At 47.6% G+C, this 142,099-nt stretch overlaps 3 protein-coding genes across 15 annotated transcripts; 1 reads left to right on the plus strand and 2 right to left on the minus strand.

Annotated features, from left to right (window-relative positions):
- Positions 1 to 2,623: 2,623 nt before the first annotated feature.
- LOC138748019 (nascent polypeptide-associated complex subunit alpha, muscle-specific form-like) lies at positions 2,624 to 15,430 on the minus strand. Its single transcript, XM_069907719.1, has 3 exons — positions 15,202 to 15,430; positions 14,662 to 15,160; positions 2,624 to 3,761 (listed from the first exon to the last, which is right to left on the minus strand). Exons 1-3 carry the CDS (start codon positions 15,428 to 15,430, stop codon positions 3,602 to 3,604), a joined length of 888 nt encoding a protein of 295 aa, XP_069763820.1. The 3' UTR covers positions 2,624 to 3,601.
- On the plus strand, positions 15,064 to 111,107 carry rassf8b (Ras association domain family member 8b). Of its 13 annotated transcripts, none has more exons than XM_069907673.1 (7): positions 15,264 to 15,456; positions 37,491 to 37,569; positions 94,344 to 94,508; positions 98,553 to 99,436; positions 107,455 to 107,596; positions 109,203 to 109,277; positions 109,378 to 109,463. In XM_069907673.1, exons 3-6 carry the CDS (start codon positions 94,406 to 94,408, stop codon positions 109,268 to 109,270), a joined length of 1,197 nt encoding a protein of 398 aa, XP_069763774.1. In that variant the 5' UTR covers positions 15,264 to 15,456; positions 37,491 to 37,569; positions 94,344 to 94,405; the 3' UTR covers positions 109,271 to 109,277; positions 109,378 to 109,463. The 13 variants fall into 13 exon arrangements, with proteins under 13 accessions (XP_069763766.1, XP_069763774.1, XP_069763776.1 ...); XM_069907675.1 differs by having other exon boundaries at positions 109,381 to 109,399; XM_069907674.1 differs by lacking the exon at positions 109,378 to 109,463 and adding an exon at positions 109,355 to 109,371.
- Positions 111,108 to 129,433: 18,326 nt separating this feature from the next.
- On the minus strand, positions 129,434 to 138,953 carry LOC138748827 (class E basic helix-loop-helix protein 41-like). The gene is made up of 5 exons (XM_069909627.1): positions 138,728 to 138,953; positions 135,860 to 137,938; positions 135,623 to 135,761; positions 135,115 to 135,226; positions 129,434 to 131,282 (listed from the first exon to the last, which is right to left on the minus strand). The coding sequence occupies exons 2-5, from the start codon at positions 136,504 to 136,506 to the stop codon at positions 130,498 to 130,500; spliced, it is 1,683 nt and encodes a 560-aa protein (XP_069765728.1). The 5' UTR covers positions 136,507 to 137,938; positions 138,728 to 138,953; the 3' UTR covers positions 129,434 to 130,497.
- Positions 138,954 to 142,099: the final 3,146 nt, after the last annotated feature.

The following is a 142,099-nucleotide window of genomic DNA, read 5'->3' on the forward strand; positions in this document are numbered from 1 at the left end:
GGTTTCTTGATGTTGGTCCTCTTCTTCTGGGCTGGTTATCTGTTGTGTCTCTAGTTTCTGTTTTTCTTTCTCACCCCTCCCGTTCCCATTGCTTTCTTTATCTTCCAGCTGGGAGCCCTGCTGTCGGGCCTCTCTCAGCTGTTCGTGCTGTGGAGTTTCAATCCACAGCTGGTCCCCCCTCCAATCGGTGTTCTCCTTGTCAGGCGCAGTTGCGCACTCTTGTTTGGCTCCGTGAGCCATTTTTGCAGTCCTGCGGTCATGACCCTGCGGGGTCTCCACTAATCTCAGAGAGCGGGCTCCTCTTTCCACGGCGGGTCCCTGCTTTTTCGTGCAGGTAAGGCCTTCACCTTTCTCTTCCGGCGTCTTTCTTTCTTCTTTTCTTCCCGTTGTTTTTGGATTTTCTTTCTCCACACCTTTATTTTTAATTTGTTGTGATTTGTGTGTCTCGGGCTTTGCTTTTTCTTCACTTATATCTTCTTTTCTGGAGAGGGCTGGTATTCTCCTACCAGCCACTACTCCATCACATGACTCCTAATCCTATCATGTGGGACCTTCCCAAAGTCCATATAGACAATGTCTGCTACCCTGCCCTCATCAGTTTTCTTGGTCACCCCCATCAAGTTAGTGAGACAAGATTTCCCACACACAAAGCCATACTGACTAACCAGTCCTTGACTTTCTGTGCTGATATGACTACCAGCCTACTGCAGGGTGCGATCTCTGTACCTGAAGGAAGACCACTTAAGTGGCTGACTCCACCTGGCCAGCTGTCAATCAGCCATCCTGAATAGGCCCCCTAGATGGCTGACTCCACCTGGCCGCCTGTCAATCAGCCGACCTGAATATAGACCTGAGCTGACCCTTCCTGAGCCATTCACACGGAGAGGCACCAAGGCCTGAAATGGTGTTCAGATTTTTAGTTGTACAGTCTTTTGAGTTTTGAGCTTGCTTGCTGCTACCTCAGTGCACCACACTTTCCAAATACCTTTCGATCCTGTCTCTCAGAATCCCTTCTAATAACTTACCCATGGCTGACGTTAAACTCCGGCCCCCGAATTGCCCTTGACGCCTTTTTCAAATAAAGGCACAGCCTTCGCCGCCCTCCATTTTCCTCATCCATGTTCAGTTTCTCTGCCAGAGAATTTCCTCCCCAGCTTCCCACAATGTCCAAGGATACACTTGATCAGGTCCAAGGGATTCATCTACCTTTTCCTCTGTGACATGAACTCCCTTCAAGACATTGATATTTACTTCTCGATTTCCGTAGCCTCCGTGTCTTTCTTCACAGGAAATGCAAATGAGAAATACTCACCGATTTAGGCATCAAAGAGGGGATCACTCAGTACTCATGTGCTTTAAATTGCAAGCTGACTGAGCACAAAACTCATTACGGCCTATAATTTCATTTTGTTGTAAGTGGTCTCTCACTAATGAATCCAGGTAAGTCTGGTGCCTGCTTAAAATGAAGGCAGCAGGAAGCCAACATTTAAATAAACATAGCCTGAACAGTGCTTATTACACAGAATGTATTGCGTGGGCTTCAGTAAATTGCATCTGCCCTCAAGATGTGGCTGGGTGTTAAATTGTCACTCCTTTTCATCAGCGTGAGTTGGGTGCTGTCATTAATATCATGTCGACAAAGGGAATGAATAATGAGAAAAGACAAAGGATAAAATTTACCATCATGAAAGAAAACAGAAGTGACGTGACAATAGTGATGGCGGAGCAGTCCATGATTATTCTGGTAAGGAGAGGTCCTGGTTTTCAGGCTCTGGATGTTCTGCCTGAAGGAGGCAGTGAGAAGAGGTTGTGACCAGGGCGTTGGGGGTCCTCTATGATATTGGAGCGAATCCACACGAAGAGTTAGATGAGTCATTAATTATGTTGCACTTGTCCCATGCTTAAATGTGGAGGGAGACAAATCAGTAATGACCTCCCAGTCAACACCTGAAAGGAACTTCACTTGTATAGCAAGCTGCCTTAAAGAATGAAGGCATCACTCAGGGTAGTTTGGGGTCACCTCGAAAAGGACCTTCAAATTATTCCAACCTTTGTCCCTGCATCATTCTGGTGACGACTCTCACAGAGAAAAAAAAATCTCAGAATACCCAAGGTACCATTTGAGGATCCCCACACGTTACGGTAAATTCGAGAGGGGAACTACCTTTTGGCTGAAGGAACTCATTAATTTTGGTCTGAGGGCAGACACAAAATAATGATGAACAGTCAAGGAAAGGGTTGAGGCTGGAAGCCTTGAGAGCGTCACCAAGCTTTGAACTTTACATGGCCTGGGCTTGTGTTCTACCAAATTTCTGATGGACTTTGCAATGGTCTTGTCAAGAAGGAAGGTGAATGGGTGATGTGGGTGGGGGGGGGGGGGGGAAGGGGGTTCATTTGGAAGGAACATGGGCCCCAATGTGGGGGAAGTGGACTAAAGCAGTTCACCATGGACAAGCTGGGCTTGTTTCTATGCTCTATGAATTGGTAAAAGGTCGAGCTGACAGGGAAAAGCAAAAAGAAAATATGACCTGTTGCCTAGGTGACTCCCAATGACCGTCTGAACTACAGAAAAATCTTTCTAACATTGCCCATTATAGTCACAGAAGACGCCCAGAAAAGATCATTCAAGCAATCACTTAATAAATTGTTTTTGAGCTGCATCTCTCTGGTTACAATTTTATCCACTAATGGAGAAAATGTTGAACAGACAAGAAGCTGGAGGGATTAAACAGATAAGTCGAGATTAGTGGAGAAAATAGTCGGAAGGTCTTTTGTGTTGGGACTTGATAAAGGGGCCCAGCCTATGGTGATACAACCACCAGCCTACAGCAGGGGGCGATCTTTATACCTGCAGGAAGACTATCTTTTGGCATCTTGGCCTTCATAAATCAAAGTATTTAGTACAGGAGTTGGGATATTGTGGTCATGTTTTAGAAGACATTGGTGAGGTCAAATTTGGAGATATATGTGAAAGTTTAGTCATCAAAATACAGGAAAGATTGAAGAGAAGATTTAGTAGGATATGGCCGGACTTCAGGATCTGAATTACAGGGAAAGGTTAAACAGGTTAGGACTTTATTCCCTGAAGCATATTAAATGAGAGAGATTTGATCAAGGTTTTTTAAATGATGAGGGGAATAGACAGAGTAAATGTAGGTAGGATATTTCCACTGAGGGTAGGTGAGATAGAGACCAGAGGACATGGGTCAAGAGTGAATGGGAAAAGGTTTTGGGGAAAAATTTTCACACAGAAAGTGGTTGGAGTGTGGAATGAGGTGAAGTGGAGAATGGGGCTCCATGTTCACATTTAAGAAGAATTTGGAAAGGGCTAACTCCACCTGGCTGGCTGTCAATCAGCTGACCTGAATATAGACCTTTTTTTTAGCCGGCCCCTCCTGAGCCAGTCACACAGGAGCCACTGAAACATGAACTGGTGTTCAGACTTTTACTGGAATAAAACCTGTTGTCTTTTGAGTTTTGTGCTTGCTTGCAGCTACCTCAGGGCACCACACACAGTCTGAAACGTTGACCAACTCCACGGATGTTGCCTGACTCGCTGAGCATCTCTCTGTTTGCTCAAGATTCCAGCCTTCACAGTTCTTTATGTGCTTCTCGATGTGAAAATAACATTATCCTGCAGCCAAGGTGAAGTTTCTGCCATCATTCGTGCACTGATCCAGTTGTCCTCCTTCCAATCCTGCAGAGCAATGATGGTCACAAAGCTTGTGTCTTTTTCTGTCTTTTCTTCTCCCCTGTCAACCCTGAGAGAATAAATACCATGAAGAAGAAATAAACCATTATCTATTTATATAAGCGGGGAAGTCTGTAGATGCTGGGACTGTGGTGCAATGCATAAACGTGCTGGAGAAACACAGCATCTAGAGCAGGGGTGTCAAACTCAAATTCACGGAGGGCCAAAATTAAAAACTTGGACTAAGTCGAGGGCCGAACTAAATATTTATTGAAATTTTTCAACAACATCTGCATGTTTTCTCTTCTTTCAACATATGTAATGTTAAACTTTAGGATATAACTTTAGGAGGATAATGTTATAGGTCAGGAGTAGGTAGCTCAGGTTCACCCTTTGCTTGACCTGAGGGAAACCTATTTGGTCCCTGTGGAGATGTAGTCAGCATTCACAGGCTGTGTCCATTTTGGCCTGCATCAGGACTCAGCATTTCCTGCTCACTCCTCAGGCTCTAGGCCTCTATTCACCCTCGACCCACCATCCCTCTACCTGACCAGTCCTTTACCCAACCTCTACTCACCCCTCACTCCACTTGCTCTGCCTCTACCCACCCCATCCTATACACGCCCCTCTACTGCCTCTCCCCTCAACCTGTTCCTCCCTCTACCCATCTCTCACCCTCTAATCACCCCTCCCCTACTCGCCCTGCCCCTCCCATTTTACCTCTTCCCTATCCACCCCTCCTTCTACTCATCCCTCCCTCTAACTGCCCCTTGCACCACCATAACTTCCCCTGCCCATTACTCTTCACCTACACCCTCTGCCCACCCCTGCTTACCCACCCACTCAGGCCCAGCGCGCTGCCGATCAGCCTTTGCGGACAGCCACCATCTCTCTCTTCTCGTGCAGGGCCGAACCAGCCGTCCCTGGGGTCTGCGCGGGTGCAAGCGCTGAAGTCCGTGGCGACCGGGAGAAGTGCACTCGCGCTGTGGAAAGGCTGTCCGGTGCCAGTCGCGCGGGGCTCGCGCAGCCTGGGGCTGTGCGCAGCCTGCCATGCCCGTTGCGCCGACAGGAAATCACAGGCGCTCGCCAATCCGCCGCACCGCTCGACAGGTGGGAGAAGTGACTGGTTGTGTGGGGAACCTTCCAACTGGATTGCCGGCTGATGACATCGACAGACTTCTCGTGTTACAATGGGGAAGGATGTGCAATGAAGGGGGAGGATGGTGGGGGTGACATTACCAAAAAAACAGCATCGGCTCTCGCAGCAGGGCGGGCCACCTCTAATACATTTTTTAAATGATCTTGCAGGCCAAATATAATTTGAACCCGCGGGCCAGAGTTTGACATGTGTGATCTAGAGGAAATAAAGGGTAACTGACGTTTTGGGCCTGAGCCTTTCATCAAAGGTATGAGGGAAAAACAGACGGATGCCTGAATAAAAAGGTGGAGGCAGGTAGAGGAGGGAGGAAGGAGTGGAGCTGGAGTGCAGCTGGTGGGGGGGGGGGGGGGGGAAGAACAGGCCAACATGTAAAGAGGTCATAGATGCATATAGGTAGTAGGGTGGAAGAGATAAAAGTGAAGCGGTGATAGGGGAGGGGAAGCTCTCTGAATGAAGAAAGAAGAGAAGGTTTTAAAAAAATATTTAGATATACAGCATGATAACAGGACCTTTCAGCCCACGAACCCAATTGACCTACAATCCCGGTACACTTTTTTTGAATGGTGGGAGGAAACCAGAGACCCTGGGGGAAACCCATGCAGACTCAGGGAGGACGTCCTTAGTGATAGCACAGGATTTGAACCCAGGTCCTGATCGCTGACGCTGCAAAGGTGTTGCTCCAACTGCTACACCAACCCTGCCAGTTGGATAGCTGGAGGAAAGGAGAGAGATACGGTTTTTTTACATAGAATTTACAGTTTTTTTTTCCCGTTCAAAATTTCTTTTCCTTCCTGAGTGGTCGTTCATACACGAGCAACTAAAACTCGAAATCTCCGTTTCCTTCTGCATGTTTACACTGAATACTGGAAGGTGCGGTAAGTAAAGAGGCGGGACTTGCAAATACTTGCTATTTTTAAGCCCATTGTTGTGGACCACCTGCAGTTCAGTTCAGATGGCAGGCGGTCTGCAATAATGTCCAGGGTGCCGCAGGTAAAATTTCAGAACGGCAATGAGATGCTCATTTCTGTTCCAATCTTTCTACATAGAATTTGGGAATAATTTCCCAGAATGAAGCGGCCATGTAAAAAACATAAGAGTGATGGGGAAAGAGGTATACTCAAGGGAGGGGTTCAACAGAAAGTGGAGAGGTTGTTGTAATTACTGTCAGGTTGGAGACTGTCCAGATGAAGGTGTTGTTCCTCCAATTTGTGGGTAGCCTCGGTTTGTCAGTGCATGAGGCCATGGACTGACATGTTGGTGTGGGAATGGGATGTGGAATTAAAATAGTTGTCAACTGGGAGGTCTCTGTTATTCCAGAGGTCAGAGCGCACCATTTATCTTCTTGTCAACTTTTGGTGCTTTGCTTTGCTTCAGTAAACTATCCAGCAATCAGTTGTGTGGCTTACTTGGCCTTCTCATTGGATAATACATGCAAAGAAAATCAAGGATAATTTACAGCCATTCTAAACTTGGTCTGAACTGCCAAATGAAATCAGGAGATCTGGGCTACAAAGTGATGACCCACTAAAAACCTGAACCAACACTAATCCGTGACCACATTACAACTGGAAGAAAAAAATCTATAAATTATATGGAAGATGAAGTGTGTAGTTCATCTATTTCTATTCCAAGTCGCAGAACCAGTTGATATTTTCCTGGCTATAGGTTTACTCTAAATAGGTAATACTACATTTAGAACATAACATACAAGATATTTGCAAGGAAGACAGAGTCGCCGCTTTGTCCAGTGCCCCTCACAGAAATGAGGCCTCAGTGAGGAATGAACTCATGATCCCTGGTTTGCAAGACCAGTGCTCTAATTACTGAGCTACCAGACCTCAGACTTAATAGACTTAAACAAGGAAATCCACAGATGATGGGAACAGGTGCAGAACACAAAAGTGTTGGGGAAACTCAGCAAGTAAAAGGTAACCAACAGTTTCACAGAAATTATTAGTTTGTGCGAGGTAGATGTTATTACATGGTGAAGGGGGAAGGTTGGGAGTGGTGGCATGAGGATGCTGTCCATGGTAAAGGGAAGGGTTGGGATTGGAGGCATAGTGATGTTATCCCCATGGTGAAGGTGGAGGGTTGGGAGAGGTGGCATGGTAATGGTGTCTATGGTAAAGGGAAGGGTTGGGATTGGTGGCATAGTGATGTTATCCCCATGGTGAAGGGGGAGGGTTGGGAGAGGTGGCATGGTAATGGTGTCCCCATGGTGAAGGGAGAGGGTTGGGAGAAGTGGGATGGGGATGGTGTCTCCCAGGGCTGGTGCCAAGGGGGGGGGGCATTTGCGGGAATTGCCCCACAATGAGTTATTGTGCCCCTCTGCCTGTAGCACTAGCATCAGCATGTGTGTTCTGTTGGAGGGAGGGGGGAAGTGTGATGGCGACACTCTGTTCATAGCAAGTAAAGGCATCCGCAACCCCCCCCCCCCACTGACAGAGTTTTTCGAATGTCAGTTTGTGTCCCCCCACCCCCGGAGTTACCCGAATGTCCCTCTATTAGACTGAGTGGCGAGGACTTGCTGACCACCCAGGTCATCTGGTGGAACGCCTCATCGCCAGTACTCACAAACAAGCAGCACGTCAAATCTGTCAGAAGACCATCAACTCGGTGAAAAATGCACGGAACTCATTGGCATTTCAGCACATGGAGGTGTTGCTGCGGGAACGCAGTAGGGGTACGTGCTGAGGAACATACTGAGACTTGGGTGCAGCCAATGCAAGGGCGCTGTGGGGAAGGACCATAGACTCGCGTCCTTCCCTTACTGAGCATTCAGGGGATGAGTTCAAGGGGAAGCCCCTCAAGCAGCAGAGGGAAGTAACGACAAGGTGCAACAATGGGTGAATGTAACAATGTGGTGATGGAAATGTGTGGATACAAAACTACGTGTGCAAAGAGACTACGAACAGTTTTCTGTTTGATCTAATATATTGTGAGTAAAGTCTATTGCCATCCCTGTATTTAGCACAACATTGTACGTTTGTATATTCCTGCTTTTGTATTTGTGTATGCATGATGTACCAAAGGAACATAGAGCATGGCAACACAGTACAGGCCCATGATGTTGTGCCAACTTATGTAAACCTACTCTACAGCAATCTAATTTTCTCTCCCTCATGCCCATAACCCTCCATTTTTCTAACATCTATCTAAGAATCTTTTGCATCAGCCTCTGCCATCACCAGGCACCCAGCACTCTGTATTTCTTTAATGCCTATGTATGCCTATTGACTGACACCTAGCCATCCCCCTCCCCCCTCATTGCTACTGTTCTCTCCCTCCTTTCTCCACCTATCATCTTCCTCACTCCCCCCCAAAAGATTCTTTTGTTCGGACGCCTGTCAACATTTTCCCATACCTCGATGAAGGGCTCAAGCCCAGAACGTCGGCCATGTATCTTTAACTTTCCTCCACTGTTCGACCTGCTGAGTTTCTCCACTTTAACTACTACATGATGTATATTGTGTGTTCCTGACCTGTATTATGTGTTTGCAAATATTTATATCTCTCTGACTTGTTTGTGCTTGTGAATGAATTTTTTTTTGTATTTATAAATGCATGATGCCCGAGTATACATTCAGGACTTTATGCATGTATCTTTGAATTTTAATTCCATCTGCAATTATGAAGATATATTGTATTCCAGTTTCTACGTCAATGTGCAAGGTAGTTATCCATTTATGGAAAAATTAGGCATCAGTTTTGAATGTATGCCATCCTATCTGAAATGACAGAGTTGAAAGGAATGCAGGCATATGGTGTACACATGCGATACGTTTCAAGGAAACATGTCTGAAACATTGGTAATATATCTTTGTCTCTTCTGGAAAGCAACGAGACTGGCCGAGTTCCTCCAGCATTTCTATGTGTTCTAACTACAATCACAGCGCCTTCCACTCTGTATATGTGAGATGTCTGCGCGTTCCCAAATTACAGGTTCCTGTCTCTGATGCCTGTCTGTATTTCTGACTGTTTGATATCTTTGTGTTCCTGTCTGATTGCATTTGTGACTGAGTTTTATCTCAATTGGCTCCTGACTGCGAATCTTCCCTGGACGCTACAACCAGTGTTGTCTCTACGTTGCTGTCTGTTTGATCTGCCTGGTCACACCTGGAACAGTGACTTCACAGAGCCTTTGCAGAACGCCAAGTTATCTCAAAGCTTTTTAAAGAGCAGGAGCAGCAGAAATCCCGGAGTTAGGCTTTGTGGGGTGTTCATGAGAGCGTACTGTAATCTGACATTCCCAGAGGGTCTACACACTGCCTTGAGGAATACACAGCTCTCAGGGCACACTCATTTCCCCAGGGGGAGGTGTAGCTCCCCAGGAGTGGGGCGGAGAGATTGCATGCACTGACCCTGGGAAAAGCAGCTCCCAGGGTGAACACATTTTCCTGGGGAAGTTGAATCTCTAGGGGCTGTTCACATTGTTATGGAAGTGGAGGGGTGGAGGGGGGTGCACACATTGTCCTGGGGAAAGATGTAGTATCTTGGAGATATGTTAATCATTCCAGATGGAGACACAGGGGGTGCACACACTGTTCTGTGGGGGAGGTACAGTTCCCCAAAGATTCACACACTGTCCTGGATGGAAACACAGTTCCCAGGGAAAGATGCAGTTCCTGGAGATACACACACTGTCCTGGGGGCAGTTGTTACTCCCTGAGAGGGCAAACACTGTGCCGGTGGATGATGCGGTTCCCTGGGAATGCAACCTCTGTCCTGGGGAAGATGAAAGATAAAGAGGGCCTACCATTCTTTTCTGACGCTGCATTTTGGTAAATCGGATCACCTGGCTGAGACAGAGCCTAGAAAAGAGAGGCTCCAGAGATTTTGACAGCCAGAAGGTGGTGGTGGGTGGGTTACAGGACTGCCTCAAGTCAATGGATTGGGTGGTGTTCATGAACTCAGCTGAGGATCTGAATAATTGCACCAGGGTCATTTTGCTTTATCAAAATGGCTGTGGATGAGTATGTCCTCGCAAATTGCTCATGTTTTACCCAATCGGAAGCCTAGAATGAACAGTGAAATCCAGAACCTGCTGAGAGTCAGATCATTTAAGGCTGGAGATCCAGAAGGATGACCGATGAAAAGACATCTTCTGGCCCAGTGGAGATTTCAGACATGAATGAAAACAACAAAGGACACCCAACGGCTGTGGCATGGCAGGGTCTAAATCACATGGGTTGCTACAAAACCAAATCCGGTGGAGGAAGAGGCAGCAAAGCTTCACTCCCCGATGAACTCAATACCTTCTGCGCCTCTAGTGTCAGAATCTGGGGATAATGTGTGGCTGCCTTCAGGTGAGTGAAAGCATCCAGTCCGGATGGGGTACCCCGGCTGAGTACTGAAAATCTGTGCTGACCAACTGGCTGTTGTATCCATAGATATCTTCAGCATCTCACTCCGGTAGGGCATGGTACCCAGGTGTTTCAAACAGGCCTCAATTGTACCTTTGCCCAAGAAGTGTGTGGTAAACCTGTCTAAATGACTACCCACCAGTGGCACTCATATCCAGAGTCATGAAGTATTTCAAAAGGTTGAAGGATATCAGCTCAGATCTGAGCGGTGACATGGATCTGTCCCAATTTGCCTACTGCAGCAACAGGTCTACAGCAGATGCCCTCTCAATGGCTCTAAACAAAGCCCTGGAACATCTGGACAGCAATGACACAAACATCAGGATGCTCTTTATCAGCATTCAACACCATCATCCCCTAAACTCCAAGACCTGGGACTCAACATCCCATTGTGTAATTGGATTATGGATTTCCTCACCTCCAGACCACAATCAGTGAGGATTGGTAAGAACATCTCCTCCACAACCTCCATCAGTACATCGCGGGGCTGTTTTCTTAGCCCCCTCCTCTACTCACTTTACACCTATAACTGGGTGGCTCAGTACAACAACACCATCTACAAATTCGCTGATGATATCACAGTAGTGGGTTGTATAAAAGGGGGAGATTGAAAACTTGACTGAATGGTGCACTAACAACAACCTCACACTCAATGTCATCAAAACCAAGGAGATGATTGTGGATTTTAGGAGGGTAAAACCAGAGGTGTTCAATCCATTGATCATTGGGGTATCAGAGATGGAGAGGGTGAGCAAATTTGAATTTTTGGGAGTCATTATCTTGGGGGATCCTTCTGGACCCAACACATTAATGGCACAATGAAGAAAGCACATCGGTGCCTCTACTTCCTCAGGAGTTTCCAGAGGTTTGGTATGACACTAAAGATCAGATTAGGGGCCCAGGAGGGAGTTAATCCGGTACTGATTAACTCCCACCTGGGCCCCTAATCTGATCTTTAGTCAGGATCCCCCTGACCTTGCCCCTCTGCCTCACCCTTCGTTGAATAGAATTAAGTGACATTGTTACTTTAAGTAACATATTAGGAGTCTCCAAAGTGATCGATATTAACCTCTTGGGGTCGATGGAACTATCCAATGGGTCGAAAATTGCCAAGGGGGCGAAAGGAGGTCGATTAAGGCCAGGAGGCTGATTGAACTTTTGGGGTCAAAAGAATTGTAGAGCCCGACATCCCCACTCCCACCAGGTCCCCGTTCCTGCAGGGAACCCAAAGTCCCCAACATCCCTGCTCCTGCCCGGGAGCCTAACAACCCCACTCCTGCCGAGAGGCCAAGGTCCCAGTTCCTGTAGGGAACCCGAGGTCCCTGTTCCCGCCAGGAAGGCGAGTTCCCCGCTTCTGTTGGGCCCCTTCCCTTCCAGACCCTGAGGCTTAAGCCAGCTCAGCCTAATGGTTAATCCGCCACTGCCTAGAATCCTGCTGTCAGAGAGTAGGAGCAATCATCAAGAATCCACACCATCCAGCACACACTCTGTTCTCGCTGCAGCCATCAGGATAGAGGTATCGGTGCCACAAGACTCGCCCCATCAGGTTCAGGAACAGCTGCTGCCCCTCCACCTTCAGACTCTTCAATGACAAACTTAGTCAGAAATTCTTACTTTGATGGAATATTTATTTTCAGTATTGTACAGTCAGTTTGTTTGCATTTGTTTATTTGTTTACATTTGTCTCTTTTGTTTGGGTATCTTTTCTTGAATAAGATTTTTTTGCAAAATGGTTATTTGGCCTTGCCCGCAGGAGAAAGAATCTCAGGGTTGTGTATGATGTCATGTATGTACTCTGACAATAAATCTGAACTTTGAACATTGTTGGAGCTCTCCAAAAATGCACACACTATCCCAAGAGAAGATACTGTTCCTGTTGATACACACTCTGTCCAGGACAAGGTGCAGTTCCCGGGATACACACACTGTCCTGGGACAAGGTGCAGTTCCTAGGGATACAAACACTGTCCCGGGACAAGGTGCAGTTCCCGGGATACGCACACTGTCCAGGGGAAAAGATACAGTTCCCGGAGTACAAACATTGTCCCGGGACAAGGTGCAGTTCCCGGAGTTTCACACACTTTCCTGGGAGGATATGCAGTTCCCCAGGGTTACAACACTGTCCCGCGTGGAGATACAGTTCCCTGTGCGGGGGGGGGCGGGTATATGGAATTCCTCGGTGGTGTGAATACACAGTTGCAGGGTGATATGCAGTTCCACAGTGGTGTGCACACACTTTCCTGGGGAGGGGGGTGGGTAGATGCAGTTCCCCAGGGTACGCAAACCATCCCGAGCGGAGATACACTTCCTCGGGGTTACACACACCATCCCGGGGGGGGTGATATGAAGTTCCCTGGTGGTGTGCACACACTGTCCTAGAGGTGATATACAGTTCCCTGGGGTTACACACACTGTCCAGGGGTGAAATGCAGTTCCCCGGTGGTGTGCACACACTGACTGAGAGGTGATATGCAGTTCCCTGGGGTTACACACACTGTCCCGGGGTGACATACAGTTCCCCGGTGGTGTGCACACACTGACCGAGAGGTGATATGCAGTTCCCTGGGGTTACACACAATGTCCTAGAGGTGATATACAGTTCCCTGGGGTTACACACACTGTCCCGGGGTGAAATGCAGTTCCCCGGTGGTGTGCACACACTGACCGAGAGGTGATATGCAGTTCCCTGGGGTTACACACACTGTCCCGGGGTGACATACAGTTCCCCGGTGGTGTGCACACACTGACCGAGAGGTGATATGCAGTTCCCTGGGGTTACACACACTGTCCTAGAGGTGATATGCAGTTCCCCGGGGTTACACACACCGTCTTGAGAAGAAATGCCGTTCCACAGGGTTACACACTATCCTGGAGGTGAGATGAAATTCTCTGGTGGTGTGCACACTCTGTCCTGGGGTGGGGGGGGGGGGTGGGGGGTGGGGGGGGAGAGATGCCGTTACCCTGGAGGGTACACACACTGTTCCGGAGGTGATATGCAGTTCCCCGGGTTTACACACTGTCCTGGAGGTGAGATGCAGTTCTCTGGAGGTGTGCACAAACTGTCCTGGGGTGGGGAGATGCAGTTCCCCGGGGTTACACACTATCCTGGAGGTGAGATGCAGTTCTCCGGCGGTGTGCACACACTGTCCTGGGGTGGGAGATGCAGTTCCCCAGGGTTACACACTATCCTGGAGGTGAGATGCAGTTCTCCGGCGGTGTGCACACACTGTCCTGGGGTGGGGAGATGCAGTTCCCCGGGGTTACACACTATCCTGGAGGTGAGATGCAGTTCTCCGGCGGTGTGCACACACTGTCCCGGGGTGGGGAGATGCAGTTCCCCGGGGTTACGCACTATCCTGGAGGTGAGATGCAGTTCTCCGGCGGTGTGCACACAATGTCCCGGGGTGGGGGCGATGCATTTCCCCGGGGTTACACACTGTCCTGGAGGTGAGCTGCAGTTCTCCGGCGGTGTGCACACACTGTCCCGGGGGAGGGAGGTGCAGTTCCCCGGGGTTACACACTATCCTGGAGGTGAGATGCAGTTCTCCGGCGGTGTGCACACACTGTCCCGGGGAAGGGAGGTGCAGTTCCCCGGGGTTACACACTATCCTGGAGATGTGATGCAGTTCCCCGGGGTTACACACTATCCTGGAGGTGAGATGCAGTTCCCCGGGGTTACACACTATCCTGGAGGTGAGATGCAGTTCTCCGGCAGTGTACACACACTGTCCCGGGGTGGGGGAGATGCAGTTCCCCGGGGTTACACACTGTCCTGGAGGTGAGATGCAGTTCTCCGGCGGTGTGCACACACTGTCCCGGGGTGGGGGCGATGCAGTTCCCCAGGGTAACACACTGTCCTGGAGGTGAGATGCAGTTCTCCGGCGGTGTGCACACACTGTCCAGGGGTGGGGAGATGCAGTTCCCCGGGGTTACACACTATCCTGGAGGTGAGATGAAGTTCCCCGGGGTTGTGCACACACTGTCCCGGGGTGGGGGAGATGCAGTTCCCCGGGGTTACACACTATCCTGGAGGTGAGATGCAGTTCTCCGGCGGTGTGCACACACTGTCCTGGGGTGGCGAGATGCAGTTCCCCGGGGTTACACACTGTCCTGGAGGTGAGATGCAGTTCTCCGGCGGTGTGCACACACTGTCCTGGGGTGGGGAGATGCAGTTCCCCGGGGTTACACACTGTCCTGGAGGTGAGATGCAGTTCTCCGGCGGTGTGCACACACTGTCCTGGGGTGGGGAGATGCAGTTCCCCGGGGTTACACACTATCCTGGAGGTGAGATGAAGTTCCCCGGGGTTGTGCACACACTGTCCCGGAGTGGGGGAGATGCAGTTCCCCAGGGTTACACACTGACCTGGAGGTGAGATGCAGGTCTCCGGCGGTGTACACACACTGTCCCGGGATGGGGGCGATGCAGTTCCCTGGGGTTACACACTGACCTGGAGGTGAGCTGCAGTTCTCCGACGGTGTGCACACACTGTCCCGAGGTGGGGAGATGCAGTTCCCCGGGGTTACACACTGTCCTGGAGGTGAGCTGCAGTTCTCCGGCGGTGTGCACACACTGTCCCGAGGTGGGGAGATGCAGTTCCCCGGGGTTACACACTGTCCTGGAGGTGAGCTGCAGTTCTCCGGCGGTGTGCACGCACTGTCCCGAGGTGGGGAGATGCAGTTCCCCGGGGTTACACACTATCCTGGAGGTGAGATGAAGTTCCCCGGGGTTGTGCACACACTGTCCCGGAGTGGGGGAGATGCAGTTCCCCAGGGTTACACACTGACCTGGAGGTGAGCTGCAGTTCTCCGACGGTGTGCACACACTGTCCCGAGGTGGGGAGATGCAGTTCCCCGGGGTTACACACTGTCCTGGAGGTGAGATGCAGTTCTCCGGCGGTGTGCACACACTGTCCCGGGGGAGGGAGGTGCACTTCCCCGGGGATTCCACTTATGCGGAGCGTTGCAGAGTGCGAGTCGCCGGCCCCGGCCGTCCCGAGCTGGGCAGTGCGGGTGCTCTTTAAGGGATCCCGGCATGCTCGCGGGGAGGGCTGGGCTGGGCTGGGCTGGGCTGCGAGCCTGCAGTGGTGTTGCAGAGGGCAGAGGAGTTGGGTGCTCGGCCGGCCAAGGGGCAGCAGCCGCCGCGGGGGCTGAGCGAGGAAGAAGGTGGGTTGAGGCCCGTGCACCCCTCTGACGAGCGGCAGGAGCTGCCCGGGGCATCGGGACGTTCCCGCGGGCTGGAGCCGGTAAGTTGAATGCAAGTTTACTGAGCGCTTGCTTGGCTCATCTTGCGCCGCCCGCTGTCCGCTCCAGGCCAACAGGTGGGAGGACAACGGGGCCTACGGGAGAGCGGCCCCCACCACCCGGGTCCTGATTGACAGCCCCGGGGTCTTGATGAGCGAGCCCTGCTTTATTGATTGACAGCTGTCTTGATGGACAGCTGTGGCAGGGTCCCTTCGGCATGGCTCCTTTGAAGACGAGGGCTGTGTGCAGCCCACCGTCACGGTGGCGTTTGGGATATGTCCCGTCCTGGCTTGAGCAGGGAGTGCTGGTGCAAGTTGCATTCTCATAGTGCATTTCTCTACTATGGCCAACGTGGTGCTGGTATCGCAGTTGACATGGTAGTGGCTTTGTACAGAGCAAGACAATGAGGGGACTCTGAATGTGCGAGGGGTGGGGGGGGGGGTGGGTTAGCTGAGTCACAAATGGGCTCTTCTGCCCATCAGTCCATGATGCCCATTACACTAGTCCCATCTAGTCCCATTTACCTGGATTGTCGGGTCCATCTTGTATGACCCACCTCACCTTTACAGCGCCAGTGATTGGGACTGGGGTTTGAATCTGAGCTGTCTGTAAGGAGTTTGTATGTTGTCTCTGTGTCCCTGTGGGTTTTCTTTTCCGGGGGGGGGTCCAGTTTCCTTCCACCTTTCAAAACTTAGCGGGGGGGTGGTGTAGATCAGTGAGGTGTAAACTGGGTGGCATGGACTCGTGTGTTAAATGGCCTGTTACTGTGCTGTATGTTTAAATTTAATAAAAAATGAAATTGAACACAAATTGTCCCTGAGATAACTGCGGTGGAGAGATGGTAACCCACCTCTTTGCAGAATGTGCAATGTTACAGAGGAGACTGTGTGTGTAGAACAGCCCAGCTGCTGGAAGCTGATCAACTCAGTGAAAGACTCCCTTTGGCCTGCCTGAAATTCGTAGGTCATTCAGCACACAGTGATGTTGGTGAGGGGATGTTGGTGATTGGCACATTCCAGGCTGCAGGAGTACGCGCTGAGGGATGCACTGAGTCTTGATGCAGACAATGCAAGGGTGCATTGGGGAATGATCACAGTCTTGAGCCCTTCCACCACCTGGTATTGAGGGGCCGAGACCAAGGTGGGTGTGGGGAGGGGAAATGACAAGGTACCACAGTGGTGGCAATGTGTAAATAGAGAATGGATGTAACAATATACAGTGATGGAAAGGTATGAATATCACACTAAGGATGTGAAAATATTTTGAATGGTTCTCTTTTGTAACTAATTTTTAAATTTACACCTACAACCATTTTGGCTCAGGAGTCCGTGCCGCCCAATTTACACCCCATTCATCTTCACCCCAGGTTACGTTTTGAATGGTGGGGGAATGTTCTGAAAGCAGGCATCGACTCAATGTCTGAATGGCCTTGTATGTCTTAAGTATTTATGAAGAAATGAAAGGCAAACTATCTAACCAACCTCTCCAGGCTTCTCCACAGGGAGTGGTGGAATTTTCTATCGAACCTCTTCATTCACAGTTCCTCGAGCAGAAAACTGCAAACCTGCTGGGACCATTGTTGTTTGTCATTTCTATTGATGATGATGTGGGAAATTGATCGCAAGTTTGCAGATGATGCCAAGATTGGAGGCAGCGAAGAAGGTTTTCAAAGCTTGCATCTGGACCAGCTGGAAAATGGCAGATGGAATTGAATGCAGACAAGTGTGAAGTACTGCATTTTAGTAGGACGCACGAAGCATGGACATGCACGGCAAATGGTCGGGCACTGAGGAGTGCGATGGAGCAGAGGGATCTGGGAATACAGATACATACTTCGCTGGAAGTGGAGTCACAGGTCGTAAAGAAAGGTCACAGGTCATAAAGAAAGCTTTTGGCATCTTGGGCTTCATAAATCAAAGTATTGAATATAGGAGCTGGGAAGTTGTGGTAAAGTTGTATAAGGCATTGGTGAGACCAAATTTGGAGTATTGTGTGCAGTTTTGGTCACCTAACTACTGGAAAGATGGAAAGAGGGCAGAGAAGATTTACTAGGACGTTGCCCGGACGTCAGGAACCGAGTTACAGGGAAAGGTTCAAAAGATTAGGGCTTTGTTCCCTGGAGCGTAGAAGAATGAGGGGAGATTTAATACTTAAAATTATGAGGGGGACAGACAGAGTAAATATACGTAGGCTTTTTTCACTGAGGCTCATGGGCCGAAAGGGCCTACGTATCTTTAAAAAAATTTAAAAACTTAAAATGACTGAGATGAAGAGGAATTATTTTTCAGTGCAATGAATCTTTAAAATTCTGTTGGCAGAGAAAGTGAAATTATTGAATGTATTTAAAGCTGGGGTAAATTTTTGAACTGTGGAGAGTTATGAAGTTGAAGGTGAGATCTCCAATAATCTCGCTGAGCGGCAGGTCTTCGACCTGAAATGTTAACTCTGTTTTTCTTTCCACCAATGTTGAGGCTTTCTGCTATTTTCTGGTTTGGTTTCATGTTTTCAGCATCTGCCATTTTTTTTGTTGTTTATTTCATGCAGAGTTGGAGAATTCTTGACTTTCTTGTGTCGCTCAGTGAGCAATTGCTTGTCTTGCTCTCACTCAACGGTATGAAACAGTACCAAGTAAGAGGCAGTAAAAAAAAAAAGCATTGAATTTGGGAATTAAGTTGCTGTTCTTTAGATTAATTACATATCTTGCAGCAGGGGATCAGTAATCTGTCTTGACAAATTTAAATTGGGGACAACTAATCTCAAAGTTGCCTCAACATCTCCGACCACAGGAAGCTGGGGACCATGATTTTGGTTCTTGCAATCTCAGTAGGCCTCAAAGTTTCATATTGATGAGAAATTATTGCCATTATGTGTAGTCACTGTCCAACTGTGCAAAACCGTATACATGGCAAGATTCTGCAATGAATGTGAAAATGAAAGAAGACTGTTTTGTGTGATATAGATCGAGGGTTAATGCAATTGAAGGGCTTATTGTCATGTGCACCGAGTTACAAACTTGTTTTGCTTGCTATCCAGCCAAGTCATTCTCTATGCAGTGCAGTAAGTAGTACGAGAATGAAGATGTGGTGCGTCAAAGTTCACGGTCTAGAGTGACGCAAGTCAAATGTGGGGGAAAATGGTGTAGTGTTCGTTTATGGACCCGGGACAATTTTTGGACCAGGGACAGGACTGAACCTACGGTGGGAGAGAGAGGATCGTGCGCTGCATGGGAAGCACTGAAGTAGCGCTGGAGAAAAGCTGACAGCTGCGTGGGAGGCCGATAGCTGTCAGAAGCTTGAGAGCCATGCGCTGGAAGCCGGTGGGCTCGCTGAGAGTGCGCCCACTACTGTCAACCTCCCTCCACTAATTGGGAAAGCTGAAGGCGCACGGTGGGGCAGTTGTTGCCTGAAGTGCTGAGTTTTGAACAGGTTAGTCCAGTGGTTCTCCATCTTTTTCTCTCCACTCACATCCCATGTTAAGTAATCCCTATGAGTGGGAAGGGAAGGTTGAGAATCACTGTGTGGTGGCCCACAATTGCGGAGATTGGGCCGGCACATTGCGTGGCAGCAGACGTGGACAGTGATCACTAAAGCGTCTTCCAGGACAACGAACTGGTGGGGGTAGAAGCTGGGGCAGCATCAGACCAACAGCCCTAAAATGACATTGGTCAAGCTGCCCAGCTAACTCAGCAGAAACAGGCTGGGGAAGAAGGGCATTCATATGCATGGATGTTCCCGCCCGCTATTGTTATTCGTATGGATGACTCAGTCAATCACAAAAATGGCGGGAACTTGAACAGTATAAAAACAGCCTTTCCCAGCCCTAATAAAGGAGTGAGCTTAACCTGCCACACTGTGTGTGATTCTTTGTAGCAGTCGGCTACAACTGAAACATTTTGCTTGAGAAAAAATTGTCATTGGCCCATTTCCTTTGGAGTTCTGAAACCGTGCACATAACGAGTCAATGAGGTACGATTAAAACAGTGGTTTTCAACCTTTTTCTTTCCACCCACATCCTACCTTAAGCAATCCCTTACTGATCACAGAGCACCTATGGCATAGGGAATACTTAAAGTGGGATGTGAGTGAAAAGAAAAAGGTTGAGAACCACTGGGTTAGTGGTTGGTTGGAGGGCAGACAGACACTCGGACTGTGTATGTGTGCTCACCTGGCAGCTTCAACAAACAAGGCTGGATTTCTTCGTTCACGGATGCTATCTGTCAGTGTGCCCACCCAAACGTTTCAGCGGGAGAAAAGAGACTGAGCTACTTTGTCTGCAGATGCTGGTACTGTTGTTTGGACAGTAGTTTGATACTCAAGAGTGTATGCGTGTCCGACCTGGGCTTCCCCAGTCCCCTTCCAAGAAGAGGACTTTGTGTGACACGAATCACTTAATGACCCAAGACAGGGTGTTTAGAGGGGATGACGTGTGACAGAAGGTCACTTGTTAACCCTAAAGTGGGCTTCGGAGGCATGAACCTCATGCAGTGACTCGGAGGTCACTGGGTGAAAATTCCCGTGTGAATAAATCAAAGGTGGTCATTGCCACATAGCAAACTTGGGAATGTTGCAAGTCTACAGTGATCGTACATCTATAGTGATCACAGCCATCTGTCTCCATGTCCAACTAGAAGACCAGTGAGCAACTAAACTAAGAATCTCAAGCCTGGAGACCAGACTCTGTGAGCTGTTCCTTTTTGACTGATGTACTTGATGTGACTGACTTCAGGTTTTGTTTTGGGAGTTTTTGGGCATTTTGATCTTGGACTGTAATGGTCTGGGATTCCACCCCCCCCCCCCTCCCCCCACCCCCAACTACACCTTATAAATATCTGTTGTTAGTGTTTTCTTTTCTTTGGCTTGGCTTCGCGGACGAAGATTTATGGAGGGGTAAATGTCCACGTCAGCTGCAGGCTCGTTTGTGGCTGACAAGTCTGATGCGGGACAGGCAGACACGGTTGCAGCGGAAAATTGGTTGGTTGGGGTTGGGTGTTGGGTTTTTCCTCCTTTGCCTTTTGTCAGTGAGGTGGGCTCTGCGGTCTTCTTCAAAGGAGATTGCTGCCCGCCAAACTGTGAGGCGCCAAGATGCACGGTTTGAGGCGATATCAGCCCACTGGCGGTGGTCAATGTAGCAGGCACCAAGAGATTTCTTTAGGCAGTCCTTGTACCTTTTCTTTGGTGCACCTCTGTCACGGTGGCCAGTGGAGAGCTCGCCATATAACACGATCTTGGGAAGGCGATGGTCCTCCATTCTGGAGACGTGACCCACCCAGCGCAGCTGGATAAGTCTTAGTTCAGGAGTTAAGTTTATTGAGTTGATTCTCTTATTGACAACTGTTAATAAATTTTGAGTTCAACTTAACCCATCTGTTTATGTGTCTCTCAATTGCTATTGATGAGGCGTGCATGTTAAAGAGAAAAGTATCGTTAAACATTGAAAGATGTCGTTGTGTGTGTGTGTGTGTGTGTGTGTGTGTCCCTCCTCCCCCATCTCTGTGGGTCTCTCTCTCTCTCTCTCTCTCTCTCTCATTCATAGGCACACCAGGGTGATTAAGCGGGGTTTCTGTTTTGTGCGGTTTTCCCTTTTTGTGCAGTTCCAGTCCTTGGCCCACCTTCATGTTGTGGTCACTTCTGGCACATGTTTTTCATCTGCTCAAGCCTTTCCCTCCTCCAAGTTCCCGCAACCTCACGCCCATTGGCACGGACTTCAAAGAGAGTAAATCAAAAGAACCCGTGGTGGAGAACAAAAGCTCCATTTTCTCTTGCACCGAGCCCTTCCAGATGTTTTTGTTACATGCTGGCAAAAAATCAGCAAGCTAATGAGCAGCACTTTACCAGCTCCCCGGCAGACCACCTGGGATGGTTTACAGGTTACTTCTCCAACTGATTTCAAAGTGGCCAGGAATAATGAATGCAACATGCTTAAAAGCACAAGTCAGATTGACAGCGTGTGGAATTTGTGGCAAATTGACAAGCGAGGATTAGAGAGAGTTTGGTTTTAATGAAACAGGCACGTTGGCAGTTATTGCCTCTCTCAGGCTGGGCTGCCTACTTGAAGCAATTGTAGAACAGCTGGGTTACGCAGATTACATCAAAAGCTTTTAACATGAAACCGAATGGGTAGGCCAGACTGGGCCACAGCGGTCTATTACCAGGTCTAGTGATTGGTTTCATCACAGCCTGGTTTCAGAATTCGAGTGCCCAGGAACTTGGAAGGCCCCAGAAGGTAGTAAACGTAACCAGGTCTATTGCAGCCTACGATCTCCCACACACTGAATGCATCTGCGCGAGGCGCTGCCTCAAGGAAGGCCATTATCACCCTGCTCACGACCTCTTCTCACTGCTGCCTTCAGGTCGAAGGCCCAGCAGCCTGGAAGACCAGCACCCTCTCGGTTCAAGAACTGTATCTTTCCAACAGCTGCATATTCCTTGATGAAGGGCTCAAGGCCGAAACTGTGGCTATGTGTCTCTCTTTGCTTTACAAGTACATTGTTTAACCTGCTGAGCGTCTCCAGCATTGTGTTTTTTTCTTACTTTTTCTTTCTGACACCTATCAGGCTCTTGAGCCTCCCCTTGGTACACGAATCAGGGGCTGCTCCTTCACTATGTTTTGCAGAAGGGTAACTGTGTAGCGACAGCTACACTACTCCTGCAATAACACACACACAACCAGATGGGTTGAGCTCAGTGAGCAGACTAGTTTATTGCAGGCTGCTGGGCTACACTTATACTCCCAGCCTGGACCTGGCTGAGAACCGCACTGGAGGGCGCTGATGTCACCTGGGCATCACGTGGTCCCCCAGCGTGGGTTTCTGAGCCCCGTGCTGGAAGGAAGGGAAACCCCTGACATCGCTATTTTGGCTGGCCCACCGTGTGGCTTACAAGCGGGGCCGGTTCGTCTGCCTTGTGGTGAGCCGCCACACAGCCCCTCCCAGAACTAGTGTCAATGTCCTTGTCAAAGGACAATGTCCTTGTCAAAGGCCTCACTTGAGCTGGGCAATGTCTACGGGCTCGGTGGGATCGAGGTGCGCTGGCTTCAGCCTGTCCATCGTAAACAGCTCCCGCCTGCCACCAATGTCCAGCATGAACGTCTAGCTGGAACGTAATACAACCCTGTACGGCCCCTCGTACAGTCGCTGCAGAGGTGCCGCAGTCGGGCCCCGCCGAATGAAAACATACTCCGCGGAAAGCAGTTCGCTGGGAACGTGAGATGGGTGGGTGCCATGCCTGGGCAGCGGTGGGGGTTCAAACGAGTCCAAGCAAGCCCTGAGGTGAGGAAGTAGCTCGTGCGGCGACCGCTGGGGATTGTGAGATGCGTTGACGAACTCACCAGGTAGTGCCAGCAGCGCACCATAGACCAGCTCAGCTGATGATGCCTGCAGATTTTCCTTGGGAGTAGAGTGGATGCCCAGGAGTACCCAAGGCAGTTCGGCCGCCCAGTCAGGACTGGTGAGGCGGGCCATGAGCGCCGAATTAAGGTGGCGGTGCAGACGTTTGACCAGTCCATTGGCCTGCGGGTGGTAGGCCGTGGTGCTGCAATGACGCACCGCCAGGTGCATGCCCAGTAACTCACGGTCGAAGGCACTATACGCGTTCCGGTGGGCGGAGCAGGCGGCTGAAGAATGCTAGCGGCTTTCGATGTCCATTCACCTGCTGCACCAGGACGCCACCGACGGCTGTGGCAGAGGCATCGACAGAGAGTGCCATATGCAGGTCAGTGTGCGGGTGGGCGAGCATGGTGGCCTTCATGAGGGCATCCTTGGTGGCCTTGAATGCGGTGCAGGCTTCTGGGTTCCAAGGAAGCGTCTTGTGTTTGGCCGCGATGAGGGCGAATAGCGGCTGCATGATGTGCGCAGCTCCCGGGGTGAAGCAGTTATAAAAGTTGACCATACCCGTGAACTCCTGCAGCCCCTTAAGGCTGAATGGGCGTGGGAAATCACTGATAGCGGCGACCTTCGCAGCGGCGGGTGTGACTCTTTCGGCCGTGTTAGTATGGCCCAGGAACTGCATGGACTCTTTCCCGAACTGGCACTTGTCAGGGTTGATGGTAAGGCCGAAGTCGGCACGTAGTGGGCTTTGTGTTGCACCCGGTCCTTGCTGGCAACGAGGATATCATCCAAATAAATAAAAACAAAATCCAAGTCCCTGCTCACAGAGTCCATGAGGTGCTGGAAGGTCTGAGTGGCGTTCTTGAGCCTGAACGGCATGTGCAGGAATTTGAACAAGTCAAAGGGGGTGATGATGGCCGTCTTGGGTATGTCCTCAGGGTGCACCGGGTGATATCCGCGCACCGTGTCAACCTTGGAGAAAACCCTCGCACCGTGCAGGTTGGCCGTAAAGTCTTGGATGTGAGGAATGGAATAATGGTCAGGAACGGTTGTCTCATTGAGCCGTCAATAGTCTCCGTGGGTACGCCAGCCGCCAGAGGCTTTCGGGACCAGGTGGAGCAGCGAGGCCCATGGGCTGACGGACCGCCGAATAATCCCCAGCTCCACAGGTGCGAAAACTTCTTCTTCGCTACCTGGAGCTTGTCAGGCGGGAGCGGGTGTGCTTTGGTGTGAGCCGGTGGGGATGTGTTGGAACACACCGTGGTGCGGCGAGGCAGCGTAGAACTGTGGCTTGAGGAGTGTCAGGAACTCGTCGAGGATTCGCTGGAACTATCCTCTGGGTGTGCTGATCATGGCCATTTGCGGTCGCTCCAAGCGGGAGGCATCGAGGTGAACGGCCTGGAAAGTACGGGCATCCACCAGTTATCTACCTCGAATTTCCACCAGAAGTCCGTGTGCGAGGATGAAGTCTGCACCCAGAATGGCAGTTGGGAGGGACGAGACGGTGAACTTCCACGCGAAATTCTATTGGCCGATCTGGAAGTGGACTGACTTGTCTCCATATGTCTTGATTGCCATTGCATTGGCTGCACGGAGGGGAGTCCACGTGGTCTGTTCCTGGACTCGACGGCTGTGGCCAGGATGACGCTGATCTGGGCTCCAGTGTCAACGAGGAACCGCCGGCCACTGACTGAGTCCCACAGGTAGAGGAGGCTGTGCCGTTGGCTAGCCGCCACAGCCATTAACAGCGCCAGCTGGTTGTTTCCCTGGAATGATCAGGGCTGACAACACTTCCGAGCCTTGGCTCCCCAGCGCTGGTGGTAGGAGCAGAGGCCTGGAATGGATGCTGTGGCCTTGGTTATGCTCTTGGGGGCCCCTGCAGGGGCTGGGTACTCTGTGCCTCGTGACCTGCTGGACCACTGAGTCCTCTGGGAATGGTGCGAGCCATAGCTCTTGGGCCTTCAGGGTGACCTTCCTCGGGTCGGTGAAGCTCTCCTGGAGGAGCAGTGGCCTGATGTACCCGGGCATATGGTCAAGGAAGATGCGCTCGAAGAGTGGGCAGTTGGCGTGCTCACCCATGAGCGCGAGCATCTCGTCCATCAGCTCCATTGGAGACCTGTTCCCCAGGGCGTCGAGGTGCAGCATCTGGGCGGCACGCTGGTGTGTGCCGAGGGACACGCTGGATAGTCCGAGGGTCCCGGTAAGTACTCGCTTGATGGTCTTGTATTTGTCCTCGGCGGGTGGGTGCTGAACAAGGTGCAGCACGCGTCTTGCGGTGGCCTGGTCCAGGGCAGCGACAACATGGTAGAATTTGGTCGTGTCGGACGAAATGTGGCGGAGGTGAAAGTGAGCCTCCGCGTGGCTGAACCAGGTCTCCAGCTCCTGAACCCAGAATTCAGGCAGTTTCATGGCTATAGCGCTGTCCCAGGCTCGCTCATGATGGGTTCAGAGACGTTTGAACCAATCGGGGTCACCGATGGTAGCAGCACCTACACTACTCCTGCAATAACACACACACAACCAGACGGGTTGAGCTCAGTGAGCAGACTAGTTTATTGCAGGCTGCTGGGCTGCACTTATACTCCTAGCCCAGACCTGGCTGTGAACCGTGCTGGATGACGCTGACGTCACCTGGGCGACAAGTGGTTCCCCAGCACGGGTTTCTGAGCCCTGTGCTGGAAGGAAGGGAAACCCCCCCGATGGCGCCAATTTGGCCGGCTGCTCCGCCGCGTGGCTTACAAGCGGGGCCGGTTTGCCTGCCCTGTGTTGAGCTGCCACAACTGAATATTATCGATCTTGTAATTTAAGTTTTTTTTTTTATGCGTTCAACAATATCCATACAGGCCAATTCGGCTCTACGAACTCGTGCCGCCCAATTTATACCTCATTAACCTACATCCTAGTATGTTTTGAACAGTGGGAGGAAACCGGAGCCCCCGAAGAAAACCCATGCAGACACGGGGAGAACGCACAAACCCCTTACAGAGAGTGCGGGATTCGAACTCTGGTCCGGTCCCGAGAGCTGGCGCTGTAAAGGCGTTGTTGCGTTAACCACTTCCCCAACCATGCCGCCCTTTTAATTAGTATAATATTTAGAATACTAATCAGTATTCAATTAAGTATACTTTTTTTTTTAAACAAAGTACCTGGCCAGCTGCAGCAAGTACTGGTAAGAATTTTGTTGCACACGTAAATTGTACGATGCATAATCTCTTCTTTACTTGTCAGGTTGAGGAATCAGTCATCTACAAAGTGGGAAGAATGTTACCACAGGCAGTAGTGGGATGCCTGTACGTATAGTCCTTGTGTTGTGAGGATGAATTCAACAGCAGCGTGGATGTTTGTATGCATGGGACTAAGCCCCTGCAGCAGAGCCTTGTCTCCAGTTGTCTCGGACCTCCTCGCCATTGATCCTGACCTCGCTCTGTGTGAGCTGATACAGTGGCCACCATCCCCCCCCTCTCCCTCCCCCCACCAATGTTAACTCCTCCACTTTGTGGAGGGCAGCCTTCCCCCTCAAGGGCAAGCTCCCAATCCCAAGTGCCAGCATGGTCTCTGAGGGCAGGGATCTGAAGCGATCGGCAGTGTGGGCAAAGACCCATTGATGTCGCCAGGCCTGTGGGCGACTCCAAGCCACATCTGACTACCCCTCAGTGAGCCAGGAACTCCTCTGGGTACATTTTAAAAAGTTATCCTTCAAATGAAGGTCCCCTACTTACTGTTACACTACTCCAAGACCACTAAAAGGCAGACTCAGCGTTTTTGTGCACAACCACTTATTGTACTGTGAATATTAATTATTATTCTTTTTCTCTGAATGATATTTTTCCTTGTGTTTATGTACTTGGGAAGCTGCAGGGAGCAAGACTTTCATTGATCTCTACATTGTATGACAATAAACTCCATTCATTCAAGGTCACAATCCACGATTTACAATAATGTTCACGATGACTTCTAATCCCAAATTACATCAAGTTCTCAGCAGTCAGGTTTGATGGTGTAAGGCTGTGTCTGACAGCAAGCTGCTACACTGCGGCTCTGATACTTGTCCAGCAGGGATTGGAACTGGGGTTCCTTGCCATAAGTATTAGTACTTCTGCATTGCCACATTGTTTGAGTCGCAATCGCAAAAGAGATTTGATAACATTGAAATACATTATATATTAGGATGATATCGTGGATGAGCATAAGAAATGCTATTTGTTGGTAAGAGAGGCTGTGAATTAGTTATTCATTGCAGTCGCTCAGTATAACCAGAATCAGAATTTATTGTCATGAGATTCGCTGTTTGCTGCAGCAATCATAGGACAAAGATTCATATCATAACTGTCTTACACTAATATTTTTTTAAAAAGTGCACGAAAAGTAAGGCATTATCTTTGGTTCGTTGATCATTCAGGAATCTGATGGCAGCGGGGAAGAAACTGTCCTCGTGCCGCTGAGTGCTGGTCTTTGGTCTCCTGTACCTTATCCCCGATGGTAGCAGAGTGAAAAGGGCATGGCCTGGGTGGTGGGGGTCTTTGAGGATAGAGGCTGCTTTTTTTAAGACACCGCCTCATGTAGACGTCCTCGATGGAGTGAAGTCTGGGGCCTGTGATGTCGCAGGCCGAGTTAACAACCCTCTGGAGTTTATTCTTGTCCTGAGAGTTGGCGCCTCCATACCAGACATTGATGCAACCATTCAGAATGCTCTCCACGGAACACCTGTAGCAGTTTTTGAGATTTTTCGGTGTCAGACCGAATCTCCTCAGGTATAGCCGCTGGCAAGCGTTCTTTGTGATTGCATCAACATGGAGGCTCCAGGACAGATCCTTGGAGATGTGATACCCAGGAGTTGGTCTCAGTCAGCACAAGGTATCCCTCTATGACTGAGGATTGTTTGCATCCCATGGGAGTCCAAAACCAGAGGCTGTGCCCCATGGTAGAGAGTCTAAATTTAGAACGGTACAGGTTCAAGGTGAGAGAGGAAAGATTTAAAAGTGACCTGAGGGGCAATTTTTTCCACACAAAGTTGCAGTGGATTATATGGAACGAGCTGCCAGAGGAAGTGGGAGAGGTGGAAATGATTATTTTGCTTAAAGGACTTATCTATCTACCATTTTTAAAATGACCTTAAAAAAAATAAAATAATAATTTCAGTCCATCATGGGGAATCAATTGCATGTTGGAATCATACAGGTGAGAATTTGCCAGTGGATTGGCTGGGAGGTCAATCGGAAATTGCCTCTTTATGCAGATTATCCACTGTGATCCCTCAACTGGATCCATGAGAAGCTGTAACATCAGAAAGGAAAAAGAAATAAGAGGAAGACAATTGAGAGGACTGTTGGAGTGTTTAGTGTGAGCTGACAGGGGTTGATCCATGCTGACTGGGGGTCGAATTTAACGCACTTCTCAGCATTAGCCCACCTCCACCAATCTCCTGGGATGGCCATGGCAGCAAACACCTCAGGAGAATGAGGTTAACGATGTGGTTGGGGTGGTACCCCTCATGTTGTACCTAACGTACTCTGACTCCTCGCTCCAGCTGATCAATGTGTATGCCTTGCCCGTGTGGAGTGAGAGGCTGGCCATCTTACAGCAGCTCCCACCATTGCTGGCGACATCCAGGCTGGTTATTCTGGCCGGTGACTTCTGTTGCATCCTAGATGTGGTCAGACGATCTGGTAGACTACAGCAAATTGGACAGCTCCTCCTGCCTCCTGGTTCCCGCAGCAGTCGCCCCAGCTCATCTTTCAGAATGCCTTATCGCCAGGGATCACAAACATGTCTTGGCTGGCAGGGAGAGGAGCCCTCCCGGTCAGATCCTTCCTGTACAACTGTGTAAGTTCAGGAAAATGTTTTGGTTCACAATCCAATCTCACTTCTCATTCTGCCAAGTTCACTGGTTGCAGGCAATTCTTATACTGTGCACAGAATTTAAAATTTATCAAGTTCACCAGGCTTTGGTGCTTGAAAGGTAAATGGTTACCACTCACGAAGGTTTTTGTCAGTTTTCAGAGAGAGATTTGTTGTTCCAGGACATCCACAACTGATGTACTTCCATCAGACACTCCAGTGTCTTGCTGATGAAACCTGCCCCTTCAGGGTTCTTCAGATGATAACCTCTTTCTTTCAGGCTACCACAGAGTTCTTTTTGTTTCTCTTATTCCAAGTGAAACATTAGACAGCCAGTCCTCTCTTGTATGGACTACAAGGGCTTTGAACAGGCCAAACTAAGAACTCACAACCATTCTTCAAAATGGGGTTTTTCCACAAGCTTGCCAGCTTGTTCTGTTCAAGTCTCAGCTGCTGAACTGTAGAACTGATCTCTCTCTCTCAGAGAAAACCACATGACCCTCTTAGAACAGCAAACTGCACTCAGACAGACTGCGGCTCTGGACCCAATCTTCCGAGTTTGTTCATCTGTTGCTTTCCAAAATAATCCATTACTCCACAGCATGTCCAATTAACACCTACTTGTGAAGTCCTTATAGGCACTCTTCAAAGTTTTTGCAAAGGCACCTGGATCCTGGACTGTCTGGCTTGAGCAGAGCTCTGGCATTTTAAATGAGATCTGTGTTGTGAAGTGTTTGTTTGTGACCTTCACAAAAAAGACCTGCCACAATTTATCTCATTTAAAACATATCTAAATACAATATAGAATATAACATAATCTGTCACACTATCCTTCTATCAAAACTCTCCTCATTGTTTTATATTCCAGGGAATAAAGTCCTAAGCTTTCCTTGAAGAAGGACTCAGGCCCGAAACATCAGTAATATATCTTTACCTCCTCTGGATGCTGCGAGATCGGCTGAATTCCTCCAGCATTTCTGTGTGTGTTTTACAACAATCACAGCGTCTGCAAACTTTCGTGCTTCAAAAAGTTCTAAGCTGTTCAACCTTTCCCTGTAACTCTGTTCCTAAAGTCTTGGCAACATCCTAGTAAATCTTCTCTGCATTCCTTTAATTTCATTTAAATCCTTCCTTTTATTAGGTGACCAAAATTGCGCACAGTTCTCTAAATTTGGCCTCATAAATGTCTTCTACAACTTTACCATCACATCCCAACTCCTATACTCAATACTTTGATTTATGAAGGATGATGTGCCAAAAGCTCTCTTGATGACTCCGTCTTCTTGTGACATCACTTTCAAGGAATTCTCTATTCCCAGATCCCTCTGTTCTACTGAGCTCCTTAGTGCCCTACCATTTACTATTTATGCCCTATCTTGGTTTATCCTTCCAAGAAGCAACACTTCTCATTTGTCTGCATTAAGTTGCATCTGCCATTTTGTATCCCACTTTTTCAGCTGGTCCAGATCCCTCTGCAAGCCGTGAAAGCCTTCTTCGCTGTCCACTACATCTCTAAGCTTTGTGTCATGTGCAAACTTGCTGATCTAATTTCCCACATTATCATCCAGATCATTAAATGACAAACAATGATGGTCCTGGCACTGAGTCTTGAAGCATACCATTGGACACAGGCCTCCAGTAAGAAAGACAACTTTCCACTACCGCTCTCTGGCTTCTCCCATAAAGGCAATGTCAAATCCATCTTACTACCTCACCATGAATACCGAGCGACTGAATCTTCCTGACTAACATCCCATGTAGGATCTTGTAAAAAGTGTGCATCTTCTCCATGTGGATTGTACCTGCAGCTTTTCCTTCATCAACTTTCCTGGTAACCTCCTCGAAAATATAAGATTTGTTAAACATGACATATCATGCACAAAGCTATGTTGACTATCCATAATCAACCCCTGACTATCCAAATACTTGTATATCCAATTTCTTCAAACACCTTTCAATAACTTAGCTACAACTAATGTCAGGCTCACTGGCTTGTAATTTTCTGGGTTATTTTTGGAGCCTTTTTTAGACAATGGAATGAATGATATGATACTTCGCCTTTAGCTAAGGACATTTTTAAAATGTCTGTGTGTGTATATTCTGTCAGAGCACCTGCAATTTCTGCAGTAGCCTCCCTCAAGGTCTGAAGAAATATCTTGTCAGACCCTGGGGTTTTATCCATTTTTATTTGCTTTAAGACAGCAAGCACGTCCTCCTCTTTGATCTGTATAGGTTCCAGGTGCTCAACTGCTTGTTTGCCTCACTTCCCTTGACTCTATGCCAGTTTCCTGGGTAAATACAGATGCAAAAAAAAAGATCTCCCCCAATCTCTTCTGGCTCCCTACATAGCCGACTACTCTGATCTTCAAGAGGATCAATTTTGTCCCTTACTATCCTTTTGATCTTAATAAACCTGTAGAAGCCCGTAGGATTTTCCCTCGTCTTATCTGCCAAAGCAATCTCGCGTCTTCTTTTAGCCCTCCTAATTTCTTTAAGTTTTTCCCTGCATTTTTATACTCTTCCTCCTCATCCATTCCTTATTCCTTATGTCTGCTGTACATCTCTTCTTCATCACTGAATCCCCAATATCATTCAAAAAACCAAGGTTCCCTACACCTGCTAGCTTTGCCCTTAATCCTGACAGGAACATACAAATGCTGTTCTTGCAAAATTTCACCGAGCACATCCTTGCCACAAAACCACCTAGTCCATCCAAGCCTTTTGGATCTTTTCTCATTTCCTCAAAATTGGCTTTTCTCCAATTTAGTATCTCAGCCCGAGGCCCAGACCTATCCTTCTCCATTATTATCTCAAAACTAATGGCATTTTGATCACTGGACTCAAAATGTTCCCCTGCACATCTGCCATCTGTTGTGTGCCGTTCCCTAACAGGAGATCCACTATTGCATTCTCTCCAGTTAGTACCTTGATATATTGATTTTGTAAATCTTTCCTGACCACATTTGTCAAACTCCAAGCCATCCAGCCCTTTTACAGAAAGGGAGTCCCAGTCAATGTGTGGAAAGTCCAAATCACCGACTGTCACAACCTTGTTTCCTGCAGCTGTCTATCTCCTTGCAGATAAGCTCCTCCAATTCTCGCTGACCATTGGGTGGTCAACAGTACAACCCCATTAATGTGCTCATTTCTTTCTCATTCCTCAGCCCCCACCTATATAGCCTCAGCGTACGAACCTTCTCGTCAGTCCTGACTGAGCACAGCTGTGATATATTCCCTGACAAACAATGCCATTCCTCTTCCCCGTGCCCCACCCCCCCCCAATTCCTCCCGCTCTATTACATCTGATAGAACAGAACTCCGCAACGTTGAGCTGCCAGTCCTGGTCCTCCTGCAACCAAGGTTCACTAATGGCAACAATATCCTAATGCCATGTGCTGTACCTCGGCTCTACTCTTGTCTGCTTTTCCTAGATACCCCTTGCATTGAAACATATGAACCTGAGAATGTTGTTTCCACTGGAAAACCCTTTGATTTCTGTGTCCTTACACAGGTCCTCAGATTCCCGATGAAGGGCTCGGGCCCCAAATCAACCTTCCAATCCTGTACGTTTTGGAAGATGGGAGGAAACCAGAGTACCCGGAGAAAATCCTGAGTAGCTACTGGGGAGAATGTACAGAGATCACTGGGTTTGAGCCTGGGTCGCTGGAATGAGTTGGGAGACGTGGCTGTACTTCGTTTCTTCCTCTTGTCACTTAAAGTTGATCAGCCAGGGAGGAAAGATCCTGGGGGACTAACCAGAGTCGGCGTCAGAACAAGTCCAATCTTAGGGGGGGTGGGGAGGAGGGAAGGAGAGACAAACTGGGGTTCAGAGCCTCAGCGGGGGTGGTGGGGGAGCGGGTGCCATGAACTTCTCTGCGCCAGCTTCACACTCTCTCCTCCCCCTCCCCCCCCCAACGTAACAAAGAAAACTTGATGTGCGTGGAGACAAAACCCCAGTGATGCAAGTGCTGTGGTTGGGTGGGGGTCATGCCCCGCAAATGCCCCCACCCATGACACTGAGCCTTGGACTATCAGTACAGTTCCATTACTTCCCAACAACACAATCCTTGTGACTGCAAGGACCATTTTCAAGTACTGAGATTAAAAGATGTCTCTGTAAATTTGTGATTCACAAAATGGGAACGAAACTGAAAGGAACTTGGTGTTGCGCTTGGAGAGGGAAGAAAATGTTTGATCAGGGAGCTGTGTAAAGAATTGTCCTTCCTCCAGTCCCAGCACCTTCCCTCCCCACCCAGCCAACCTCCACCTTCTTTCTGCAGCAGATTCCATTTTATGCCTTGATGTTGAAAGCTTTCCCACTTGAACGGCGTATTTTGCGAACCATTCAGCCCAAAGCGGGGCAGAAGGTGAAGCCTCCAGTTCTCCATGACCTTTGCGGATATTTGGCGGCGTGTTTTACCCAGAGAGCGGGGTGTTAACTGAGATGGTCACTTCATTCCCTCCTTCGGGTTCCTGTCTATCCGCAGTTGGCACGTCTCCTAACTTTGGGGCTGCTGGCCAGGATCGGATACCGAACGCCATCCGTCTCTGCTGACTGATAAACCTCTGGCTGCCATCTAGTGACACAGCTGGATTGCAATTTTAAACCAGTGGTGGGTGGGTGGGGAAGGGGGGGGGGGTCAAGAATTTAATATGTAGACATTTTATTTCTGTAACAGTGCTTGGTGCTCAGTGCACGCTTCAGCGGTGGGGGTTGGGGGGTGGGGGGGAGGTGGTGAAGCTGTTGCAACATGACACCAGTGTATAATCTAAAGCAGTGAGGCCATTATCACAGGGTGTTGTTTTGTTGCATAAGATATCGTGTCAGGACAGGACATGTTGAACATGCTTGGAGACAAATGCGTCCAGAAAAGTCCGGAACAAAGCACTTTGTCCTCCAAACGTGTACATTGTTTCCAGGGTTTCCAAAGTATTTCTTAATTCAGATCTTGAATGGTCGTCCTTAAGATTTAAGGGCAGTTGGCTGAATGGAAATTTTAAAATTATTTAAATTTTAAATGTAGACGTACAGCACGGTAACAGACCCTTTTGGCCCCCTGAGCCCGTGCTGCCCGATTGACTTACAACATCGATACAATGAGAGGAAACCCACGCAGTCACAGGGGTGGGGGGTGGGAGGGGGGGGAAATATCATACATACTCTTTACAGGCAGAATTGGATTTGAAGCCCGGTTGCTGGCGCTGTAAGAGCGTTGCACTAACCGCTACACCTTGAAAGATTAAAAGGTGGTGAGGGCTGCAGGGGCAGAGGGAATGGGTCTCTGCCAGAGGTCATGAAGACAGATCAGTGATTTGGCGGAGATGTGCAGATGTTTTGGCTTGAACAGCTCTGGGACTGTTTATTGCTTCTATGGTGCTTTGTGAATGAGCTCCATCGTACCTAGTGCATACTGCTACGTAAACAACGTACCCCATGGGAAAACAGTCCTGGTGAAACTCAGCAGGTCAAACAGTGTACATAATTGACATTTCAGCCCTGAGCCCTTCATCAAGTTGTTGGCAGGTGCCCGAATAAAAAGGGTAAGGGGGGGAGGAGCATGGTTGCAAAGACAGGAGGTCATAGGTGGAGAAGGGAGGAAGGGCACAGTAGCGAGCAGAGGGAGGGCGGATGACTTGGTGAATAGAGGGGGAAGGGGGTGGAGAGCTGAGGGAAAGAAGACAGAGGGAAGGGAGGAGGAGAGGAGGGCAGATTAGCAGAAATTGCCATTTGGCTGGAGAGAGCCCGGACAGAAAACTAGGTGTTGTTTCTCCAATTTACGGGTGGTCTTGGTGGGATAGGCCAAGGACAGACAATAGTGTGTGGCACGGAACTGAAATAGTTGGCCACTGGGAGGTCTCGGGTGTGGGCGGACTGAAGGCGCTCAGTGAAGCAATCTCCCAGTCTGCACCCAGTCTCTCCAATGTAGAGAAGACCGCAAAGGGAGCAGTAAACCGAATCTGCGGATACGCAAGTGAAGCGTTGCTTCACCTGAAAGGCCTGTTTGGGGCCCCGGATTGTGGTGAGTGAGGAGGTGTGGTGCAAGAATGGCATCTCCTGTGGCCGCAGGGGAAGGTGCCGGCGATTGGGGGGGGGGGGGTGTGGAGATTGGTGGGGAGGGATGAGTGCACGAGGAAGTCATGGAGGGAGTGGTTCCTATGGAAGGCAGGGAGGGGAGGAGAGGATGGGTCTGATAGTTGGATCCTTTTGTAAGTGCTGGACACTCCAGAGGATAATGTGGAGTCTGGTAGGTAAGGACAAACAGGGGTCATCCTGTTGCGTCCAGGGGCAGAGGGGACCAAACAGATGAGCGGGAAATGAGGGAGGTGAGGGCTGAGTGGAGGGAAAGCTACGTTTGTGGAAGGAAGACATTTCTGTATATATGACAATATATTTCATGCCTGTCAACTTGCCTTTCATTCTTAAGCATACACTAAGGGGTTACCAATTGGTATATTGATTTATATGTGTATAATTAAAATTAAATTAATTATTTGTTAATTAATGGAAATAATGACCCTGTATCCTGGGAACGCAGGAGAAATCCGAGCACCTAGGGGAATACCTGCAGTCACGGAGAGTGTGCAAGCGTTATGTGGCACCAGAGGTCAGGATTGTACTCGATGCCCTGCAGGCCTGCACCATTGAAGCGTTTGCCGCCCATCTCTGGGCATCTGCTGTGCCTCGTTTCCAGACCAACGGCGCCCAGGGCAACGTCCCGTTCTGGGGGCCTTGGGAGCAGGAACCAGTGGCGTACCCAGGTCCCCCTTGGGCCCATGTGACTGTGCTGAAGCCCAAGTTGATGTGCAACTCTGCTGCTTGCACGTGGTGCAGATCCCTCCATCCCCTGCATATACGTGTTGCCATCTGGAAGCCTCTTAAGCACTACTGTCGTATCTTTATCTCTGGCAGCCAGTGTAAAACAAAAAAGAAACTTGCCATGGATTGGAGAACATTGTCTTGAGAAACAAGGTTGATAGAGCTAGGGCTTTTCTCTTTGGATTGACGGAGGATGAGAGGTGACTTAACACAAGTTATGAGGGGCTTCGATACCAGCACATTTTCACGGGGCAAAACTAGCAAATACCAGAGGACATCTGTGTCAGGGGAATAAAGGAAAGTTTAGGAGAGACATATAACCATATACAGCACAAAACAGGCCAGTTTGGCCCTACTAGTCAATGCCAGAACAAATCCCCACCCTCCTAGTCCCACTGACCAGCACCTGGTCCATAACCTTCCAATCCTCTCCCCTCCATGTAATTATCCAGTCTTTCCTTAAATGTAAATAACGTCCTTGCTTCAACCACCTCTGCCGGAAGCTTATTCCACATCCCAACCACCCTTTACGCGAAGAAATTTCCCCTCATGTTCCCCTTATAATTTTCCCCCTGCATTCTCAAACTATGGCCTCTGGTTTGAATATCCCCCACTCTTAATTGAAAAAGCCTATCCACGTTGACTCTCTCTGTCCCTTTTAAAAACTTGAACACCTCCATCAAATCCCCCCTCAATCTTCTACGCTCCAGAGAAAAAAGCCCCAGGCTGCTCAACCTTTCTTTGTAACTCAAACCCTGACATCCTGTCAACATTCTCGTGAACCTTCTCTGCACTCTCTCTATTTTGTTTATGTCCTTCCTATAATTCGGTGACCAAAACTGCACACAGTACTCCAAATTTGGCCTCACCAATGCTTTGTACAATTTCATCATAACATCCCAACTCTCGAATTCAATACTCCGATTTATGAAGGCCTACATTCCAAATGCCTTCTTCACCACACCATCAACCTGAGTATCAACTTTGAGGGAACTATTTACCATAACTCCTAAATCCCTTTGTTGCTCTGCACTCCTCAATTGTCTACCATTCAATGTATATGACCTATTTAGATTTGCTTTTCCAAAATGCAACACTTCACACTTATCTGTATTAAATTCCATCAGCCATTTCTCAGCCCACTCCTCTAGCTTTCCTATATCTCTTTTTAAGCTACGGTAATCATTGTTTTTTTTTACATTGAGAATGGTGGGTGGCTGGGGGTGGTGGTGGAGGCTGGTACAATGGGGACATTTGAAACATCTTTAAGACCAGCACATGGTTGCAAGAAAAATAGAGGGTCATGAGTGTGCGGTGGGGAAAAATTAGATTGTGTTGACATAGGTCAGCACAACATTGTGGGCCAAAGGGCCTGTACCGAAATGTTCCATCTCACTTAAACTTTCCTCCTTTCAATCTAATTGCATGTTCTGTAGTGTGCCATCCTGTTTTTTTTTAAAAAAAAGGATTCTGGGCCTATAATGAGCTTGCTCTGGTCTGTTGCTCATCCACTATTTTTGTTTTTTAAATAAGCCCAGAAGATCAAGCCACATTGCTCTGGGATCTTGCTGTGCGCACACAGGTCCTGGAGCCCCTTGCTTCAAATGAAAGCCGGCCGACAAGCCGCTTGCTGCAAGGTTGCCCTGTCAGTCAGGCCCTTAGGGATGAGGAGTGGTTGGGAAAGGCAGTCATGTGAAAGCCATTCACATTCTCCTCGGACCCTTGCATCCATTGGGAAGAGGTTTTCCTCGGTCCCCAGCTCTCCTGCAGAAATGGCTTTCCTCGGATGGCGGCGTGAATCAGTAAAACCGTCAATCTGCTTTGGAGTTTAAAAAAAAGGATCGGACAGAATTGATGGGAAAACTACAGACATTGCGAATGTGAATGAAAAATATCAGGAATGCTGAGGAGTACTCCTTTGGAAATAAACTAATGACCTCCACTTCCTGTCCCCACCCTCCCAGATTCTTGATCATCGTTGCTCTATTTTTAGTTTGGCATGTGAAGCCTACTCTGATAAGAATGAACTTGTCACATTTTTTCATTATTGACTGCAGGACTCTCTGGATCCCGTGAATCTCTCGGTTGGAGGAGCGATCTCTTTTACTATGCAGCCAAACAGCAGGATTGGACAATGTAAGTGAAACAGTAGTTGCTGGGAATTCTTGGCAAGAGGACCAGCTGGAATTCTTGTGCCTTGGATTCCTTCTCATGTGTTGTTGAATGTTGTCTTAATTGGTGAGGAGCGATCATCGTGGTTTCAAGCCAGTGCCTCCCTCTCTTCCTCCTGAAGGAAGTTGTGAATTCGCGATGGGCTCCTGCAAGTTCATGGTGAGCCAGCCCCTCTGTTGGGGGAAAGAAGCGAATGTGGCTCATCTCGTAAGCTCACTGCGTCACTCAGTGGCATGCATTGATGCTGGGTTGGCTGTCGTTTGCCATCTGTCTCAGCGGCCTGGATGACGATGTGGAAAATTTGCAGCAAGTTTGCAGGGGACACAAAGCTTGGAGGTGTTGTGGAGAGTGAGGAAGGCTTTTAAAGCTTGCAGAGGGATCTGGGCCAGCTGGAAAAAAAATGGGCTGCAAACTGGCAGATGAATTTTAATGTGGACTAGTGTGTGCTGTTGCATTTTGGGAGAACTAGCCAAGGTAAGACGCGACAGTTTTGTGCAGGTAAGCGGTAGGGCACTGAAGGAAAGAGGGATCTGGGAGTACAGATAAATAGTTCCCTGGGTAGACAGGGCTGTAAAGAGAGCTTTGTTGGCCTTCATATATAAAAGTATTGAGTAGAGGAGTTGGGGTGTTGTACAAGGCATTGGTGTGGCCACATTTGGAATATTGTGTGTGCTTTTGGCCATGTAACTACAGGACTGAAAGAGTGCTGAGAAGATTTACAGGGATGTCGCCAGGGCTCGAGGGGCTGAGTTGCAGGGAAAGGTTTAAACAGGTTAGGACTTTTGTTCGCTGTGGCTTTGCAGAATGAGGGGAAATTTGAAAAAAGGCCTGTAGAATTATGAGGGGTATAGATGGAGGAAATGCATGCAGGCTTTATCCGCTGACAAGAACTTGAGGGCAAGGGTTAAAGGTGGAAGGCAAGATGAGTAGGGGAAACCTTAAGAGGAACTTCGTGGTGAGAGTGTGGAATGAGCTGCCAACTGAAGTGGTGAAGTGCAGACTCAATTTTGACATTTGAGAAAAATTTGGATGGGTATGTGCATGGGAGGGGTATGAAGGGCTGTGGCCCAGGTGCAGGTCAATGGGTATGTGCATGGGAGGGGTATGGAGGGCTGTGGCCCAGGTGCAGGTCAATGGGTATGTGCATGGGAGGGGTTTGGAGGGCTGTGGCCCAGGTGCAGGTCAATGGGTATGTGCATAGGAGGGGTATGGAGGGCTGTGGCCCAGGTGCAGGTCAATGGGTATGTGCATGGGAGGGGTATGGAGGGCTGTGGCCCAGGTGCAGGTCAATGGGTATGTGCATGGGAGGGGTATGGAGGGCTGTGGCCCAGGTGCAGGTCAATGGGAGTAGGCAGAATAATATTTCAGCATGGATTAGGTGGGCAAACGAGCCTCTTGTGCTGCTGTGTTCTATATTTCTAAGTGCTGTATTTGAAATGTGGTGATTGTTAAAATGAGAGAAACAGTGATGTTGAAGTGAGGGGAAGATAATAGTGAGGAGGCCACCCTTCAGAGCAGTCTCGTGAGATTGCATCGGTGCTTGGAGCTATGTCTTGGTGATTGGGTCTTGAACTGACCACCTTCTGACTCCGAATCAGGCCTAAGAAGGGCTGATACAACAAGCAGAAGCCCCCCCCCCTGTCCCGCTGGATTAAGGCTGGAGGTCTCAGTTGAATTACGTACTTGGAGAGTAATGAGTTCAGACTTCATTCTGGATTTCGTGTAGTGTGACCTGACCTACATATTGCATCTCTGTGTAATGCATTAATTGTCATACATGCCAGTCCAATGCACAGATGCATCGAAACCTTTGCTTTCTGCTGCCTCGCAGTTGTGTAAGTAACTAAGTAACTATAACTACAAGAGTATACAGTAAATTACCGCAGTGTGCCACGAAACAGAAGGACAGATAAGTAAATATTCTGAGAGAATACTGACTCTAAACTCCTTCCTATTCGTACAAACAATGGCCCCACTGATGGAAGAGCAAATCGAAATGAGAGTTGGTTGCAGGCTGCCTGCTGGAGATGATTGGCGGCTGTAAAAATTGATCCACTTGTTGGATTCTGGAGAGGTTGATGTGGGAAGCGGGAGAGATTCAAGGTTCCTTTTACTGTCACTTAATAATACATAAAATAAAATATAGATTTTAAATTAAAATTTTAAAAATTTGGACATACAGGCCATTTCAGCTCACGAGTCCGTGACACCCGATTTACACCCCAGCAACCTACAATCCCCATATGTTTATTGGAATGGTTGGAGGGAACAGGAGTCCCCGGGGAAAGCCCATGCAGACCCGGGGAGAGCGTACAAACTCCTTACAGACAGCGTGGGATTCGAACCCTGGTCCGGTTCCGATCACTGGCACTGTAAAGGCGTTGCCCCAAACCACTACGCCAACCATGCTGCCCTTGCATGCTGTAAGATGAACAAACGGTCCCCGTCCGCATTGCTTGGTGCCCCTAACAATTCAGAGAAAAAAAGGAAGCAAAAGTGAGTCCCTTAAGAGTGTCTGTAGATTCGCCTCCAGCATTCCTGAGCCTTTGCAGCCCCACAGACTCCTGTTCAAACCATGGACAACCTGAGCTCCAGATCCAAACCTCCGAAACAGTCTGGAAGCCTTCAGCACCCGAGGTCTTTCAGGAGCCCTTCTTGTCTTCAGCGCCCTCTCGAAACTTGGTTCCAATACCTGCTTCCCACGGGCTCCAGCAGCCCGTAGCAGGTGTAGGTTCTTTGACCACAAGTTGCCTGCAGCCTGTGTGGGACCTTCAGCTGCTGAACCCCTCCTTCAGTGGTCACCTTCTTTACGCTTCTCCTCAAGAGGGAGTTTTTCCTGTATCTGCCCTGCAGTCTGCTCCCCTTATGGTACGCTGCCCAGCACAGATGCCGTTAACTTGGGCACAGTCCCTGTGGTTACAGAATTTTAAAATTAAACACTTTAGCAGGTCATTTAAAGCATGTACGGAGCTATCATCTACACAACTGGGCAGTTGGACCTTGCAGAGCAGTGCCGTGTCTCTGCTCATCCCTCTCCTGGGTCCATACCCATGGCAGTGCTACTTTTCCATCTGCTCTGGCGGTGCTGCCATATTTTTGTTTGAGTTGGGTATGTGAACGTTGAAAAGACTCAGTGGGTTGAAAGGTCTGTTTCTGTGCTATGTGAGAGTGGTGAAGCCCTGCTTCAGCCATGATGTGGCAGATGAGGTCACAGGTCACTTTTGTCATTGAGCCCAACGAAAGGGGAAGGGCTTATTCTGTGATTGTTGTCTGCTTATCTGAACCCAGAAGCATAAAAAATTCCTCGTGATAAGCGGAACACAGGTTCCTAAAAGTTCCCTGGTGTAAAAGTAACTTTATTAGCCAACTTTAGAGATGTGTAGTTTGAATTTTATAGCATGAAAATAGGCCCTACAGCCCATCTTGACCATGCTGACCAAGCTAGTCCCATTTGACTGTGCTTGGCCCACATCCCTCAACTTTTCCTATCCATGTCCCTGTCCAATTGTCTTTTGAATATCTACAATTGCCTCTGCTCCACCACTTTGTTCCATGCGCCCACCTCTCCCTGTGTGAAGAAGGTGCCCCTGCCCCTTATAAACCTCACCTTAAATCCATGCCCTCGCCTTTGGACTCCTTTACTCTGAGGGGGGGGAAAAAGACTCTGTTTGATTTTATAAACCTCCATAAAGGCCACAACCCACTATCTACCCTCTGAAGCACCAGGAAGGAAAGTCCCAACCTCTCTGTATAATTTCGGCCTACCAGACCTGGGAAATATTTTCGTGAATCTTCAGTGCACCTTTTCCAGCTCGATGATGTTCTTCCTCTTGCTTTGGTCATCCTCCGGTTAATGCTTGTGAATGAAGGTAGACTTGCTATTCCTATCGATTAGCAAGGTCAGAGGTTGACCACTCTTAGCAGGATGTACGACGTGTCCAAATTTGTTCACTGCCCAAGTGGTTTGACTGTTGCTTTGGAACAGGGGAGATGATGTTTGTAATGGGGAGTGTAATCAGTAAAGAATGTTATTTTTTTGATGACTCAGCGTGTGTTTGAAGGAAATGCAGTGAGGCCAAGTGTGCTTTCCATCAGTTGCATTGACATAAAAATGAATATCTCTTCACAGTTTCTATATCCTGAAGATCTAGTTTATCGATGTCCAAAGCATGCAATGTGATGGTTATTGAATTCTCTTACACTGACTCAGTGTTACTGTCCCAATGTCCTCTGATGCCGGGGAGGATTTCTTCAGTCACCAGAAGATGGGAAGAAAAGGTTTGTGGCTGTCAAATGAGGTAGCCCAAGATGAATTTAGAGAGGAAAGTCCGCAGATGCTGGGATTGTAGTGCAATGCACAAGAGTACTGGAGCAACTCAGCAGGTCACGCAGCGTCGAAAGGAAGCAAAAGATTAAAACCGTTGTTTTAGGCCTTGGGTCCTTCATCGAGGAATGAGCAAAAAGCAGACAGGCATCTAAAATTAAAAGCTTGGGGAGGGGGTGGGGGGGGGAGGAGACGAGGGAGAAAGGGGCAGGGGAAGAAGCAGAACAACAGATGGATACAGATGGGAGGGTAAATTTTAAATGTAGACATACAGCACAGTAACAGGCCATTTTGACCCACGCCCCCTGCTGCCCACTTTACACCCCATTAACCTACACCCCCGGTACATTTTGAATGGTGGGAGAAAACCGGAGCCCCCGGGGGGGAAACCCACGCAGACACGGGGAGAACGTACAAACTCCTTGGAGACAACGCGGGATTTGAACCCTGGTCCAGTCCCAATCGCTGGCGCTGTAAAGGCGTTGTGCTAACTGCTACGCCAACCTTTAACTGAGAGGGGAAAGGAAGGGGATGGAGAGCTGGAAGAAAGGAGACAGACTCTAGGGAGGGGTTTAACGGTAACTGAGAAGTTGATGTTAATGTCATCAGGTTGGAAAGTGCCCAGATGGAATGTTAGGTGGTGGTGTAGCTTTGGATTGACACTGCACCCTGAACGATGACTGTGGTACGAGTTCGGTGCAGAGCAAAGTGCTCTCCACTCCACTGTTGCTGTAGTCGCAGGTTAATAATAATGACCTTTCCACCCCCCCCCCCCCGCCCACTTTAACCCAGAGGTTAGTTTCCCAGAGTGGTGAAGCTGGTCGAATTGGCTGCCTCCACTGATCCGAACCTCGAGTGCAACGCGCAGATGTGCTGGAGAAACTCAGCAGGTCATGCATCATCCGATGGACGTAAAGGGTAACCAGCGTTTCGGGTCAAGGTGTGAGCAAAAAGAGAAGGCAGGAGCCTGAATAAGTTGGTGAGGAGAGGTGGGGAAGCGGGAAGAGGGAGGAACATAGATATTAAAAGCAGGAGGACCCATCTTGCCTGCCCTGCTTTTCAGTATGATCATGGCTGATGATCCAAAATCAGTAGGGCATTTATGTGAGACACTGCCTCAAAGGCAGCCAACGCCAAAAAAGGAACGCCATCACCCTGTTCTAAACTCGTTTTCAGTGCGACCTTCGGGCTTGAAGACTAGGTTCGAGAACACTTTCTTTCCAACAGCCATCAGGGCCCCCTTTGTAACACTAATCAGGGGCTTCTCTGACACCCCTGAAGGAGGTCTGCACTAGTGTGAGTTACGTTTTTGCATTAGGATTACTGTTGTGAGTGAGGAAACAGGTGGTAGGTCTCAAAGGCAAAGACTCTGAACAGTTTTGATGTAGGGAAGGATTTTATTTACAGAAGGCAAGTGTGGGAAAATGACAACTGATGCAGAGCGCACTCACACACACTCTGAGCTGGTACATACAATGATCAAGGCAGAATCACTGTGTCTGATGCCTGGAGTGAAGCAGGGTGGTCCCAAGCTGGCGAAGAGAGAGAACAAAGAACACATGGCACCTTTATAGTGCTGAAGGGTCCAGCCCAGGTCGTTGGCAGCTAATGGCCTAAGGCCAAGTAGAGGCAGGCAGGAGAGTGCAGTCCAGATAATTTACATGGAACCCACAGCAAGGTGTGTACTAATGGGTGGGGCGGAACCAAACCTTGATTGGCAGCTGGTGTGTCCTCCGACTAGGTCGGGGGGGGGGGGGGGCAGTGCTGTCACATGACAGCCACAACCCTTCCCAATACAATTACTGTTAATATTTTTGATGTATTTAACATCTCTTAATTTAATCCAGTTAGTTTCCTTTAATCGTTCTTCTTTACTTGTTCAGCTGCAGCAAGTAAGAATTCTGTACATATGCACATTGTACTATGTGTTTGACAATAAACTCAACACCATGAGGTGAATGAAGGTGTATGGGGGCTTGCTGCCTTCTGCAGCTTTCTGTGTTCCTTGGCTCTCAAATTGCCAAACTAGGCTGTGATACAATCATCTAGTGTACATTCCACAGAGTGACCCTCAGAACATGAGGTTTGGACGAGTTGAAAACCTCCATTGCCAGACAGTTGCCGAGCCCCTCACTGGGCCGATGACCAGTTGCTGGTGTAGCGTGCGAGCTCCCGCAAAGTGTGCGAAGAAGACACACACGAGGAGTCAAAGACTGATTTATTGCACCGGCAGCACCAATCTCTGGTTAGGCGGTGTTCCCGCCATGCGGGTGGTCACCTGGGATGAAGGTCGTTGGCCCCCGCGGGGTCTGCACGGTCGCTGCGTTTGTCGGCCGTGTACCGGGTCGCATCCCGGTTAGTGGGCTGCTAAGCTGGGCACATTTTTTCCACCGTTAAACCATTCCATGTGGAAAACCTCATTCCCCAAATGGCTGCAAATGTACTTCAAGGGTGGCATGGGTAGCATAGCGATTAGTCCAATGCTGTTACAGCGCCAGTGATCATGACCGGGGTTCAAATCCCCCAGTGTCTGTAAGAAGTCTGTATGCTCTACCTGTGACTGCATGGGTTTTCCCTGGGGACTCTGGTTTCCTCCCATTGTTCAAAATGTACTGGGGGTTGTAGATCAATTGAGAGTGGTGGTTGAGTGGAATGATCTTCCGGAAGAGGTAGTTGCGGCAGGGTCAATTTTGTCCTTTAAGAGGAGGTTAGATGAATACATGGTTGAGAGGAGGTTGGAGGGTTATGGGCAAGAGAGTGGGTAGGTGGAACTAGTGGAGTTTCATGTAAATCGGTGCGGACTAGAAGGGCCGATATGGCCTGTTTCCGTACTGTAAAATGTAATATGGTAAATGTTCTTCTTTGGCTTGGCTTCGCGGATGAAGATTTATGGAGGGGGTAAAAAGTCCACGTCAGCTGCAGGCTCGTTTGTGGCTGACAAGTCCGATGCGGGACAGGCAGACACGATTGCAGCGGTTGCAAGGGAAAATTGGTTGGTTGGGGTTGGGTGTTGGGTTTTTCCTCCTTTGCCTTTTGTCAGTGAGGTGGGCTCTGCGGTCTTCTTCAAAGGAGGTTGCTGCCCGCCAAACTGTGAGGCGCCAAGATGCACGGTTTGAGGCGTTATCAGTCCACTGGCGGTGGTCAATGTGGCAGGCACCAAGAGATTTCTTTAGGCAGTCCTTGTACCTTTTCTTTGGTGCACCTCTGTCACGGTGGCCAGTGGAGAGCTCGCCATATAACACGATCTTGGGAAGGCGATGGTCCTCCATTCTGGAGACGTGACCCATCCAGCGCAGCTGGATCTTCAGCAGCGTGGACTCGATGCTGTCGACCTCTGCCATCTTGAGTACTTCGACGTTAGGGGTGTAAGCGCTCCAATGGATGTTGAGGATGGAGCGGAGACAACGCTGGTGGAAGCGTTCTAGGAGCCGTAGGTGGTGCCGGTAGAGGACCCATGATTCGGAGCCGAACAGGAGTGTGGGTATGACAACGGCTCTGTATACGCTTATCTTTGTGAGGTTTTTCAGTTGGTTGTTTTTCCAGACTCTTTTGTGTAGTCTTCCAAAGGCGCTATTTGCCTTGGCGAGTCTGTTGTCTATCTCATTGTCGATCCTTGCATCTGATGAAATGGTGCAGCCGAGATAGGTAAACTGGTTGACCGTTTTGAGTTTTGTGTGCCCGATGGAGATGTGGGGGGGCTGGTAGTCATGGTGGGGAGCTGGCTGATGGAGGACCTCAGTTTTCTTCAGGCTGACTTCCAGGCCAAACATTTTGGCAGTTTCCGCAAAGCAGGACGTCAAGCGCTGAAGAGCTGGCTCTGAATGGGCAACTAAAGCGGCATCGTCTGCAAAGAGTAGTTCACGGACAAGTTTCTCTTGTGTCTTGGTGTGAGCTTGCAGGCGCCTCAGATTGAAGAGACTGCCATCCGTGCGGTACCGGATGTAAACAGCGTCTTCATTGTTGGGGTCTTTCATGGCTTGGTTCAGCATCATGCTGAAGAAGATTGAAAAGAGGGTTGGTGCCAGAACACAGCCTTGCTTCACGCCATTGTTAATGGAGAAGGGTTCAGAGAGCTCATTGCTGTATCTGACCCGACCTTGTTGGTTTTCGTACAGTTGGATAATCATGTTGAGGAACTTTGGGGGACATCCGATGCGCTCTAGTATTTGCCAAAGCCCTTTCCTGCTCACGGTGTCGAAGGCTTTGGTGAGGTCAACAAAGGTGATGTAGAGTCCTTTGTTTTGTTCTCTGCACTTTTCTTGGAGCTGTCTGAGGGCAAAGACCATGTCAGTGGTTCCTCTGTTTGCGCGAAAGCCGCACTGTGATTCTGGGAGAATATTCTCGGTGACACTAGGTATTATTCTATTTAGTAGAATCCTAGCGAAGATTTTGCCTGCAATGGAGAGCAACGTGATTCCCCTGTAGTTTGAGCAGTCTGATTTCTCGCCTTTGTTTTTGTACAGGGTGATGATGGTGGCATCACGAAGATCCTGAGGCAGTTTACCTTGGTCCCAACAAAGCTTGAAAAACTCATGCAGTTTGGCATGCAGAGTTTTGCCGCCAGCCTTCCAGACTTCTGGGGGGATTCCATCCATACCTGCTGCTTTGCCACTTTTCAGTTGTTCGAATGCCTTATATGTCTCATCCAGGGTGGGAACCTCATCCAGCTCTAGCCTTAGGGGCTGTTGAGGGAGCTGGAGCAGGGCGGAATCTTGGACTGAGCGGTTGGCACTGAAAAGAGATTGGAAGTGTTCTGACCATCGGTTGAGGATGGATATCTTGTCGCTGAGGAGGACTTTGCCGTCTGAGCTGCGCAGCGGGCTTTGGACTTGGGGTGAGGGGCCGTACGCAGCCTTTAGAGCCTTGTAGAAACTTCTGAAGTCGCCAATGTCCGCGCTGAGCTGGGTTCGTTTGGCGAGGCTAGTCCACCACTCATTTTGGATCTCCCGGAGTTTGCGCTGAAGATGGCTGCATGCGCGACGGAAGGCTTGTTTCTTGTCTGGACAGGACGGCTTTGTAAGGTGAGCCTGGTGGGCAGCTCGCTTCTTTGCCAGCAGCTCCTGGATTTCCTGGCTGTTTTCGTCAAATGGGTGTAATTGGGCGGTGCAGATTCATGAGCCAAAAGAGCCTGTTACCATGCTGTATGTCTAAATTTAAAAGAAATACAATAATTCTAACTTGTTATCTCTACCCTTACCCCCCCCCCCCCCCCCCCCCCCCCCGTGTGCTTTTGTTTCACAATTGGTGAGGCCAGGTTTGGAGTATTGTGTTCATTTCTGGTCTCCAAATTATAGGAAGGATATAGATAAGGTGGAGAGGGTGCAGAGAAGATTTACCAGGATGTTGCCTGGCTTAAAATACCTAGAGTACAGAGAAAGATTGAAGAGGTTAGGACATTATTCCTTGGAACGTAGACGGTTGAGAGGGGATTTGATAAAGGTCAGGAATGAATAGCCTAGATGCAAGTAGACTCTTCTCCCTGAGAGCAGGGGAGGTTCAAACAAGAGGACACAAGTTGATTTCGAGAGCTGAAAGGGCCTGTACCGTGCTGTATGTTTAAGGGGGCAAAATTTTAGGAGAAACATTAGAGGGTGCTTCTTCACTCAGAGAGTGGTGGCTGAATGGAATAATCTTCCGGAGGAAATAGCTGAGGCAGAATCAATTCTTTCCTTTGAAACCCTGGCGGTAACCTCAGTGATTAAGAGGAGGCTGGATATATACATGGATAAGAGGGGGTTGGAGAGTTATGGGCGGAGAATAGGTGGGGGGAGCTTGCGGAGTTGTTTAAGTGAACCGGCGTGGACTTGAAGGGCCGAGATGGCCTGTTTCCATGCCATAAACTGTTATATGGTTATAAGATTAATTTAAATTTTAAAAAAATTAAAATGTACTTCACGTTATTCTTTGCAAACTGAATTGGCAGCTCATACATTCAAGGAAGGGAACTTTACTTTCCTCTTTTCTTTGGCTTGGCTTCGCGGACGAAGATTATGGAGGGGGTAAAAAGTCCACGTCAGCTGCAGGCTCGTTTGTGGCTGACAAGTCCGATGCGGGACAGGCAGACACGATTGCAGCGGTTGCAGGGGAAAATTGGTTGGTTGGGGTTGGGTGTTGGGTTTTTCCTCCTTTGCCTTTTGTCAGTGAGGTGGGCTCTGCGGTCTTCTTCAAAGGAGGTTGCTGCCCGCCAAACTGTGAGGCGCCAAGATGCACGGTTTGAGGCGTTATCAGCCCACTGGCGGTGGTCAATGTGGCAGGCACCAAGAGATTTCTTTAGGCAGTCCTTGTACCTTTTCTTTGGTGCACCTCTATCACGGTGGCCAGTGGAGAGCTCGCCATATAACACGATCTTGGGAAGGCGATGGTCCTCCATTCTGGAGACGTGACCCATCCAGCGCAGCTGGATCTTCAGCAGCGTGGACTCGATGCTGTCGACCTCTGCCATCTCGAGTACTTCGACGTTAGGGATGTAAGCGCTCCAATGGATGTTGAGGATGGAGCGGAGACAACGCTGGTGGAAGCGTTCTAGGAGCCGTAGGTGGTGCCGGTAGAGGACCCATGATTCGGAGCCGAACAGGAGTGTGGGTATGACAACGGCTCTGTATACGCTTATCTTTGTGAGGTTTTTCAGTTGGTTGTTTTTCCAGACTCTTTTGTGTAGTCTTCCAAAGGCGCTATTTGCCTTGGCAAGTCTGTTGTCTATCTCATTGTCGATCCTTGCATCTGATGAAATGGTGCAGCCGAGATAGGTAAACTGGTTGACCGTTTTGAGTTTTGTGTGCCCGATGGAGATGTGGGGGGGCTGGTAATCATGGTGGGGAGCTGGCTGATGGAGGACCTCAGTTTTCTTCAGGCTGACTTCCAGGCCAAACATTTTGGCAGTTCCCGCAAAGAACCAGCCCCAAGATTCAAAGTCAGATTCGGGACCTGGGGCAGAGGGCTATGCATTGCTTAGAGAACTTGGAGAGCTGAAGAGCTGGCTCTGAATGGGCAACTAAAGCGGCATCGTCTGCAAAGAGTAGTTCACGGACAAGTTTCTCTTGTGTCTTGGTGTGAGCTTGCAGGCGCCTCAGATTGAAGAGACTGCCATCCGTGCGGTACCGGATGTAAACAGCGTCTTCATTGTTGGGGTCTTTCATGGCTTGGTTCAGCATCATGCTGAAGAAGATTGAAAAGAGGGTTGGTGCCAGAACACAGCCTTGCTTCACGCCATTGTTAATGGAGAAGGGTTCAGAGAGCTCATTGCTGTATCTGACCCGACCTTGTTGGTTTTCGTGCAGTTGGATAATCATGTTGAGGAACTTTGGGGGACATCCGATGCGCTCTAGTATTTGCCAAAGCCCTTTCCTGCTCACGGTGTCGAAGGCTTTGGTGAGGTCAACAAAGGTGATGTAGAGTCCTTTGTTTTGTTCTCTGCATTTTTCTTGGAGCTGTCTGAGGGCAAAGACCATGTCAGTAGTTCCTCTGTTTGCGCGAAAGCCGCACTGTGATTCTGGGAGAATATTCTCGGCGACACTAGGTATTATTCTATTTAGTAGAATCCTAGCGAAGATTTTGCCTGCAATGGAGAGCAACGTGATTCCCCTGTAGTTTGAGCAGTCTGATTTCTCGCCTTTGTTTTTGTACAGGGTGATGATGGTGGCATCACGAAGATCCTGAGGCAGTTTACCTTGGTCCCAACAAAGCTTGAAAAACTCATGCAGTTTGGCATGCAGAGTTTTGCCGCCAGCCTTCCAGACTTCTGGGGGGATTCCATCCATATCTGCTGCTTTGCCACTTTTCAGTTGTTCGATTGCCTTATATGTCTCATCCAGGGTGGGAACCTCATCCAGCTCTAGCCTTAGGGGCTGTTGAGGGAGCTGGAGCAGGGCGGAATCTTGGACTGAGCAGTTGGCACTGAAAAGAGATTGGAAGTGTTCTGACCATCGGTTGAGGATGGAGATCTTGTCGCTGAGGAGGACTTTGCCGTCTGAGCTGCGCAGCGGGCTTTGGACTTGGGGTGAGGGGCCGTACACAGCATTTAGAGCCTCGTAGAAACCCCTGAAGTCGCCAATGTCCTCCTCAGCGACAAGATCTCCATCCTCAACCGATGGTCAGAACACTTTACTTTCCTAAACTGTACTCAACCCAACAAATTTACAGTAAAGTATGTGACTTGATATCAACTGAACCCAAGTTCTCTAAGCAATGCATAGCCCTCTGCCCCAGGTCCCGAATCTGACTTTGAATCTTGGGGCTGGTTCTTTAAATTATGTGATCTTTTCCAAAGGTATACAGCTTTGCATCTCACCAGACCATCTATCTCATGCCAAATCTGTGTCCAATTTCCATGAATCCTCTATGCATTTCCTGGAAACTGCCAGCGCAATCTTTAAAAATTCACTTTGAAATCAATTTAATTTTAAGACTGGACTAATCCTTGATCTATCCCCAAAAAGAAAGAGCATAGGGTTTCTCGGGAGTTTAACACCTATTACCTATTTATGAAGAAAATCTATTAGTTCAAAAAAAAATTCAATTTAGGGCAGGTCCATGAAGAGTGTGAAAAGGTGCCTGTGTCCTGTTTACATTGAAAACACTTATCCAAAATATCTGACTTCAATCCATGAAGCTTTTGTGGTGTAATATATATAATTAGCCACAAACGAGCCTGCAGCTGACGTGGACTTTTTACCCCCTCCATAAATCTTCGTCCGCGAAGCCAAGCCAAAGAAGATATAACTGATGTATGAAATTGTACTTCATTCTATATCTAACATTTATTGTATTTTTCATACTATCATAACATATTTTTCCAATTTCTATCATTTATATCTATACCTGTCCATTTCCTACTTTTGTTTAGATTTATAAAAATCTAGTTTGGACTTTTGTGGCCGTGCAAGAGGCCAACATCTGAGGTCAAAGCGGAAGTGGGTCGGCATACCATTGAAAGCCCAGGGCGGGCCTCCCTTGCAGAATGGATGGAGGCGCCTTACAGAAGTGGGGGGAGGATTACCCGTGGTTTCTCCATGGTGGAGGTGACCACACTCTGAATTAGAAGCAGAGCATTTGGGTCCCTGGAATGGGAGGAAGGGGCATTGCATCTCCTTTGGTTGCCTGGGAAGGGGAATGAGAGCTGGTGGCTGGAAGAGTGAATCAGAGAGGGATTAGTCTCTTTGGACGCCTAAAAGGAAAGGGGTGGGAAAGATGCCCGTTCATGGCATTGGAATTTACAGAGGGAGATCTATTAAACACGCAGGCTGGTTTGGTTGGACTCTTATCATAAACGATCAAGCTTTTGGGAGACCAGGGCATGAATAAGGAATGGATAGTTTGGGGCTTCTCTTTGTGGATCATAGGAGGCCAAGAGTTGTCCTTGCAGAGATATTTATGTCCCTTTTATATAAGGTGAATGGTCACAATCTTATCCCCAGGGTAGGCTACCCTAAAACTAGAGGGAGTTAAAGAAGAAAGTCTGCAGATGCTGGGGTCACACACATATCCCTCTAGTTTTCTTATATCCTGTGCCTTTCTAAGAATGTTTTGCTTGTTGCTATTGTACCAGCCTCCACCACACCCCCCCCCCCCCCCCAAACCGGGAGAAGTCATTGTTAATGTTCTCTGGTTGGAGGGTCCTCCAATTTGTGGGTAGCCTCGGTTTGGCAGTGTATCCTCCCTCACCTCATTCAATTACCCCCGCCGTAAGGGAAACAAACCTGTATATCCAGCCTATTGATACTCCAATGCAGGTAGCATTCCAGTGAATCTCTTCTGAATCTTCGCAGCCTTCCCAGTGTGTTGACTGGTTACGGCTACACCAGCAGTTTATGCTGTTGTACCATGGCATCTGTTGGCATGAGTGTCCTTGTTTGAGGCTTCCATGTTTTGATGTTATAAATTTTTAAGGAATTCCAAGACCTTACATGCTTGACCAACTTTCAAGTTTATTATCATTTGACTGTATATCTACCACCAGACGAAGCAGTGTTATCCAGCCCATGATCCACTCACACATACTCATAATATTCACGCATGTAAAGATATCATTTCTAATAAACATTAATAAATATTTGGGAAAGATTTGCTCGATTGCAGGATACTGTTCGTCAATCTCGCAGCCCGTGGGAAGAACCTATTTCCCCGCCCAGCCATCCTGATTTTGATGCTCTTGTACCTCTTTCCCAGTAATCAGCGATACTGTGTGCTGGATGGACATGAGCCCTGTTTGCGCCATGCTGCCAGTGAGTGTTGCCAATAGAGGTCGATGAATCCCCAGTGACCTTCTCAGCCATTTTGACGATCCTCTGTATTGACTTCTGGATCGTTGCTATGCAGTTACCGCCCCATGCAGCGAAGGCTGAGGAGAGTTCACCTCCCACCCTCCACCCTCACTACATTCTACCGAGGATGTATCGGGAGCATCCTGTGCAACTGCATCACCGCCTGGTTTGGAAGCTGTACCACCTCGGACTGCAAGACCCTGCAGAGGATAGTGAAGTCAACGGAAAATATCACTGGGGGCTCTCTTCCTCAAACTTCTCCTTTCTGCCATCTGGTAGGAGGTACTGCGGCACTTGGGCAAGTAGGTCCAGATTGGGCAAGAGCTTTTTCCCCTCAAGCCATCAGACTCCTGAACTCCCAGAACACTTGGGGATTGGGTATGTCTTAATATTTTAAAGGTGTTTGAACTTCTATTCTAACCTAGATTTATGTGGTCCTGGAGAAATGCTATCTCGTCTTTACCGTGCGAGCATGGTATGAAGAAAGGTGACCTGACTTGTAGCCAGACAGGACACATTCATTTGTACTCCTGTTAAAGGTTAAGATGGGGGCTGGGAGATCTGCTCTTCTCGACCTCCTGAGGAATCGCACCTTTTAGTAGCTGGCAGGATTTCTGCCTCTCAGCTCCATCTACCCGTGTTCGATCCTGACCTGGGACGTTGTCTGTGTGGAATTGGCATTTTTTTGCCCTGTTCCCATGTGCTCTGGTTTCCTCCCACGTCCCAACAATACATGGGTAGGTGGTTTAATTGGCTGCTGTTAATTGCTCTTGGAGTTTAGGGGAGTGATAGAATCTGAAGGTGATGGGGGGAGAATTTACATCATAAAGAGAGTTTACTGAAAATTGGCCTTCATAAGTCAAAGTATTGAGTACAGGAGTTGGGATGTTATGGTGGAGTTGTGTGAGACATTGGTGAGGCCAAATATGGAGTATTGTGTGCAGTTTTAGTCACCTATCAAGACTAAAGATATCAATAAAATGCAAAGAAGACTAACAAGGACGTTGCAGGGACTTGAGGAGCTGAGTAACGGCAAAATGTTATCTAGGGTATAACTTAATTCCCTGGAGAATGAGGGAAGATTTGATAGAGCTATAAATGTACCCCCCAATTTACGATCGTAATTTGGACTGAAGGATCGGTTGTATCTCGGAATGGATGCATGTCAGAATTGCATTTGTTAAAAATAGAAAGAAAAACATAGGATTTATGTGGTTTGTGTTGTATTTGACAAACTATAACCAGGATATAGGGCACGTAAGAGCCAAAATATGCGTACTTGTTAAGATGGCGTCCTGAGGCTCGTAGGCTGGGCGAGACCATCTTGATTTATGTGCGCATGCGCGAGTCTCTGGTTGGCACATGCATGGTGGGTTCACATATTGGCGTTAGGTTGGTGCATGCGTGAGAGTTGAGCATCTTGACAATATTGAATTTGTGCCCTTAACTCTCATGCAAGCGCCAACCAAAGACTCGTGCACATGCACAGGAGTCAAGATGGCCACGCCCAGCCTACGGACCCCTGGATGCATGCACATTTTGGCTCTTACATGCCCTATATCCCTGTTATAGTTTATCAAATACAACTTAAACCATGTAAATTTTAACTATATAACATTTACAGCACAGAAACAGGCCAACTTGCCCTTCTAGTCCATGCTGAATACTTTCTCCCATCTAACCCCACAGACTGTAACCCTCCATTCCTTTCCCGTCTATATATATTCTCCTCAAATGCTAATATCAAGCCTGCCTCCGCCACTTCGTCTGGAAGCTCGTTCCACACACCCACCACTCTCTGAATAAAGAAGTCCCCTAAACTTTTTCCCCCTAACTCTCAGCTAGTGTCCTCTCGTTTGTATTTTCTTAATTTTTTTAAACAAATTTTTGGTCGTATGTGCAGAAGTCGGGAAGTACCTGCACAGAATTATGATGGGTATTGATAAAGTAAATGCAAGCAGGCTTTTCCACTGAAGTTGGATGCGTCAAGAGCTAGACCAGTGGTTCTCAACCTTTTTCTTTCCACTCACATCCCACTTTAAGTATTCCCTATGCCGTGGGTGCTCTGTGATTAGTAAGGGATTGCTTAAGGTGGGTTGTGGGTGGAAAGAAAAGGTTTGAAAACCACTGTTTTAATCGTACCTCATTGACTCGTTATGTGCACGATTTCATCACTCCAAAGGAAATGGGCCAATAACAATTTTTCTCCAGCAAAATATTTCCGTAACAGTTGAGTCTAGAGCAGTGATTCTCAACCTTCCCTTCCCACTCACATCCCACCTGAAGCAATCCCTTACTAATCACAGAGCACCAATGGAATAGGGATTACTTAAAGTGGTGTGTGAATGGGAAGAAAAAGGTTGAGAACCACTGAGCTAGAGAGTCAAGGGTGAAAGGTGAAATGTTTAGGAGGAACATTGTATCAAACTCTTATCATTACAAAAAAAATAAAGTAAGAATGTGTCTGTCCTCTGCAGGCTTGCACTGATTACTAAAGAGTCATTGTGTAATGTGAGTTGGGATTGGAGGGGAGCTGGTTTATATAGGATTAGGGCGAGAGGGATTTACTTCACCTCCTGCTGCGACTGTCTGGTGCAGTGATTAACTGGGAGGATTGATGAACCTAGCCCAATGCCCAAACTCTTTATGCATCTTTCCTCATGCCCTTGAACAACTCTGCCCCTTCCCCGGAAGATAAGGCTGATGGGAAAACCATCTTTTGTTATCTCCTGTTTTCTGCTCGAAAGTTGGGGAGGAAAGACCAGTGACAACAGTTTATTACTGTGAGGGGGTGTGGGATCTGAAAAGGCCTGGAAGTTATTTTAACAGAACAGAGGAGGCGGCCCCCCACGGCCTTGCTGATTGGAGATTCTCATCTGGGATGTATGTAGAGCTGGCAAGCCGTGAGATGTTTCCTTTAACCAGTCATGTTTGGGATAAGTAGATATGGAAAGGCCAGTGCCCCATCACAAGCCGGTGAATCTACACTGAGCACAATCTGGATTAAAGATGTCTGTAAAAATTGTTTTGGGACAACGCAAATACCTGAAAGAGGCCACAGGAAAATTCAACCCCTTCCTGGTGCTGCAGGAGACGTGCTGGAAGCAGCTTCTTCGAGCTGGCCTGGTTGATATCCCCAGCAACGATTGCAAAGGCATCGGGATATGTCTATATGATGTTTGGTGATACTACACCTTGCTAGTGGCATTTTGAAAGCATCTTCAGATAAGACCACAGTGGGAAACCCAAATACCATGGCAAATACTTGCATTTAAGGTGGGGGAAAATTTAAAGGAGATGCGAGGGGCAAGATTTTGTTTTTGGGCAGAGTGGTGGGTGCCTGGAATGGTCTGATGGGGTTGGGGTAGTGATGGAAGCTGATATATTGGAAGGTATTGCCAGGACTTGAGGAAATGAGTTACAGGGTAAAGTTAAACAGGTTGGGACATTGTTCTCTGGAGAGTAGAAGAATGGGAGGTATATAAGGGGGTATAGATAGGGTAAATGCATGCAGGTGTTTGGTACTGAGGTTAGGTGAGACAGGAACTAGAGGGTTAAGGTTGATATGTTTAAAGGGAACACGGGGGGGTGGGGGGGGTGACTTCTTCACGCAGAGAGTGGTTTGTGAGTGAGCATGTGGAATGAGCTCCAAGCTGAAGCGGGCTCAAGTTTGACATTTAAGGAAAATTTGGTGAGGTATCTGGATGGTTTGGGTTTGGAGAGCTATATCCGGGTCCAGGTCATTGGGACTAACAGTCCGGCACAGACTAGATGGGCCGAAGAGATTGTTTCTGTGCTGTAGTGCTCTACAGTTCTATGGTAGCATTCAGCAGATTTTAAGACAGAAACAAGGATATGTAGGAAATAGAGGAACATATAACATGAGCATCATCTTCAGCGCAGATATCGTGGGCTGCTCCTGTGCTGGTCATTGTTCTAAACTGTTTACTCTGCGTGAATTCAGCTGCCTTTCGAAGGTTCTGACTGCCGGCTGCTCTAGTGTTGGATCCTCAACTTTGCACAGTCCTGTTGCATGATCCAACCCCACTTTCACAAGTGAGGTTTGACAATGCTATGCCAGCGAGTGGGCAGAAGGATTAGCGTGATGGGCTGAAGGGCTTGTTTTTGTGCGGTACACTTCTGACTCTATCAGGGTGGAGTTGCATTGCAAGCTGGGGACAGTTGTGATGTGGTGACGCTGGGAGAACAGAGCTTTACCAGTTCCTGAGGGTCAGAAGGAAAAGTAATTGAGCTTTCAAAGATATTTCAGTGCCAGTAAGACTCCTACAGCATGAAATTGGGTCCTTTGGCCCAACAAGTGCCCACCAATGCTTGAAACTAATCCTACATTGATCCTCTTTTTTTTTAACATTACACCGCAGTACAGGCCCTTCAACTCCCCACCCCCCAGATCCTGTTTCCCACAACGACATTGGCAAATACCAGAGGAAATGTGTTTAAGGTGAAAGGAGCAAAGTTTAGGGAGGTGTCAGATGTGAGGGTTTTTTTTACACCCAAAGGAAGTCAGAGCCAACATAAAAGCAAAAGAAGCAGAAATTAGTGGGTATGATGGAGGATTGGTTTTTAAAAGCTTGAGGAAGGAACTAGAAAAAACTCATAAGGAGGGAAGATTTGAAGTGTTAAAATAGGTTGGCAAATAATATCAGAGGATACGAAAAGCTTCTTCAAGAGTGAAAGCGGTGAGAGTAAATGTAGGACCACGAGTCAATAACGCCAGAGAAATTATAATGGGAGACAAGGAGAATGAATATTTTGCTTCAGGCTTCACTGTGGAAGACTCCAGCAGTGAGCCAGGTGTCGAAAGGTATCAGGGGAGGGAAGTGAGTGCAGTTACTATTTCAAGGGAAAAGGTGCTCAGAAAGCTGAATGGTCTAAGGGTGGGTAAGTCTCCCAGACCAGATGGATCGCACCCTTGGGTTCTGAAAGAAGTAGCCGTAGAGATTGCGGAGGTTTTGGTCGTGATATTTCAGGAATCATTAGACTCTGATATGGACCCGGAGGGATGGAAAAACCACAAATGTCGCACCACTGTTCGATAAAGGAGGGAGGAAGCAGAAAGGAAATTATAGGCCGGTTAACCTGACATCAGTGGTCGGGAAGATGTTGGAGTCGACTGACAAGAATGAGATCACAGAGTAGTTGGAAACTCATGACGAGACAAGACAAAGCCAGAAGGTGGTAAATCTGTGAAATTTGTTGCCACAGGCAGTCGTGGAGGCCAGATCACCGGGGCATCAAAGGTTATGGGGAGAAGGCCGGGCAGTGGTGCTGAGTGGGAAAATAGATCAGCTGATGATTAAGCCTCAATGGGCTGAATAGCCTATATCTGCTCCTATGTCTTTTGATCTTATGGGTGCCTGGAATGCATTGCTGAGGGGTGGGGGGTGGTGGAAGCTGCTGCAATTGGGATGTTGCAGAAAACTCTTCGGCACCTGGGTGTCAGACAGATGGAGGGTTATGGGAGTGAGGTGGGGAAGAATTAAATTGTTGTAGATTAGGATTGGGCAGAAAGTCTTGGGCAGAAGGACCGGTACTGTGCTGCTTCTATGCTCTAGATTGTGCCACCTGCTGCACATTAGGGGACGTATACATCGGGCCAATTAACCTGCCAATCTTGCTGTGTTTTTTTTTGGAACGTTGGAGGAAACCAGATCAGCCACAGAGTCACGGGACAACTCCACACAGACAGCGCCTTGGGACGGTGGGGGTCTAACCAGGGTCTCTGGGCCTGGTGAGCCAGCGACACTACCTGTGGCAACACTGCTGAGGCCCCCAATAATTGGCACAAGGCATCGGTCATTGGGGTGAAATGGCCTCTCCTTCATGTCTTTATCTCACAAGGTACACTGCAAGACTGACTGAGTTCGTCCAGCATTTCTGTGCGCCTTCACGTTTGGAACACCCACTAATAAGATAAACGTTCTCTCCGTATCCGAGAACTGTGACCCATTTGGACCTCAGTAGTCAAGGACAGCATCCCTGCTGCATCAGACTGTCGAGCCTTGTCAGTTTCAATGACATTTGTCTAAACCCTGGCAACCTCAATGGGCCAATCCTTCCAGTACAACACAACAGTCCTACCATCCCAGAAACCATCGAGTGATCCTTCATTACACTGTTTCTGTTAGCTACACCCTTTGAGGGGAAAAGTGTCAGCAATCCAAGTTTAATGCTCTTAATAATGAAATAAAATCTCTTTTGTGACGTGACCTCAGGAGAGGGTGGCCTCTGAGCACTGGAGATCTTTGGAAGTGTAGGGAATGCTTTAATTCAGGGATAGCAACACATGCAGTAATCTGGCTGACCGTTTGGTGGTCTTCTATTTGCCCCGTGTGACTCTCTTCACCAGGCTCCCCTTTGATTTTCTTACCTCCCTCTCCCTTTGGCATCTGTCATGCATCACCTCTCCCTGGTTACCAATCCCACACGGGAGTCCCTGCCTGACTCCTCCTACCTTGTCCTCCTTGCACCAGCTTCTATTCTCTATGCCCCTTCCCACCCCCGTCTTGATGAGGAGTTCCGACCCGACATTCTGGTTCCGCCAATGCCGCTTGACCCTCCGAGTTCCTCCAGCAGATTGTGTTCAGTTTGACCATATAATTTGCCTACTCAGGAACAGGCCGATGGTCAGGAAAGATTGCTATCAGAATGTCAGCCTGCTTTCTCTCCTCACAGCCACTGCTGAGCCCCCTGCATCTTCCTGGTTTCTTTTGGCAAACCAGCTGCCTTATCCCCAGGACCACCATGCTGGTGAGACCATGGGCAGTAGAGTTACAGGGTCTGATGCAGTGTGAGAGAGGGCCAAACTGGAAATGAACAAGAGGATCCAGACATATTACGACAAAGCCGAAGCTATTTGGCAGCAGAACTAGGTGATGTGAAAAGGATGAAGTAGGAGAAGTTAGTGATGGTCAGAACTTCACCCAAGTGTAATTCGGCTCAGATGTTGAACAATCCGATGTGGTGTCGAGACTGTTGAACATCTGGGATGAGGGATTGTGTCGGCAGCCATACAACCTGGAAACAGGCCCTGGAAACAGGCCCTGGAAGGACCCTGAACAGTCCTTCCAAGTGAAGCCACCACTGTGATCCCGCAGGGGCCCTCTACTGTATCCGGCCAGTGCTCCGCTGTGGCTTCCCCTACGTAGGGGAGATCATTTCGTTAAGCACCTTTGCCTGCTGTATCAGCAAGGAGCTCCCATCGGCCGACTACTTGAATTCCACACCCTATATTCTTCTGTCCGTGGCTAGTGTGCTGCCAAATTGAGACCACCTGCAAATGAGGAGGGGGGGGGGGTGGTGAGAGGAAACGACAACATCTTGTACTCTATCTCAGCAGTTTCCAACCAGACCTCAATATCGTCCCCAATTTCAGACAGCTGCCTTCCCCGGTCTCCCTCTATCCCTCGCATCTCTCTCCCTTCCTTCCATCAGAAAATTACCCTTCTTGGCCCTCTGCCTTCTCCCCATCGATTCTCAACTTCCACACTCCCACCTATATCCACTCATCACCTGTTAGCCTGTGCATGTCCCCTATTCCTTTCCTCCACCACCTCCCACCCCCCATCTTTTTATCTGCCTGATTTCCAACACTTCTGAGGAAATGTTGACTGCCTTTTACTTCCTGTGGATGCTGAGTTTCTCCAGCACTTTTGTGTCCACAAGATACAACTTATTGTCAGGTAATAAAACAGCATCATATTACGCAAAATTGTTTTTGCCTGCTGTAAGGCAGACAGATTCGCCATCAGCAAAAATTGCCTGAAGTGCCTCTTCCAGTCAGAAAAAGAGAAGAGAAAGAGAAGCAAAAGAGAGTCTCCCCCGACTCAACGAGTGTCCGTAGATTTGCCTCCAGCGCTTCCCGCAGCCAGACAGAATCTAGTCCAAACCCGAGCTCCAGATCCGAACCTCCAACACGGTCAGGAACCCTTTGGCACCCCCTCGCCTCCTGGTTCTGATGCCTGGTACCTCTTCTGGCAGTTTCGAGCTAGTCTCCAGCCGACTGTAGCCCCCCAGCCTCCATGGGTTCCTCGCCTCGAGTCGTCAGCAGCCCACCGTCTGCGCAGGTCTTTCAGTCGCCACCATTGTCACTGTCCTGTAGGTCATCTCCTCTGCTTCACCCTCTCAGGTGGAGGATGATCTCCCCGTCTTCTGGTGCCCTGCGCCAATCCTTCGCTTCCCTAGAGTCTTCAACCCTGGTAAGAGGCATCATAATCTGGGGCGCAGATACCACGGTCGTGGGATTTGAAGATAAACTACCATCAGCTCCTTTAATGGGCTGTTCAAAGGCTGTGTGGAGCTGGCAGCAGTTGACTTGGCGGTTGGACCCCGCGGGAGTGCTGTATCTCTGCTCCTCGCTCTCTGGGCCCGCACCAGCAGCAGCCCTGCCGTTACAGCAGCTCCGGCAGCGCTGCCATTTACTGCACTATCCACAGATTTTCTTGTTCACCTACATCTCCACTAATCCCTTTTTTAAAATTCTCCCCTCGTTCCCTCCTGTCAACTTCCCCCACCACCTTCAGATTGTACCATTCGCCAACGTACCGGAGGCAATTTGCAGTTCCCAATGAACCTGTATGCTTTTGGGATGTGGGAAGAAACTGGAGCACTCAGAGGAGGCCCACGGGGCCACAGGGTGAGCGTGCAAACTCTACTACTGGGAGCACCTGAGGTCAGGATTGAACCCGAGACTCTGGTGCTTTGAGGCACTTGCTCTACCAGTTGTGTCACCCCGTCAGAAATTAAGCCATGGAGTTGCACAGCATAGAAACAGGCCCTTTGGCCCAACTTGCCTATGCTAACCAAAATGTCCCACCTGCCCCTGTTTGGCCCATATTCTTCTCAACTCATCCTATCCATGTATTTGTCCAAATGTTTCTTGGACGTGGCAATCATACCTGCTTCAACTACCTGCTTGGACAGCCTGTTCCATATTTGTGTGTGTGTGTGTGTGTGTGTGTGTGTGTGTGTGTGTGGTCACTCCTTGGATTCCATTTAAACCTTTTTCCACCCTCTCACCTTAAACCTATGTCCTTTGCTTCTCAATTCCCCTACTCTGAGCAAAAGAAGAGCGATCTTTTCCTCTTGGCATTTGTGCAGTTCACAAGGAAACCTTTAATCTTCCCAATATTCGGTTGGTGGACATGCCTGCTTGTCCGTGCCTGGGCTGTGTGTATTCTGTGCACTTGGAGATCCTTTGTGCAGAGGTGCCTTTTCACCCATCCTTCCCACCTTGGGGTGCGTGGCACCTCTTGACTGTCGAAGAGTGTTATGATGGCTGCCCTTTGCATAGCCCTCGTGCCAGAGGTCAGGGTGTCTGCTGTTCTGAGAGTAGGTTGCCTGTTGATCTTCTCAACAAGAACATTTTCTTGTTCGTTTGTGAAAGGATTATTGAACTGGAGTTAAATCAGATTATCAAACTCACTGTTTGGTTTACATGGTATTAAATCTCGTGATTTATTTCCATGCATTTCTAATTGTGTTGTTTGTGATTCAGTTCTCAGAGCTCTTTACTCTGGCCTTGAAAGCTTCTTAAATTTTTTTTTTGTTGCTTATGTTAAGACCACTGTTTTATTCTTCATGATCCTGGCAGTGTGTGGTTTGAAAGTTAATTACATTTGGGGTAAGGATGGAATGGGGAGAAGGGCAATGGGGGTGGGAGGGAGGTGGGGAGAGGGGCAATGCCTCTGTTTCTCCCCACCTCCCTTAAAGTACTATTTGGCACCGGAATTAAATGTCTTCATTCATTCTCAGCGATACTCCATGGGCTGCTGCGGATGGGAAGTAACAAAGTACAGGCTTATGGTCACGTGTACTGAGGTGCAAGGAGAAAGTTTGTTTTGCGAGCAGTCCAGGTAGACAACCCATACATAGAACAATGGGTAAAAGACTGATCAGGTTTGACAGAGAGATCAGTTAATACAGAGGAAATGCAGCGTAGTTTTACTCGTGTGAGTTTCATTCATGAGGCTGAATAACAGCAGGAAGGGACTCTCCTAGAACCTGGTGGTGCACCATCTTACACTCACGAATCTTCTTCCTGATGGGAGGAAAGTGTGGCCGGGATGGGATTAGTCCTTTAATATGTTGGCTACTTTTCCAATACAATGGGAAACGTTGTTGGAGGGGAGGGGGAAGTGTGTGATGCCCTGAGCCACATTCGCGACTCTCTGCTGTTTTGTGTGGTCTTGCGCGGACCAGTTCCTGTCCCGCACAGTAAGGACCTGTGGGAGGTTGTCAAGGGACGTGGTGAAATGCCAAACTTCCTCAGACATCTGAAGGAGTAGAGGTGCTGGTGCGCCTTTTTGGCCATTGCATCAACGTGGGTGGACCAGGGCGGGTCGCTGGAGATGTTTACAGCCAGGAACCCGTCTCCACCTCAGCAGCCTTCTTGGGTACTTTCAAGCTGCCTTGTAAAATGGGGTTAACCGGGCAATTTGCTCAGTTAGCGCCCCACTCACAAGGCAGCTTGAAAGGGTCCGACCTGGTCAGTGGGCTCCAAAATCGACCAGGTCCCTGCCCTACCTCAGAGGTAGTCAGGGAACCCAGTTAAACTGTCCACCAGTGGCTTGAGCAGGAAAATGGCTGACCCAGTTATTCCTGTGACTTCAACGCTTAGGCATCTCAGGGGAACCCCGGCTGAAGTGTCTGCGGGGATTGTGGGAGAGAGGGTTTGCCTCCAGGGCCCTGGATAGAGAAGAGGGGGGGAGGGTGTGGAGAGGTCGTGCCACGAGGGGGGAAAGATGAGTACCACAATCTGGGGGAGTGAGGCTGCAGGGTCCCACGATCAGCCGGAGAGAGGTTGCTGCTGCGGTGGGTAGAGAAGGAGAGGGGTCGGTTGCTACGAGGGGGGGAGGGAGGAGAGAGGAGCAGGGTCGGCCCCCTCAGAGGGGGGAAGAGAGGAGAGGGGTCGGCTGCTGTGGGGGCAGGGGGTGTGTGATTGACGATGAGAGTGAGACTGACATCTGGTGGGGGGGATGAGGGAGACTAGTTTGCGTGATGCGTCACTTACCGTGTCATCACTGGAGTGGGATCCCCCTTAAATCGTCGGGTTGGCCATTTACTGAGGCCAACCCCCCCACAACTTAAAAGGTGCTGGAGGCACATTTGCCCCACCAATGGCACCTGGGTCCCAGGAGGGCTATCCGGATGCTGCAGCTTAAAAACATCTATTGAAGTGGCCAGGGGAGTGAGCTCTAGCCCTCCCACAAGCTCCGTGGCCAACTTCAGTTGGCACTGAAGTTACTCAAGCTGGTTATAGGACGACCTTCTCCTTTCCCAGGGAGTGAGGAACCTGTAAGTTCTGTGCCACGGAAAGCATTTGAAGCTAATGCATATTGTTCTCGGGTGAGAGGGATCAAGGGATGTGGAGAGAAAGCTGGCTCAGGGAGATGATGATGATACTGAGTTTATTGTCATACACATTGGACAGATGCACTGAAACCCTTGCTGCAGCCAAACAGGTTCCCTTTATGAAAAGGAACTCCAACTTCAAAACCCAAGTTTTGAAAGAGTTAATAAATAGATAAATAAATATTCACAATTACAATTAGTGTAGGAGAAGATTTAAAAAAAAGTGGGTGTTTCAATAGTGTTAGACAGGCCTTTTGTGGAGTTGGAGTATTTTCTGGTTGGGGTAATACGTTGAGGTTCAAGAGCCTTGTAGCTGTGGGAAAGAAGCTGCTCTTGAGCCCAGAGGTGCTGGTCCTCTGTACCTCCTGGTCCTCTGTACCTCCTTCCCGAAGGGAGCAGTGAGAAGAGGTCATGACCAGGGCGATGGGGGGGCGGGGGGGGGGTCCTTTATGACGTTGGCTGCCTTCCTGAGGCAGCGCCACACATAGCTGCCCTCTGATTTTCATTGGAAGATCAGCCACGATTGTACTGAATGGCCTTCTGCTTTTAATTTCTAGGTTCCTTAAAGAAAAAAAAAGATTCCAGTTTTCAAACTGATTATAATGAGAGTTGCAGTCTCTTCTGGGTTTACTGGAGCAGCAACAAAGCTCTGCACAATTCTGTGCTGAGCTGCCTCTCTCTTCAAAGGAAACCCTTTCTTGTTCAAGTTCCTTTTCTTGCTCAATATTCTTATCGTCTAAGTAACGTTGGGCGAATTTGAGCCTGATGCTGTGACATCTGTGTCTGGAATTGTTTAGTGCTCGATTAGTTCATTGGGAGGTTTCTAAGTGTCTCAACACGCTTGCAGCTCTGAGAGGAAATGTTTATAAGGCTTTTCAAAATGTGGATACCAGATGCAACACTTAGCCCTGTAATTGCAGAACCTCAGTTTATACCTAGTTAATTAGCTGACATTTACTGCTTTCTGCTAATCCATGGGTCAGCCACGGTGAAGGTTCTGTGAAGACAAAAAGATTTAATTGTGGGCCTCGGATCTGAGCTCCATTCCATTTATTGTGAGCTTTAAAGGACTCGCTCCAAATATCTGGACTCTTCAAACTCGAGCTGGGCGCCAGTCCCTTCCTCCGTGTCACCTTTTCAGCTCTACCCCCCCCCCCCCGCACCCCTTCCACCTTCTCTACCTCCATGCCACCTTTCCTTTATTTCCAGCTCCCCCCCCCCACACTCTGAGCCCCTGACAGAACCAGATGCCAGTTGGAGTGTGAGGAGTAGCAATAGCTAAAGACGGTGTCGGACTTCCAGAATCGGTCGCTTTGGCAGAAGGGGCTTCGTAAAGTGCAAGTCGGGAAAATACAAAGAGCTGAATGTCTGCGAGGAAAAAAAACCCATCTTGGCCTCACCCAAGAATTTCTGCAAAGGGAGGCAAGAAAATGGATGTGATTTTGATTAATCTTTTCTAAAAGGTTTGGCACAGAGGAGAGTGGAGCTGTGCTCGTGTTGGATTCAAGTCTGGAATTTGGTCATCTTAACTTAGCGGCACAAATGTTCCAGAATTTCCGTGGGGTGGGGGGGGGTGGTAATCTGATCTCTCCGCTTCTTTGAAGGTAAGTAGACGGACGGTGTGTTGTCACCAGCTGTAGGTGGATCAGGTAGAATTCCCTGTGATGGTTTCCAAATGCGTGATATTCTATCAAAGGGGTCAGAGCCAAACCGTTGACTACATTTTGCTTCCCACGGATGCCGCTGAGCTCCTCCAATGTGATGAATGTGACATTCAAACTCCGCAGCCCCTTGGAACTGCACCTGCTTCTGTCAGCGAGGACCTCATTTGCACGCGTTTTTCTTGCAGCTTCCTGTATCCTGGTTTGCCATCCTCTGTTGAAGTTTGGCAGGGGTTGTTGTTCCTGTGTACTAGTGCCTACGTGGTAGTACCCATTCTGGTTCTCCTGCTGTAATGCTGCCGGTTTGAATTTCCTCAGGTCAGAGTTCGGCTTTTAGGCATTTGGAATCCTCTCTGAATCAACAGAGGGCTGAGAACTTTTCTGCAGTACAGGCGCATTGGGATGAGCCTGTGCAAGTGGAGGGAGTTGTCCATTAACGTTCATCATACAGGTTCAGAATCTTTTATCCAAAACCCTTGTGAGCAGACACTTTTCGGAATTCGGATTTTTTCGGAGGGTGGAATAATAGTAACGGCGGTACGTGAAGTAATTGTACTGATTTCAGATTCACGGAAAACAAAGACACTCCAATTAGAAGGGTCTCTGAACAGGGGGAGTGGGGGTGGTTTGTGGCCAGAGGTGAATCTAGGGTATGGCAGGCCTAAACTCCACCCACCCTCCCAAGCGCTCTCCCAGACATACAAGGAACACATACCTGTTTCTTCCGCGACCGATACAATTGTCCTCCTTCCTCGTCCTTGCAAGACCTCCTTGTCGCCATTTATTCTGACTCATTGGCCACCCCTGCCAAAGTCTCTATTTTGCATAGATCTGCTGCTGGTTGCGGTGCCACTGGATGGGGTGGGGGGGGGGGGGGCGGGGGGGGGAGGGGCATTAAATCAAGTGAGATAAAGATAGACCATAAAATTACTAGGACTGAGACATGGGGGTGGGCCACGTTTGGCACCAAACGCGAGCTTTGGTGTGCAGACGACATCCATGGGGGAAAATGTTCGGTTCTCAGAGGCTTTGGTTTTCAGAAATTTGGACAAAAAGATTACAATGAGCATGATGATCAACTCAGAAAATTCACGGAACATTGTGGCAAAGAAACAGGCTCTTTTGCCCATCTAGTCTGTGCCGAAATGTTATCCTGCTTATTCCCATTGACCTGCACCTGGACCATAGCCCTCTATTCCCCTCCCATCTCTGTACCTATCCAATTTTCTCTTAAATGCCAAAATTGAGCCTGGGCTCCCCATTTCAGTGGTAGCTGGTTCCACACTCTGCATGCAGAAGTTCCCCTGCTCCCCTCCCCCACATCTCACCTTTCACCCATGACCTCTAGTTCTTGTCTCACCTCACCTCAGTGGAAAAAGCCTGCTTGCAGTTACCTGTGATATTTTAATATCATGAATTCAATGAAACAGGAGCAGATGTTGGCCATCTGGCCTGTTGAGCCTGTTCCACCACTCAGTGATTAAGGCTAATCTGGCCTTCACCCTCCCGCCTTTTCCCATCACATTTAAGTATGGCACTTTAATTTGTGGTATAAGTGCATCATGAAGATAATTCCATTTTGGTTATGGGGCTCTTAACTCTCAAAGGGAATTTCAGCCAGGCATGGGAGACCTGACATCCATCTATGGGCCTGCTTTCCACTTATAATGGTACCAGTTACAACTCTCTCACTTTGTGCTTCCAAACCTTCTGGAGACTCGCTGCTTCTTTGACTTCTTCCTCCCATAGAACTCACTGAGCCTCGAGACAGAATACCTTGCCTTTCTCCATCTTCTTCTCCTAAAACACCACACCCCCTCCCCCACACCCTAATTCCCCTGACCAACAACCTTGCACTCAAAGTTAACAAAACCAAGTAGGCAGTTGTGGTCTTCAGGAGGAAGTCAGGAGAACACCACCCAGTCCTCATCAAGGGCTCAGTAGTGGAGAGGGTCCAGACTTCAAATTTCTGGCTGTCAACATCTCCGGGATCTGTCCTGGAGCCTCCATGTTGATGCAATCACGAAGAAGGCCCACTAGTGGCTATACTTTGTGAGGTATTTGAGGAGTTTCAGTATGTCACCGAAGACTTCTGAGAACTTCTACAGAGGTACTGTGGAGAGCTTCTGACTGGTTGCATACAGAGGTGTCATCGCTCAGGACAAGAAAAAGAACTCCAGAGGGTTGTTAACTTGACCTGCGACATCACAGGCACCAGACTTCACTCCATCAAGGACATTTACATGAGGCAGAGTCTTAAAAAAGCAGCCTCTTTCCTCAAGGACCCCCACCACCCAGGCCATGCCCTCTTCACTCTGCTGCCATCGGGGAAAAGATGCAGGAGCCTAAAGACGAATGCTTGGCGGCACAAGGGCTGCTTCTTCCCCGCAGCCATCAGATTCCTGAATGATCAATGAACCAAAGACACCTTGACTTCTCGTGCACTATTTTTATTTTATTTCTGTAAATGTTTGCGGTGTAATGTTGCCACAAAACTACAAATTTTGTGACTTGCTCATGACAATAAATTCTGATTCTAAATCCTTAGGCTGACTATTCTAGAATCTCCTAACATCACATGATGTGTTTTGGGATTCCTTTCCTTGGGAAGCGGATGAAGAATTTATTGTGGTGTGTGCCAGGGGCAATGGAGGTCTTGCTTGCTGGTAATTACCCGGTACATATAACAACTAACAGCCCAATTGAAGTACCTTCGACCCGAAGGGGGCAGTGAGAGGAGGTTGGGACCAGGGTTGATGGGCATTCTTTATGATGTTGGCTGCCTTCTTGAGGCAGTACCTCACATAGATGCCTTCAATGGCCAGGGTGACCATAAGACATAGGAGCAGAAATAGCCATTTAGCCCATTAAATCATGAGCTGATCCATTTCAAAACGTGTCATCTTCAGACTTCTATACCTACTACCCGAAAGTAACAATGAGAAGAGGTTGCGACCAGGGGTGATGGGGGTCCTTTATGATGTTGACTGCACATAGATGTCTGCATTGAATGGGAGCTCAGAGTCTGTGATTGACTTGGCTATTTGCCACCTTCTGCTTTCCTGGGCAATTGAATTCCTAAACAAGGCTGTGTTGCAACCAGTCAGTATACTTTCCACAACAAAAATGTGATAATTCAACAACATGCCAAATCTCCTTCAACTCCATAGAAAGTAGAGGAGTTGGTGTGCCTTCTTCACATTTGCCTCAACATGCTGCCTCCACCCTCTCCACCTTCGGCCCGGCAAGTGAAGGGAGTTGTCTCCTTCCTAAGCCACTGTATTGCATGTTATAAATATCACACAGAGTAGCCAGGGAGACAGGATGGAGGACGTCAACAGCTTGGGTGTTGGATGGGGTGTGAAACAAGCTTTGACCTGGAGTGTTGAGATTCAGGATTCATTTACAGATAGTCCCCGACTTGCAATGGTCTGACTTAACAATTTTTCAAAGTTACAATGGTTCAAATCTATACTGTATTTTGAATTTTGGCTAGGCTATGATGTTCATTGTTTCTCGACAGTGGTGTATCAGTCCCCGCACTGATTTCACTGCCCTGCTCCCTCCCCACAACCCTCTTGATCCCCACACTGATCCCACTACCCCGCTCTCTCCCCACAGCCCTGTATCAGTCCCCACACTGACCTATGATGGGAATACCAGAACATAATGGCATCATAAGTTGACAACGACCTGTATTGTCATGTCTGTGATACACAAAATTAGTTTACTCTTGTTTGCCTGCAGAGGTACTCAAGAGGTGCCTCTAGTTCAGTGACCACACTTAAGGGAATCAAAACAAAGTCACTTCAAAGACTTCACGTGTCCCTGGATATGACTCCTACATGCCCGCAACCTGTGCAGCTGCACTGCTTCCTGCCAGTTCCAGCGCTGAAGGCCCTCTGGATCCCTTGTGTCTCTATGCTTTGCATTCCAAAAGTAGAACAGAGCAAAGGACAATTTACATCTAAGTGGTGATGAGGTGGTTATGCTGAATGATTGTTCCATTCACAGCCTGCTCCGATAATCTTCAACGTGTGACATTAAATCTTTAACCTGTGTCTGTGCTCCAGACATGGTCTTTCTGCTGGGCCCTCATTGTGTGTATTCCAACAGGGGCACTGAGAATAGGCCAGAAAAAAAGGACCTAACTACTTTTCAAGTTCTTTTCTAACTTTTTGCTTTTTTATACGTATGAGAGTTCAAGAATCCTTTATTGTCATGTAATAGAACAAGGACATGTAATATTACACAAAATTTCTTTCTGCCTGCCATAAGGCAGACAAGGGGTTGCAATTAGTGTCACTGGACGACACGAGAGAGACTCGATTCTCCAGGAATGTGTTACAATACGGGATTTCCCAGGACAGCAACTGAATCATAATATGGGGGTTCCCCAGATCTGTAGCTGAATTATAATGAGTTTCCCCAAGCCTGTAATTGATTTATAATATGGGGTTCCCCGGGCCTGTAACTGAATTGTAATATGGGGTTCCCTGGGCTTGTATCTGAATTGTAAAATGGGGTTCCCCAGGCCTGCAACTGAATTGTAAAATGGGGTTCCCCAGGCCTGCAACTGAATTGTAAAATGGGGTTCCCCATGCCTGTAACTGAATTGTAATATGCATTTCCCCAGTCCTATAACTGAATTATAGCATGGAGTTCCACAGGCTTGTAACTGAATTAAATAGAACACAGTACAGTGCAGTCCAGTATAGGCCCTTCAGCCCACAATGTTGTGCTGACCTATAGAAACCCACTCAACAAACTAAGCTTTCCCTACATTACACCCATAACCTTTTCTTTTGTATCCATGTGCCTGTCTAAGAGTATTTTAAATGTACCTATTGTACCAGCCTCCACCACCATCCCTGGCAAAGCATTCCAAGCACTCACTACCCTCTGTATAAAACAAAACCTACCTCTGACATTTCCCATAAACTTTTCTCCCATTACTTTGTACAGATTTCCTCTGATGTTTGCTACTCTCATCCTTCTTTGCTCCAAAGAGAAACGCCTCTGTTAACCTTGCCTTTTAGACACATTCTCCAATCCAGGCATCATCCTTATCAATTTCCTCTGCACCCTCTCCATAGCCTCCACGTCCTTCATGTAATGAACACAATCTTCCATGTGTAGTCTAACATTACCTCATGACTCTTGAACTCAATCCCCCACCTAACTAATGAAGGTCAGCAAACCGTAAGCCTTCTTAACTATCCTATCAACCTGCACGGCAACCATGAGAGATTTATGGATTTGGACCCCAAGGTACCTCTGTTCTCCCACACTGTTAAGAATCCTGCCATTAATCATGTCTGAACAAAACATCTCTCATGTTCCCCCACACCTTGATGAAGGGCTCAAGCCCCACGTTGATGACATATCTTTACCTTTGCTACATAAAGGCACTGTTTGACGTGCTGAGTTTCTCCAGCACTTGTATGTTTTTTTTTTCACTTAACCACAGTGTCAACAGAATCCTGTGTTTTACCAACCTTTTTCTTTCCACCCACATACCACTTTAAGTAATCTCTATGCCATCGGTGCTCTGTGATTATTAAGATATTGCTTAAGCTGGGATGTGGGTGGGAAGGGAAGGTTGAGAATCACTGCTCTAGCCCCAATGGTTACTGAACTATTTTGCTTGAGAAAAATTGTCATTGGCCCATTTCCTTTGGAGTTCTGCAACTGTGCACATAACGAGTCAACGAAGAATGAAAACGGTGGTTTTCAAACATTTTTCTTCCCACCCACATTCCACCTTAAGCAATCCCTTACTAATCACAGCACCGATAGCACAGGCTCAAAGTGGGATGTGAGTGGAAAGAAAAAGGTTGAGAAGCACTGGTCTACACTATCTACATTGCCTCTAACCTTCATGTCATCTGCAGACCTACTGATCCATCCCTCTATAGTTCTTCATTCAGGTTATTTATAAAATTCACAAAGAGCAGGAGTCCCAGAACACATCCCCACCGAACTCCACTGACATCCAGGCAGAATACGTTCCAACTACTACTCTGCTTTCTATAGGGAAGCCAATTCTGAATCTCCACAGGCAAGGTTCTATGAATCCCATGCTTCATGACTTTATGAATAAGTCTACCATGGGTGACCTTGTCAAATGCCTTACTAAAATCTATATACGCCGCATTTACTGTCCTACCTTCCTCAATATCTTTTGATACTTCCTCAAAAAATTTGATTAGGCTCATGAGGTATGACCATGTTGACTACTGTAAATGCTCGTAAATTCTCTCTCCAAGAATCCTCTCCAATAGTTTGCCCACCACTGATGTCAGATTCACTGGTCAGTAATTACCCTACTATTACCTTATTTAAACAAAGGAGACCACATTTGCCATTCTCTAATCCTTCGGTTCTTCCTCTGTGGCCAGGGGGGACGCAAAGATAATTGCCAAAGACTCGGCAATTTTTTCCCTCGCTTCCGGTAGTAACCTGGAGTATATCACGTTCGGTCCCCTGGGGACTTATCAATGCTCAGCACTTCCTCCTCTTAACCTCAACGTGCTCTAGCGCATGAGCTTGTTCTATACTGACCTCAGATTGACCAAGATCCCTCTCTCTGCTGACCAATGAAGCAAAGAATTCATTTAGGACCTCCTCTCTCTGCCCTCAGCTGCATGTTTCCTCCTTTATCCTCAAGTGGCACCACCTTCACTCTGATCATTGTTCTGCTCTTCACGTATGCGTAGTATGCATTAGGGATTTCCTTAATCCGACATCAAGGCTTTCTCAGGCCTCTTTCTAACTCTCTTAAGTACTTTCTTATGTTCCTTCCAGGCTACTATATAATTCTCATGAACCTTTCCTGTCCTTTGATCCTAAACCTTTTGTATGCTTCCTTCTTCCTCTAAACCAGCTATCTAAGCTCTTTTGTCAACCATGGTTCCCTTATTCTACCACCTTTTCCCCATCTCAGTGGGATAAACCCATTTAGAATCCCACAAAAGTGGTCCCTAATTATTCGCCACATTCCTTCTGCGCTTTTCACCAAGAACATCTGTTCCCAATTTACTCTTTCCAGTTCCTGCCAAATCCCATTGTACAGGTAATTAGCTCTTTCCCAATTAAACACTTAAGCATTTGTCTATATTATGCTAAAGGTCAGGGAGTTGTAGTCACTTCCATCAAAATGATCCTCTACCAAGAGGTCTGTCACCTGACCAGATTCATAACCCAGTACTAGATCCAGTATGGCCTCTCCTCTAGTCGGCTGGTTCACATACTGTGTCAGTAATCTATTTGGGAAACTGACATCTCCCATAACAACAACCCTACTATTTCTGCACCATTCCAAAATCTGCCTGCATATCTGCTCCTCGGTGTTGGGGCGGGGGGGGGGAGGGTACCCTGTCGACTACTCCAAATAGAATGATTGATCCCTTCCTGTTCCTGGCTTCCATCTGCACTGATTCTGTAGACCCACCCACATCCCACCTTAAGCAATCCCTTACCAATCACAGAGCACCAATCGGCATAGGGAATACTTAAAGTGGTATGTGAGTGGAAAGAGAAAGGTTAAGAACCTCTGCTGTAGACAATCCCTCCACAACGTCCTCCCTTTCTGCAGGTGTAATCTTATTCCTGATTAGTAATGCTACTCTCTCCCCTTTCACCCGCCCCCCATCCTATCCCATTTAAAGCATCTAAACCATGCTACCTGCATCAGCCTATCCTATCCTTGTGTCAGCCAAGTCTGTGTAATGGCCACATACTGATCCTTGCTCTGTGTTCCTCTCCCTTATTTCTAATACTTGCATTGAAATAAACACATTTCAAACCCTCCAAATGACTACATTTATGTTCCTTTTTCACAAACTCACTACACATTGCATCAACCGTTCCACCATTTATCCATTCTATTCTCTGCCTTCTCCTTCTGGTTCCCATCCCTCTGCCAGACTAGTTTAAGACACCTGGAGTAGCCTTCCCACACAGATACAGTATTAGTCCCCCTCCAGTTCACATGCAAACTGTCCCATCAGTACAGGTCAGATTTCAGATTTATTGTCAGAGTAATGCATCACATACAACCCTGTTTGTTCCTGAGGGCAAGGCAGAATTACCACTTATTGGTAGTGTAAAAAAAAAACTGTAAACAATGTACACATGTAAACAAATAAAGAAAAGCAAACAACTGTGCAGTAGAGAGGAAAAAAATAATAATAAAATGAAAAAATAAAGAGTCCTTAAAGAGTCCCTGATTGAGTTTGTCATTGAGGAGTTTGATGGTGGAGCAGCTGTTCCCGAACCTGGTGTTGTGAGTGTTGTGGCGCCGATACCTCTTTCCTGATGGCAGCAGTGAGAACAGAGCGTGTGCTGGGTGGTGTGGATCCTTGATGATCACCGCTGCTCTCCGATGCCAGTGCTCCCTGTAGATGTTCTGGATGGTGGGGAGGGTTTTGCCTGTGACGTCCTGGGCTGTGTCCACTACCTTTTGCAGGGCTTTACGCTCGGGGGTGTAGGTGCCCCCATACCAAACTGTCAGCACACTTTCCACACCTCTATAGAAACTTGCTAGGGTTTCAGATGTCGAATCAAACCTCCGCAAAATCCCACCTTCCCTGGAAGAGAGCCCAATGATCTAGAAATCTGAAGCCCTGTCCCCCTACACCATCTCTTTAGCCACATTATCCTCCTATTTCTAACCTCTCCAGCAAGTGGCACGGGTAGCAATCCCACGATCACAACCTTGGAGATCCTATCCTTCAACCTAGTGCCTAACTCCCTGAACTCTCTTTTCATGACCTCATCACTCTTCCTACCCACAACATCTGCCTTTTAAGAACTCGACCTGGGATATCCTGAACCTAGCACCTGGGAGGCCACATGCCATTCAGGATTCTCAATCTCTTCCACAGGACCTCTTATTTGCTCCCCTAACTATGGCTTCCCTACACCTTAGATGCACTGTGATTCGTAAGGGATGAGTTAAGGTGGTATATGAGTGGAAAGAAAAAGTTTGAAAACCACCATTTGACATTCCCTGGGGTCAGCAACTTTATGTTCTGCTTCCACATTCCCCTGCTCGCCTTCTTGTCCTCCCATAGGCGAGAGGAAGGGCGCAGGGGGCAGTGGTCAGAGAAGAACGCTGGCATGATGTTGGTATTTCTGACTGTGACATCCTTCACAAAGTCTCTCTGAGACTGGGTCGAGCTGTCCGATCTTGACCAGGCAGGCTGTGGCTGGGCTCCACCTGCAGATTTGTGGAAGGCGTCGCCCAGCTGTGCGTCCTTTACCGTCTCCATCAGGAATCTGGAGAAGCTGTCCTGTCTGCTGTTCGGCACCACCAGCTGCATCCATAATACAGTTGAAGTCATCGGCCAGAACGACCGGCTTGAACGTCACCAGCAATGGTGGGAGCTGCTGGAAGACGACCAGCCTCTCACTCTGCATTGGCGTTGATCAGCTGGTGTGGGGTGTCGCGGTACCTTAGATCCACCAATCGGTGATTGCAAAATGATCTCCCCATACCAAGATACTCAGACCGGATGCGTGACAATTGTCTGCGCCCCAGTTTCTTCCATGGGGCTCTCTTTGTTTTTCTTTTCCTTGCTGTCTGCCACTGCTCCTCTGCAGTTGCCACCTCCATCGACTCTGCTTCCTCGAGTGGGGCCTCCGGCCTCATCACTAGAGTTTGGAGATTGGAGGTGGACATTCTTGAAGTCTCCTCACTCCCCTTTACCCAGGTCTCTGTCACAGTCGAGGATGTGTTGACCTCACTGAGGGTGGTAATGTTGGCAGATTCCCCTCTTGTCCTCTGTACGTAGGAGGCTACCCATTTTGGGCAAGCTCTATAGAGGTGGCCTACTTCCCCATACAATTTGTAGCGCTTGCCCTTGGTCTGGTGGCCTTCCTGCCTGCAGTTCTTCAAGATGACGACTGCATTGGGCCGCCACATGTAGTGACTTGTTGTAGGCCTTTCATAGACTAAGTACCCATTATTATGGGCCCAGAGGACCCCAAAACCCAGCAGCAATAGAAATTCACCAAGACAAATGGTTACTTAAAAATTTTCTTTAAACATAAAAACAGGATCAAACTGTAACTTATTACTATTAACCTTACTTAACCCCCTTCTAATTCTAACCGCATGTGTACATAATGTGTGTATAAATTCAAAAAAGTTCTTTGATTCACAGTCCAATCTCACTTCTCACTCCTCCAAGTTCAAATTCTTATACTGTGCACAGAATTTAACATTTATGAATCTTAACCAGGCTTTGGTGCTTGAAAGGTAAATGGTTACTGCTCAGGAAGGTTTTTGTCAATTTTCAGAGAGAGAGAGAGAGAGAGAGAAAGTGAGAGAGCGAGATTTGTTGCTCGTTGAACACAAACTGTTTCCTTCTGATCAGCCACGACAGTGTCTTGCCAAAGAAACTTGTCCCATCAGGGTTTTCTAGATGATAACCTCTTTCTTTCAACTCATCACAGATTTCCTTTTCTGTTTCCCTTATTTCAATTGAAACATTATACAGCCAGCCATCTCCTCTTGTATGGACCTCAAGGGCTTTGACCAAGCTGAACTAAGAACTCACAACCCATCTTCAAAATGTGGTTTTCCACAAGCTTGCCAGCTTGTCCTGTTCCAGTCCCAACTGCTGGTGCTGAACTGTAGAACTGAATTCTCTCCCTCTCAAAGAAAACCACATGACCGTCTTAGAACAGCAAACTGCACTCAGACTGCGGCACCAGACCCAATCTTCTGAGTCTGTTCATCTGTTGCTTTCCAAAACAATAATCCATTACTCCACAGCATGTCCAATTAACATCTACTTGTGAATTTGTTGTAGGCATTCTTCAAAGTTTTTGCAAAGGCACTCGGAGCCTGGACTGTCTGGCTTGAGCAGAGCTTTGGCATTTTAAATGAGATCTGTGTTGTGAAGTCTTTGTTTGTGACCTACACAAAAAAAACCTGCCACAATATATCTTGTTTAAAACCTATCTATATACGATATAAAATATAATCCGTCGCACCATGGTTCCCTCCAATGGCAAACACACTGGAGTGGGGGAGAGTGGATGATGGTCCCTTTGCTGTCCTCTCTCAGCTTCACCTTCTCTTGGCATTTGCTGGTCCAGATTTGGAATGTGCCTTTGACATCCGTGCAGGTGCCCATCCCCTCAACGTATTGGCCCAGGAAGGTGAGCTACTTCTGCTCGTGGATTGAACATGGGCACCGTTATCACTCGTTCTCTCAGCGTTGCAAGGGCAGAGAGTGGCTGTACCTTCTGGAAGTCCCAGAGCATCTTGGCACGGTTTTGAATGCCAAATCGAAGTGACTGCTAGTCGTGACGTCCTGGAGGCAGTAGATGTCGTTTGCCTCAAATTTGCAGCATTCAATCAAGACCTTCCAGAGCCAGGAAAACAGGAGACCCTCGCTCAGGTCCTTCGCTGCGGCCATCCTCGTGAGACTGTTGCTATGGATAACTAATATTTCTGGCCGGAGCCCTCCTTCAATATATAACTAACATTTCTGGCCTGAGCACTTCTTCAAGGTATGAGCAAAACCCAGGCAGGCCCCTGAATCTGTATTCCCGATATCCCCCTCCTGTTTGATGATGATGTCCTTCTTCATGACAAGCTGCCAGTCTAGAGCTTAGCATTGTATACTTCTGTATTTGATTGTATCTCCTGAATCTTGGGGTAGAATATGTTTTAATCTCTCTGCCCCTCCCCCCACTTGATGTTTACCTCACTGTTATGGGACATTATGGCGATTGAGAGCTATGTATGTATAATTGAGTTAAGGAGAACGTAATTTTCTTATCCCACCTCCTCGACTCTGCAATGCATTGACTCACTAAGATTGTTCCCTGCTTCGTGCAGAGTTCCACAAGCGTCTGCATGACACAACCTGATTCATCGGATTACTCATACAGCACTGGCATTGGGAAGTTTTCCATTGCTGATCTTCAGTTGATTGTGCCTTGGAGTATGAAAACAAAACTACAATAATCAAAGTTAAATCAAATAGAAAATCTATAAATTCATCTCTCTTTTGCATTTATTATCTATTTTAAGAACATAGAACATTACAGCACAGTTCAGGTCCTTCAGCCCACGATGTTATGCTGACCTATGTAAACCTACTCCACAACAATCTGCCTCACAGCCGTAATCCTTTACATTTTTGCATCCGTGCGTCTATCTAAATCCCCTTTCACACTTGCATCCCACTAAAATGGCCGTTCAGAGGCCTGGGATAGGAATGGGGGGGGGGGTTTGGCTTTTTCACACTTGACCACACCTATCTGGGACCATGAACACTTTCACACTTGCAAGGAGCCATCCCCGGGGTTGGGACTGTTCTACCTTTTACCGGTGATGTCATGACGTATCGAGCGATGGTAGACCTGCCCTAAATCCTGATCAATGTATTATGATCTTATATTTGAACAAAATTAATCATGCTAATAATAATTAAGATTTATGTACAGCACAGTATGAGCCCTTCAGTCCCTGTTGTTGTTGTGCCAACCTATATAAACCTTTATAAGGGGCCGTGGGAAAATGCTAACAATAAGTAACAATAGTGGACAATTTTTAAACAAGGTGGGAAAGTTGGTAGCACTATTGCGTACAATTTATAAATACCGTGGGAAAAAACGATTGCGGCCCTGCCCTCCCAGAATTCAATGTATGCCTGGCTGAATATATGGAGCATTCATAGAGGGGTTTCTCTGCTGCATGGCCTTCTGGGAAGTCAGGTCCGCCGTTGCTTTTTCCCCAGAGTCTTTAAAAATTGTGCTCTATAGCGCTACCAGCTTTCCCACGCTGTTTAAAAATTGTCCGGTATTGCTATTTATTTCCTCTCTCTCCCGCTGCAACTTTCCCACGGCAAAGTTTACACCTTCATTTTAATCTTTTCTTCCTTCACGTTCCTGCACTCACGCAGGGTCATTTCAATCCCACAATGTGATTGCCTGTTTCACACTTGCAGATTTAACTAGGGGTCGAGGCCGTCTATCCTTGGTGTGAGATGATGTCATCTGACGTTGGCGTGGAGCTGATTTTGCTCTTTAAAGGCTGATTGGCTGTTAATTCCTGGGATCATTTGCCAGTGTGAAAGGGGCTTATGTCCCTATTGAATCAGCCTCCACTAGCGCCCCTGTCAATGCATTCCACGTATCTGTGACTGTTCTGATGCATCTCCCAAACTGTCCTCCATTCACCTAAAACAGATGTTCTCTGGTTTTTGCTATTGCTTATCTTTTATATTTATCATCTCTTTTCAGTGTAATAAATTTCAATTTTGTATTTGTTATCACTTTTAAATTTAATGTATCCAGGTATATCCCACTTTACAAATACTCTCTTTACGAAAATTCACTTTTACAAAGAAACATGTGTTCGCTTTTACGAAAATAGCCTCCAATGGTTGTGAATGGGTCTTCGCTTTACGTCATTTCAGCTTACGAAAGGCTTCCTAGGAAGGCTCTAGTTTCATAAAGCGGGGTAGACCTGTACTATTGTAGTATTATTTTTCTTGAGGTACCTGTTTGACCTGTTAATGCAGTAATTAAGAATTTAATTGCATATGTACATTGTACAAAGTGTATGGTAATAGCCATTATTATTTACTGTAGAATCATAGAGCACTACTGCACAGAAAGTGGCCCTTCAGCTCATCTAGTCCATGCCAAACTTTATTCTGCCTAGTCCCATTGACCTGCACCCAGACCCTGCACCCAGACCACAGCCCTCCATGTCCCTCCCATCCATCTACCTATTCAATCTTTTCTTAAATGTCAAAATTGAACCCACATCCACCACCTTCGCTGGCAGCTCATTCCAAGCTCTCAACACCCTATGAGTGAGAACATTCCCCCAAATGTTCCCTTGGAACATCTCACCTTTTCACTATTAACCCATATGATCTTGTCTCACCCATTCTCAGCCTGTTTGCATTAACCCTCTCTGTACCCCCATAATTTTGTACACCTCCAGTAAATCTACCCTCATTCTCCAACACACCAGTGAGATGAATTGATGGTCATTTGCCATGTATGCTGTCAAAGGCTTAAAATACTGCAGTCAGAATGTTCTCACATTTCAATAGGAACCCCCCCCCCCAGGTGATGGATAATCCCCCTGCTTAAAAAAAACTGGTGGCGCTGCTGTGGACCCGAGAGGGCAGGGAGTGGAGACACAGTGCTGCTCCACGGGGTTATACTGTCTGGTTGTGATATCGACAGCTCCATCCAGGCCTTAACTGGCCTGTTAAAGGGGCCAATTGTTTTTTTTTAAACATCCTGCAATCACAGTGCCAAAGATGGTGACGCCTGTGCCGGGCGATGAACCACTTGGGGTAGCAGACACTGGGGAAGCAGTGGACTGAGAAATGGGGAGAATACTCCACCTCCTCCTTCCCCACCCCCATCCTGGTTGAGAAGGAGACGACCCTGCAGAGAAAGCTGCCATGGCAGTGAACCAGCTAGGCCGCAGTGGTTCTCAACCTTTCTCTTTCCACTTACATCCCACTTTAAGTAATCCCTAGGCCATCAGTGCTCTGTGATGGGTAAAGGATTGCTTAAGGTGGGATGTGAGTGGGAAGTTGAAAATCACTGCTCTCAACCCAATTGTTACTGAAATATTTTTCTAGAGAAAAATGGTCATTGGCCCATTTCCTTTGGAGTTATGAAACCGTGCACAAAACGAGTCAATGAGGTATGATTAAAGCAGCGGGTTTTCAACCTTCCCTTCCCACTCACATTCCACCTTAAACAATCCCTTACTAATCACAGAGCACCGATGGCATAGGGAATACTTAAAGTGGGATGTGGGTGGGAAGAAAAAGGTTGAGAACCACTGAGCTAAGGCCTCACACAGTCTGTGGGCTGCTGGAGACTCGCTGATGGGAACCAGGATTCCGAACTTGGATTCGAGAGGGCGCTGAGGTCAGGAGACATCCTGAACATATCACAGGTTCGGACCTGGAGCTCAAGTTGCCAATAGTTTGAACATTAACCTGTGCAACTGCAGAGGCTCCGGGAACACCGGAAGCGAATCCACGGAGACTCAGTTTCTCTGAAGGGAGTCTCTTTTACTTCTCCTTCTCTTGCTGTTAGCAGCACCGGGCAATGCTCATGTGACTCTTTACCTTACGGCAGGCAAAAGTTGACGTTTTGGGTGCAATTGGGCAGCATGGATTCATAGGCCAAAACGGCCTGTTACCATGCAGTATGTCTAAATTTAAAAAAATATCTCATATATATCAAATTTTATCTATTATTATATGACATTAAAAGGAACCTTAACCCAGTCGTTCCAATGCAATGGTCTAAATCTGGGATCCATCCACCGTAATAATTGTTCCTGCCTCTGATAACTCAAATTTTGAATTTTGTGCTTCGTGAACAGACTATTCAGCCATTGTGTTGCTTTATAAAGCAGTGGTTTGCATTCAGGAGAGTGAGTCAGGAGGTCACGGCACAGTTCCGGGTCTCTGCACGGAACAGAGCCAGTTAAAAGTGGCTGTGGCTCAGGCACTGGGGCCAAAGCCTTGCTCTAGGCCGCAGGCCAGCAGCTGTGCGAGTGTGATGGTGAGCAGTCCCCAGGGGCACCGCTAACCTCCGGACACCGTAGGACCCAAAGCCAGGGGTTGAAGAGGTGTTACCTGGATACGGGGCCTTGAGCCTGGGGTCAGTGCTGGAATGCAGTGACTGGGGTGCCAGAGACACCTAGATTGGAGGTGGTGCGAGACCCACGGCCCCATGACGTCTCTGAAGGGACTCCCTTTTGCTCCGAACTGTGCGACTCATCTCCCTCCCCTGACCCCCTCGGTTCCTCCTGCCTCTCTCTCCCTGTCAGTCATCTGCCTGTCTATGTCCATCAAGTTTCACCTCTCCCAGGTTCACCAAATACTCCCTGTCTCACTCATGCCACTGTGTCTGCTTTACACGGGCTTCTCTGCTCGAGAAAGAGTTCTGGCTTGAAATGTCGACCGTCTTTCCTACCACACCGTTGCTGTTTGACCACTGAGTTCCTTCAGCAGGGTTCTTGCTTCTTTTTCTTGTTTTAATTATGTTACTGATTTATTTGCCTTGCGGAGACAAACAAAGGATTTTGTATACCTTACAATGAATTGAATCATAAGGTTCAGGTCAGCAGAACTGCAGCTGTGGTTTTAATAGAGTGGTGATGGATTTTTCTTGCAATGTTTGAAAAATTTGGTCTGCGCTAGCTGCCAGATCAATGCCATCCATTCTCGTAAATTGCTCTTATTCCGTCAACTCCCGCCTAACTCATTCAACCCGTTTTGGCTTCTATCTGACGAAGGGCCCAGGCCCGAAACGTTGGTTCCCCTTTCACTTCCTTTGGATGCTGCAGGACTTGCTGAGTTTTCCCAACAGGTTGGTCCTTTGCATTGTTTCCCCACATGATTTTCTTAGCGCCCACCTGAAGTCGGGTTCAATGAACCCACCCACTCGCGGCGGCACAAGGTAAACATGGCCATAGGGGAGTGCGCAACCTCCGCCCATGCAGTGCCCAAAGTCGGGACTGGGGGAGCTGGCGTGAGACAGGCATGATGCACCACAGAATCCTCCCCCCTCACGCTTCCCCTCTCTGCCAATAGCAACCTGATACAGCCTGGATTATCAACTTCCAGGGCTGTTGATCAAGATGAGTGAGTCACTTAGAGAGTGGCAAAGGATGCTTAGCAATATAGCTTAGTAGAAGCCCTTGTCCATGCACCTAATTACACCCAATTAACCTACCAACCCCATGCATATTTGGAACGTGGAAGAAAACTGGAGTACCTGGAAGACCCCTCGCAGATCCGGAGGGAAAGTACAAACTCCTTACATACAGTGGGAGATTCTAACCCAGGTCATTAGCGCTGTAACAGCGTTGCACCGGCCGTGCCTCTCATCAGCTCTGGAACCATCGCATTCCTTTCCGTACTACACTGGAGTATTTTTTTCAGACATGCAGGACAGTAACATTCCCTTCCGGCCCATGAACTCGTGGCCCCCCCCAATTAACCTCCAACCCCCGTAACATCTTAAAGGGAGGGAGGAAACCCAAGCAGACATGGGGAAAACGTACAAACTCCTTACAGACAGTACCAGATTTGAATTTGGATTGCTGGCGCTGTAGCTGTGTGGCGCAAACTGTGCCAACCAGGAACAGCTTCCCCAGTTGAACTGCAAACCTGTGGGGTGTGCAGATCAGAAAGCCTTCAGGTTCTGGGATGAGTTATTTAGCTCAGACCATTAAGAGTCTTGGGTTAGCTGTTAACTTCAAACTTAATTTCCTATTCTGAGTCACCCCTTGACTGAGAGAAGGGAATTATTAATGCATAAAGATTGTTAACCTGAAAATAAAAAAAAACACCTGAATTTGTGGTTAATCAGTGGCTTTTTCTTCAAATAACTGGGGTAGAATATCTAGGTAAGAATTTACTCTAGAGAAAACTAGCTAGCTTACTCTTCTTGAATGGAAACGAGTGAATAATTTATAGATGAAAGCCTCCTTAATAGTGCATTTACACAAAATGAAGTCCTGTGTTGTATGCAGAAAGTGGAAGTTTACATGTCGATTTAAAACAAAATCAAAGCTATGGGGGAAGGGGTCTTTTGATGAGTTGACTCAACCACGGTCATGTGTGTATCAGTGGTACAAATCTATAAAAGTAGTGGAACTGGGTACTTCCCCAGCTGAGGGAGGCCCGTCAGCCCTTTGTGAATGTGGCTGTTATCCCAACACCCTACAAATTGCTAGTAGAATGTCAGAAACCTAGACCTGTGAACACTTGTGTGGCAGTGTTTCGATGTGACCAGGATCATTAACTCTGGGTGCATTGACAGTAGTTTATCGCGTGACCTCTTCCTGCTCAGATTGCCTTTGTGTAGTTCAAATAGTCTAAAACCTTTTAAAATTTCTCCTGGAGTTTTAAGCCATGTCTGGAATCTTTAAATCTTTAAACCCCACAAGATTCCTACAGCATTCCTTGGGTAACTATAACTGAAATAAAACCAAGAGATAATGTCTATTGTCATGCACTATGGAGTACATTTCCCCATATCCAAAATTCGGTTAACCGAAAAGTTGAATTATCCAAAATAAATTTTCGGCGGCGACGTTTAAAAACAATTTCACCCAGCATGCTCATGTGGGGCTCATGTGGGGCTCATGTGGGGCTCTCATGTGCTGTTAGTGCTATTTTAAATCCAACGGACTTGTACAGTGGCAAAAAGGTCTGCATTGACGTCAGTGAAAAGAAAAGGAGGACGTGTTTATGTTTGTCTATAGATCACATTGTTTTGAGGTAAGAATTAAACGTTATTTCATGCTTGAAAGGCCTTTGTTGCTTTTTGTTGTTGTTTACCCTCGGATACCAGTATACTGCTGATGCTATCGGGTTGATTAAAGCCATTATTCGGTTATCTGAAAAATCCAGTTACCCAAAAAGCGTCCGGTCCCAAGCTTTTCGAATATGGGGAAATGTACTGCACAGTGTGTACCGAAAGTCTTACTTGTCGTAGCTGGACACGTGCTTTAAAAACTATAATGATAAACTAATTAAATTAAATTAAGAGACCACAAATTCACAAGATAGATATTCACAGTAATCCGAATCTCAATGTTCCCACGTTGCACCTCAAGTGGTTTGATGGTGTGGGCAGAATCGGGGGTGCACATCGTGCAGGAGCTGGTTTGTTCCAGTAGATGGGATTGGGGTACAAAGCCACCTTGCACACTGCCCCTTTAAGTAAAGGACGACTATTATTGCTTAGGCATTTTTAAAAGTTGGAATGGAACTTTTGTTGGCGGTGGCCTGCCTGCTGTGGTGAAAGACTTGCCTGAGACAGCTCATGTGGCAGCAGTTCAAATGAGTTTAGGAGTAGACTGTTCTGGGAGCTCTGCGCAGCTGAGTATTCCCCATGAGGGCCCCTTTTAAGATGTATAGTCCTGTCTCTATGCCTAAACATTTACATGTCAGGGACTGGTCAGTCTTGTTCTTCAATCTAAAAGCCTTTGTGCATTGTTTGGTCCCACTACTCCCAGTTCCCTCAGCTCCAACCCCATTCCCTCCAGAGGGAGAAAAAAATAATTGGAGCATTCCTCTTCAAATTCATAAGCTGTCATTTGAGTGAAAAGTGCGAGGAGCCCAACAAAATAAAAGCGAGGGGAAATTCGATCCTCTTGGCACGTTGCTTGCATTCAGTGAAGACCAAGCAGAGACCAAAAAAAAAATTACCTTAAATGTTGTAATTTCTCTTTAAGGGGCAGGCAGCTAACTTTATTTGGCTGAAGCCATCAATTTCCACCCCTGTCACTGTGAGCATGCAAATAGGATCTGTTTCCGTGAAGCAGCTGATGTCAGCTCTTCTCTTAAAGTTTAGCACCAGAGGAGGTTCTGTAACTTGGCCTTGTATGCTCCCATAACTTGAAGTGAATGCTCCAACTGCTGTTTTAAAACTCCGGATGGAAAAGATTTGGAGGGAGCCAGGGCATCACGGAATGGTGCAGCCTATGGGATTGCCCCAGCCAAGCTGTGCAAGGTAGGGCTTTAGTTTTCAGTGACCACAGGAAAACTCCTCGCCTGACGCTTGAGTTTATTTCAGTGCAGAGTGCCCTGGAGAACATAGCACTCTGGTGGATACGTAAACTGGGCTCATTCGCCAGCAGGGGGAATGCAGACAATGGAATGTTTAACTGGAAGCTGAATTATCCACAGCCTCTGCACTACGAGTTAAGAGTTGGGAGGAAGTGCTGTACTCCCGGTAGGTAAGGGAACTTAACGCCATAAAATTCCCTTCAGTTACTGGAGATGCGTCTCAGGCCATTTACGCAGGGGTAAAAATCTTGAATTTGCTTGTTTTATGGATGTTGAGGCAATGGTTAAAGCTGGAGAAGGATTCAGCATCTGCTCTTTAAGTTTGCTAGGAGGAGACAGATTTGGGTGAAGTTGTGGGGTTTTTTTTGTTTAACTGATTCCAGATTTCTCTCCTTGCTTTGAAAGCGCTCTGTGGAGGACTGTGCTCACGCTAGCTCTGCATTCTAAGACGATGTGTAATTGTAGTTGTGCTTCAGATGTGGGAGCCGTCCAAGCATTAGATAGTAATGTAGGCGCACTTTTCTGATGGCACTTGCCAGTGGCAGTTGGTTGTGTGGATGCTGGAGTTTAAATCCCTACACCCTCCCGCTCCCTAATCTTTGGAAAACCAACACCTCAGATTTTGCTGCAGATCCCCCTCCCATTTAGGCAACTATTCATTGCTGACCTCTAGATAATAATGATGAGTTTATTGTATAGTGTACATGTGAACTAAACATTTTACTTGTCTTTCGTTTTAAAAAAACCCTCAAAAACAACAAAGAAACGTCTCTAACATTATAGTTAATTGAATCAAACAGACAATAAATACAAACAAGGAGAATAATTAGGGTTAGCGCAATGACGGCCCCCAGCAGCCCAGGTTCGAATCCATCGCTGCCTGTATTCTTCCTTTGTCTGCGTGGGTTTCCTCTGGGTGCCCGGTTTCCTCCCACATTCATGCAGGACTCTATTCCCTGGAGCGTAGAAGAATGAGGGGTGATTGGATATAGGTGTTTAAAATTATGAGTGGGATAGACAGAGTAAATGCAGACTTTTTTTCCATTGAGGGTAGATGAGATTCAAACAAGAAAACACGAGTTAAGAGTGAAAGGGGAGAAGTTTAGGGGGAACTTCTTCACTGAGAGAGTGGTGGGAGTGTGGAACTAGATTCCAGCTGATGCGGGCTTAATTTTAACATTTAAGGGAAATTTGGACAGGGATAGGGATGGGAGAGGTATGGAGGGCTATGGACTGAATGCAGGTCACAGACTAGATGGGCCAAAGTGGCCTGTTTCTGTGCTGAAATTGTTCTATGGTTCTAGTAGGTTCATTGATCATTTGGTTGGAGTGGATTCGTGGGCTGGATGAGCCAGTTATCACGCAGTACCTCAAAATTTAAAATGAAATATCCAAGTGAAAAAAGTGACTTAGCAATCGTGTGCAGAGTCTTTTGTGGTGTCGGAGCAGTCCCTGATTAGGGACGTTCAGGACCCTAACTCATCCTAGAGTTCTGACTTATCGCAGGCTCTTGCTGGATTGGAGCACCCAGCAGGTCAGATGATGGATGTCCAGAGTCCGAGCACTCATTAACGTCCGGGTTTCCACTGAACTATTGCCCTCCGGTATGTGAATAGCATATGGAAAGCACTGGGGTTATTTGCAGAGCCTGTTTCAGCATGAAGGAAATAATTTGGGGTGGTGGTGCCATCTCACTGAGCCACTGAGGGGATTGAGTTAAGTGATCATCTGTGGTGAAGATTTTCTTGGCTGACCACTGTCAATCATCCCTCTGCCTCCATGGATGCTGCCATAGACAGCAATGAAGACCAAGTCATAGGGTAGATTTAAAGTGGTGATTGATTCATGTCAATGGTTATGAGGAGAAGGCAACAGAATGGGGTTGAGAGGGAAACTATATCAGCCTTGATTCGATTGATTGGCCTAATTCTGCTCCAGCCTTATGGCTCTTTGGATATGTTTTGCGTAAGCCAGCATATACCTAGGATTCATCCTCTGCAGTTCATTAATCATTCCTGATGGAATTTATCCTGAAGGGAGTGTGTGTTTGGCAGGCTGTCCGTCCTCGAGGTGAAGACACGGGGCCGCATTGATGAATGATTGGCAGGCGACAGCTGAACTTGGCTCGATGGCTCCCAGTTATGTTCTGGCCATCAGTGCCCTCTGCCTGGACTGTGCTACCGATGTTTATCCTTTGTTCCACAGGGAGGACTTTAAACTCCACCAGGTCTTGTACTTGTCATCTCCAACCCTGTTACAAGCACCTGTAACTCACCGGTTCTTCACTGTCGACGGGGTCTGGAAGTGGGGGAGGGTTTTCACTCAGGGCTGCATGGCCTGTGCCACATGACGGGAAGGTCAAGAGGGCACCACTTGAGTGGTGCATGACCATGGAGTGGGCACTGTGGGGTGGTGTAAAGGCACTGACAGGCTTCCAGGATGGGTGGTGAGTGATAATGACTTTTTTAATCAAAAAAAGTCATCTTTCAATATAATTAATTACAAAAGGAAACCAGTTCTAAGTTTTTACCCACCCCTTGTTTCATATCCATAAATTTCCTTCATTAAATTTACATTTTTTTTTACATGTAGACATACCGTATATTTCGGTGTATGTCAACCAGCAGATAGGTCGACCCTCCCTTTTTTTTAAGCTTCATTTTAATAGTTTCACGTTATATCTGGGGTATAAGTCAACCCCCATTTTTTGGGCTGTCCGGGCCTCCCGGGGACAACCCAAAAAATTTTAAAAACACTCCAATCATAAGTAATAAAGCTATAAATTAAGTAAGTAAAAAAAAAACCTCGGGCTACCAAGCAGCAGTGGCCTCAGGTTCCCAGGTAGGAGCGGTTATGGCGGCACCCAGTGGTGGGGAGGTGGCGGGTGGCGTTGGCGTTGGGAAGTGGTGGCGCCGGCGATGGGGAGGTGCTTCCAGCATCGACATATACACCGAGTTGACGTCAATCTGGGTTTTTCTTTTGGTGAATTTAAGCATATACTCAAAAGTATATTTGCGTATAAGTCGGCCCCCCCCCCCCACCCTTTGAAGAATTTTTTTTAGGGTTTCACGACTCGACTTATACGCAGAAACATATGGTACATGCAGCAAGGTAACAGCCCCTTCCAAACCACAAGCCCATGCTGCCCAAGCACCCCAGCTATCCTACAACCCCTGTACGTTTTTGAAGAGTGGGAGGAAAGTGGAGCCCTTGGAGGAAACCCTCGCAAACATGGGGAGAACGAACCGATTCCTTACTGATACCGTGAGACTCAAACCCACATCACTGGTGCTGTTGCGCTATGAATGCAGCCCATTGTTACATTCCTTTCTGTTTACACCACTGTGGCACCTTGTCATTATTCCCCTCTCTGCCCTTTGAGGGGTTTCCCCTCAGCCTCAGTCCTTCAGAGCCCAGTAATGGAAGGATTCTAGACTGGTCAGGCCTCAGAGCAGAGGAGATTTACCAGGATGTTGCCTGGATTGGAGGCAAGGTTAGCAGAGCTAAGGGGGTTTTCATTTGGAGTGAAGAAGGATGAGTGATGACTTAATTGAGATCTACAAGATATGAGTGGTAGACAGACAGCACCTTTCTCACAGGGTGAGAGTAGCAGATACCAGAGGAGGGAGGGAAGTTTAGGGAAGATGTCGGGTAAGTTGTGGGTGCCCGGAATGCCTTGCCAGGGGTGGTGGTGGAGGCTGAAACATTGGGGTCATTTAAGAGACTCTCAGGCAGGCACATGGATGGAAGGGTTTTTTTTGGTAGGAAAGTACAGGGCGGCATGGTTGGTGTCATCGTTTATGTAACACCATTACAGCGCCAGCGATCGGGACTGGGGTTCGAAACCCGCGCTGTCTGTAAGGAGTCTGTAACGTGTCTCCCTGTGTCTAAGTGGGTTTTCCCCGGGGACTCTGGTTTCCTCCCACCGTTTAAAATTTACCAGGGGTGTAAGTTGATTGGGTGTAAATTGGGCAGCCCAGACTCGTGGGCTGAAATGGCCTGTTGCCATGCTGTACATCAAGGGGTGAAGGGCCTATACTATGCTGTAGTGATCTATGTTCTCAGAACATGTTTGCCTGCACCCTGGAATGTGCCATTTGGCGGCATTCCCTCACCAACATCTCCATGTGATGAAAGGCCAACAGGCAGACAGAGGGCATCTTTCACTGAGTTGATGGTCTTCCCCCAGTTCTGGATGTCTGTCTGCTGTGTGTCCCCGAACATCAGAGAGTCACCCTGCTGCTGGGGATGAACTGTGTCGAAGATCCTTGCTCTAAGTATTCAGCAAGGAGGTGAGTGACTGCCTCCACTTCACCGCTTTTGTCTTGGGGAAACCGTGCGTTGGTGGGTGATGTTCCAGTTGTGCAGGAAAAATCTGACTGGTAGGATTCCTGTCACTGCCAGCCAGGCCAGGTCCTGCTGCTTGTTTCAAAGTTCATGTTTATTGTCAGAGTGCACACTTAATTCTTGCTGTGGGTCAGGCAGAGTTTCTACTTATCGGTGCCACAATAAAGTGTACTCAAGAAAAGGTATGTTTCCAAAAGTGAGAAATGTAAACAAAGGAAGAAGGTGACGGTCCAAATCCAGGAAAAAAAATCAACAAATAATGTGCAAAAAAGTCCTTAAATGAGCCTCTGATTGAGTTTGTTGTTTAGGAGCCTGATGGTGGAGGCTTCCCCTGAACCCGGTGGCATGAGTTTTGTGGCACCTACACCTATACAGTGAGAACAGAGCATACCATGGGTGGTATGGATCCTTGCTGATTATTGCTGCTCTCCGATGGCAGCGTTCCCCGTTGATGTTCTCGATGGCGGAGGAAGATGTACTGAGCTGCGTCCACTGCTTTCCACTCAGAAGTATTGGTCCCACCATATTGAGCCGCGATGCAGCTGGTCAGCACACTTTCCTCTGCACAGTGAAGGAAGGCTCAGGCCCAAAACATTAGGCGTACCTCTTTACCTCCTACGGTAGTTGCGAGACCTGCTGATCTCCTCCAGAATTTCTATGTCTTCACATCAATCACAGCGTGTTTCACTCCACCTGTTGAGTTTTGATGTCAGACCAAACCTCCGCAAACTCACGGGAAGGTTGAGGGGCTGATGTGCTTTCTTCACGATAACATTGGTGTGTTAGGTCCAGGAAAGGTCCTCCGAGATAATGATTCCCAGGAATTTAAGTTTGCTCACCCTCTCCACCTCTGGCCTCCCAATGATCACTCTTGTTTTCCCTTCCTAAGGTCCACAATCAGCTCCTAGGTTTTGATGAAATTGAATGAGTGGTTGTTGTTAGTGCACCATTCAGCCACGTTTTCAATTTTCTTCCTGTATGCTGACTCATTGCAACCCATGATCGTGGTAGCATCAACAAATTTGAGGATGGTATGTACAGAGCCACACAGTCATTGGCATAAAGCCGAGTAGAACAGAGGGCTAAATCAAGTCAGTCAAGACAATTTTATTAACATCTGATTGCACAAGTACAACCCAACGAAACAGTGTTCTCTGGTCCTCAGTGTAAAACACACAGACATACAACCAGACATAACATACATACAGACAAACAATACCTATGCTGGACAAGTATTCGTATATACAAATAAATAAATACATATTGTTTCATGAATATAAGAGTCTTGGGTAGTAGTGTGAGCAGTTCCTTTGGTCGTTCAGCGTTTTCACTGGGAAGAAGCTGTTCCTCAGCCTGGGAGTGCAGCCCTGAGGTGCTCCAGTACTGATGAAGATTGCGGAGGAGATCTCCTTACTGATTGGGGTCTGGAGGTGAGGATCCAATTACACATTAGGTGTTGGTGAGCACTGGCGATGAGGCATTCCACCAAGTGACCTGGACGGTCTCCTTGGGGGATATCCACCATATCCACTGAGTTCTTCACTCCTGCTGTCTGCTGGACATTCCATGCTGACCACTGCTTGATGGTCTTGCAGTCAAAGGTGTTTAGAGACATTTCCATGAAGGATAGGTGGTGGGCGAAGACCAGCTGACTGGGACCACTGTGCTGCAATAGGGCTAGGCCTATCCTTCGCAACACCGGGGACGGATACCGAGAGCACCTCACACCTGATGACCAGGCTCTTCCCTGTTATTGAGAGGGAATACCTTGCACACGGACCCAGTTTCTGGTGGACCTTTGCAATCCGCTCTGACCAATATCTATTGCATGCCTTGGTCTTGACCTGACTGCCTCCACTGCCAGACAACGTCACTCCTCTTATGCTCTCATCCTTCCTGATGGAATTCAGCAAAGGGTTCCATGCACCACACAAATAAGACTGGAAAGAGCAGGCAACCCTGTCTGACTCCAAACGATGAGGAAACCATTTGTTTCCCACTCATTGATTTGGACTGTGTTATGTATATCCATGTAGAGTTTAATCCAATTTCAGATTTCCTACCCAAAACCTATTTTGGAGAGCATGTCCATCAGGTATGTGTGCGATATAGAGTCGCAAGCCTTCTCCAGGTTTAAGCTGACCAGGCAGGTGTGTTCCCCACTGTCCTGCACATAGGCACTCGTGTCTCTGAGCAGCGCGACCCTGTCAGGGATGTTCCTGCCCGTAACCATGCAGATCGAGTCTGGGTGGATCACCTGCCCCAGGGCAGACTTGACACGACAGGTGATGTCTTTGGACAGGATTTTGTAGTCAACATTTAACAATAATGTGGGTCTCCAATTCCTGATATCCTCCTTCTGCCCCTCTGTTTGAAGATGAGGGTGATGATGCCCTTGCTCATGGAGACTGATGTGCTTCCTGCCAGGAGCATAGGGTTGTTTACTTCCAGCAGGTCCAGGCCCACCCAGTCCCACAGAACCGTTTACAACTCAGCTGGTAGGCCGTCACTTCCAGGCGTCTTACTCGACCCAAAGAAATGGATGGAGTCTGTCAACTCCCCCAGGGTAATTCTTGTTGCCTAAGACCTCCATGATAGAGGTCAGGAGGTTATTGTAGTCCATTCTGTTTTTAGCGTTCGTGTCATACAGTTCAGCGTAAATGGATTTGCCGATTCCCTGTATATCACGTCTGCGAGGATGTGACCAAGCCATCCTCTTCCTTCAGGCTGTGGATCAGAGCTCCCTCTGAACCTTTTGGAAGAAGAAATGTGAGCTCGTCTCATCCTTCTCCACTGTGTGGACTCTGGATCGGAAGATGATCTTGGAGAACTCTGAGGTGAATAGCGTGGCTGGTGGCTCTTCACCTCGCTGAATTCCACCCTCACCCTCTTTTCTGCAGAAGGAGGAGTTTTTGTAGGTCATTCTGGAGTTGGCTCAGTTCCCTCTGCCTCTGTCTGGCCCTCTGAACACCTTTGAGGATAAAGAACCTCTTGATGTTCTCTTTGGTCACTTCCCATCAGGTCACTGGGGAGTCAGAGAAGGGTCACACAGTTTTCTAACTGGCGTACTCCTTCTTTAGTTCCTCTACGTTCTCTGGGGTCATCAACTTCACGTTCAACTTCCATGTCCTGCTGGTGACAGGAGGCTCAAAGGAAGCAGTGGTCAGAGAAGAACACTGGTGAAATGTCAGTGGTTCTGACTGTGACGGCCTTCAACACAAAGTCTATCTGGGACCGAGTTGAGCCGTCCGCTCTCGACCAGACGGGCTACGGCTGTGCTCCACCTGCAGGGTTGCTGAAGGCGTTGCACAGGTGTGCGACCTTTACCGTCTCCATCAGGAGTCTGGAGGAGCTGTCCTGCCTGCTGTCAGCCCCGCCGGATCGTCCAACTGCATCCGTGAAGTCACCGGCCAGAACTATTGGCCTGGACGCCACCAGCAACTGTGGGTGCTGCTGGAAGACGACCGGCCTCTCATTCCGCACGGGCGAGGAGTACACGTTGATCAGATGGAGCAGGGTAACATGAGATTCACCACAAGGGGTCTCCACCCCAACCATCGCCTTAACCACTAGAAAGATTATAAAGATGCCTCCCCGTAGCAAGTACGGATGAGCGACAATCGCTCCCCCAACCATGCAGACAACCCATGGGCCACCATCGCGACTGCCTCTGATCATCCCTGAGGTGTAGCAGCCCACACTCCCATATAAAAATTACATCTGTCATGATATTGGTTAGGTATTGCAAGGCATTGAGACCTCGTGTCGTGCGTTTGACACTGTGCACGTTGAGGGTTGCTATGCTAATCTCCACTGTTGTTTATTGGAGTCTCCAATTTGCAGACCTTACAGTCCAGTGTCAGTCAGACTGCTGCTCTAATTATCTTCACTGCTTTGGTGATCTGCAACATTGATTTCGGGTTCAGGGACAGGGGGTGATCTTCCTCTGGGAGTGGGGTCTCCTCGGACCTGGCTGTGTTTGCTACCTTCTGCAACCTTCCGTGTTCCTAGGCATTTGTATTGCCAAACGGGGCTGTGATGTAGCCAGTCAGTTCCCTCTCCACAGTGCACCTGGAGATGATTAATAACATGTCTTAACAACACACCAAATCTCCTTAGAAAGCAGAGGCGCTGGTTTGCCCTTTTCTCTGTGGCCTCAATGTGCTGCATCCAGGAGAGGTCTTCTGAGATACAGACTCCCAGGAACACGAGGATTCTCTCCACCTCCGTCCTATCATTGCGGACAGGTCCATGGTCCTGTAGCCTCTCGTTCCTAAAAGATGGAGAGTTGAGAATGGGATTGGATGAAGGTGGCAGGCTCGCCACAAAGCTGTCACCTAACTGGTGTTTTACTTTCTCCCATTTAGAGGAGACCCCATTGTGATTTCCGAATGCATTGCGCCAGATTGGAAGAAACGCAAGGGAATTCCAGGAGGAATATATATGGGTCGGTCAGGCAGAGAGCAGTGGAAGAGTGAATTGTTGCTTGTCATTCCAATTTAAGATTTCTTTGTAATAATCCTTGTTGGTATTATTGGAGAGAGTGGCATAACTCTTAACGGCATCTGATTTGCATGTATTAGTTTTTACTTATGGCAAGGCGGGCAGTGTTGCTCAGATCGAGGGATGTTACCCCATCTAATCACGCTCAATGGCTACATGACATTATGTCATGTTTAAACTTAGAGAACATTAGATGCTCAATTTCCAATTTGAATATAAATTTTCAAACACTGTGGGGACCTTTATGGATTATTTTCAGAATCTGTGAGTTGATATGAATGCAGAAGTAAGTGTTGGCTAATAAGGTAATTTATTTCTCTGATAGGAATTTTTTTTACTCTCCTTTCCAAATGGCTTCGTTTTTGGCAGTCGGTTTAGATTTTTTAAATAATAAAATATTACTGTAATATTTGTTTAATTGAGAATGCAGGGTACCTTGGATGATCTAAGTATTTTTTTAAACTTTTAATATGTATTCTTATGTACTCTGTACTTTTCAATGTGGAACTTCAATTTTCAATAAAAATAGTTGAGGTGGGATTCTGCAAATATTAGCAAGGCATCATGGAATTACATCTAATGATGTCCGACTCTTGTACGCCAGCCCTTCATGTATGGGATTTAAGGCCTTCGTTGGGAGGTCTGGGAGTAACCAGGGCCACCCTTTGTGTTACAGCGTCTGATCACCAACCTGCAGGATCCACGGTGTCTGGGACGAAAGGGAGCTAATGGTGCACGATGGAGCTGAAGGTGTGGGTCGAAGGGGTCCAGCGCATTGTGTGTGGTGTCACCGAGGCGACCACATGCCAGGAGGTGGTCATTGCCCTGGCTCAGGCTATCGGTAAGCTGCCGTTGGCTCAGTTGTGGCAATGGGGCCCCATTCCAGCTCTGGCCATTCGCCCTTGCGTTAGTTTTCCGCAAAAAGGTTTGGCCGCATGTCGGAGGGAAAGCTGTGCTTCTGTTACCCATTGGGGAACGGGGAAGGCCGTGGCCAGTGGCGGAGAGACTCTAAAACCCGAGATGGACTTTCTCCAGTGCCTTCCACCTGGACTCGGGCTCGATCCCTGTGGATCCACTCCAGGATCATGAGCCTGCCCCTCACCTTGTCGACAGAGCTGAGCATGATCCGCAGGGTTTCTGGAGAGGTGTAGCAACACTTTCTGGAACCACCGAGCATGACAGCACGGAAATGGGTCCTACAGCCCATGAATACTACACCAGACTATTTATTCCACCTGATCCCATTGGCCTGCTATAGCTCTCAGTAGCCCTCCCATCCATGGACCTATCCAGTCTTCTCCTCAATGTCAAAATCCAACCCACATCCATCACCTTTGCTGGCAACTTGTTCCACCATCTCACCATTCTCTGAGTGAAGGTTCCCCCCAATGTTGCCCCTAAACATTTCACCTTTTACCCATGTCCTCTCGTGGTTGTCTCAGTGGAAAGAGCCTGCTTGCACCTACTCTATCTATACCCCTCCTGCTTCAACATATCTTCATCAAATCTCCCCTTGCTCTCCGACGCTCAAGGGGGGTGGTGTGCCTTCTTCATGATTGACTCGATGTGCTGGCTGCAGGAGAGGTCCAAATGAATGACTGCCAAGAACATGAGTAATGATGACAGAACCTGTTGCTGTTCAGTTACTGACTCATCAGCTCTCCCACTCCTGCTGGCTGCTTTGGAACCTGATTAGCCATCCCTCTCCAACACAGAGCATTCCTACCGCTTTTTGACTCCCATTCACTGCGTAAGGTAGTTGAGTTGTTCATTTGTCACATGTGCTAAAGCTTTCAATCAGCACAGTGCAATTAGTACAACAGTCCCTGGATTAGTGGGTGTAAGGCTATGGCGAGAGGTTGGCCAGGGGTGGTGGTGGAACTGGATGCTATGGTAGTGCGAAGAGGTTACTAGATAAATAGAAAGGGGATAGAGAGGGGGATCACGTGCAGACAGCCGAGTTTCTGTTTAATTTTGGCAGGATGCTCAGTGTGGGCATTGTGGGGCCATCGAAAGCGAGGCAGTGTCGGCTGAAGATAAAGTAGGTGGATGGATTTGAGGAGGGTTGAGAATATGGAAGCCCCAATGGATGAAAGTGCGGTGGGGAGGATAAACCCTGAACACTGGGAAACAGGCTGGAAGTGGAATTAGCTCGGTCAATTCGAGGTGTACATAAACAACCAGAAGAAACAGTTTCTCCAGACCACGGTTCACACACATACACGCACAGTACAGAGCACATAGTAATCACATATAGATTCAGTACATTGAGATATAATTTAAGTATTTGCCATGGTTTACTCGATAGCAGGATACGGTTCATCAACCTCACAGCCTGCTAATACCCAGCCCAGCAGTCCTGATTGATCAGCATGGACACTTCTTAAGGAAGTGGAGGAGGGCAAAGTTACCGGCCCCCATTTTGACAAGAGCACAGTAGGAGCGTCCTGCCTGGCTGCTTCATTGTGTGGTACAGTAGCTGAAACGCATCAGACCAGAAGTCAATATAGAGGGTCATTAAATCGGCCAAGAATATCACTGGCCTCTCCCTTTCCTCCATTAACGAGATTTACCAGAACCATTGGTTAAATCAGGCTCGGAGAATTATTGAGGACCCTTTCCATCCAGCACACAGTATTTTTGACCCACTACCGTCAAGAAGGAGGTACATGAGCATCAAAATCGGGACGACCAGGCTGGGAAATAGCTTCTCCCACAGGCTGTGAGTTGAAGAACAGAGCCCTTTAACTAAGTAATTATTTTATTTTAAATTATATCTTCATGTATACTCAGTGTCCTCCATAATGTTTGGGACAAAGACACTTTTTTTCCTTTATTTGCCCCTGTGCTCCACAGTTTTACATTTGTAATCCAACAATTCACATGTGAATAAAGTGCACATTTTAGATTTTATTCAAGGTTATTTTTGTACATTTTGGTTTGACCGTGTAGAAATGACAGCGATTTTTATATGTAGTCCCCTCATTTCTGAGCACCCTAATGTTTGGGACATTTGGTTTCACAGGTGTAAGTGAGAACTCAGATATGTTTAATTGCATCATTAGTGCAGGTGTAAGAGAGCAAGTCTTGCTTCGAAGCTTTTGTTCTCCTTTGGAGTCTGTAGTTGCCATTTTTCAACATGAGAACCAGGGTTGTGCCATTGAAAGTCAAAGAAGCCATTATGAGGCTGAAAAACAAGAGACGTCACCCAAACCTTAGGATGACTAAAATCAACAGAATGGAGCATAAGTAAGAAAAAAGAGTGTACTAGGTGAGCTCCGTAATCATGAAGGAAGACTTGAAGAATTGTGAAGAATTCTCATCACAATGAAGAAAAATCCCCAAACGTTATGTCTGACAAATCAGAAACGCTCTTCAGGAGGCAGGTGTGGATGTGTCAAGACCATTGTCCTCAAGAGACCTCAAGAACAGAAAGACAGAGGCTACACTATAAGATCCAAACCATGGCAAAGGTGGTCTGCTTTGATCCTGTACGCCTCTACACGTTGCTCTTGCCACCACTCTGGTGCAGGTTAATCTTGGACTCATCTGTCCACAAGACTCTATTCCAGAATTCTGCAAGCTCTATTAAATACTTCTTGGCAAACTGTAATCTGGCCATCCTTTCAATGGCTTAACATCTTGCAGTGTAGCCTCTGTCTTTCCGTTCATGAGGACAGCAGTCATTGACATATCCCCCCCCCCCACCCCCCTGCCTTGTGAAGAGTGCATCTGATCTGCTGGACATACATTTGTGGATTTTTCTTCATTATGATGTGAATTCTCCAGTCATCATCAATGGAGTCATCCTTTACGATTACTGAGCTCGTGTGTATGCTCGTTCTTCTCAATGATGTTCCAAATTTTGGTCATCCTAATGTTTGGGTGATGTCTCTTACTGTTTTATTCTTGTTTTCCAGCCTCATAATGGCTTCTTTGACTTTCAATGGCACAACCCTGGTCCTCGAGTTGAAAAATAGCAATTGTAAACTCCAAAGGTGATCAAAAGCTTCGAAGCAAGCCTAGCTCTCTTATACCTGCACCAATGAAGCATGAAACATACCCGAGTCCTCACAAACACCTGTGAAGCCATTTATTGCTATAACTTGGAACCTGGGTACAGATTTGGGAATGGATAGATTGCATGCAGAAGTTTCGAGTTATATTACTTATAACTTAAGAGATAATTATCATACTTTTTGGGAAATATGGGGGCCCATATTTACAAATGTTGGTATTAAAAAAATGAATCTCGAACATTCCCTTTCTCTTATGGGTCTCTGTGAAAATATACATGTTTAAAAGTATCAAAAAGTGAAGTTCTCCTTGTTTCTTTCTTTTAATTTTTTTTGTTTTCCTTTTTTATACATGAAATGTATTTGGATTAAGTTTGAAATATTGTGAGATGTTTGCTAGGTGGTTTTATACAAAATATACGGTGGTTTTATACGAAAAGATGTCCCAAGCATGATGGTTCCCTGAAATGAGGGGACAATGTATAAAAGGGCTGTAATGTCTACATGGTCAAACCAAAATGTATACAAATAACCTTGAATAAAATCTGGAATGTACACCTTAATCACATGTGAATTGTTTTGTTTGTAAATATAAAACTGAGGAGTGCAGGGGCAAACAAAGGGAAAAACGTGTCTTTGTCCCAAACATTATGGAAGGCTTTGGATGTTGTTATTATGTGCTATATATTGTGAGTATGTGTTTGCACTGTGGTCCGGAGAAAAGCTCTTTTGTATGTACAGTCAGATGATAATAAACTTGAATTTGAAAAGGGATTTTCATGCCAGACAGTCTTTATAATGCTTTGATATGCTGCAAAAATATTGGTGGAACTTGCTAAATACATATTTTTTTAAACATGGTGTTGCAGGAAGAACAGGCCGATATGCTCTTATTGAGAAATGGAGAGAGACGGAACGCTATCTGGCCCCTCAGGAGAATCCATTGGTCGCCCTGAATAAGTGGGGCCAGTATGCCAGTGACGTGCAGTTTATCCTCCGCCGCACGGGCCCTTCTCTAAGCGAGCGGCCCACATCAGACAGCGTCGGGCGTGGGCCCGAAAGGACGTTGTACAGGCAAAGCCTGCCACCCTTGGCAAAACTGAGGCCCCAGAATGACAGGTCACTTAGAAGGAAGGAGCCAAAGAGAAAGTCCTTGACCTTCACCGGTCCAAAAGGCTTCGTTGACATTTTCGGGAAGGGAAAGGATTTGGAGGTGAAGCAACAAGCTCTCGCCTGCAGAGCTACTGTGGAAGAGTTCAAGAAAGTGGTTTATCTGCAGAAGGAGACTTTGCACACCCTGGAGCGGAAACTGGAGTCCAATCACGCAGAAATGAGGTACTGGGAGGGAAAGGCAGGGTTCCGCATCGAAGAGGAAATCCTGAGATTGGAGCAGAGAATCAAGAAGAATGCGATAGAGATTGAGGAAGAGGAGTTCTGGGAGAACGAGTGGCAAATAGAGCAGGAAAATGAAAAGCAGCTGGCAGAACAGCTGGAGGAGGTGAATCTCCGGATCAGGGACTGCGATGAGAAGCTGAAGGATCACAAGCAGAAAATTCAGAAGATTGAGAAGGGCATCGAAGCCGAAAAGGTTCAGCAGGAGATTCGAGGGTCACAAGTCAACGAGGAGGAGGTGAAAGAGAGCCTTGTGAAAATCAGAAGGGATATCGAGCTTAAGAATCAACATAGCACTCGGTTACAGAACAGCCTGAGGGCTGTGGAAAGGACTTTGGGGCAAGCTATTAAAAAGCTTCAGGTAACAGTACCAAAGGTCATGCAAAATGTGCCCACTGATGTGTTGTTATCAGAATGGGAGGAATCAATTCCATACTTTGTTCTGTCAAAATGAGGCCATTCAGTCCATTGGAACCATGCCAGCTCATAGATCAATCCCGTTCCCTTGCTAACATACCCTGCGATCAATTCTCCCCACATTTCCATCCACCCTGACAAAACTCCGCCACCCACTTACAACCCCGAGGGCAGTTTACGGCGGCCAAGTTAATCTCGTGACCAACATGCCATTGGGATGTGGGAGGGAACAGGACTGACCAAGGAAAAGACCGTGCCATCACGGAGAGCATGCAGACTCCACCCGTGGGGGGGTGGGGGTCAGAATCGAACCTGGGTCTCCTGTACCATGACAGCCCACTGCACTACTGGAGTTTTCCTTAAAACTTAAGCGATCTCGGTGTGATCACCCCCTCATCCCCCCCACCTCCCGCGCTCCAAAGAATCCCCCTTCTCAGCCTCTCCCAGTAGCTGATGGTAGAGAGGAGTTAGGGCAAGGGAGAGGGGTTTGAGAGGACAGGAATAGGCAAAGGAGAGCTGGAAGCAGTGGAACAGGATCCTCCCACGTTCTCCACCTGTTGTGGAGCTGACTGCGTGTGGGCAAAATGGAAAAAGAGGCCTGATTTCCAGGGGAATGTAATCATGAGGTGCTGGGCTCAGAGTTGGAGCAGTTGGCCCTGACACTCGCCCTTCACCTGAAGGACGGTCATGAACAAGTCAGATTTCCAATGGGAAATCAAAAAAAAATGCAGACACTGAAATTCTTCAATTTAAAAAAATAGACAATGGAAACACTTGGCCATTCTAACAGCATCCATAGAATAGTGTTAATATTTCTGAATGAAGACTCTCTGTCTGGGCCGTTAACTCTCTTCTCTCCGTAGACACTACCTAACCTAGTGAGAGTTCCCAGCATGCTCTATTTTTAATTTCAGGTTTCCAGTGTCTCTGGATATTTATTTTTTTCAGGCTTTAATGGGAAAATTTCCTTTCCAATGGCTGTCCAGATGGAACACTGAATGTGAAGGCTGGCCAGCCTATAAGCCTGCTCCATAGTTCAAGTATCTCTCTACCTGAACCCCTCCCCCTGCCATTGACCTGGATCTGTGTTCTAGAGAGAAGCCCTAAGGCCTTCCTGAAGGTGTATAGAACATTACAGCACAGGCCCTTCAGCTCATGATGTTGTGCCCATCTACGTGAACCTACTCCACAATAACTTAATCCTTCCCTACCTCATACCCGTGGCACCCTATCTAAGAGTCTTCTGAACGTCCCTAGTATGCCAGCCTCCACTACTGCCGCCACCTCCCCCCATCCCCCAGTGATGCATTCCAGGCACCCACCACTCTCTGTGTTTAAAAGAAACTTACCACTGACATCTCCCCTAAACTTTCCTCCATTCAGCTAAAAATCAATGTCCTCTGATATTGGTCATTACCGACTGGGGAAAGGGATGCTCACCCCCTCAGCCTCCATGGTTTCAAAGAGAAAAATCCAAGCTATGCCAACCTTTCTTCATGTGACATTCTCCAATCCAGGCAACATCCTCTTAAATCTCCTCTGCACCCTTTCCAAAGCTTCCACATCCTTCCTGTAATGAGATGACTAGAACTGAACGCAAGACTCAAATGCACAATGACATTTGACTGCTCCAGTGTAGAATTATTCACCAACTAGCTGCATGCATATCAACTGGAGTTTGTATCCCCTACTCACTGTATGTGATCCTCACTACCCAATGAACCAAAGAACACTACAGCATAGGAAAACAGGCCATTCGGCCCCTCTAGTCTATGCCGAATATTATTCTGCTGGTCCCATTGACCTGCTCCCATTCTATAACCCTCCAGACCTCTCCCATCCATGTATCAATCCAAACTATTCTTAAAACTCAAGATCGAGCCCACATTCACCATATCAGAAGGCAGCTCATTCCACACTCCCACCACTCTGAGTGAAGAACTTCCCCCTCAACCTTTCCACCTTCAGCTTAAAACTATGACCTCACGTATTGATCCCCCCCAATCTGTGGGAAAAGCCTATTCGCATCCATTCTGTCTATACCTCTCATAATCTTGTAAACCTCTATCAAATCTCCCCTCATTCTTCTTCGTTCCAAGGAATAAAGTCCTAACCTGTTTATTCTTTCCCTGTGACTTAACTCCTGCAGATCTGGCAACATCCTAGTAAATATTTCCTGCATTCTTTCAATCTTATTGACAGCCTTCCTGTAGTTAGGCAACCAGAACTGCACACAATATTCCCAATTTGGCCTCACCAATGTCTTAAACAACTTTAACATAACATCCCAACTCCAGTACTCAATACATTGATTTATAAAGCCTAAGGTACCAAAAGCTTTCTTTAAAACCCAGTCCACCTGTGACGCCATCTTCAGGGAATTATGTATCCCTGACCTCTTTGCTCCTCTGCCATTTACTGTATATTTCCAACCTTGCTTTGTCCTTCCAAAATGCATCACCTCATACTTGCCTACATTAAACTCCATCTGCCATTTCCTGGCCCATTTTTCCAGTTGGTGCAGATTCCTCTCCAAGCTTTGAAAATATTTCTCGCTCTCCACAGTGCCTCCAATCCTTTTTTTACACAGCTGCTGCTTTCCGGGAAATTATTCCCATTTTCCCAGAATGCAGTCTGTGTATAATGTGCAGAACCAGAACATGGGTGCCATTCCAGTTCTGACAATTTCCCTCCCCCGACCCCTTGTCATTTTCCTGGAACATCTGCAGTGTAAACTGTACTGCAGGCATTCCAGGACCAATTCAGGTCATGATGTATTGGGTACCGTAATTTTTATGTCCCGCTGTCACTGTGGTCCGCTGTCTGCTATCTGTTGCTGTGGGCCGCTAACATTAACCCTAACTAGAACCCCCACCATAACCCTAACTCTACACCTGAACCCCATGCCTAATCCAACCCCTAACCCTATCCCAAATCCCACACCTAACCCTAACCCTAAGGTGTGAATATAAGGTCGCCCACTATGTGGACAATAAACTTACCCCAGGACGTATCAAAAATTTGCAATCCACTTCTCTTGATCAATATTTTCTGTAGATTTCCCCCTGCTCTTTTATAAATTGTGTGCATTTTTTCCCACGTTCTCACCCAATATCATCCTAATTTCAACCTGGCATATAAAACCAGGGGAATATTTTTGAGCCTTTTTTTGGACAAACTTGTGGGTCTCACGTGCTGTCAACTACAGTATGTTATGCCTGACAGTAGATGTTGACGCTGTTGTCATACTAGTGTGAACGACCAATGCCAGCATTGGCGAGGCACTTCATAAAATACCGTGATTGCATGGAATTAATTTGCCCAAATGTTTGTGTGCGCGGTGGGTGGAGAACTTCACCAGGGTTTGAGAGATCTTATGAGGCTTTGAGGTGGGAGTGGTGAAGGGAGAATAGGCTCCCACCATAGAACATCAGGGAAATTGCCAGGCAGTAGGGAATCTGTGGGACTCTCTGCCCAAGGAAGCAGTAGAGACGGTCTCACGGAATACATTTATGACACCAGTCAGTATAGTCCCGCATGGTCGGGGAACGAAGGGGTATGGGGAAACAGCAGGTGGGTGGAGCCGAGTCCACGTCCAGGTCAGCTGTGATCTCATTGAATGGGGCAGCAGGTTTGGCGGGCCGGACGGCTGACTCCTGCTCCTAATATGAAAGCCCTTCGACTGACAGTAAAGCCGTACCCCTCCCCCAACATTGTCATCTTGTCACAGCTGTCAGGTCTGCGGAACATACTGACCACTCCTGATGTCCAGGTTCATCCAAAAGGAAATGAGGAACAACAATCGGAAATAATTATATATATATGCCATCAGGTTCCCTGGCAGGACTTTCCCCAGCCGTATCCGTCAGGAAGTTTGGAATTGCCATGTTTGGATGTGCAGGTGGTGAAATCCAGAACTCCTTTTACACTCCGGGAGATGCTAGTCACTTCCTGTGGAACAGGATGCAAGTTCCTTGGCTGGGAGGTCCCGATTTCCACTGCTCCTCCACAGAAAGAAGTGTTTCCTAACATTGCCTGGGGATGGCTGACTCCTCAGGTTTTTCTGTTCTGGTCTCCCTGACCCCGTCGTCCACCTTACCTTATCTTTAGTTGTGTGTACGCCATGGACATGAAAGTCTGGACTATCTGAAATCCCTCAGCAGCAGTGATGTCACTGGGTTTAATACCATGAGCTGGCTTGTGTAGAGATAATTACTGTCTCTGTGCTGCCAGATTGTGGATGCTGGAGTTATCCTGTGAGATCAGGGGAAATTGAGGGCACAATGAGGAGTGGAGATGCAGGGCAGACCCTATCTATTACAGCGCCAGCGACCTGGGTCCTAATCCAGCATTGTCTGTAGGGAGTTTGTACGTTCTCCCCGTGACCATGTAGGCTTTCTCCAGGTGCTACGGTTTCCTCTCGGCCTCTGAAAACATACGGGGTTGGGAGATGAATTGGGAATAATTAATTGGCTTGAGCTTTCTTCCGTGTTGATTCGTTAAACGAACAATTGAATGGCAGGAGGGGCAACTAATTTCCTTGTTCTTGGCCGTGCATTACAGAAAGAGGCCTGGAACAGCAGCTTTCCTCCCCACTCCCTGAGCCCTTAGAACCCCCCCCCCTTAGCCCCCAGACTCTCTCAATTCTCCTCTTACCCTCCTTTCCCTCCCACCTGCCACCAGCACCCTCTGACTCTCCCAATTCTCCATTCACCTGTGCCCCCCCACCCAATCCACCTCACCCTCTCCATTTAAAGAGCTGTCCCCTCCCTCATCACTTTTGCCCTCCCACCCATATCAGCCCCTTGCCTGCAGCCCTATGCTCAATCCCCTGCCCCTCCCCTCCGCCATTTTACTCAGGTGCCAGCCTGCTTTTAGCTCATACCTTGATGAAGGGCTCAGGCCCGAAACCTTTACTTTAGCTACGTAAAAAATGCGGCATGACTTACTGAGTTTCTTCAGCGTTTTTGTGTGAGTAGAAAGAAAGAGGCCATTTGACCCTTCAAATCTATGGCAGCTCCCATTATGCAATCCTTTTTCCAAAACTCTCCTTGTCCCACCAAATGGTTACTCCCTTTGACAGCAGGCAGCAGAACGTCACCCATTTCCAGTTGAAGGTAGGATGCTCCGAACCCTGGGGATGAGTTGTGTTCAGTGGAAAAGCAATTAGTGTCCCAGTTAAGGGTGGCCCAGTGGAAATGGCGCAAAGGGCTTCCTATTCTGGGACACTGCATGGCCAATTGACTGGGATGCCAGTAGCAAAGGGGCTAGAGAATGGAGGGAGTGTGGAACGAGCTGCCATCCGACGTGGTAAATGCAGGCCCGATTTTACATTTTAAGAATAAATTGGGTAGATACATGGATGGGAGAGGTCTGGAGGGTTATGGACTGGGTGCAGGTCAATGGGACTAGTGGAATAATATTTCAGCACAGATTAGAAGGGCCAAATGGCTCGGTTTTCTGTGCTGTAGGGGTTCTTTGGGGGTTTAGATTTAACAGGAACTTTTTTTGACAGAGAGGATGGAACAAGGCTGCAGGAGGAAGGGATTGAGGCGGGAACTATTGAAACGAGTAGGTTAGGTTCAGAGGGATATCTGTCAAACATGGGTGGGTGGGACTAGTTTGGGCAGGTGGGACTAATGTGGGCAATTTAGGCCACAGTGTCTGTCTCCACACTGTGTGACTAGTGTTCTGCAAGCTTGAACTTTTTTAAAAAAACGTCAGTGAGAAAGCAGGTTGGTTTGGAGAAGAGCGTCGGCTCAGAGCTTGCAGTTGACTGTTCCGACTCACCACTGGCCTTTGGGGAGCGATGGCCTCCAGAGGTCAACCTGCAGTCTTCCAGGGGCACATCCTGACGCACTGGGTGGGGGAGAGAAGAGTACTGCCAAGCCTCGAAACAGCGGGTCGAGAAGATCACTGGGGTCTCCCTTTCCTTTATTGACGACATTCATCGAGAGCGGTGGTTAAATAGGGCTCAGAGAATTATTGAGGACTCTTACCATCCGTCACACATTCCCTTTCTGGGAAAGTTGCAGGCATTGGTCTCCTTTCTGACAAAGGGTTGATATGCCGCAGAGGTAGTACCCTGAGGCTTGCTGCCAAGGGAGGCTCATTCCCTCAAGTTTCAAAGGAGGGGAGATTTCATTGAAATGTAAAGCTCTGGGGCTTTGCCAGGAAGGATGTTTCCTCTCAGAGTAAAGGCTGGACTTAATTAAATGCCGTGTGACCAATTAACCTTCCAACCCCATACATTTGGAATGTGGGGGGAGACCGGAGCACCTGGAGGAAACCCACACAGCTCACTGGGAGAACGTGTAAGCGCCAGATTCAAACCCACTGTAATAGTGTGGCGCTAACCCAGGGGCCCCCAACCATCGACCCCCCAAAGCATCGACCCCCCCAACCATCGACCCCCCAACCATCGACCCCCCAACCATCGACCCCCCCAACCATCGACCCCCCCAACCATCGACCCCCCCAACCATCGACCCCCCAACCATCGACCCCCCCAACCATCGACCCCCCCAACCATCGACCCCCCCCAACCATCGACCCCCCAACCATCGACCCCCCCAACCATCGACCCCCCCAACCATCGACCCCCCCAACCATCGACCCCCCCAACCATCGACCCCCCCCAACCATCGACCCCCCCAACCATCGACCCCCCCCCTTCATGGAATCCTGCTTCCCCACTGAATTCCCAGTTAATTGGCATGTAAGCGACCCATGTTTAAGGCCGGGTCAAATCGCAGCGTTCATGATGAACCAAGAAAAGCAGGTTCAGTGCGACCTTTCACATAGGGACATGGCAAAAGGAGGTGGGATCTGCAGTATTACAGCGTCAGCATCCCAGGGAGGCAGGCAATCCCTTTACACGGGGGCCAATGCAAAATATATCAGCTCTGATTCTACTTTCCTTGGCGGGTAAGTACTGGGACGAAAATGACCCCCCCCCCCCCCAAACCCCGTGTTGGTCAGGTTCACTCAGGTAAGTGAAACGGTAAAAAGGCGATTAAATACCAGCTTTCAGGGGCAGTGTGAAAGCACCTCGATTCCTCATTGACCCTCAGGCATGGAAGTGTTATTTATGTGTGGTGGTGGGGGGTGGGTGGCAGTGCTGGCCGGAGAGGGGGCGGTGGTGTTGTTACTGGCCGGGGGTTGGGGGAGGTAGGTGGCAGCGCTGGCCGGGGAGAGGGCGGTGGTGTTGGTACAGACTGGAGGGGGGTGTGGGTTGTAGCGCTGGCCGAGGAGGGGATGGAGGTGTTGCAGCTGGCCAGGTGAATGGTAGCACTGGCCGGAGAAGAGGCAGTAGTGTTGGTACAGGCTGGAGGAGGGGGGGGTGGTGCTGGCTGGATGGGAGGGGGTTGGCGTGTGGTGGCAGTGCTAGCTGGTGGGAGAGGCAGCAGGCCTTGGGGGGGAGGTGATGGCATCTCTGGCCGAGGTGGTGGTGTCAGTGCTGACCGGGGTGGGGGGGGTGGGTGGGATGGTGTGGGTACTCAAGAATACACACTTCTTTCCTCTCCACTCTACCCACTCTTCCTCGTCCTCCCATCTACCATCTACTCTCAACTTATTAAAAGCCAGAATGTCATAAGAAAATGGCGGCCATCAAGGCCCGCTCTCGCGAGATGTTGGCCACCCCTTCCGTAGTTTCTATTTTCCAAAGATACACTCCTGTTTTCAACCTCAAAAGTTCAATCGACCTCCAGGCATTTATCAGCCCCTTAGATATTTCCATCGCTGCCCCACAGGGGTCGACGTCGACCACTTTGCATACCCCTATGCTAACCGCTGTTCTAACTGTGTCGTGAGAAATTTGCTCGACCGCGTATTGGAAGCCAGCCAATTTAATTCCTGCCATTTTACGATTTGGTTGGGAAGGAAATAATCGATGTTTAGCGATTGTTTTCTCTTCACACATTCATTCTGGCGTTTGCTGAAATCTGGTTGTCCCGACAGGAGAAGGAGCTGGAACTTGAGCAACTGACCAAGGAGCTGCGACAAGTGAACCTGCAACAGTTCATCCAGCAGACAGGGACCAAGGTCACAGTGCTTCCCGTTCAGCCCACTGAGGAAGAACTGCCTCTAGCCCAAGAGAAAGGTCAGGCTCGACCATACCTATTTTAATCACCGCACCCACCCCCAGTCTGTCCAGGGGTCAGTTGCAGGCTTGAAGTGAGAGTCCAAACTATTACCTGTCAATATATGAATGGACAGGGTTTAACTGTCTGCTGATTGCAGAAGACTGGACGGAAGAATGAGGAAAATGCAGGAAATCTGCAGAGGGATTTGATAGAGGAAACATTAAAATCATGAGAGGGATTTGATAGAGTAGAAAGTTAGAATCTTTTCCCCAGGGCAAAAGCTTCACACACCAGACGATGTGTGCTCAAGGTGAGGGGGAGGATGTTTAAGGGAGGCGTGGGGCGGGGGAGGGGGGTGGTGGGTGGTGGAATTACACAGAGTGGTGAGTGCCCGGAACAGGCTGCCAGGGGTCCTGGTTGAAGCCGCTACAATAGTAGCATTTAAAAAGCTTCTGGAACAGTGGTTCTCAAACTTTTTCTTTCCGCTCACATACCACTTTAATTGATCCCTAGGCCATCGGTGCTCTGTGATAAGTAAGGGATTGCTTAAGGTGGGACATCAGTGGGAAGAGAAGGTTGAGAATCCCAATCGTTACTGAGATATTTTGCTTGTCATTGGCCCATTTCCTTTGGAGTTATGAAACCGTGCACGTAACGAGTCAATGAGGGACGATTAAGACAATGATTTTCAAACCTTTTTCTTTCCACCCACATCCCACCTTAAGCAATTCCTTACAAATCACAGAGCACCAATGGCATAGGGATTACTTAAAGTGAGATGTGAGTGGAAAGTAAAAGTTCGGAAACCACTGGTCTAGACACACGGAAAATTAGGGGCAGGATTTGGTTTGATTTGGATATCGTGTTCAGCACAGACACATGGCCCAAAGGGCCTGCTCCCGTTGCCATTCTCAACGGAGCAGATTATATAAATGGGCCTGAATGAGTCTTGGTGGGGTACAGTGTGGGGGTAAAAAGGAGGTCATACATTTTGGTAAGAACCTGGCAAAGCAGAATAGTTTTCAAATGGTGAGAAATGTTGGGGGTAGTTAGTGCGAACTTGGTGCTTCGATTCAGGAGACACAGCGGATACTGCAAGCAGTTGACGGATCATCCACATCTCCAGCTGCTGATACACTTGTAATTGTGTTCAGCTCCGTTCTCTCCATGAAAAATGAGGATATTGCTCTAAATATGAAATGGAATTGAATGGATTTTCAACTCTGCTATCTCTTATTTCAAAACTGTCCATGGCTCTTAGTTCCAAGAGTAATACTTCTGGCCTTCCAAGTGGAGCTGGACAATCTCTAGCTTTTGGTTATGAAGGTGCAATCGATATGCTCCAGGGGCATATCTTGGGTATGGCAGGCAAGGCACATGCCCAGGGCACCACTTGAAGAGAGCACGTTGCGCGCAGTGCTCGCGCTCTCCACACACACACACATACGACACACACTACAAACACACACTACATGCAAACATATACATATTCAATACATGCATACACACACTACATATACACACACAGACACACACACACACACACAAAATACTAATTACATATATACAAGAAGCTATAATGTATAATAAATATGTATAAATATTTTGCAATGATTTACTCAGTTCCAGCTCACCATTCATCAATCTCACTGCCCGTGGGAAGAAGCTATTTCCCGGCCTGGCAGTCCTGATTTTGATGTACGTACATCACCAAACTGTTGTTCTCCAAGGTGTACTGGTGTTTCTGTTACTAAATTGCCTGAATCCTTGTTTAGTGATGCGTTATTTTCCCTTCCAGCAGCACCTTTGATGTCGACGGGTTCCCTGAAGTGGCCTCCATCCACTCGCCAGCTGCCCAGTAATCTGAGGATCCTGCAGAACCCACTGACATCGGGCTTTAACCCAGAAGGCATCTACGTGTAACTATTGCCTGTCCCTGCAAGGGATTCGGACATGGCTGGTCGTACCCCGGCTCCCAGCAGTTTTGCTAAGTTCGATCCTGTGCGAGGTGACCCAACCCTGTAACCACCGAGGGCAGAAATCCAGAAGAGATGCAAGTTCCTGTTGCGAATGTCTCCCCCCACCCCACCCCCACAACATCACTCGGGGTTCAGGTTGTGAAAAGTCCAATATATTTCAGAGACTATCCGAGAAAAAAAAACCAACATCAATTACATTTGGATTTTATCCATTTCTCTCTTCCCTACCCTTAAAATAAAATGCCCCAGTATTAAAGCAAAAAATTCCTGGCGGGATTTGCAAAATCGGGACCCTTGATTTCCAAAGCGTTGTCATTATATCCAATTAACAGGGAGAGGGTGCACGTCAGGAAAAGGATGGACTTGGAAGCACTAAGTGAAGCTTCTCACTTGTCCGGTCAGAACCACGGTGGAAACACACCTCAAACAGAGACTCAAAGAGTGCTGGGCCTCAGTAAAGCCAAATACTGAAGCAGTGTTCACGCATGGGCTTTTGAATTTGCGTTATGCTGCTTATGACTTTATAAATGAGGGCTGATTCCTGCTTTGTTGCTCTTGCTCCAGAACTTTGCTAAACACATTAAAAAGGAACCCGGTCTCTGACCTAGCCATGGCAGGACACCAGGGATTACAGTGCAAAGTAAAATGAAAGTCCGCAGAAACTGTGGTTAAGTTAAAAAAAAACACAAAATGCTGGAGGAACTCAAAACAGTGACCTTGATGCAGCAAAGATAAAAATGCATAACCGACGTTTTGGGCTTGAGCCCTGCATTATATTTTTTTTACCTTTGCTACATAAAGGACACTTGTTTGACCTGCTGAGTTTCTCCAGCAGTTTGTGTCTCTTTTACAGTGATTGCAGTGCAAGTCGGTTAGCAAAATAAGAGAACTTCCAACCAGTCAACTTTGTTGACTCAATGGCCAGCAAATTTCAAAAAGCCAGAAGGATGGGTGCCAGTGTTGAGGGGGGATGTATATTTTAGATATGACAGTGAGTCCGAAAGAGAGTTGCGGATCGATTCTTTGGTCAAGGCACAAGAACCTTTCCCAATTCTTGAGTGTTATTATGTACATAATAAATAAAATATTTAGATCTTATTTTTGGCTTCACCAGTGTATATGGGAATGTAAAATTAATATAAGATCCAGTTTAATAGCATTACTTTTATATTATATACCAAGTGCCAAGTTGTCAACGTGCACAGTCTGAACACGTTGTGTTCAGGTAGGTGATAACCCAGGATGTCAGAACAATCATTCTGTAAATCCTATTTATTAAACCCTGTCGCTCTGCATTGTTCAGAGACTCGTGTCGTGCTATAGAGTTTCAATGACAAGCAGTTATCACTGTTGAATACAAAGTATTATTATTTCAGTATTATTTGAGTCAGAGAAATGTACTATAAAGCAGAAATGATTTTATCATGTATTCTTTACTTATGTTGTTGCTTAAAGTTATAGCATCATGAATTTTAATCTACATTCTTCTGAACTATAATGTTCTGCTACTGTGAAATGTAGATTAGAATAAACATCATGCCCACTGAAAGAGCTGTCTGTCTCTCTATCCAACTCTAGCCTCTTTTAAACTACAGCCCTCCTGGGACCCAGGCGCGATTACTGGGGCAAAGGTGCTGGAAGCACCTTTTAAATTGCAGGAGAATGGACCCATTAAATCACCAACCCGGGGGATCCCACCCCCACAACGACACGCCATGCACTCACTGGAAGGACTGCCGGATGTTCGGACGCAGGCTGCCTGGTGACGCGCGTGCACACGCAAGCGCCGACATCACCAGAATAAGTGGGTCACCCATTTCCATTTTTAAATCGCCTTTGGGTGTGACCGAGGCAGGTTTAACTGGGTTCCCGGACTACCTCTGAGGTAGGTCAGGGGCCCGGTTGGATTCCGACGGGGTTAACCGGGTCAGACCCTCTCTGACTGCCGCATAACTGAGGGGGCACTAACCGGACAAATTGCCCATTTCACGTGGTAGTTTGAAAGGACCTTCTGAGTCTCCTGCTCAGTCCCTGGGCCACTGTAATATGGACCTCACCAAGGGTGACTAGGGTCTTCTGATTGTGTTTAAGTAATCTCTCAAATATCCAGTGGGTTAGATCCAGTGTTGATTATACGCATGGAACCAGGGGAAGCACACAGAGGTGAGGAATTTTAAGTATTCTACTCTTGCTTTCATGACGATATTATTGACTGAGTAATCCTGAGTTCCAAATCCATCATGAGAGGTTGAATTGAATTTCTATTCACAAAAGGCGGAAGTGCAGGATGGTTAGTGCAGCGGTTAGCACAAGCCTTCTATGGCACCAGCGACCCAGGTTTGAACCCGTTACTGATTGTAAGGAGTGTATACTTTCTCCCCATTGACCTGGTCGGGTTTCCACCAGGGGTTTCCTCCCCCGTTCCAAAGATGAATAGGATTAGTAGGTTCATTGGTTACGCGAGTGCATTTGGGCAATGCGAGCTCATGGGCCGGAGGGGCCTGTTGCTGGGCTGTATCCCTGTCCCACTGGCCAATCAGCGATCTCCTTTTACTGAAAGCCACACCCCACTGACCGGCCACCAGCCAGTCAGATGCCTACTTCTGCACAAGCCTGAGTGTGCACCGCCATCGGCTAGCCCCGGTCATTTTCCCCTGCTCTGCCGAGCGGGAAATTCAGGAGCCGTCATTGGACCCTCCTCAACAGAGCGCAGGGCATATTTCAGTCTGAGTGGGCCATTTATTGCTCTCTTCCTCCCCTCCATGTGGCGATGGAGGTCACTACGGTAGATGCCTTCTGTGAGGATGGCAGGTAACGGGGCACCGTGCTCCCGAGAGCTAGCCAGGGTTTCCCGGTGCACGGAGATACCAGAGCAGAGCCACAGTCCTCAGTATTCCCCAGAGTGGGAGGCTGTGAAATCCCCGTGGGAAGCCCTGATGCAAGGGCACATATTTCCCTCAGGATCCAGCTCTCGGGGAATCCTCCCCTCTTGCTTCCCATTGCACTGAGCCCCTTCCTACCCCGACGGGTCCCACGGTTGGGTGTGGGTTTGCGCGAGTGTTGGTACAAGTGTATAGCAGGAGAGCCGTTACGCTGTTCCATTGTTTGATTTAATTGGTGATTGTGATCCAAGTCTTGGAGCTTGCTTTCTGCTCCACCTCACAAACCCTTCCATACAATACAATCCCTGAATTAAAAGTTAAACAAAGAATTTGAGCAGTGGCATCAGGCGAACAGACCTGGCAACAGGTGTAGACATCAGCTTGGGGTCAAGAACCACGTCCTTACCTGATGTGACTCCAACATGAAAGTGGGCTTGGCATTTCACCATCACCAATGGGCAATAAAGTTCCAGCAGTGGTGCAAACTAGTAACGAGGGAGGTTTAGCTGTGGCCCTGGATGTGGAAAAGGCATTTGACAGATTGGAGTGGGATTTCTCATTCAAAGTGGTGGAAAAAGTCAGGGTTAGGGACAACTTTTATAAACTGGATAAAGACGCTGGACCATGCCCCCAAGGTTAAAGTCATCAACGGACAAATTTCCCACTGACAAGATCAAGTAGACAAGGGTGCCTACTATCTCCTGCCCTGTTCGTACTAGCTGTGGAGCCAAGATCCAGACATCCAGGGTTTTAGAGCAGGCCAGGAAGAACATAAAATCAATTTATTTGCCAATGATGTACTGGTATATCTGACAGACCAGAAAACTCATTGTCCAATCTGCGCTCTGATGCACTACAGGGACAAGAGCGAAACCATGCCATTTACTAAGGGGGAATTACAGTCAATGTCAAGAAAACCGTTATTTAAAGTGGCCACAAAATGGGATCAAAAACCTTGGAGTCGGAATAGACAATAACTTGAATAATTTATATAAATTAAATTATACTCCCATATGGGGGAGAATTGAGGAGGATTTAAATAGGTGGATATCCCTGCCCATAACCTTAGTGGGCAAGATCAATTGTATTAAAATGAATGTGTTGCTGAAGTTTCAGTACCTCTTCTAGACACTGTCCGTGGCGTTGCTCCAGGGATTCTTCCAAAATTTTCTCTCATGGGTAAGCACATTTCTATGAAATGGAAAGCTAGCCAGTGTCTCTGCAGAAAAGTTGACCTGGGATTATAGTCTGGGCAGACTGTGAATGCTAGATTTCAAGAATAACTATAGGGCAGCCCAGTCAAGATACATCACCTCGCTCATTGAAGGGGGGGAGGGGGGAGTTGTACTACCCTGAGCACAAAATGACCCGCACGTGGTAGGTAAGAAGGTAGCAGAGGACTTTATTTATGAATGGGATGCTAAATTGTTATCTGGGAAAACAGGCAGCCCTCTACGAAAACAAATCATCTTCATTTGGAATAAAATTAACCAATATCTAGGAATCAAAGTGGGCCTGTCCCCAAAAATACCCCTGACTCTAAATAGACTAATACTATTGACGGTGGGTAATAAGATCCTGGACACTTGGCATTGTAATGGCGTCAGGTGCATAGTGGACTGTTACGAGAGGGGGTAACTAATGTCGTTTGAACGACTCAGGCATAAGTATGTTTTATCAAATAAAACTTTCCATTGCTACCTTCAGATAAAATCGTTCCTGCAGGACAAATTAGGTCCAACTATGGCCCCACCAGCATGCAGTGACATAGAGGCCATGATTCGAAGGACCCAAACCAGGCCTTCATAGATCAAGGCAGAGGTGGGAGTCAGACTTACGAATAACGATTGACGAGCGTTGCTGGTCCCGACCTGTGTCAGATTAGCATTGACTGCAATCATTGATATGCAGTACAGGTTGGTACAATACAACTTTCTACACCAGCTGTAGCTGAAGCCCCAAAAACTGAACAGATCTGAACCAGAATTGTCAGACCAATGTTTCTGATGCGGCATTGAGACAGGATCCTTTGTGCATGCAACCTGGACACGTACCATGGTGAGGCCCTTTTAGGTGGAACTAGGCCAAGTCCTAGGAAAAAATCATAGGTAAAGAATTCCCACAGGACCCAGAGTTGTTCCTGTGGAATGACTTACAATTCCAAATCCAATAACGATCGTATTGGCAGTGGCCAGGACGTGCATAACGGTTACCTGGAAATCTGTTCCGCTGGAGAAAATTACCTACAACTTAAGAGAAAAGTATAACACTTTTTTTGAAAGTGTGGCGACCCTACTTAAATTCTATAGGGGCCCTACCTTCCCTGTCTATCCCTCAATCAGTGGAGGGGGGTGGGGGTTCATCCCATCCCAAGTCAAGAGAAGAAAACAGCCGTGTCGTGAAAAACCCATAAACCCCGATATACGAATTATACCTTTGTTGTGAGTGTCTTGAATGTTGTGTGTAACTGTGGTTAGTGAAGTGTTAAATGTGGGAGTTGGAGAGGGAAGGAGATGAAAAGAGCTTGAACTCTCCAGAAAACCGTATGAAATGGATAATTGTAACTTTTGTCGATGCTGATCCCGTTAACATTGACACCGATAATGTTGAGAGCTGTTTGAGTTTAAGTTTGGAAAATCATAAATATTTTTTAAAAGTGCCGGCAGTTACAGAGATCTTGCAACCTGCCCAAAACTAGTTACCCAGTGCTTGGCCACATGCAACAATTATGGTATTCCACGATCTGTGTTTCTTCAGCACTTGTGTTGCCATCAATGTCAATAGAGTGGCATTAAATTGTTTCTTAATCCAATGTGTACCTAAAGAATGCCATAAGGATATTAATACAATGTTCCCATTTGGATTAAATACTGGTCCAAATGGCTGTCTGATTTGAAGATCCTATTTCCCAGCTTGTAAGAAGTCCACAACACAAGGTTTGAGATGGGGGTGAGGGAAGAGGGATTTAACAGGAATCTGAGGGTGGTGGGTGTGTGGAATAGACTGCTGGAGGAAGGGTTTAATGTTTGAGACATTTATATGGGTACATGGATAGGATGGGTTTAGAGCAGAGGTGGGCAACCTTGTTTTAAATCCCTACGCCATTGATGCTCTGGGATTAGTAAGGGATTGCTTAAGGTGGGATGCAAGTGGGAAGGGAAGGTAGAGAATCACTCCTCTAGATCCAATTGTTGCTGAAATATTTTGCTTGAGAAAAATTGTAATTGGCCTATTTCCTTTGGAGTTACGAAACGGTGCACATAATGAGTCAATGAGGTACAATTAAAACAGGGGATTTCAGACTTTTTTTTCCACCCGCACACCACCTTAAGAAACCCCTTGCTGATCACAGAGCACCGATGGCATACGGATTGATTAAAGTGGAATGTGAGTTTTAAAAATAAAAGCTTTCCCACTCCTGGTTTAGAGGAATATGGGCCAAACGTAGGCAGGTCGCACTAGTGCGGGTGAGACACTTTGGTCGACATGGGCAAGTTGGGCTAAAGGGCCTGTTTCCACACTGTGTGACTGAATCAGAGAAGACGACACTGAAGGAGTTTGTCCGACGTCAAGTACATGAGAAACTCTGGGGAAGTTCAGGAAGTTAATAAAGAGCGTGTTGAATATTGATTACGTAGACTCTCCTGTGTTCAAGTTACAAAGCTGATTCCAAACTTAAAGTAGGTCAGTGAAATTTCTTGTTGCAGACACGGTCTTAGAATAAAAAGCTGCTGAGACCCTTGGATCAGTAAGAATTTCTTCACTCAATAGAGCGGGGGTTCTTGGAGTTCAAAGTTCACATTTATAATCGGAGTGCATACAACCCTGAGATTCCTTCCTCTGTGGGCCAGGTAGGACTTCTTCTTATCAGTAACTGTACTCAGGAATAAAGAGAGAAATGTAAACAAACAAAGAAATGAAACAAATGGACTGCAAAACAGAAAAAAATCCAGTATTAAATAATGTGCAGAATGAGAGTCCTTAAATGAGACTGAATTTGTTACTTAGAAGCCTGCTGGTGGAGGGGTAGCAGCAATTCCTGAACCCGGTGGTGCGAGTCCTGTGGCACTGATACCTCTTTCCGGTGGCAGTAGCAAGGACAGAGGGTGGTGTGGATCCTTCATGATTGCTGCTGCCCTCCAACAGCAACGTTCCATCTAGAATTTCTTGATGGTGGAGAGGGTTTTGCCTGTGATGTCCTGGGCTCTGTCCACTACCTTTTAGAAGGCTTTCCACTCAGGGCTAATGGTGTCCCCATCCCAGATGGTGATGTAGCTGGTCAGCACACTTTCCACCATACCTCTGTAGAAATTCACCAAGGTTTTCAATGTTATGCCGAACCTCCGCAAACTCCTGAGGAAGTAGAGGCCTTGACGTACTTTCTTCACGACAAGATTCGTGTGTTGGGTCCAGGAAAGGCCCTACAAGATAGTGACTTACAGGAATTTAAATTTGCTCGCCCTCTCATTTCCCAGTGATCATTGGGACACTGCTTTTCCCGTCCTAAAGCCCACAATCAGCTCCTTGATTTTGCTGGCATTGAGTGAGAAGTTGTTATTAGTACACGATTCAGCCAAGTTTTCAATCTCCCTCCTGAATACTGACTCATCACCCCTTTTGAAACAACCCACTGCCATGATATTGTCAGCTAATTAAACAAAAATTATACAGGCCCTTCTGGCCCATGAGCCCTGTGCTGCTCAATTACCTACAACCCCTGTACGTTTTCAAGGGTTGGAGGAAACCAGAGGAAACACATGCAGAGACGGGAAGAACGTGCGAACTCCTTACAGACAGCGTCGGATTTGAACCAGGGTCGCTGGCGTCGTAACATCATTGCACTAACCTCCACGCTGACTGTGCAGATGTTCTCTGTCTTGGAGCAACGTACAGTGGCCAAGTAACCTGCCAACCCACACACCTCTGAGAGGACCAGGCACCCAGGGAGAAGCCCAGTCACGGAGAGCATGCAAACTCCACATAAGCAGTGCCAGAGACCAGGATTGAGCCAGAGTCGCCACAGCTGAATGACAGTGACTTTTCTGCTTTGCTGAATGTTCCACTCAATGACTTTACATTTTTCACATTATATTCCATCCGGTGATATCTTACCCGCTCATTGAGCTTGAATATTACCTCTCGGGATTTCATTACATCCTACTCTGTGCCAGCCCCACAGTCTCACAGCACACTTGGTGCTCTGACACTTCCCAATCCCACCATTAGATGGCAGCAAGAGCTCAAGTTCTCACATTGACCAGTGGTCCACAGCCATGATCAGAGGCAGTTTCAACCAACCCCAGTGACTCTTGGCATTGGACCAGTGAGACTGCCCTGTAATGATGCTGCATGCAGCAATTTCTTCACTTTGTCTCAGTCTTTCTGGGATAGGTTGTAGGACATGCTAAGCAGGATGATAAAGAGTAGACTGAATCCTTGACTTTATGAATAGAAGTCGGAATCAGAGTCATGAAATTCGGTGATTGCTGCAGCATCATAAAGGAAACATTCAGATGATAACGGTCTTACAACATTACTACAAAAAAAAATAGCGCACAAAAAGTAATGCAGAGTGAAGTCTGGTGCCTGTGATGTTGCGGGCCGAGTTAACAACCCTTTGGAGTTTATTCTTGTCCTGAGAGTTGGCGTCTCCACACCAAGCAGTGATGCCACCAGCCAGAATGCTCCCCACGGTACACCTGTAGAGGTTTACGAGAGTCTTCGGTGACAGACCGAATCTCCTCAGACACCTCGCAAAGTACAGCTGCTGGCGAGCCTTCATGTAGAAGCATCAACATGGAGGCTCCAGGACAGATCCTTGGAGGTATTGACACCCAGGAATCTTGACCCTCTGCACTACTGAGCCCTCGATGAGGACTGGGTCGTGTTCCCCTGACTTCCTCCTGAAGTCCACAATCACCTCCTTGGTTTTGCTGACGTTGAGCATAATGTTGTTGTGGTTACATCATTCAATGAGCTGATCTACCTCCTTCCTGTGCACTTCCTCATTGCCATTTGTGATTCTGCCGACAACTGTGGTGTCATCGGCAAACTTGGAATATATACCATACAGTCACGACACACAGGAATACAGGACTGAAACCAAGCCCTTCGACTCAACAAGACTATCAACCACTCAGTTACACAAATCCTACATTAACTCTTTTATAAAATTCTCCACACATTCTCATTAATTCCCACTGATTTAGGCCAAAAAGGCCAATGACAATTTTTCTCTTTGCTTGAGAGGCCTATTTCCTTTGGAGTTATGAAACCAGGCACATAACGAGTCAATGAGGTACAATTAAAACAGTGGTTCTCAACCTTCCCTTCCCACCCACATCCCACCTTAAGCAATCCCTTACTAATCAGAGCATCGATGGTGTAGAGATAAGGTGGAATGTGAGTTTAGGGGGCCAATTTGAAAACCACTGCACAAGGATAACTGTGAATATTTATTATCTGTCTTTTTGTGTTCTTAATGTCTGTTTTTAATTCATTTAAGCATAGTTGCTTTGTCATTGTTGAATGTACGTTGAATATGACTATAAACTCATTATATAAGGGACAATTTTCAGCGGCCAGTTAACCAACCAACCCATGCATCTATGGGATGAAACTGCAGCACCCAGGGGGAAACCCACAAGGAGAATGTGCAAACTCCACCCAGGCAGCGACAGAGGTCGGGGTTGAACCCGGGCCTTCACGCAGTTGCTCCACCAGGCTCTTGCTACGACACCAGAGAACCCAGCAGTTGTTCCCCTGAGGTGCTCCAAGGGTTAAGAAACGAGAAGCTGCTCCAGGCGAGAAGTGGCAGTCCACAAGCAGGAGCTTTCATAACTTTGATTTCACAGCAAGTTGCCATGATCTGGGACACAGTGGATGAAAGGATAGAGAGAGTAATTTTCAAAAAGGAGTTGAAGACGCACGGTACAGAGAGGAGGGAGGGAGAGAATGAGGATATTTTAATTGCTTATTCAGATAGCTGGCACAGACAAGCAGTCATTTTTAAAATTTAAACGTACAGCGCGGAAACAGGCCAGTTCGGCCCTTAAGTCCGTGCCACCCAACTTACATCCAATTAACCTACATCCCCGGTACATTTTAAAGAGTGAGAGGAAACCAGGGTCCCTTGGGAAAACCCATGCAGACACGGGGAGAATGTACAAACTCCTTACAGACAGCATGGGATTTGAACCCCTGTCCAAATCGCTGGCTCTATAACAGCACTGCTATGCCAATCATGCTGCTCAGATAGCTTAAATTGTTCATGCTTTTTTCTTGACCATAAGACACAGGAGCAGAATGAGGCCATTTGGCCCATTGTGCTTGTTCTGCCATTCGAATGATGCCAGATGTATTTTCCGTCTCAGCCCCATTGTCGTTCCTTTTCCCCATCACCTTTGACACCCTGACTAATCCTGAAACCTATCTACCTCCGCGTTAAATCAACCCAATGATGTGGCCTCCGCAGCCATCTGTGGCAACAGATTCCACAGACTCACTACCCACTGAAGAAACTTCTCCTCATCTCTGTACTAAAGGGATGTCCTTTTTTTTCCTGAGGCTGTGACTTCTGGTCTCCACTCTCACACTCCAGGAAACATCTTCTCCACATTCACTCCATCCAGCCCTTTCACTATCCAGTAATTTTAAATGAGATTCCCCCCCCCCGCTCATCCTTCTAAACTCCAGTAAGTTCAGGCCTGGAGCCAGCAAACGCTCCTCATACATTCACAAGATAAAGGAACAGAAGCAGGCCAGTCGGCCCATCGAGTCTGCTCTGCAAATCCACCCTCAGCTAAACCGTTCTCACATCTAGTTCCAATTTCCAGCCTTTTCCCCATATCCCTTGATACCCCGAGTAATTAGATATTTATCAATCTCCTCCTTAAACTCCCCCCAACGATCTGGCCTGTGCATTGGCACCTCCGTATCAGACAGTGACTTGACCAGATAGAGTGCATACACCTGCAGAAATGTTCGAGAGATTTTGGTGACATTCCAAATCTCCTCAAACTCCATGTGAAATCTAGCCGCTGCTGAGCCTTTTCCATGACTGCGTCAACATGATGGTCCCAGGATCGATATTCAGGGATGTTGACACCCAGGAATTTGAAGTTTTTTACCCTCTCCACTGCCAACCACTCGATGAGGACTGGTCTGTGTTCTCCCGATTTCCCCTTCCTCAATTCCTTGATTTTATTGACGTTGAATGCAAGGTTATGACACCGCCTAACTAGTTGACCTATCTCACTCCTGTGCACTTCCTCATTGTTGACTTGTGATTCTGCCGGCAACCGTGATGTCATCGGCAAACTTGTAGATGGCAATTGAATTGTGCCTGGCCACACAGTCATGGGTGTATAATGAGTAGAGCTAACCTTGAGGTGCCCTTGTGTTGATTGTCAGTGAAGGGCAGATGTTGTTACTGATTTGCACTGCCTGTGGTCTTACCAATGAGAAAGTCAAGGATCCAGTTGCAGAAGCCTAGGCTTTGAAGCTTGCTGACCAGGACTGAGGGGATGATGGTGATGAAAGTTGAGCTGTAATTGATGAAGAAGCAACTGAGTAAAACACAAAAGTCTGCAGGCACAGCGATCGAAGTAAAAACACAATGTTGGAGAAGCTCAATGGGTCAAACAATGTCCTTTATACGGCAACAGTTGCCAACATCTTGGGCTTAAAGTATAAACAAGATGTAGGCAGGCGCCTGAACAAAATGTTGGGGGGTGTAGTGGGGGGGAGTGCAGGAGCCCTAGTCCCACAGGCAGGAGGCCATAGGTGGATAAGGGAGGGAGGGCACACCAGCAAACGGGGGAAGAGGGATGGCTCCGAACAGAGGGATGGGATAGAAAGGGAGAGCGGGGAGTGGGCTGGCAGAAACTGGAGAAGTCGATGTTAACGCCACCTGGTTGGAGAGGGCCCAGGCGGAAAATTAAGGGTTTCTCTCTCCAATTTATGGGCGGTGACTCCATTTTGACAGTACATGAGGCCATGAGCAGACATGTCGGAGTGGGAGTGGGTGCAGAATTAAAATGGTTGGCTTGTCACTCCTGCGCCATTTAGTTTGGGCACCTAACTACATCTTAATCATACTTTGAGGAAGGGCTCAAAGTATATATAACGTTGGTTATATATCTTTACCTTTGCTCTATTAAGTACAGTGTTTGACTTTCTCCGGTTTTTAGCCTGATGTATATGTATTACTGCGGTTGAGTGGAGAGCTGGTGAGAGAGCATTTGCTGGGGAATGATTGTGACGATAGGCAACTTGCAGTGGGTCCAGGTCTTTTCTTAGGTGAGTTAACTCTGGCCATGACCAGCCTCTCAAAGCATTTCATCACAGCAGGGCGACGGTCATTGAGGCAGCTTGGCCCGCTCTTCTTGGCCCGCTGGCACGATTGATGCGCTATTTTTTCTGAATAAACGACACCAAATGATCACCACAGATAAGTAATTACATGTGAATATATGTTTCAAATATGACCCCTAGCCCCCCCCCTTGCCCCCAAACAAAACCCCTAATGAAGAAGAAAAAAAGGAAAAGAAAAAGAAAGGGAAGGAAACAGGAGAAAGAAAGAAAAAAATGAGAGAAGAAGAGAAAGAAAAAAGGAGAAGGAGCAACTCTGAAATCTAATTCAACAAAGGAGAGGCCCAGTTATTTTTATCTAAATTTCAATAAAAGGAAGAAAAATAATTAGAATAGGTATCTTATTTATTAAGTATTGAACCCTACATTTTGTAAGTAGGGTTCCCACACCTGCAAAAACAGGTTGCATTTATTTCATAAGTTGTAAGTGATTTTCTCTGGGGGAACACAGCCATGCATTTTAGTGTTCCAATGGGCTATGTCCAAGAGAGAATCAGGCTTCCTGGTAACTGCAATACATTCCCTGGTCACTGCCCATGCAATTTTAAGAAACTCGAATTGATATACGGACAGCCTCATGTTAGGTCTTATGCCTGTAATATTTCCTACAGTATCTCTTCCAGACCCTCCCAGCCTCACTACCACAGAAATTCTTCCAAAATTTGAATAAATGAATGAGGACATTTTTATGGAAAGGTACGTTACCGAGAATCTCCATGGAAAAATTAACTTGGAAGCACGATAAGGGAGGATTACAGCTTCCCTATTTTAATATTGGGCGGCCCAGATGAAATTTGTCACTTCGCTCTTTGACAGAAGAGACGAGCCTCCATGAGTAGAAATCGAACTGCACAAAGTCGGGGAAAGAGCGGCAGAGCATTTTATGCGTAAATGGACTGTTAATTTTATGATAGTTGAAAAAAAACAATAATAAAACACATTTTGAATATCTGGTATAAAATGAATAATTTGATTGGAACATTACCCCAAAAACGCCCTTGTTTCAGAATAGATTAATTCCTCTAACTCGGGATAATTTAATGGTTCCATAAGGGGGATCAGATACGTAGAAGATTGTAGAAGGGAAATTAATGCCATTTGAACAAGTAAAAAATAGATACAATATTTATAACAATGCAATCTTTTGTTACTTTCAATTAAGAGTTTTTCTTAGAGAAGAATTAGGTCTGACTATGAGTGCAGTGAAATGGAGATTCTAATTCAAAAGGGGACCACAAAGAAGTTCATCTCAGTTATGTATTCTTTAATCCAATTGGGTACTTCTAAATGAGATTTACATCGATCAAAACAAAGATGGGAATCAGACTTGATGATAAGACCTGGTCGAACCTTATGCATCAACTGTACGATCAACACAATTAATGTGAGGTATAAACAGGTGCAATATAGTGTTTTGCATCTTACCCCGAAAAAAAAACATATATTAAATCCTAATTTTTCTGATATATGCTTTAGATGTGGGTACTTTTTTTTACATTCCACCTGGTCATGTATCAAATTGAACCCTATTTGGGGAAACTTAAGAGCTTCATTAAATCAAATTATTGGGAAACAATTGCTTCCAAGTCCAGAACAGATACACTTCTGAAACAGGTGTGAACTTCTAACTGCAGCAGTGAGAAATTGAAATGTCCATGAACATTCCAGCTAGTTTGTGGGCACAGGTTTTCAGTACCCTTGCCAAGAACACCATCAGCGTCTGATGCCTTGCAGGGGGATGGGGGGGGGGGGGGGTCACCTCTTGAAAGATGTTTTGATGTTGGTCTCAGAGACAGATATCACAGGGCCAACAGCCTCTGCAGGGATGCTCATTGGTTCTCCTTTTCAAAGTGAGCATAAAAGGTGTTCAGCTCATGGGTAGTGAAGCATCACACCCATTTATGATGTAAGATCATATCATGACAATTGCTACATATTGTCTCAGTAAAGCCTTTCTAGGCTGTACTTATTTTGTCCTGTCTCTTCTTGCAATGAGGCAATTCCAGATAATTATAGGGGAAGTTTTAACCTCCCCCCCCCCCCCCCCACCACCACTCTATAACCCCATTGATCTTTCATTTTTCGATGATTTGCTCACACTCCTCTCATGGTCACAATGGGGAGGTGTATTGTATAGTGATCACACCTCTTGCTGCCAAGTTCTACCCGCACAGTCCCATTGGATGACACCTTCAGCATATTCTCTCCAAGCTCTACTGCTCATCTCTTTGATCTTCAGTTGTGTCCCCCTCCCCTCTGCTTTTTCACCCGAAGCTTCCAGACCACAGGAAATTCGGCTACTGGTCCTGCCCTTCCTGTAAACTCATTTCTATCAGTGCAATTACCGTATTGGTCCCAAGTGCTGATTTGTGCTCTGGGTCCAACTATCTGAACAGTTCATATGTGCATATAGAAATTCAGTAAGGCACCAAATTATAATAATTTTTGGCAATTTCAATTTGAACAGCAAGATACACTTAAATGCTGGAGAAACTCAGCAGGTCCCACAGCATCCATAGAGGCCTTTCGTCAGGCCTGAAATGTAGGTTATATATCCCTGTCTCCTATGGATGTTGCAGGCCCTGCTGAGTTTCTCCAGCGTTGTCGTGTATTAACTACAATTACACCATCTGTAGACTTTCTTGCTTCACTCCAGGAACATTTTGGTTAGCTTTGGAATTTGGCTTCAGATAATCGTGAATGCAAATCAAAATAAAAAAACTTTGTCTAAATTCCCCAGCAAACCAGTTGCATGGTTTGAACAACTTTACCAGGTGGTTACTTTATTCAGATCCAAGGTTTAGCAATGGCATTTGTGTCTGGAGGAAGCATGGCCTCCCTACCTGTCTGGAACATGTGCACTGTGGGTGGTCTCATGGCTGAAACTTATTCAAAAGTCACATCACCTGTCAATCAAGGTTGGATTCCAACCACCCATTAGCGCACACCTTGCCGTTGGCTAATTTAAATCAACTCGGGTCATTATTGGCTAGAAACAAGGATTAGCACTTATAACGTCAACGCACAGCACATGCCTCGTGGTCGATTCCCTGGACACTGCTCCATACCAGGTTGCTACTGCGGACATTGTTGGAGGTGTCGCAGGTAAAGCGTGCACACACGGATTGTGTAGTATTGTGATAGATCAATACTTGCAGTGAGTTGCACCCCATTGGTACAGGAATAAGGTGTGTGTAAGAGTCTGAGCATGTCAAGTATAAATTCACTATTGTCGGTGTCCAACCTAGGTCTGAGGTGAATATCTAAATCGTTGCTTAAGTGAAGTAGTAATTGAGTACCATTTAATGTTCTCCTGTTTGTCTCCCGTAAATTAATGTTGCACATGATTGTAACATATGTCTCTCTGTGAACCCACCGAACCTGATACTCTTCCCAATACAACAATGGCCAAGACTTGAAAAAGTTTGCATCAAATGCCAAAACTGACGGAAGTGAAACAAAAACTTCCAATTAAACCTCTTCATTGAGATAAATGAATGAGGGAGTGCAGTCATTCGAAGGTTCAAACATGAATTGTGGTTCTCTAGGAATGGGTGAAACGATCAGTTCTGAATTGTTAAATTCCCCACCATATCCTAAAATTAGGTCATCAATGAAGCATGCATGACATACCTAGACGGAACTGTGTGCCGGAAGGAGGGTCACTGCCTTGTATCTCCAGCAACCTAGGCTTGGCCCAGACCTCTCAAGGCCACGTGGATTTTTTCCTGTATCCCACAGTGGTAGAATGTGCGGAGGAGCTGGTGACAGTGGGTGGGAGAATGGATTACAGGGACATTGGTGAGGGAATGGGATTAAACAGGAGAGTCTGCAGACGCTGGGGTTGAATGCAATACACAAAAGTGCTGGAGAAACTCAGCAGGCCACGCGCTGTCCGCAGAAAGTAAAAGGTAACCCAACGTTTCGGGCCTGAGCCCTGGAATCTGGAGAAACAGGGAGGTGCTTGAATAAAAAGGTGGGGAGGGGAGGGGAATGGGCAAGGAGGAGAGGAGAGGGAAAGGGAAGTGGGAGGAGCACAGACTAACAGGTAATAGGTGGATACAGGTGGGAGGGTAGAAAAAATGGGGAGGAAATGGGATTGCCCTGTGCATTGGTAAAGACATGGTGAGCTGAAGTGGCTTCCTTTTCACATCCTAAAGAATGAGAATACAATTGTTAAAGATCGATTTCATCAGTCACGAAATTATTTGAGTTCTCAATGTTTGTGATTCCCTGTCCAGTTATCCAGTTGATGCATGGATTGGATCCTCAGTTCACGAGTTTTATTCTTAGCAACTGAGGGTCAACCTTTTCTCATGAAGGATGGTGCGTATATGGAATGAGCTGCCAGAGGGGCTGGTACAATTGGATAGGTACATGGATGAATAGAAAGGGGCTAGAATCTCTGTCCCAGGATATTGATGGATTTTTATCGCCGTACCATTGAGACCATACTTACCTATGGCATCTCAGTGTCTCATATCGGTTCGTAAAGCACTCCAGCGGGAGGTGAAAATTGCTCAGTGGATTATCGGCATTCAATTGCCCACCATTGAGGACATCTATCAGAAACACTGTCTGGGCAGGGCGAAGAGCCTCATCAAGGATGTATCTCACCCTAACTATAGGCTTTTTAACTCTTCCTCCATCCGGTAGGCACTAGAGGGGATTTCGCTCTCCAACCAGGAGACTCACGAAGATTCCCCCCCCCCCCCCCCCCACCGAGGCTGTGACCCTGCTGAACCTTAAATCAGAGCGCTGAGTGGTACTGCACTGTCAGTACTATTAGAATTGTTTACTTGCTGAATGCGCTTGTTTTTATTCGGACATAGTTATTTGTATAGAGCGTGGCGGCCCGCTCAAGCTAACTGGGTCCCAAAATGGTGGACGCACGTCGGCTAGGAGGCCGGCTCCCAAAATGACTCTGGGCCTTCTTCATTGAGGGGGGAAAAAGCCTGCATGCGGGAAGAGCCCTTTGTACGTACCAATGACGTCATTTCCGCCGAGAGTGGCGGAACTGGGAAAACGGATATAAGCTTGACCTGAAGACCTAAATAAAGGAGTCTTGAGTGCATCTCCACACGCGTTTGTCGATATTGCTTTAGCGCTGTGTGTAGAACATCACTGCAATAGTACAATTTTTTAACTTCTGGTTGGACACTAATTGTATCTCCTTGGCTTTGTTTTTAACTTGGCTCAATGACAATAAAGTCGAATCTAATCTAAACTCACAGGTATAGGGGCCATATCTGCAGGCAAATGGGATTATCTCAAATAGGAAACTTAGAGGGCACGGAAAAGTTGGCCCAGTGGCTCTCCACCTTTTCCTTTCCATTTGCATCCCACTTTAAGTAATCCCTATGCCACTGGTACTCTGTGATTAGAAAAAGATTGCTTAAGGTGGTAAGTGAGTGGGAAGGGAAGATTCAGAACCACTGCTCTGGGCCTAATTGTTACTGAAATATTTTGCTTGAGAAAAATGGTCATTGTCCCATTTCCTTTGGAGTTATGAAACCATGCACATAACGAGCCAACGAGGTACGATTAAAACAGTGGTTCTCAACCTTCCCTTTCCACCCACATCCCACCTTAAGCAATCCCTAATCACAGAGCACCTATGGCATAGGGATTACTTAAAGTGGGATGTGAGTGGAAAGAAAAAGGTGGTGAACCACTGGCCTCCTTTATATAGGACCAAGTGGAAGATGACCTCTGAGAGTGATCCTACACTCTCTCCTATTTGATAGTTTCACTTTGGTTACACTTCTCATCCTGTCGGGCTGAATCTACAGCAGGCAAAACACTGCCAAATTTCACATTCAAGTTTAGCGTCTGACAGTACATATACAACCAGATGAAATGGGGCAGGAATAGCAAACACCAGAAGGACATGAGGAAAAAGTGAAGTTGGGGGGAGACATCATGGGAAAGGTTTTTTTAATATATATAAGCAAAGTTGTGGGGGCCTGGAATGCCTTGCCAGGGATGGTGGTGGAGGCGGAAACATTTAGGGGCATTTAAGAGACTCTTAGCCAGACACATGGATGGAAGAAAATTAGAGGGTTATGGGGTAGGGAGGGTTTAGTATTTTTTTAAGAAATGTATGGGTTGGCACAACATCAAGGGCCGAAGGGCCTGTACTGTGCTGTATGCTCCATGTTTCTCCGGGTCACAGTGCACTTAACAATATGCAGAACATAATAATCACATTTATATGTACAGATAGAATTTAAAATAAATATAGTTTGGAATTATTTACTCATTCCTCTCTAAGATATCATTCATCAAATCACAGCCTGCGGGAAGAAGCTATTTCCCAGCCTGACAGTCCTGATTTTGATGCTATGCACCTCCTTCCTGAAGGTAGTAGTGATTGATGGTAGGAGTCCTTAATAATCCTTTGAGCCCTAATTAAGCAACACTCCTGGTTTGTGTTGTCAAAAGAACACGGGGTGGGCGTGGTGGTGGGAGGACTCTGCAGTGACCGCCGTGCTGATTATTCTGTACTGACATCTGCCCTGATGCATTGGAGCTCCCATGCCACCAAACGATGCAACCAGACAGGACACTCTCAAATGTTGTCAAGTTGGGGACCAGTGACCTTGCCCACCTCAACCACCCTAAGAGGCAATGTGGATATGAACCGGACATGATATTTTTTAAAAGACAGTTGCAAGCCCAAGCAAAATACAGCAAAACTGCAGGCTGCCGAGGGGTGGCACGGTTGGCGTAACGGTTAGTGCAACGCTGCTACAGCACCAGCGGCCGGGGTTCGTATCCGGCGGTCTGTAAGGTGCTTGTACATTCTCCCCATGTCTGCGTGGGTTTTCTCCGGGTGCTCCAGTTTCCTTTCACTGTAGGGTTGTAGGTTGGGTGTAATTGGCCGGCATGGGTTCATGGGTCGAAATGGCCTGTTACCGGAAATTAAACTGCACTTTGAGGTACAGCCTCCCCCCGACTTATGGCCATCCGTGCATATGACCGAAAATAAAAATGATGGCTGCTTGCATACGATAGTGCCTGTCTCTCAGTTGCCATTGTGTAAGCACGGTAAACCCGCCAAATAAAATGGCGAGCAAGAGGAAAAAACCCATCCCCAGCCGATAGATCTGGGAAGAAGCCAAGGAAGACGCTTGATTCGGAATTGAAAATGACTTTTGACGACTTCCATTTTGAGATACGACCGTGTCAGTCCGAACGGAACTCGGACGTTTGTTGGGGAATAGCTATATTTAAAGTATCATCTCAACTCCAGATGCTTTATCTGAAGTAGTGTGAACATGCATCCTCCTACACAACTTTATCGAGGCATCGCTCTCGTTTCCCCGAGACTACCCCACACTGACCATACTGGACCCCACACAGCAACTGAGGTAATTCTGTGATTATACAAGGGTGTTGTTCGGGTGTTAACTGGCAGTGCAATATGTAATTCAATTATTCCCCCAACCATGCTCTTTAGTTTTTCCAACTGAGTTTTCCTTCTTGAATTTCATGTTACGTTCTTTGAGCTCTGTGAAAAGTATTTACATCCTTCGCTTGAAAACTGCAATTTCATTTTGACCGTGAGAAAAAATTACAATGTTACCATTTGCAAAAGAAATCCAAAAATCACTTGTTTTTAAATGCTGACAGAATTTAATAATTTAACATTGCCTAAGCATAAACAAAAAATGCAAACCTGGTCCAACAATTATTCCAGAAATTAGTTTTGCTCGAAACAACAAAGAAAATATTCAGTGGTTATTATATTCCTCTACAAAAATAGCCTCAAATGAGATTCATGATTATTCCCAAACTATTTACAATACACAAAAGCCACTTCTGGCAAATATATATAGTTCACAATATCTTAGAATGCAGCACATCAGAGCAGCTGGAATGCGACCAAGAGGAACATAAAGTTGTGGCTCATGCACAAGAGGGGAGGAGGGATGGCGTGCCTGTGTTATATAACACTTCACAGCATCACCAATCCTGCTGCCTTGGTGACAACTAAAAATAGCTCTCACTGAAGTTGCTGTCTCCTCAGTCTGCATAACTTTCACCTGCCTTTTGGGTTTGTCCACAGGGTTCAGGAGTTGAGGCTGAGCGGGAGGGGGGGACGGGGGAAGAATTGGTTATTCTCACAAAGGCCACATGAGTAACCGCAGTGCTTCACGACGACAATACGCCTTCTGTTGTGAACCGGGGTGGATGGGGTTAAATCCACATTCGACTCAAAAGACTGTTCTTTGGAGCAGAAGCTTTATTAAAACATGCCCTTCACGTTTAAATACGCTTTTAATGAGGACGTCTTTAATTATTACATTGACGCTGAATCCCCAGCTCACTCCAGCTGCCAATTCCTGCAGCTCCGGGATATCATAAATGCAGGCATTTGTCCAGAGTTTGCAACACAAGCATCAGAGGGAGGTGGTTGAACTTCACAACATTTGCCAGTGAATTATTCAGCACACGAAGAGTTTGCATCCTAAATTTTACAAGCCTTCCAAGAAGCTCTAACCTGATATTTGTTCTTAACTTGAGCAGGAGTTTGGACGTCAGAATTTTGATTTACCTTTAAAATTCATGCTCCATCGACCTGTCATGATAGAACTCCACTCTCTCCAAGGGCAAGACAGCCAAGTGATTCAATGATCAGGGAGGGGGAGTGGGGTGAGGCCAAGGGGCCATGCCACCGATTTAAGACACCAAGTCTGGTGGGCAAAGCACCTCTGAGGCTGGGGTGGGACCCCTCTGCGGCGCCGTCATTGGCATTACACTGGGCCCTGATGAGTGGACCCCATCCGCTACGCCTGCCTCTGAAGGCAGCGCCAAAATGCTGGGGTAAAAGAACGGGATGGGAGCTGGGCACCAGTATTTCTCTGGGCCACCCTTGTCCAGGAAGGGCACATAGGGAGGGGCTGCCGAAGGGGCAACGAAATAGAAGGGCAGGCAGAAGGGGGGCGGGTGGCTGAGAGTGGGCACCATGCTAATGGCCATCGAGTCACTGCTGACCTCTGAGCCGGCCACTCTGACCCGCTTGGCTGCAGGGTCTTCAGACTCCTGTTTCACCTTGAGAGCAAGGCTATCACGGGCGGTTCCCTCTCGCAGATTTAACTCCCCCTCCCCTCTCCCCTCGCACCTCTCCCCCTCCCCACCATAACCGCTGTCAGTGTCCGTGTCGCTGCCACTCTGTTCCAGCACCTGAATCTTCCGAATGACCGGGACACAGTTCACCCCACCAGCTGCTCGCACCATCGCTCCCATGCCAGCTGGCTCCTCGCCCAAAGCGCGTGCCTGTCCGTTGGCCCGGGGCAGAGAGGCAGCCTGGTGCAGGTGACCAATCAGCTGGTTACTTATCTGGTCCCAAGGAGTCCAGCTGTCACACCTGGTCAGGTGCTGAACCACCTCTTGGGCACACATTTGGAATCCAGAGCGAAAGGCGTCCAGATTCAACTGCTCGGGCACTCTCAGGGTCGTATCCCCTTAAAGGGAAAAAAAAACAAGCATGAAAAACCAGTGCCCCCCACTGAAGGGCACAAACCTCCCATTAATGTAATTCGCTACCACAGGTTCTGGCGAGTGCAACAGTATTACAGGGCCACGACTCAGGTTCGAATCCCTGGCTGTCTGTTCCCCCATGTGTCTTCATGGGTTTGCTCCAGTTTCCTGCCACCAAAACTGTATAAACCACTAACATTTGGCCACTTGGCATTATTCCATCTTGTCCCTTTTTTATATATTTTATTTAATATAAAACCACTAGCAAACATATAACAGTATTTCAAACTTAATCCAAATATACATGTGATATTTTTTTAAAAAGTAAAGAAATAAAAAAAAACCTCCTATAAATCCCCCCTCCCACCCCCCCTTCCCTCCAACCCCCTACAAACTAAAAAGAAGAGGGACAAAAAAAAACACAACAGGAGAACTTCACTTTCTGATATTTTTAAACAGATAAACATTCATAGAGACCCATGAGAAAGGGAATATTTGAGATTCATTTAAATTTTAATACCAAACAATTTGTAAATATGGGCTCCATATTTTCCAAAATGTATATTTATCTCTTAAATTATAAGTAATTTTCGCAAGTGGAATACATCTGCATGCCATCTATCCAATTCCCAAATTGGTATCCGACTTCCAAGTTATAGCTATACACTTTCTAGCCATCTTGTACCATTGACTTTCCCCTGGACCACAGCTCTCCATACCCCTCTTATCTGTCTACCTATCCAATTTTAATTTTGAAACAGTGAAATTGGGACCATATTCACTTCAGCTGACCACTTCTCCACTTTTTTAGGTGAAGAAGTTTCCATTAACATTCCCTTCCCCCCCCCCAAAAGTCTGACGCTGCTGCTGCTACCTCCCCTCGGTCCAATGCTGCCGCGACCACCCACCCCTCTCCCCAGCTCCAACGCTGCCTAAAAAAAGTCAGTGCTGCCCAGCAGTTACCCTAATGCCAACTCTGCATTTCACCCTTAACCCATGTTCTCTAGTTCTTGTTTCATCTCAGTGGAATAAGCCTGCATACATTTACTCTGTCTATACCCCTTGTAATTTTGTACACCTCCATCAAATCTCCCCTCATTCTCTGACGCTCCGGGGAATAAAGACCTAACCTGTTTAACCGTAGCTTTACTGTGCTGTATCGTTGAAAGGTTCTGACCTAATAATTCATCTTAACCCTTTTACTTCAGGGAGCAGCTCAGATGATTATGGAAACAAAGGTCCTGCCCTTTCTCAGACGGTTGTATGGGATTTCACCTTGTTGAATATATTGGTATGATGCAAAAAGAGGCTATTTGGCCCATTATATACATGCTAGCCTACCAGTTTGACGTCACTTTTGGTAAAAAGGTTTTTCTTTACCTGCACACCTTCTAAGGAAGCGTGTTCCAGACATTTAAACACCTCTTCAACTCCCTAGGATATCCTCCTAGTGGCTAACTGCTCGAGAGAGAGAGAGAGGTAGGCCAATCCTTTTAGACATCTCAATTCAAATGTTTCATCATCAGACCTTGTTCCAAAGAAACCAATCTCAGCCGATTTAACCCGTCCTCACACCTGGAATGGCCTCCACGCTCAACATTCTCGGAAATCTTCCCCCTCTATTTCTATAAGCTGCATCTTTAATGTTCCAAAGAAACCAATCTCAGCCGATTTAACCCATCCTCACACCTGGAATGGCCTCCACGCTCAACATTCTCGGAAATCTTCCCTCTCTATTTCTATCAGCTGCATCTTTAATGTTCCAAAGAAACCAATCTCAGCTGATTTAACCCGTCCTCACACCTGGAATGGCCTCCACGCTCAACATTCTCGGAAATCTTCCCCCTCTATTTCTATCAGCTGCATCTTTAATGTTCCAAAGAAACCAATCTCAGCTGATTTAACCCATCCTCACACCTGGAATGGCCTCCACACTCAACATTCTCAGAAACCTTCCCCCTCTATTTCTATCAGCTGCATCTTTAATGTTCCAAAGAAACCAATCTCAGCCGATTTAACCCGTCCTAACACCTGGAATGGCCTCCACGCTCAACATTCTCGGAAATCTTCCCCCTCTATTTCTATAAGCTGCATCTTTAATGTTCCAAAGAAACCAATCTCAGCCGATTTAACCCGTCCTCACGCCCGGAATGGCCTCCACGCTCAACATTCTCGGAAATCTTCCCCCTCTATTTCTATCAGCTGCATCTTTAATGTGTGGAGAGCCGAACTGCAGGCACAGACTAGATGCAAGCCCAGCAAACGAGGCGGCATGGTTGGCATAGCGGTTAGTGCAATGCCTTTACAGTGCCAGTGATTGGGACTGGACCTGGGTTCGAATACCACACTGGAATTGTACATTCTCCCCGTGTCTGCGTGGGGTTTTCTCCAGGGGCTCCAGTTTCCTCCCACCCTTCAAAAATGTACTGGGGTGTAATTTGGGTGGCATGGACTCGTAGGGCTGAATTGGCCTGATACTGTGCTTTTTGTCTACATTTACATTTAAAACAACCTCCCTCTTATTCTGTTCCATGGCTCAACTAATAAAAGGGAGGTGTTAATCAACATCTACCTGTCCTACCACCTTCAAGGACCTGCAGACACATACCCCTGCTCCTCCACCTGTATTCCATGTCTACTCTACTTTCCCCAAATGTATGAACCGCACACTTTTCTGACTGTGACAATGGGCACTCTTCCAGCTTAGATCATAGCTCCTCTCCTCATTATTAACCATGGAGCTAAGTTTAAGTAATTTAGACCTAATAATCAGGTGTAAATCATGCAGGGTATGTGTGTGTGTGTGTGTGTGTGTGTATGTGTGTGTGTGTGTGTGTGTGTGTGTGTGTGTGTGTGTGTGTGTGTGTATACCCACACATATACAATGTGTATATACTTTGTGTGTGATATACAGTGTGTGTGTATATATATATATATATATATATATCTGTCCCGCATCGGACTTATCAGCCACAAACGAGCCTGCAGCTGACGTGGACATTTACCCCCTCCATAAATCTTCGTCCGTGAAGCCAAGCCAAAGAAATATATATATATATATATATATATATATCACACACAGTGTGTGTGTGTGTGTGTCTGTGTATAATATATTCATATACCCTGTGTGTATGGCACAAAAGGCACCCAACAGTGTATCCTACAGAACTCTCTGTAGTCTCCCTTTTGCAAACATTTATTAAGCATTATTCTACTCTCTTATACTCACCAATTATAATCCAAATGTATGACTTTCCTTTGCATCCCAGGGGTTTCAGTCTGCCACGTGGAACCACTCAATTAAAATTCATGGTGGCCCTGCCAACTGTACTCTCTCAACAAATCCACTTGAGCTGTCTTTTTGTGAAGTGGTGGGGGGGGGGGGGGGTTCTTCCCAATGTCCTGGACAGTACTCATCCCAAATTCCTTTCAAAGTGGAGGATTGATTTGTTGCCACATTATATCTGCTGGAGTGTTCTGCCCACAAGATGTGTTCCTTACATTAAAATCATAAACTAAACTTCAAAGACATTCCATTACTGGGATGTCCTAAAATCGTGAAAGGGGCCACCCAAAACAGCACCTTGACATTGGGGATGGATACATCACCATTCCCCGCAATGAAACTGGATCAAACCCTTGGCCAACTGCACTGTGCGGTTGGCCAAGCCCCTTCATCACCATATCAACTTCAGCAGCTCGAACAGGGAGCTTGCCACTTCCCTCTCAAAGGCACAATTGCACCGCCCGGCGCTCACCGCTGCCTGGACAGCATCTTGATTAATTGGTGGTGGTGGTGGGGGGGGAGAAATTTACCATTTTGCAAAGCAATGATCCTCCGGTGTTGTTGTTCGGTCAGAGCAGTTAAAGCCTTCAAGTGATTCAATGTCAATTCCAACACCACCGCTTTCTCCAGGTGCCCCAGCGTCTTGAGATGAAGGGAGGGAAGAAGGGAAGACATTTTCTCTTTTAGTGAATGACTTTTTCAGATGCAAAACCAACAATCAAAGCACATGTCGGTTGGGGGAGAACACAATATCAAGAGGATTGGCTTGTATTAAAACAAGAAGGTCTGCTGGCTGGGGTCGAGGTGCCGGAGGGACTGAGTGGCTGAGGGGGGGGGGGGGGGACCTGCGCTGGCAGAGCGACTGCGGGATGTGTGGAGTTTAGTAATGCAATTTAAATCGATTCTATGCAGATTATTTCTGTTCCCAGAATACTGGGCAAATCCTGACCTGAACCAATCCGTGCGTTTGACTGCATTGCTTTTCGCTCCCAGGGTCGGGAACGTTCGTAAACAGCGGGCAAGTTTCGGTAACCCTACCGTCAGTTTCAGGTGCTCGGGCAGCAGGTCCTTCAGCTGCGCGATACATTCGTTAATCCTGTCCCGTCTTTTCTTCTCGATCAGCCGGTGGGGGAGTTTGGAGACGTCCCGCTTCGCTTTGCACGCGTGGAATTCCACGCTAGCGAGTTTAAAAAAAACATTACGCAAAGTTGAGGCTTTCAATGTCAACCGATCCGTGCAAACCCTTTTCACGCAAAAAGGAAACAAAAGCCTCACCCAACAAAGCCGGCGTTTTCTGACAGCCCCTCCTGCATTTCTGGGTTGCAGCAGCCGGGCAGCGGGGTGGGTGCAGCCTGTACGGTGTGAGCCCCTCTGGGAGATCCAGCACCCGGCTCTCTGCAGCCAAGGCGAGTTGGGCGCCTGTTCTCTCTCTCTCCCTCCCGTCTGCATCCCCCGGGACGGACGTTTGAGGGGTTCCCGCTGTCGCCAACCAAGCGAAAGGGCATGGAGAATCCCGGACACTTCCACTCACGTGTGCGAGGCCCCCCCCCCCTCCACCTCCCAATAAGGCTGATAGCCACCCAACGTGGGCGAGGAGGCGTTGCGTGGCGGGAGGGGAGAGCAGGCAGCGCAGCGGTGAGCGCCGGGCGGTGCAATTGACAGGTTCTTTGCTTGATCCAATTACGCAGCCCCCCCACCATTTTCCCGAAAACGACAGCTCCTGCAAGGGATCGGGACATTCTCGCAGGGCAAACGGAGAACTCTGCAGACGCTGGGGGTCCAGGGCAGTGCAGAGATGTGACTCGGCAGGTCACGCAGCATTCATGGGAAGTCAGGGGTGACCAAGGTTTCAGGCTCTTCTTCAAGATCTGAATAAAAAAACGGGGGGGGGGAGGGGAGAGAGGAAAGGGGGACAAGCACATGCTAACAGGTGGATATAGGTGGGAGGGTAGAAGCTGAGAAGCAATGGCGAGAAGGCAAGAGGGCCAAGAAGAGATGGGGGGGGGGGGGGGGAATGGAGGAAAGAAAGAGAATGGGGGAGAGGACTGACCAAAATTCGAGGTCCATGTTGAGGCGGAATATAACACACGGTCCCTCTTATTTTAGTGGGATCTCAACCCAGCAGTGCATGAGGAATCCCGTCGTGGCCGCCTCGACATCGAGGAGACTGGGCGCGAACTGGGAGATCATTTCATTGAGCACCTTGGCGCTCTGTCCACTGACAGCAAGTCCCTCCCAGTGGCCAACCACTTAATTTCCACACTGACATGCCTGTCCATGGCCTCATGGGCTCCCCAACCAGAAAACATCCACATGTCTAATTTCTGCCTCCCCTTTCCCTCATACCCCTGTCCTCTAAGTTCACGTTTATTTGCCATACAATTGTACCAATACAAATACTAGAACAGCCTTCTCCGGCCTATGGTGCAGAACAGTGCAAAACACGTGTACAAACAGAACACACACACACACACACACACACGAAGCACGATAGGCTGCAGACGCTGTGATGGCAGTCACACACACACTAAATACTGCAGGAACTCAGCTGGTCATTTCAGCGTCTGTAAGATGTTTACGTCTCCTATCGATGCTGAAATGACCAGGTGAGTTCCTGCAGCATTTAGTGTGTTTTTACGCAGACGCACGCAAGTACATATCTTTTTTTTTCTTTCTTTGGCTTGGCTTGTGGACGAAGATTTATGGAGGGGTATGTCCACGTCAGCTGCAGGCTCGTTTGTGGCTGACAAGTCCGATGTGGGACAGGCAGACACGGTTGCAGCGGTTGCAAGGGAAAATTGGTTGGTTGGGGTTGGGTGTTGGGTTTTTCCTCCTTTGCCTTTTGTCAGTGAGGTGGGCTCTGCGGTCTTCTTCAAAGGAGGTTGCTGCCCGCCGAACTGTGAGGCGCCAAGATGCACGGTTTGAGGCGAGATCAGCCCACTGGCGGTGGTCAATGTGGCAGGCACCAAGAGATTTCTTTAGGCAGTCCTTGTACATTTTCTTTGGTGCACCTCTGTCACGGTGGCCAGTGGAGAGCTCGCCATATAACACGATCTTGGGAAAGCGATGGTCCTCCATTCTGGAGACGTGACCCACCCAGCGCAGCTGGATCTTCAGCAGCGTGGACTCAATGCTGTCGGCCTCTGCCATCTCGAGTACTTTGATGTTAGGGATGAAGTCGCTCCAATGAATTTTGAGGATGGAGCGGAGACAGCGCTGATGGAAGCGTTCTAGGAGCCGTAGGTGATGCTGGTAGAGGACCCATGATTCGGAGCCGAACAGGAGTGTGGGTCTGACAACGGCTCTGTACACACTGATCTTTGTGTGTTTCTTCAGGTGGTTGTTTTCCAGAATCTTTTGTATACACAGTATATAAATGCACATTGTTAATCAATACAGCAGTGGGGTCACGGAGCCAGAGACAGTTATTTTGGGCAGTCACTTCGCTGCCTGTCGTCTCCAGCTCCCCACCCCCTTCTTAGCCCTTTGCCCCCCCCCCCCACGTCACTTCTTAGCTTCTTCCCTTCCACCCTGTTGTTCACCCAGGGTCCTATCTCCCGCCTCTTTATTCTGTCGCCTGCCTCATTATCCACCCCAGCTGATGAAGGGGCTGGGACCGAAACGTGGGCTCTGCCCTTCACCTCCCGCGGTCGCTGTGTCCCCCTTCGCCGGTCCCCGTGCCTCGGGGCATTCTTGGGCGAAGTGTGCGGCATTTCCACCCCTCCCCATGACATCCCTGCCCTTGCAGAAGACTCGAGCCAATATTAAAACAAGTATACATTTGCCTAGAGTGCATGCAAAGTCTGCAGACGCCTTACACAGCGTGCCGGAGAAACCCAGCGGGCCCGCGGTGTCTCTGGGGACCCTAAAGTTTTGAGCCCATCTTCAAACTTTGAAGGGTGATTTATGGCCCGAAACTTTCTCTGGCCATCGCCTCCCGCCGATGCTCCCCAACCCCTGCCAGTTCCTCCAGGGGTTTGGAGGTTACCCCAGCGTGAATAGACTCCCCCTTGGCCGGCGACATTATTGCCTAGCCGACGGGGCCATGAGCCAGGTTCTGTGCCACCGTGACATTGCTTGGACACACGGCTGTCTACGTGACGGAGCGCCGACTCGCCCCGAGCCCTCCCTCCGCCTACTCACCGACCCAATCGTTGGCCGCCCTGGCTAGTGGCGCACAGGCTCACCCTGTCCAACGCCAACCGAGCATCCGCGGACGGCAGGGGGCTGGGAACTGGCGGCTGCTGTCGTTACAGCGGGCGGGCTCACAGAATCACGTTCCGGAACCGCTGAGAACCGGAGTGTTGTATCTAGCGCATTTTTGCTCCAGATTGAAGGTGAAGACAGCGCCAAGTATGCACGAAACATACACACTCACCCACCCACACACTCACCCAACTCACACACTCACCCACACACACACTCACCCACCCACACACACCCCCACCCATACACACACAAACACATTCACAAACTCACGCACCCTCACATGGACATTCACGCGTGCATGCACACACATATTTGCACACTCACCCACACACACATTCACACACTCACATTCAAACATACCCATCAACACACACAAACATTCACACACACTCACCCATACACACACATTCACACACTCACACCCACCCACACATTTACATGCTCACACACACTCACCCACCCACACACACACACATTCACCCACACCCAGCCCCAGACACTCACCCACACACACACTCACCCACATACACATTCACCCACACACACACTCACCCACACACACACTCACCCACACACACACTCACCCACACACACACACTCACCCACACACACACTCACCCACATACACACTCACCCACACACACACACTCACCCACACACACACTCATCTACCCCCACACACACATTCACAAACTCACCCACATACACACTCACCCACACACACACACTCACCCACACACACACTCACCCACATACACACTCACCCACATACACACTCACCCACACACACACTCACCCACACACACACTCACCCACACACACACACTCACCCACACACACACTCATCCACCCCCACACACACATTCACAAACTCACCCACCCACACACATTCACACACTCACCCACCCTCACAAATGCACAAGCACACATACACATGTGTGTGCGCGCAGGTGCACCCACATACATGGACACCCACTCACATACACACTCTCACACCCACCCCCCCACACACACACAAACACTCTCACACTCACCCACCCACCATATACACACACACATAAGTACTCACACGCAGTCAGAGGCGCATCCACACATACTCACAAACCCATCCACACGCACAAGCACTCAGACACACACACAAGCTCTCATACACCCACCTAGCCACACACAAGCACTCTCACCCAATCACCCTCACCCACCCACCCATACACACACACGTCCCAGAACAAGTTCCCAAGGATGCCCCAAATGAACACCGACTTTGCTGGTTGAAAACTGAGTTAGATTTAAAGGATGCTTTTATTCCTGAATCGCTTTGTTCAAGACTCCAGAAGGTCAACATAGTGTTTCCAATAAACAAAGTCATTAACTCTGCAGGCATATTTTGCAATGTTGTGGTTGATTAATGTTGCTAGAGTAACTCATTTGGGGGAGACATAGATTTTAAACACATTTACCAGGTGTGTGAAGAAACTCTTCAGTCGGCACGGTGCACTGTTCACACAGAGGTCATTATCAGAGTATGATTATTGATTCAAGGTGACAAGATGCAAGTGAGGAGTGTCGGCGCTTCAGTTAGAAGCAATGGCGGAACTGTTAGCATCTTGCATTGTGCCATAGTCTAGTTCTGCGATAGGAATAGCTAAATCAATTTCCATTTTTAATGATTGAATGCCCCTGTATGAGGCACAAAACATAAAGGACCCCCATCACCCTGGTCGCACAGCCTCTTCTCACTGCTCCCTTCGGTCTGAAGACCAGCACCTCTTGGTTCAAGAACAGTTTCTTTCCAACAGCCATCAGGCTCTTGAACAACCCCATTGTCATCGGGGTCAGCTCCGTCAACTCAAATGGACTGCCTGGAGTCACTTTTATTGCACAATGTGAATATTATCTTTCTTTTGTGCATTTGTTGCTTTGTAATTTAGAGCATGGTTACTTTTCTTTAATTTTTAAGTTTTTTTTTACAAAGTACTTGCTCGGCTACAGCAAGTCAGAATTTCAGTGCATATGCACATTGTACAATGAGTATGATCACAAACTCATGATCATAAGCCATTTTCCTCATCCTTTGCCCAGGCATTAGTGAACAGGTAGGATGAGGTAAACCTCAGGGCTGGGTGAAGGTCCTGAGGCCCTGAGCACAGCCTAACACCGTCAATCAAAAAATTCAGTTTTCATCTGGGCCAGACCCCACAACAATGTTAAATATAACCTGCATATATATATTTATTTCATTTTTTGGGGTCTCCTTTTTGTGGGTTCAGCTGCGTCAGGGTAAATCTGGTCCTGGGAAAAAAAAACTCTGTGGTTCCCCCTTGGTGCCTTCAGCATGTACTTACTTTGCTTAATGGCTAATCCAGGCCTGAGGAAAACATTATGTCACCCTGAAATCTGTCAGGTTCAATGCCCCAAAAACTCTGCCAAGTTAAAAGGATGTTTTCAACTGTCAGAGATTCATCTGAGCCAGAATCTGCTGAGAACACAAGAGAGAGAGGGGAATAACTTGGCTAACGGTGGCAAACTCTGAGCTTTGGAGCAGCAGATTTATTTGGATGCCCAGGTATGCCAACCTTGCAACACCAAAACATCCCAGGGCTGAGGTTAACATATGAGGAGCGTTTGATGGCTGTGGGTCTGCACGCACTGGAGGTCAGAGGATGAGGGAGGATCTCTTTGAAACCTACCTAATGTTGAAAGGGCTGGATAGAGAGGACATGGAGGAGATGTTTTCCATAGTGGAAAAGTCTTGGACCGTTCAGAAGGAAAGGGTGTCCCTTTACACCAGAGACAAGAATTTTCTTCAGGTGGTGAATCTGGAATTTGTTGCCACTGATGGCTGTGGAGCCAAGCCATTGAATAGATGCGGAGTGGAGGTTGATAGGTTCTTGATGAGTAAGGGCATCAACAGTTAGAGGGAGAATGCAGGAAAATAGGGTTGAGAGGAAATATTTATCAGCCGTAATCTGAATGGCAGAATAGACTTGTTCTGGCGAATGGCCTAAGTCTGCTCCTATCTCTTATGGTCTTATGGCAAAAGCAAAACTCCTGGGGATGGAGAGTAATTTATACGAGAGGAATAAATCAGATATACAGCACAGTAACAGGCCCTTCTGGCCCATGAGCCTGTACCACTCAATTACACCCAATTATCCTACAACCCCGTACATTTGGAAGAGTGGGAGGAAACTGGAGCACCCGGAGGAAACCCATGCAGATACGGGGAGAACGTGCAAACTCCTGACAGACAGCGCTGGATTTGAACCTGGGTCACTGGCGTGGTAATGGCATTGCATTGACCTTTAT

The sequence above is a fragment of the Narcine bancroftii genome, chromosome 13 (genome assembly GCF_036971445.1).
Source record: "Narcine bancroftii isolate sNarBan1 chromosome 13, sNarBan1.hap1, whole genome shotgun sequence".
In the NCBI taxonomy this organism is placed as follows: Eukaryota; Metazoa; Chordata; class Chondrichthyes; order Torpediniformes; family Narcinidae; genus Narcine; species Narcine bancroftii.

Coding starts and splice junctions, on each gene's coding strand:
- LOC138748019 (XM_069907719.1), bottom strand. CDS start 15,430: ATGCCCCGGGCAGCTCCTGCCGCTCGTCAGAGGGGTGCACGGGCCTCA. Junction 15,161..15,201: donor GCACTGCCCAGCTCGGGACG/GCCGGGGCCGGC, acceptor GCTCCGCATAAG/TGGAATCCCCGGGGAAGTGC. Junction 3,762..14,661: donor GAACTGCAGCTCACCTCCAG/GTCAGTGTGTAA, acceptor TTATTCTCTCAG/GGTTGACAGGGGAGAAGAAA.
- rassf8b (XM_069907665.1), top strand. CDS start 94,406: ATGGAGCTGAAGGTGTGGGTCGAAGGGGTCCAGCGCATTGTGTGTGGT. Junction 99,437..107,454: donor AAGCTATTAAAAAGCTTCAG/GTAACAGTACCA, acceptor TTGTCCCGACAG/GAGAAGGAGCTGGAACTTGA. Junction 107,597..109,377: donor GCCTCTAGCCCAAGAGAAAG/GTCAGGCTCGAC, acceptor TTTCCCTTCCAG/CAGCACCTTTGATGTCGACG.
- LOC138748827 (XM_069909627.1), bottom strand. CDS start 136,506: ATGTGCTTGTCCCCCTTTCCTCTCTCCCCTCCCCCCCCCCGTTTTTTT. Junction 135,762..135,859: donor GAAAACGCCGGCTTTGTTGG/GTGAGGCTTTTG, acceptor TAAACTCGCTAG/CGTGGAATTCCACGCGTGCA. Junction 131,283..135,114: donor GATCATTGCTTTGCAAAATG/GTAAATTTCTCC, acceptor TTTCCCTTTAAG/GGGATACGACCCTGAGAGTG.